We start from the raw sequence: 144179 nt of genomic DNA, 5'->3' as shown, positions 1-144179 counted from the left end.
CGGAAGGAAGACAATACACTTCAACAAGGAGAGTGAGTCTTCAGGGACTTTTTATAACAGGGCACTCAGATACAGGGGTGTGGTGGTTTGAAAGAAAATGCCCCCTAAGGGGAGTGGCACTTTTAGGGTGTATGGCCTTGTTGGAGGAAGAATGTCACTGTGTGGGTGGGCTTTGAGGTCTCCTATGCTCAAGCTACGCCCAGCGTCTCAGACTACTTCCTGTTGCCTGTGGGTCAAGATATAAGAACTCTCGGCTCCTTCTCTAGCACCATGTCTGACTGTGTGCTTCCTTGCTTCCCACTGTAAAGATAATGGACTAAGCCTCTGAACTGTAAATGAGCCACCACAGTTGTTTTCCTTTATAAGAGTTGCTATAGTCATGGTGTCTCTTCATGGCAATATGAATCGTAAGAAAAGAGGCTTGGATCTTGTCTCTAATGAGTCTGGATCAGCTGTGGTACATTAAGGCTTTCTAGTACAACCTTGGCTGGGACTGGGCTGGACTTCAAGCATCAGAAATATCTCCACTGTGATACAATTCTTTGAGGGTGGAATTTGGAGTATGGCAGGGAACAGCCAGCATTAACAAGAAGGATAAACAAATTGAGACTGCAAAACTGAATGGAGAAATTGGTTTCATGGTGACTGTCTTTTCCTGGTCTATTTCAGTTTTTTCTGTTTGTGTCCATTCTCTCCCCAGAAGAATCAAACACCAGTTTGAACAGCACCATAGGCTCACTATTGCCAACTGGGCATGTCCAAACTCCTTGGAGTTGATGTTCAATGCCATTTATAATCTAGTGCCAACTTACCCTTGTACCTGCTTCTCCTCAATATTCCCAACACTGTTCCCAGCATCTGTAACTCTTATATTGTTGTTCCTGGCCTACGGCATGCTGCTACTCTATTTTGAAGATGAAAACAACAATTGTCTTAAAACCTATTGGATTTGTTCTTCTACTCTCAAAACTTAACCAAATACTCCCCTCCAAGACAGAATCTTTGTTGTCTGGGCCAACCGAGCAAGTGAACTAACATCAAGGAGAAATGGTGAGAATTAAGGCACTCAGTGTGTCCCCAAGCATGTTCAGTGTGTCCCCAAGCATTTGGAGTTAAATTTCAGAGTGGTTTGAGAAGACTTGCGTTGCTGCCAAACTGGCTGAAGGATAGTTATGGGGATGCATGCCTACTTTAAATGCTGCTGCAAGGATGCTACACTAGAGACCATGAGGGCTGGAAAACCTTGTTACACATGTGGTTCAGGCTATTTCTTTTCTCAGGATGCAGAAGCCTCCTTGGGACATTTTTACTGACCGTTTCATCAATGATTCCAATGTATGTGGAATGGAACTAGAGCCCATTCTTCTTAATTCTAAAAGCTTAGCATGGAATAACGTGGCCGTGCAGTATGGTTCCTCCAGATGTTGCAGTTTACACCCATCTTTAGTCTGCCATCATCACGGATTTCCTTTTATTGTCAAGTGCCCAAGCTTTGCTGCTGAAAGATATGGCTTCTCTAACCGTGGGTGGGGAAGCAGAAGCTTGTCAAGCTCATTGCTTATCTACACTGTGCCATCTGTAAAATACCAGCTCATGCCTCAAGATGCAATCTTGTCACCTCTGGGTCACAGCTGACATCCCTCTTGGGCCTCCTCACATACTCTCTTGGCCTTGTTTGTGAACTGGGCCTAGGAATTCATCACAGAGGCCCATCTGGACCTGTATGCCTCCTCACACAGCCCTGGGCACAGCCTGCCTTTAGCAAGACATTGTTGCATGAATTATTGGTGAGGAAAAACCAAAATCCCCAAGAGGCTTTTATTTTATTTTCAGCCTTCAAAAGAATTCCAGGGCTCATAATCCATCATTCACATTATTTTGGAACCCTAAAGAACAAACAGGAATACAATGCCTTCCAAAGGAAAGCCCAGCACAGTGACAGGAAGTCCTGAGATGGTCCCCTCCCCTGGAAAACATCAATGGCTGTGTGAAGCCTTTTCAATCTTTCTTTAAACTCATATTATTCTTACACCAATCCTTTCATACTAGAGAGAATCAGGCTTTTTTTTTTCTTCTGTCTCTTTGTCAAGTCTGTATCACTTTCTCTTTAACATATTTGTGGTTTTTAAGATTAGTAAACATCACTTTTTAATCAGAACAAACATTTAAGAAACAGATTTCAGTGTGCACGGAGGCCATTTAGAAAAGGCCTTCATTCTGTATTGTAATCAGTGTGTCGGAGGAGCAGAGCATGAAGAACAAGTACACAGCAGGGCCCATAGGATCTGAGTGATTCACTGGCGGCCTGGAGCCAGCAAGTGACAGAGTGACGTTCCATCTACTTCCCCTGAGCCCAGCCTCCTGGTCCCCGCTCAGCAGTCTTCTGGTTCTTTTAGACTGGTAAAAGGCATCAGAACAGGGGTACTCATCTCTGGAGATAGAGCATGAGCTTGGGCTTTCACTAGGGTTTTCAAGTGAACGTAAATGCATCCAAAACAGCCAAGGAGGCGATGCCTGGCTAAGGGTTTATATATAGCCTTTGGAGTCAATCCAGCTGGGGTTCGGACCCCAGCTACTACTCACTGACTAAACCACACCCAGCTCAGCTCCCCTGGAGCTCACTTTCCCTCCTATTTTACTTCGTTTCAAGCATTTGGATATTTAAAGCAGCAAGCGTTTAACTTATTATGGATATTATTATTGTAACTACTCCTCTGGTAACATTGTGCATTGAATGTGAAATGGGCCCCTTAGGCTCATGTGTCTGAGTACTTATTCTTCAGCCAGTGCTGTTTGGAAGGTCATGGAACCTTCTGGAGATTGAGTCTTGCTAGAGGCAGGCCTACAGTTTTATAGTCTAGTCTCACTTCCTGTCTTCTCTCTGCCTCTTGACTACTGCTAGACTGGCCCGTTGCCCCAGCCCTTGGCACCATGCCTTCCTCACCATGACGGACTAGAACCTTTGTCATGCTTTTCTCACCATAACAGACTGTCCCTTCCTTAAGTTGATTTCATCAGTGATTTTGAAAAAAAAAACAATGAGAAAATTTGCTGGTATAGGTACTTAGGCTTGAATCGAAGCAGAGTTTATCAATTTCACATAGGAGGTATTCAGACAAGTCTGTCCTGAACACAGTTGTGTGTCACCTAATGAGAAGCTGTGTGGTAGAAATGTGTCATTAGGTGGTTTGGTGGTTATGTGGCAGTCATAAAATTATCCAAGCTAGGCTGGCTACAATGTCTACAATGTCTTCCCTAAACAAAACAGTCTCACAAAGCCACGATCTTATATGTGGTCCATCGTCAACCAATCTTACACATGTCCTGAATGAAGAATGTATTTTCTGAGAACCCAGTGTTTGAGGCAGGATTAAACATGGAGGACTTTGCATGACTTGCCCTAACCGCCAGACATTTTCTTATTTCTTAGATTCCTTGATCTCTTTCTCCCTCTCCTTCTCTCTCTCTCTCTCTCTCTCTCTCTCTCTCTCTCTCTCTCTCTCTCTCTCTCTCTCTCTCTCTCTGTGTGTGTGTGTGTGTGTGCGCGCGCGTCTGTGTGTGCTCTGCCAAACTTCCTGGGGAGTCTATGAATTTGAGGTGTGCTTGAGGGGCTAGGGAGCATAGAATTATCCTGATACATCATGAAAGGGGAGGGGGAGAAGGAAGACCCCTGATGATGGTTCACTTGAAGCACTGGTTACTGATTCTTTCTTCTGTAATCTTTAAGGATGATTTTCTTTCTTTTCTTCTCTCACGGTTAGGAATACAGCAGTGTGGGCTGGGACCACATGTAGCAGGACCACGGTCCCAACAGCAGAGTGGGTGATGGACAGCGGGCAGATGGGAGACAGAGACCTGGAGACATGATTCATATTGAAAGTTTTATTCAGGGGGAGTTAAGAAGAGAAGAGAAGGAAAGAGAAAAGAGGTAAAGGGACACAGAGACAGAGGGAAGAGAGAACAGAAAAGATTGAGAGATGGAGAGAGAGAGAGAAAGAGGAGAGAGAGAGGGAGAGGAAACAAGAGGCTGTCTGCCCCTTCGGAGGAACACTGGGAAAGAAAGGGCAGAAGTGAATGGAGTTTCTTTTAAAGGCTTCTTTTTACCTGTGTGCAGACTACAAAGTGACATAGCAGCCATGGAACCCTGGGCTGACCAGGGTACTACTGCCTGAGTGCATTCTGCCAGGTGACAGGGGAGAGCCCAGTATAATGCCTGAATTCCTACATTCACCCCCCACAGATATCTAGTTGCCATTGAAAATAAAAGCAGTCATGATACCCTGTCACCTACAAGAAAAACATTTCTTCAGTCCTTCATCTCTTCATCTGACAAATGTTACCCAGTTCCTACTTCTCTGGTTAACATGTGTGACACAGACATGGACCTGTGGGTTATATGAACTGTGGACGAAGCTTGAACTCTGGCAGATCTGATGAAAGTTTCTGTTGCTTTGGTTGCCATAGGTCTGCACTTGCCCCACGCTGGCTGCTCATATCTGAATGAACCAGTTCCTTACCTCCCCTAGCTCAGCCCTGGAGTCACCTGTCTCATTTCAGGAGGCCCTGATCCATTTTATTCCTTGCCTTTACCCTTTGCCTAATGGTTCATCAGTCAGCCAGGAACATGTGGTTTAATTCCTACATCTCCAATGTATCTGCATCACCACTTTCTACTCATTCAACAAATATTTACTGAGAGCCTGCTCCATCCCAGGCCCTCTGTTGGTGTAGAATGTCTGTCCTCAAGGAAGAACCCGACTAGTCAGTAGAGTTATAAAACATATAATTCCCCGATAGCAAATGGGTGTATGCATACTAGAAGCCTACTTTTATTGCTTGCTTAATTAGAACCAGACATTGTACAAAGTGCTTTATGTGCATTGAATCACTTAACCCCCAGCAATAAGCAAAGGACATGGGTTTTATTACTGTCTTTACTTCCTAGATAAGGAAACTAAGGCACAGAATGACTAGGCATCTTGTCCAAATTAGTGAACAGAGTAGACAGGAAGCTTGTAATTCCAGCTTAGAAGTTGGTTCACTATGGAAGTCAGCTTCTTCTTCCAGGGGTTGAGAGAGGATTTCTGAGGTGCTAGAGTGTTGCAGAATATTTCACCAAACTATGTAAAGATGTGTCATTGTTTTACCTTGCCTGCCGAAGATACCCAATTGATTTAATACAGAGCTGAATGGCCAATAACTAGGCAGGAGAGAATAAGCAGGACTTCTGGGCAGAAAGAACAACTTGGAGGGTTAGAATCTAGGCACTGGGGAGACGCCAGCCAGCCAAGAAGTGAATTGGACATATAGAATAGAGGAGAGGTAAAAAGCCATGTGGCAGAATATAGATTGATAAAAGCAGGTTAATTTAAGTTATAAGAGCTAGTTGGGAACAAGCCCAAGCTAAAGGCCAAGCTTCCATAATTAATACTTTTTCTGTGTCATTATTTGGGACCTAATGGTCCCCCCACAAACCCAACACCAGAAGACATACTTCTAATCACATCCAGGGCCTGACTTTGAGTGGCTGTGCTGTGCTTCTGGGTAAGGCAAGCCCATCACCCCCACCCTGTATGGACTCTCACCCTGAGCAACTCCTTCATGGCCCCCTCCTGTTAGTCCTTTATTGTCCAGCTTTTTAAACTGTGGATCACAAGCCACATATGGGTCCAGGCAGGAGTCACAGAACTGAATGTGAGAATCATACACATACAAAGAAGGAAAGAAAGAAAGAAGAAAGACTTGCAACATTCAAAGTTTTCTAAATGTGCAATGTCCAAAAGTTAAATAAAAGGCAAATACATGATGAACCTGGGATTTTTCTGGGTGTTTTGGCCAATGCTGCATCACAAGACTTCACTGTAGCCTTAGTTCTGAGTACATGGTTTCCATATTTTACATTATGCATGCAGCCCAATACCCTTAAATGCAGCCTGAAATGTTTCAGCTCAGATTTGAGGATACTCGACTGTCTTACTTAAGGTTTCTATTGCTGTGACGAGACACCATGACCATGGCAACACTTATAAAGGAAACACATTTAATTGGGGTGGCTTACACTTTCAGAGGTTTAGTGTATCATCATCATGGTGCAATATGGTGGCATTCAGGTGACATGGTGTTGGAGAAGTAGTCGTGTCCTGTATCTTGACTTGCAGGCAAAAGGAAGTGGTCTGAGACACTGGGTATCTTGAGTACATAGGAGACACCCCAAAGCCCATTTCCACAATGACACACTTCCCCTAAAGAGACCACACCTACTTCAACAAGGCCATACCTTCTAACAATGCCACTCCTTTGGGGGGGCATTTTCTTTCAAACTGCTACATGTATGTTATGAATTTCTGTTTTTTAAAGTGTAAACATTTTTCTGCTATTATAATTATGTAATTATGTAATTTTGATTATGAAAAACAAAGACTTAATATTTTCCTATTATCATTCTTTAGCATGGAAGTATCAAATTATACCTTTAAAGTCAATATTTGGCTTTAAAGCTGCTGATGTGAATAAGAAAAAAAAAACAGTGTATTTTGGGTTGAGATGAGGAATGACTTTCCATCAGTTTCTGAAGTAACCCTTAACATATTTTTATCATTTTGTGCTATGTATTTATGTGAACCACTGTTCTCTGCATTCCTTGTAGGGTAAAGGGGCCAGCCAAAGTGAGCCGGCCCACTTTGACCAACTGACACAAGAGCCAACTCTGCCCTTGACCAACTGAAACCCACAGCCAACCAATCCTTGAGCACCCTGAGCAGGAAACAGCCAATCCCTGAGCTCCTTGACTCTGAACCCAAAGCCAGTGAAAGAAACACACCCAGGATCTGAAACCTGAGACAGTAAAGGAACAGTTTATCCTTAGACCCAGAACCAAAGAAAAACACCCTGACTTTGAAACTAGCACCAAAGAAACATTCTTTGTCCCTTCTCTGATCAGGAACACTAACCAATCTCTGAACAGAAAAAAACCTCTCCCTGGGAAAACTCCGCCCCCAAGAAGCCCTATACAAACTCGATCATCTGCCTGTTCAGCTGCCGGCTTTCCTTCACCACCCTAGCAGAGGCAGCCATTCTCTTGGACTCCTCCTTCCCAAATAAATCTCTTTCTCAAAAGAGTGTTGGGTGAAGATTTTTGCCAGTGCAGAATAGAATAAACTTGCTGGAATGTTCGCTTACAGGGACTGAGCAAAGCTCAGAACAGAAGAACAGAAAAAACTTGCTGGTCGGTTGATTCCCTTAGGGGGCTGAGCAAGTCTGTAGCAGAAAAGTAACAACTTTTCTCCCAGAGCCAGAGGAGATTGCTACAATTTCTGCAGGCGCTTCCCCTTTAGCAGACTGTAGGAGAAGAAGGGCCCAAGAAGAAGCTGTTAACTCTGCTAGGACGTTCTCTTAGGAGAACAAAGTAGATCTCAGCAGTAATGCCCTCTCTAGGAGAGGAGCAGGATTGTTATATCCTGCGGGGAGACGATCATCCACCGCACCCCAGCCTTAGGTAGCCTGACTTTCAGAAAAGTCAGGACACCTTTCCCTCCAGGGATGAGCTGTCCTGCTGCAGCTCCAGTCTTCAGAGCTGTCCTAGGTAGCCTGGCTTCCCAACAAGTCAGGACACCTTTCCCTCCGGGGCTGAGCTGTCCTATTGCAGCTCTAAGTAGCTTGGCTTCCTGTTAAGTCAGGACGCCTTTGCAGTTCCAGAGCTGTAACACTCACACTGCTTACATTTTGCTGCCCAAACCCGGCACTCACATTTGCTTGCATTCATTAGTATAAAATCAGAATGTAGACCAACTCTGACGCACACTGAAGCAGCTCCTCCATATCCTGTAGCACCAGATAGTCAATCATGAGTTCTTTCTTCATGCCAAAATAATCAAGAACATTCATCCTTTAGCATGAACATTCCTCTTTTTCTTTAATAAATGGTAAAATTATATAACATTCCAAAATTTTTATGTGTGTCTACACCTACGTCCATGTCAGATCCTATCCCCTTGTCACCAGGATACCTGTCCCTCCAGAACTGTAGCACTTACACACTCAACCTAAAGAAATAGATGGCAGCAGAATAAACACATGAAAAGGCGGCTAGCATTGCTGGAAGAAATGCAAGTTACAGCCAAAGGAAAGGCTGCTCCCTCCAACTGAGGTTGGAGACACCCAGCTAGCCATATGTTAGGACACAGAACAATAAGGTCTCTTAGGGGCTGGTAGTGGGAATCTGCGACAGCACTACCACTCCAAAAAACAGTTTGATAGTTCTACAAGATACAAAACATATTGTTAGGTGTTGTGTAAGAGAAAAATACACGTTTACAAAGATACGTGTGCATGGATATTTATCCAATATGTTTGTAACAAGTGAAAACAGCATGAATATTCATCTAGAAGAATGACCAAATACATTGTGGTATGCTAATGCAATGGAATACTACTTAGCTAATAAAAGGAATTAATGTGGACGAATCTCAAAGTCATGCTGAGTAAAAAGAAAGACAGAAAAGGTTAGTTTAAAGATCTAGAAAGCACAAGTACATTTATGGTGGTAGAAAGCAGGGCTGTGGATTGTTGTGCACAGAAGATTGTGGAAGTGCGATTGGGGAACAGACTAGGAGGAACGATTCTGTCCTGTTTAAGAGAATGAACTTTTAAAGTGTTCAAAGTTTTAAAAACTGTGGGACTTGTAAAGGTTGGGATTTTTATATTGTGCTATTGATATTAATGTGACATCTTGGGGGTGAAGTAATGCTTTTAGGAAAATGCGGTTCACTAGAACCAAGCTTAGAAGTCAGAAGGTGAATGCTGCCTGAGCCCCTATCCCTCCTTCCCCACCCCACCTCCACCCTCTGTCCCCCTCTCCAAATGTGGCATTTTGATATGAAGCAGACCAGTGTGAGCATTTGTAGGGATGATTTAGTTTATTTATGAAAATCACAAATGACCCAGCAATTACGCTTCTGGGAATTATCTGGCCAGTAAGAAGTGAGACGGCCTTTGAACAAACCCCCACAATAGCAGCATTTATAACAACAAAAAACTGGAAGTGGGGTAAACATTCAACAAGATGAGTTATGATGCACACATGCAATTGGAGCACTGTGTAGGTGCAAAGATGAATTAGAGAGTTCAAGTGCAGTGTAGGAATCTGTGGCAGCTACTTTAGACAAAAAGAGCAGAAATGGGAAGGAATTTACATGTGAGGGACAATAACAGTAAAGTGAGAGTGTGTGTTCGTGTATAGACACATCCTGGCGTATTATTTTTAAAGTAGTTTTTAAACATTCATTATTATTTTATGTATATGGGGGTTTGACCATACACCACATGTGTGCCTGTTATCTGTGGAGGCCCGAAGAGGATACTGAATCCCTGGAACGGGAGTTATAGGCAGTTGTGAGCTGCCATGCGGGTGTTGGGAACCAGACCCAGGTCCTATGTGAGTAAGTGTTTTGGGACTTACTCTGTAGACCAGGATGGCTTTGAACGCAGGAACCCACCTGCCTCTGCCTCCTGAGTGCACCAGGATTAAAGGTGTGCATCACCACGCCTTGGCTCAAGAGTGCTTAACCACTCAGCAACCTTTCTAGCCCCTGTTACTGTATTATCTGAGCATCACATCTACTGCATGATGGGACAGCTGCTATTCTTAAATAGTGGTTCCCAAATGAGGAAACTGGGGCTCAAATCAGACCCAGGAGGTGGGAGGTGCCTGTCCCGAGCCTTCAGTCCTGGGGTTACAGAGGTTCTTCCAGTGCACAGTGACACAGTCATCCACTCAGTAAGCAGCCTGGGCCAGGTTACACAAGGAACTATTGTGTCAGGCTTGTTCCTGGAGCTGCCAGTACATGGGTCAAAACTGACCCAAGGTCCAAGTCCTAAGTGATGAAGGATGTAGAGAATCACTGTGATGTACAGATAAACACACACACACACACACACACACACACACAAAACTTACACTCATACGCAGACACATGCTCAAACACAGACACATAATCATCCAAAAATGCACATGCTCACACGTTCACACGCAGGCATTCATGCGTGTACTCACAGGCACACATGCACACACAGGCACGCACACTCACAGTGACATCATTAGGAACAAGGACTCTGTAGGTGACTAGAGCTGGGGGAGAGGACAGCGGAGAAAGGTCAGAAGTTGCAGTGCTGGCTATGGCAAGGTCATCCCGGTGGAGACCCGAGGGATGTGAGGAAGCGAGCCAGGTAAACGTGTGGGTGGAGACGTCCTTCTTCCTTCTGCTGCATCATCCCCCTGCCTCAGGTGGCATGTGGCTTGTTTTAGCTCCGGTTTCCAGAGTCTCTTCATGCTGTGCCCAGCACCTCTCATCACTAATCAGGGTGTCAGGGGCACTTTCCCCATGCCCCAGCTATGCCTCAGGGCCTTGAACTCTGTCACGAAGCATGCCCATTTTAACCCTGGGCATTCTTCACAGGGCCCAGTACATATCCCGCCAACTAAAATCCCTTCACCGTTGGCCTGGCTTCTCCTTCTAACCTTAGTCACCTCCCACCACACTTCCGCGGCATTTTTTCCCTTAGGAGAATTACTTTTTATACTCATTTTTGCCGTCTCCCTATTAACCTAGGGGACCTTATGAAAGAGAGGGCCTCCACCTTGCTCACCTGATCTGTCCTAAGCTAGCCCACAGAGACAGCTCCCTCGTAGCTCTGGATGTGAGTTCACTGAGGTGCAGATGACTGCTCTCTTCAGAACTGACTGTGTCCTTCATCTTGCTATGAGGTTCCTCAGCTCAGGCATGTCTCTAGCCCCTGAAGTGGACTTTGTCTCTGGACTGGAGAACTCAGTGAAAGTGATATCTAGAAGGAGAATCTAGAGGCAGGTTCTAGGGCAGGGACCTTGTTCGTGTGGTCTACTAAAGAACTCAGTCATTCTGCTCCAGCAACCCACAGAGAGCCTTAGACACTGGCTTTGGAAGTCCCTGTGGCATTCTGGCTCTTTCCTTGCTCATCTGGCTCTGCTGAAATCTTGGCGTGTCATCGTCTCTGCAAAGGGGGTATACTCTGAAGTGCAGGAACCCTTGTCCAGCTATGGCTGTGGGCAAGTACCAGGTGGTCTTTCCCCTGCCTAGCTGGTTGTAGGGAGGCGTTCCCTGTGGTCTGTGCACGATCCCTGGCCCTTTTGTTTCTCTGCTTATGTAAGAAATATACAAAAAGCTCCGGGCTGCCTCTTGGTCATGGAGCCTGTGGACTGAGCAGGAAGAGAGGGACAAGGCACAGGCCAGAGCACTCACAGAGCTGCAGCGCTTTTGTGAGTTGAAAGCTGGGGAAGAGAAGCTGTGAGCTAGGGCAGGCTCACTCCGGCAGGGGCGATGAACTGGGGCTGAACAGGAACGGCAAGCATCCGAGGGAAAGGGGACAGTTAAGCCGGGATTTGAAAGGTGCGGGGTGAGTGTGTATGTGGGGGTGTGAGTGGGTGGAGCAGAGAAGAGAGCAAGTGCCAGTTTTGAGACACAAGAAGAACACCCACAAGCCTGGAGGCCGGCGGTTGGATGCATGATAGTACCCAGGAGGTATAGAAGGAGGGCAGGTAGGAGCACCAGCCATAGGGAACATGGAGTCGGTGCTAGCTGCTCAAGGACACAGTGACCGACCATTAATGGCATTTATATTGTGAGGCTACATGAGTGTTTGACTCCATGGCTGGGGAGTTGGGCCACAGAAACAGGTGGAGCCTGGCCTGTGGTTGTCGAGGGACTGTATCACAATGCTCACAGTTCAAACCATCCTTCTGGAGTGGCACTGTCAGAAAGCCTGCAGCAAACTCAAGGTTCTTGGGTTAAGCATGAACTCATCATGACATCAGAGAGTTCAAAACCAAATATAGGGATGACCAAGAGTGTTTGGCTTGTGGATAAGGAAACTGGAATCATTTTAGCTTCTCTTACAGAAGTGATCTGTGTCATCGAGGTGAGAATGTCTCCAGAGAAGCCTCAGGGTCTGAAGAAGACCAAGGTGTGCAGGCTAAAGGTTTCTAGGCTTTCCAAGGAGTTAATAACAATGAATTTATTTGAAGACTCACACCTGCTTCTTTTTATAAAGCCATCAATCATTTGAGTCACTTGGGAATAGACTGTTTTTGTTGAGAAGGATTCTGTGGGAGCCAGAGTAGGAGTGGGGATGGCTGCTGTCAGTGAACAGGAGAACATATGGTGGTCTATTGTGAGTGTGATCTGTTTTTTGTGTTGTTGTTAAACTTCCTCTTGTTAGCATCAGGCCTGTTATGTAAGAGCTTGAGGGTCCATATGGATGGTTGCATAAGACACCAAAGAACATGATTTTCTGTTGCCCTGCAGCTGATCCAACTGTGTTTGGAAAACTCATGGCCACTGTGTGTTACCATCCAAAAATGGAGTTAAGTCGTCTAGAACTCTGACATCTGCCCAACTTTGGTTAGCTGGGTAACTTTGGACAAGCTATCTATGATTTTTCTGGGATTTAAACTTTCCAACATACTCATTTCCTTCTACGCTAATGAGAAAAATAGTGCCAACTTGACAGAATTATTAGAGAATTTGGATTTAATAATTACTTGCAATATAATGAGCACCCAAAGCTTGAGTATTGTATATTTTGGTTAAATCACACAGATACTCCTGGAAGGCACTATTATTATCTTCAGATGGGGAAAGAGAGGGTCTCACTCAATGTTCCATTGCTGGGAAGAGACACCATGACCACAACAACTCTACTAAAGGAAAACATTTAACTGGACCTGGCTTATAGTTCAGAAGTTTAGTCATCACGGTGAGAGAGGGTGGCACGCAGGCAGACATGGTGCTCATGGTGCTGGAGGGTAGCTGAGAGTTCTACATCTGGATTGGCAGGCAGCAGGGAGAGAGAAAGAGAGAGGGGAGGGACAGAGAGACAGCCTGGGACTGGCTTGAGCATTTGAAACTTCAAAGCCCACTCAACAAGGCCACACCTACTCTAACAAGGCCACTTCCTCCTAATAGTGACATTCCCTATGAGCCTATAGGAACCATTTTCACTCAAACTGTCACAGGCATAAAATACAAGATTGGCTTTTCTCATTTGGTAAAAAGCCACAGAGTTAAGATTCAAACCCAGGCTCTGGCGATGTCTGGTATTTGTCTCAGGGAAACAGTTCATAGGGAGGTGAGACTCACTTGGGGTGGGGGTTTCAGGGGCTTCTGCCCATGCTGGTGTGCTCTGTTCTGTGAGCTTTGGGAGGATGGGGACAGCAAGGCAGCATGAAAACAGCAGTATGTGAGGAGCAGAGTATGCTCATCTCATGGTGGTCAGGAGAGGAGAGAAGGTAGGTGGAGCCTTCAAAGGCACGTGACCTACTTCCACGTGAGGGTCTCCACCTAAAGTTTCCACCTTTTGAAAAGGTGCCTCAGTTGAGGACTGAGTGTTTGACACATGAAGGGAACATATGACACACAGGACATACTTCAGATTCAAGTCACCACAGTGACCCTACTCCATGAGCGTGGTATGGGGAAACATTTGGATAACTTTGCTCAGTGTTGGATTTTCAGCCCAAAAATCAGGACCTGGGTTGGAGTAAAGCATCTGACAACCTCTGCTGGACTAAAAAGTCCGGATCTGTATTTGCGACACAGTTGTCAGATCTGGAGAGATGGTGGTTTAAAAGAAAATGGTACTTTTGGGAGGTGCGGCCTTGTTGGAGGAAATGTGTCACTGTGAAGGTGGGATCTGAGGTCTCTTTGCTTAGACTTCCTTCAGTATGACTGTCAGTCAACTTCCCAATGCCTGCAAGCCAAGATGTAGCCAGCACCTCCTCTGCCTGCACAACGCCACGCTCCCCGCCATGATGATAAAGGACAGAACCTCTGAAACTATAAGCTAGCCACCCCAGTAAAATATTTTCTTTATAAGAGGTGCTGTGGTCATGGTGTCTCTTCATAGAAATGAAAACCCTAAGATGGGCGGTGAGCGGCTTGTGTCAAATCTCAGCTTAGACATTCACTCTCTCTCTGTGGCTAGAGTCCTTGACTGGTCGATTCTTAGACATTCACTCTCTGTGGCTAGAGTCCTTGACTGGTCAATTCTTAGACATTCACTCTCTGTGGCTAGAGTCCTTGACTGGTTGATTTCCCTGCACAGCACCCTCACTCATATATTGGGGTTAAACATAATTCCTTAACACAAACTGATCCCTTTCTTCTGTCTTTTGGATAGACAGACCAACCTGTGTGGCAGGCTTTATTATTACCCCACTGGAGGTGAAACAGACTAGCTCCCACCCCCAAAGAAGGTATCTGAGTCAGTGTTTCATTGCTGTGAAGAGACACCATGACTGACCACAGCAACTCTCATAAAATAAAGCATTTAATTGGGGCTTGCTTGCAGGTTCAGAGGTTTAGTCCATTGTTTTCATAGAGGGAGAATGACAGCATACAGGGAGGAGCTGGTACAGTAGCTGAGAGCTACATCCTGATGGTAGGCAGAGAAAGAGAGACTCTGGGCTCTGAATGGGTTTTTTGAAACGTCAAAGCCCACCCATAGCGACATAGTTCCTTCAACAAGGCCACACCTAGTCCTTTCAAGTAGTGCCATTTCCTGGTGGCCATATATTCAAATCTATGAGCCTATGAGGGTCATTCCCATTCAGACACCACACAAAGCAACGATAAGCCTATCTGTGCTTCCAGGTAACAGAACTCCTATAAGAACTGCGAGACCCTGGCCTCAGTTGTTGACACGTTTAATGGGCTTTCTGTATCAGGGGTTTTGTATCTCAACAAACACGTCCCAGAGACATGGTGACTGAATCCATGACTTGTCCCTGTAGAAAGTTTGAGCTGAAAGCAGCTCTCAGGTGTCCCCCTGGCTCAGTGGGAAAGCCATGACCCACTGTGATGTCTGCAAAGGAGTACGGGTTGTCACTGGGGGGTTTCCATGTGAATCTAGGCTGAACTGATGTTACCAGAATTTACAGTGGAATAACCAGTCCCCAGTAAGGAAAAATGAGCCGAAAAGCCAAATCCTGTGCAGGCAGCAGAACATGTTAGGTTCCTGCTTTGTCTGATTTGGAATTCAGGGTGCTTGTCCAGGTTAGCTAGGTTGGCTACATTTCCACACACCTGCACGCATGCACACATGTTCTTTGAGCAGGCACGCTAAGGCTGGCAGCCTTGAGGCTCTCGTAAGCATGCTTTCCTTTGTCCTGTGAAGTCAGTAGGCTGCATTACTCCCATTTTACAGATAAGTAAACTGATCTCGGCTGATAAAAAGTGGTAAGTTTCCAGAGCCAAAGAGAGAAGGGCACTGGCTAGATAAACCTGAGCCGACATGCCAGGCAGGGCTAAGGAGTTGGCCACTGGCAGACTTGGGTATCGGTCTTCTATATTCAGAAGTAGCTGTGAAGACTGGCAAGTGGCTGCTTCACTGGGCCTTATTTTCTTCAGCTCCAGCAAGGGCCGTCGTGCACTGGCTCTGCGGAATAGCGTGAGGATGGAAGGATGAAGTGAAGCCTTGTCCACCGTGCAGCAATGAGCAGACGGACCATTCAAGCCGGCAGGCTCTTACCCTGTGTGTGGAAGTGCTCAGCCTAGATGAGGCTGAGCCCAACCCTACACAGCCACTCTTTCCAGTCTGCGTCCCCCAATCCTAAAAGGTTACGTGCGGTATGAACATCTGCTGTACTAGAGACAGCACAGCCTCGTTTGTCCTGTGATGGTGTTGAGACAGTTTCATCTGTGCCTTCGCTTTAGAATGAGAGACTAATGAACTGACAGCTGTTTGGAAGAAATACTGAGAGAACTGCCTCCCCGACTGTCTTAGTTTGGGTTTCTATTGCTGGGACAGACACCATGACCACAGAAACTCTTATAAAGGAAAACATTCAATTGGGGGCTGGCTTACAGTTCGGAGGTTCAGTCCACTATCACTATGGTGGGACACGGTGGCATGCAGGCAGATCCCAGTGCTAAAGATGTAGCTGAGGTTGGAGCCCTTACCCATTGGGAGGAGCGGGTGGGGGGGAGATGGGCTGGGGGGCGGGAGGAGGAGTGGGGCAGAGAACTGTGGTTGGAATGTAAAACAAAATAAAAATTAATTAATTAATTAATTTAAAAAGAAAAAGAAGTAGCCGAGAGTCCTACCTCTTGCAGGCAACATGAAGTAGACTGAGTTACTGGCGTGTCTTGAGCGTATGTGAGACCTCAGACCCCGCCTCCACAGTGACACACTTCCTCCAACAAGATGTTACCTACTCTAACAAGGTCACACCTCGCATCAGTGCCGCTTCCTTTGGGGGCCATTTTCTTTCAAGTCCCCATCTTGCTTCAAATGCTGACAGTTCGATGGCTATTCTCTTCCCCAGAAGGAAGCCGTCTTGGCCAGCTTCAAGGTTGCAAATTAAAATGCCAGTCTCTTCTCCTGCTGCTCAAGCATTCTCTGGGTTCTCCTCCCCCTCTCTAGATACTGCACAGCCTCCGCTGATCTGGGATCCTCTGTCTGCTCTGGTCTTTAGGGTCACGGTGTTTCCATGAGTGCTTCCTCCCCACTCTCACGCCGTCAATATAACTTCACCCCCAGTTTCTCCTGGCTCTGCGGAATAGCGTGAGGATGGAAGGATGCTCTCACCTCCCAGTTCTTAGTCAGGACCCTAAGACAGTCTGACTCCTCCCTTACCCCCAACCCACTCGCAAACGCCTCACACTCTCTGTTGCCACCTAATATCAGAGCTCAGTAGGTGCAACTGGAGGAAGTGTTTTCTAGGAGCAGGCCCTTTCCTGGTTCCAAGGAGCAGAACTGGCACTCGTGGTACCCACCACGATGACTTCAGATCTGCATCATCGCAGCCCCCTTCTTCCTCACTCTCCGCACACCTGGATATCGGGCCATGCTAATTCTTCTTTGATGATGTCGACTGAATCAGCCTGCTGTTTTCCAAGCCATTCCCGTTGCTATAGCTCAGTCTAGGAAACTGCTTCCTGCCTGGTGCGTTGCCTCCAGTCTTAATCCTAGTCCACTGCACTTAGCAGTCAGAGTCATTTTTTCCTTTGTCTATTGTTTGTTCATTTAACATATTTCTTATTTATTTATTTTAATCATGCTACATTTTAAATTTTTGTGATTATAATATAATCACAACATTTCTCCCTTCACTTTCATGCCTCCAAACCATTCCATACACATGTCCCTTCTCTCCTTCAGATCCATGGTCTTTTAAACAAATTGTTACTGCATGCATTTATGTGTCTGTATACACAAATATATCATAAATATAACCTGTGTGGTCTGTCTAATGTTACCTGCATGCGTGTTTCCAGGACTGACCATTTGGCACTGGAGAGCCAGTGGGTGTGCTTTTCTCTGAAGACCATCCCTCCATCAGAGTTGTTCTTAAACAACACAATTCAGATTCCCCCTTTCCTTTGCCTAAATCTTCCCTGACTCCAAGCCCTCACATCAAAGTAATGTCTAGCTGCTTATCAGGGTAGGTGTACATTAGTCAGGTAGGGATCACTAGAGAAACAGTGTCAACAAGACACTAGAAACATGCATGTATGCATGTATGCATGTATGTATGTATGCATACATGTATGTATGTATCTACTTACCTATCTACCAAAAGACTTATTTCAAGGAATTTGCTTTGGTAACAGTGGGACCTGGCTAGGCAGTCTGAAACCTGAAGGGCAGGCTGGCCAGCTGGCCAGCAAGGGTTTGTAGCTGCAGACCACAGGCAGAGTATCTGCTCTCCCAGGGAAGCCTGCTGCCAAGTGAATGAGGATAGTGTCCTTTATTTACAGTCAAGTGCTTACAGATGGTAACTATATCTACAGGAGGCCTCTATGGCCTCACCTAACTTCACGTTTCTGAGAACCTGGGTGCTACATGTAAAACTCACCATCCCAGCACAGTACTTTTGGGCATGGGCCTCAGCTGGGTCCCTTCCTCTTTCCACCTCACATTGGGCTAAGTCACCCATGCACTGTGCTAACTGGCCTTTTGTCACCTGCTCCTCCAGAGGTCTGGGGTCTTCCACTAATCTTCTTTGTGTCTTTATTGTCACTCAGGAGCTGCCTCCTCAGGATGGCATTAATCATACACCCGAGTCCTTCCCTCAAGTGCACTGTGTCTGAGTGTTCAAAGCCTGGATGCATTGGAAACGTCTTGTGTTCTGTGAAGTCAGTTCCATGTACGTGAACAGTTCTGAGATGAGCCTTCTTCTCTGTCACTCCGTTAAGCCCCGTATCTCACAACTCCCAGTTGGCAAGGTCCTCTTGGCTAGTCTGTCAGTCAGTCCCCACTTGTTCCTTCGGGATGAAAGCTCTGTGGAGGCAGTTACCAGTCTAGCCTAAGTCACCGTAGTACCCCTGAGGTCTCACTACACTGGCACCCAGGAGGTGCTCTATCAGTGTTTACTGAGTAAATAAATTAACCTTTGTTTGAATGAACTCAGCAACATTATCAGTTAAGTACGCCTATGTTCTATGTTTGGAGACCTGGAAATATAATCAACAAGAAGACAAATTACTGTTGTATGAAGTTGACACCCCAAGGCAGGGTCCTGGGCAGAAACTGAATAGATGTATAAATAATTAGGGCAGGGAAAGAATATGATGTGACTGCCTGTATGAATGGATGGAGCTGCATGTTTGACTTCCTTAAGAGGGATCTGAACACAGGAAGAGAGGGTAAGTGGAGGAACGAATGCACTGTGTTTTCAGTAGAATAAGAAAGGTCACTCTCGTCTACTGCTGATGCACACCCAGGTAAACAGTCCCGCCTTTACCTCAATCCCTCCTTTGGGATAAAGATTACGGTAATTGCTTGTTTAACTCACAAGGCTTTCATATCATGTGAGACAGCAATTATAGAAGAACTGGACAAATATGAGGAGTCACTGTTGATACTTTAGTTGTTGCAAACAGACTAAGTTGGCCCCATCAACTAATACTATGGTTTAGGTGAAGAGAGGCAGAAAGGAATTTTGGCATGCGGCCACTTAATGGTGACCAGCTTGATCTTGAACATGAATTATGCCACCTCTCTGGGCCTCATTTCCCTGATCTGTGAAAACGGGGGAGGGAGGACACACCTCAGACTCTTGCCAGATGTAAAGTAGATAATCCATGTCAAGTGCTTGGCACGAGGTGAAGCCAATTCAAAGAGCTCTGCTAATATTCGCCCCTAATAGTCATTCTGTCAATCACGGGTAAGTATCCATAAATGGAGCCATTCATGGCTCAATTTCTCCAGTCTCACATTTCTGCCAGGAAACGTCTCGTGTCTTTATGCACTGACACCTGTGATTATGCAAAGCCACAATCAACGTTCAGATTCAGAACCCGAACAAATGGAGAATTTGTTACTCAAGTCCCTCCCTTCCAGCTTTTCAAAGGATAGTTTCTGGGATGGGGGGTAGGGAGGGAGGGAGAGAGATGCACTTTTCATTTGTGTAGAAAACAAATATCCCTGGTTTTATGACCATATAGCCCTGAAACTGTTAGGTTTTTTTTCCTCTTCTTCTTCATGTAATGCATTTTAGGAGTCCCATAAAGGAGTCCTTGTCAAGAGAAAACACAGCTGGTGCCCAATTAGAGAGGTGATTGAGACTAATGGACTGGCAGAGCTCTTAATTAAACTGGACCACAAACTAGGGGGATGGTGGCTGGGGAATGGAGGTGGTCCACACACTCACCCGCAGGCAATGGTGAAAACAGATTCTGTCCAGGAGACAAAACTTTGATCGTTTTTGACCATGTATGAATTTAAGCTTTGAGAAGGCAGCTCCTTAGAGGCAGACATCTTATTTGGCTCACTACGAATCTCTCTCCTCGCCTTCTACAAGAAGCTGCAAGCTCTCTGGCTTCTATTCCAATATCAGCTCCTATCTTGTTGCCCTTCTTGGCCCCAGAACTATTCTGGAAGTGAAGGGGAACCATCAACTTCAGAACTTGAAAGGCCTCCAGGGACCTTCCCTTGGCACTCTCTGCCCACAGTGCTGTTTTCACCACTTTCCTCATGAGAGAGAGAGAGAGAGAGAGAGAGAGAGAGAGAGAGAGAGAGAGAGAGAGAGAGAGAGAGAGAGAGAGAGAGAGAGAGAGAGAGAGAGAGAGAGCCCATGCCTGTGTGTGTGCTGTCTGGCATGAACATGTGGAAAGTGAGTGCTGCTATCCACTGGGGTCTGCATGGAAGCTGTGTGCATCTGTTCTGAGGCACTGTAGAGTGGAGTACAGCTTCCCAAAGGACAGTCTTAGGAGCCCCAGGGAACTTCTGAGATTATTATCATTGAGTAGAAATTGAAGGAAGCCCTAGTTTGTGTCTCTCTGTCCTCTTGGTAGCTGTCATTCAGACCTTTATGGAACTCCTCCATGAGTGTTTTTCTGGTTCTCCACTATGCAGGATGGTAGGCCTGAGCCCCTTCTTGAGGTCTTTCATTGTATATTTCTCTGTTTGAGCATTAAAAATCACTGTTCCAAAACTCTTCTGGTAAAATGCATACCTCAGGAAGCCGCAATTCACTTAAACACAGGCTTGTGACACCTTTCCCCAGATCCCTTTTGTCCCAGAAAGACCAGCCTTGCTCCATCTGGTGCTCTTTTGACCCCAGCTCCAGGGACTTTTACCTTCACTGAGCTCCATCCACCCACACTCAGAGACACACCTGGCTTTTATCCTGGAAGGGTGCATTCCACACCATGGTGTCTCAAATAGCAGGGTCCCTTTCCCTGACCCTTGTTCCTGTCTTTCAGAACTCTCACCAGATTAGCTCTCTGACCATCTCCTGCATTCCTGGCTCCTGGGTCCACATTCCTTTCCTTCTCAGTCTTTAAGATAGCCTAGGATTCTTAGTCTTGCAGATTACCATAGCTTCTCCCCTACAGCACTGAAGGATGAGCATAAAGCAAGAGCAAGAAAGAAGTTGTGTGTCAATGAGCCACTTCTATTCATTTATCTTTGCATGATGGCCTTGCTCCTGTTGACCTACACATCTGTCTCTCAGGTAGACACAAGGATGAAGAAATTTGTGTAAATATGGTTGGCCCAGTACCTTGACGAGAGTAATTGCTATGGAAACACTGACTCTTACTCTCATCATGAAATGGTCGCAGGGGCCACATGTTACCTTGTAATGTGTCTGGCTACTTTTCTGGGTGACCAAGATTCCAAATACTGCCTTTACCGCATCTCAGTTTCCCCAATATATTTTGTCTACATTTATCTGCAATTTTCTTTTCTGATTAATTTTCCTGTTGGATTTATAAATAGTTGCGTTCTGTCTCCTGACTTTGGGAATTAGAGGGCAGAAGGGGGACCAGTAAAGGTTGGACAGCCAATCACTCACTCAAGCATCCTGTTTAAATTGGAAGGGATCTTGGCCCTAGAGAAAGTTGATTTGAAGATTGAACTAGGTCAGACTGTAGAGAGAGATCTTACATACCCATAGTGCTGACCATACCTGCTTGGACATGGTCACAGGTACAGAGAGCAAGGGGGGGTAAAAGAGCTGGGGTGAAGGAGACAGTGATCTTTTTGGGTTCCGATCGAGTCTCAGAGAGCAGTGACTGGACCTTTGGTTCTTGACTTTCTTGGCTTCTCATGTAAGTGACTTCTCCCTGAATAAACTATCAAAGGACAAGCCATGGAGAGCATATTAGCCTTAGTTTATTATAGCAAGACTGAAAAGGGGGAGACAGACATGAGAGAGAGAGAGAGAGAGAGAGAGAGAGAGAGAGAGAGAGAGAGAGAGAGAGAGAGAGACAGAGAGACAGAGAGGTAAGGAAGAAGAGGAGAGAGGATGGAAGTAGGGGAAGATGAGGAAGAGAGGAGAGAGTAAGGAGAGACGAAAGAGAAAAGATGATAAGAGAATGAGAGTAAGGAAAGATGAGAGAAGGAGGAGGAGGAGGAGGAGGAGGAGGAGGAGGAGGAGAGAGAGAGGGGAGGGGGCAGGGCTCTGTCCTTTAAAGGGGTCCTTTGTACCTGCGTGCAGACTGGTTCTCATGGAACTCTGGGCCGGCCAGAGTGCTGCCTGAGTGAACCCTGCAGGTAGCAGGGCAGGCCAGCGTAATGCCTGAACGTTTCAATCAGACCTAGTTTTCTTTCCCAAATGGACCCACCTCCTCTCTTACTGTGCTTTGTCTCGCTCACCTATCTAGGCACATCCAGAAACCAAAGCTGGGGAACTAGGAAGAGGGGACTGATGTTGACGAATCAGGCCATCTGTCACCATCCTTGGCTAAATGGAGGAGAGCCAAAAGTATGAGGCACCAATCTTCTGAGGAGGTGATGAAGAAAAGCCACCCTCCTGGAGGTCCTCCCTCCCTTTCTTTCCTCCCCTATAGCCTGGCAGTTGACATTGCAGCCACAGACAGACGCAGATAATGGTATTTATTTTCTCCAGACAGTCTCCTTAGCAGCTGTCACTGACTAAACCTCCCCACCCACCTCATGGGTGGAGCAAGTAGGCAGCCTAGCACCCAGAGTTGACATTGTTGTAGGTGGTATTAGGTGAAAAGTCTCAGGCACCTGTAGATATTAGACTCACGGATTTTCTCTTGAATCCCTTACTTATCTACAGACTCAAAAACCCAAAAGGTCCTTTCTGAGAAATCAACTTGGAGGCACAGCAAGGACCCTGTTGACAGGGCTGGGAAGAGGAAAAGGCTGAACACCCATTCCAGGATGGTCCAGGATTCCCAGATGAAGACCCAAGGAACTTGGTAACTCACATCAAAGTGACTTGTCTATTAAGTACAGTAGATACAGTAGGTACATCAGTCACCAAGTGGAAGAAAGTGGGTAGTATTGAGGAAGATTAGCCTACACAGGATAGGGATGTCTTACGATATTTTATTAGGGAGAAGTCACTTTCATGAGAAGCTGAGAACCCAAGGTCAGCGCTCTGCTGCTCTGGAGCCCCAAGAGACAGCGAGTCCCCTTCCTCTTAGCTCTTTATCCCCCACATCTTGTATGTAAGATCTCTCCCTACAGGTTAGTATAAAGTACTTGAGATATCTGCCTCTTAAGTAATGCAGTTGTAAAATTATAAATTTATATGTTTGCTTTTCTGAGGAAAAGGAGTCTACCAAAGCAAAGGTGTAAAAGTGAAGTCAGAGAACACAGTTCTTGACACAGTCTACACTTCTTCATCCCCAGAACCTCTGGATGACTTCTCCGCCTCCTTTTCTTTCCTTCATATCCATCTTCCTCGTCTTCCTCCCCTCCTCTCCTTCTCCCTTCTTCTCTTCCTCCTCCTCCTCCTTCTTTGATTTTTAAGACAGGGTTTCTCTGTGAAGCCTTGGCTGTCTCGGGACTCATAGAGACCCACCTGCCTTGACCTCCCAAGTGTGGGGATTAAAGGTGAGCACCACCACCACTGGCTGGGAGTTCTTCTAGAACCATCCTTTACTTGCCCTACTCTTGGGAGGCTGCCTGCATGTTCAGTGTAGAGCACTCAGAATTGCTACGGCTGCATTTAGCATCCTAGCTTTCACTTTGAGCTGTTCTCCATCCCATCATGCCAAATCCTCTGGTCAGAAACAACGTGGCTCATACACAGTGTCCCCAGCACAGACTAAGTGAGCCTTGTGTGCCTGTGGTTGCACACTCACTCAGGGCCACTTTGCTTCAAATGTGCCATTCTCTTCCCTACCAACAGGCCCCCCATTCACAGTGTGGCTCCTTAATTGGATAGATCCCTGCACAAACTAACAATGTGAGGTCATCGCTCAAATATTATCAGGATGGCTGAGTTGAGCGTTCTACCATGTGTGTGGCTCTTCTGAGCTCAGGGGTGTCCGTGTGACTGCATGGATCATATGCTTCTGAGTCTAGGATCCAGGGTCAGGGCCCACCATTCTTTTCCCCACTTCATCTCAAACATCACCTGCTTTTGTCCCCAAAACAAATGATGGAAAATCCTGAAATGATACATTCCTCACGTTCCAGACACCATGCCATGTGTTGTACAGTCAGGGTCTTGCTTCTGAGAACCACCTCACGATGTAAGTGGTATATGGTCCTTTTTTTTCAGATGGGGAAGTTGAGGCAATAAGGTAGTAGAGCTGCCATTTGAACTGAGTTTCTGAGTCCACAGTTTGGACTCTCACTGGCCAAGCTCTCTGAGCCCAACTAAGCTTGGATCCTTTCAGTCTTTCTCTGACCTCTGATCTCCAAATGCCCAGGTCCTGTTCTTTCTTACAATCTCTGACCATCCCCCACCAATATTTGTGGTTTCCGACACCCCAGAAGCTTCTTCTATACCAGCTTTGGGGTTTCCAGGAGAATGTTCAATTGAAACACTCTTTCCCTTAGACACCTGAAAATTATTGATCACTACCCCCTCACACTCAATTTCCTGAGACCCCCCAAATCCACTCACTCTGGTACCTATGCTATCCTTTATTCTCTGCTAAAACCTAGTCTCCCCCACCATTCCCCTCCTCACTGTGACACCCTGAAGTCATCCTGCCCTTCACAAATGAAGGCCACACTCTGTTATCCCTCCTAAAGATCCTCTATGGCTCCTACTGTTCCCGAGATCCTTAGCCTAACACCCAAGACCCTACCTACTCCTTGTTCAGATTCCTCTTACATGATCACAGCTGTTCACTGTCTGAATTCCCAGGATGAGCCAATAATTCTCATGTTCCTATGACTGTGACTACAGTATATATTCTCCACATGAAATACCTTCTGGGAACTTTGGGAAACTCCTAGTGAGTTCGGACATCTTTAACATTGTCTCACATAGAAAGGCTTCCATACTCCTGGACGTTGCTTCAAGACCTGAGATGAGGATGTTCCTATGGGCCTCCAGAGCTCTGCAAGCTCCTCTCCACGGACCATGTGCACCTCTGTCAATCTTACTGGACAAGGAGTCCTCTGAAGAAAATGGGGATCTTAATGCCTCTGTTTCCTCTAGCCTCAGAGGGCTGTGGGCTTCTCTGAGAACTACAGGAACACAGCCGGCATTTGTGAATGACCCTTGAAATTTGCTGTTTGCCCTCTCCACCTCCTGACACCAAAGACTCCATGGGATTGTCCCAGAGCTCTGCAGCAGACGGAGGATAGGTGTCTATATCACAACATGTCCTTAGAGGACCATATTGCCTTGAAAACTGAGTCCACTAGGAAAAAGAAGCACATGGACTGAAAACTTGGGACATCAGTTTCAGCTGAAAATACAGACCACACCAAACACTTAATCACTATACCATAAGCCTCAGCTGAGATTTCCATTGTCTCAACACTATCATGAGTATAACCAAACTTTATGTTACAACCAAGGTGTGAGGGAGGAGTAAGCACCGAGGCTTCTGGGAACAACTCAGTTCTATCACACCTCAAGCTGATAGCTGGAGGAATGATACTTAGGTGTGTTACTCAGAAACACAGAGTTGAGTACTGGAAGGAATATCAGACACTGGTTGTCTGTGAGATTTTGGAGATTAAGGGATAACCCCAATAAAGAGGGTTCTGAGAGCCCCCTGGCCTGTTGAAGTGTTATCTGATGCTGGTAGGCACGTGATGCCTTAGATACTGTGTGTGTGGGCAGGCAGGGACTTTGGAAGGCATGCTTCTGTCCAATTAGTCTCACTAATCCCCTGAAATAACTGGACCAGTTCACTGGAGCCCTTCTAGACCCAAGGGCCTGGCTCTGTGTAGGACTCTCCATGACCTGGCTCTACCCTCAAATATGCCCACAGGATGCCATGGCTTCCTCCTCAGGGTCTTTCTTGCATTTGCCTGGAAGATCTCTGGCCTTTGTCTCCTCATATCCCACTCTGAGGTTATGGGGGATTCACTTCCTTAGATCCAAGATGGCTCTACCGACCTTTACGAGATGAGAAGTTGTGACGTCCACCCTTTGCCCCACTCTATTGTGCCACAGCTGAGGAGCTGCCCTGATGTGTTTTCCTCGTCTGGATGTTATAAGCATTTGGTATGCTGCTTGTCAGAGTGAGAGTACTCACCTCCAATTTCCAGGCTCTTCTGTCAACTAACCCCTCCTTGCAACAGCAACAGCAGCCACCACCAGCAGCAGCATTTATATGTTCAGTTGCCAAGCTCTATGCTCCATCCTCCACTGTGCCTCCCCACTTAGCTTCTGCAGTGGGTGGCCACACCCTCATTTCACATGTTGGGAAACAGAGGCTTTTCAGATGGAACTTGAAGGAGAGGTTGCTGCCATTCATTTCCCATTAGATCCCAAGTGGAGATACACGTACCCACTCTCAGAGCAGCTTGGACGGAACGGCCAAAACACAGAGGGCCTGCAGGCATCCCCAGAATGGGGGTGGTTAAACAGACTGCCAAATAGCCACAGAAGGGAATGTTAGCTAGCCTTGAAAAGGAATAAAGTCTAATGCCTGTTGCAGTGAAACATTCTGCTATGGAAAACAAGCCCGTCACAAAAGGACAAAGGCAATGGGACTCAGATTGCAAGAGCAGGCAGATTTGTGGATACAGGAAGCAGCGGGGCAGCTGCCAGGGCCTGAAGGCAATCGGGAACCAGGAATTAGTGTTTAATGGTTCTGAAATTTCACTGTGGGGGGGATGAAAATGGTCCTGAGATGGATGATGGCTATTGTACAGCAGTGTATGGATTTCAGTCATAGCACAGCAGCATAAGATGCTTGTTACTCAACTACACACTTAAATTTGCTCATTTATGTTATGCATATTTGATTGTGTTCATTCTTCCCCTATAGGGTGAGAGAGAAGAATAGAGGTTGCAATGTTGGGGGTGAAGAGAAGGGTGAGTTACTGTTTGGTGGGCACAGATAATTGCTCTGTGAGCAATGTAACTCTGGGTAGAGAGAGCAGAGCTGACTTCTAATTGTGAGTACACTGGATTACTGGGCACTTATAGATAGTTAAGATGATAAATACTAAGACATTCTACCACAGTGAAGGATGGGCACCACCTTTGTGCCTTTGAATTCCTCTGGAGAGGGAGCTACAAGCAGGACCTGGCACACAGCAGGTCCTCAAGGGTGTTTGGCGCATAGTGGGTGGCCTTCTCACCTTCTGCTGGAAAATTACCTACGGGAAGGGATAGGTCTTCTACCTTGGAGAGTGAAAACATATAGGGGCTCAAACCTCTCTTCAAGCTCTGTGGCCAGAAGTTCCATAGCAAACCCCCCAAAACAAGAGGCTTGGCAGTGATGACATGGAGAAAGCTGTCATCACTAGGATTTTTATACGTACGTACGTACATACATACATACATACATACATACATCATAACAGCAACCAGTTATTGACTATTTACTATACACTAGATACTATTGCAAGCCTTATTAAAACACTGGTGAGATTGTTACTATAGCATCCCCATTCTGTGCTGAGAACAGCAAGACATAGAATGGTTGAGTAATTTGACAAAATGGTTTGAGTATTAACAACAAGATATTATGTTCCAGTCCTTCCTATGTTTCCCCCAGTTCCATGAAGAAAGCAAGGAGAGGAACATCAAAGGAGGAGATAAGAAATGAGGCAGGAAGTATATACGCTGGACACAAGCTCAGACTTGGGTGTGGCTCACACCAACTTGGCTCAAAGCCTGGTGTTTTGTGGATTTCACAACCCTGAAAAGGCTTCTTGCTTCCTAACCCCCTGAACGCTCATGTGTAGTGTGGAGCTTGATGTGTAAACTTGCTAAAGAATGTGGTCTCAGGCCCAGCAAGTGCCTGTGAAATAGGAGTGAGGACTGTGGTTGTCTTTCAGGAATGATGGGGCAACTTGTCTCCCAAGAGCCCGCTCAGATTAGGAACTGAAAACCAGTCCTACTGGTTTGTTGGGGGGAGCAAGCAAAGACTGTGCTTCCAGCTGGTATCTATTTATAGCTCTAACTTGCTCCCCAACAGCTAACAATACAAGATTATTTTTAATTTGCAAGGGAAGAGAGGGACTTAGAGAAAGGAGGGTCATGTGTGAAGGAAGCACACATGGGACCATGTGAGGAAGGGCCTGACTGCCCTGAAGTATGTCTGACTGCCCTGTGCTGTGCCTGGCTGCCCTGCGCTGTGCCTGACTGCCCTGTGCTGTGCCTGGCTGCCCTGTGCTGTGCCTGAATCTGCTGATGTTTGTTCTTATCCTTGGTTGAGATAGTTGGTGTTAGAGACTCTGGACATTGAGACGGTTCTGCTAAAGAGGGTGGAAGTGAGGATGAGGGGACACAGACGCAGAACCTCCCCGAGAAAGGAAGAACTGTGGCTGTCCGTGTGTCTTTCATAGGGAGAGCTCTGCCAGTCACAAGTAAACCTTCTACTGCTCAGTTTCATTCAGCAGCCCCTGAGCTGAGAGCACATGCCAGGCGCTAAGGTAAGGACCAGCACATCTCTGTCCTCTAGGATCTCCACTTAAAAGCTGGCCCAGGGACACACTGCTCCTGAGAGAGGTGTGCTGACACACCCTTGAGCTGTCCCTTGGGAAAATATGCCAACCTGGGGCTCAGCACAGACTCCCAAGAAAGGGCTGCAGCACCTGGACTGCCCACCCCATAGGAGGCTGTGAGGGCAGCTTGGGCGGGCCTGTCTCCCTTCATACTGCTCCTACCCTTGCTTCTTTAACTGTCTTGTCTCCCGGGCTGGAAGTTACTTATGGGTAGGAGTCTGGCCTGCTTGCCTTTCCTGAATCCAGCACTCAGATCATGAAGAAGGAGACATAAGAAAGAGAGAAGAGAGAGAGAGAGAGAGATCCAGTCAGAAGGAAGAGCACACGCAGAGGCCCTGCTGAAGGTAGGGTCATGGAGTTCTAAGTGTTGATCTCAGTAGAGGACTCAGTTGCAGCAGGCAGTTGGCTGGCTGGTTAACTTTTATGGGTCTTCATTTCAGCTCTGGCCCTACTGGTGAATAAAACTGAATAACTGTGTTGCATATATCCTCCCTCCCTTTCTCCCTCCCCTCCTTCCTCCCTCCCTCCCTCCTTCCCTCCCTTCCACTTTTTCTTTACCATTTTCCCTTTCCTCCACCCTCCCCCATCCTTCCCCCCCTCTTCCTTTCCTTCCTATTTTAGTTAAGGTTTCTATTTCTGTAATAAAACACTATGACCATTAACAACTTGTGCGGCGGCCAGGATGGGGGGGTATTTTGTCTTCGAGGTCCATATTATAGTCCATCACTGAGGGAAGTCAGGGTAGGGACCTGAAGGCAGGAGACCATGGGGGAGTGCTACTTACTAGATTGCTTCCATAGCTTATTCAGCCTGCTTTATTACATGCCCCAGAACCACCTGCCCAGGGGTGGCACCACCAACAATGGATTGGGCCTTCCCATATTAACTACTAAATAAGAAAATACACCACAGGCTTGCAGACAGGTAAATGTTATGGAGGTGTTTTCTCCATTGAGAGCTCCTCTTTTTCTTTTTTCTTTTTTTTTTCTTATGTATACAGCCTTCTGCCTGCAGGCCAGCAGAGGGTACCAGTCTCACTCAAGGTGGTTGTGAGCCACCATGTGGTTGCTGGGAATTGAACTCAGGACCTCTGGAAGAACAGTCAGTGCTCTTAACTGCTGAGCCATCTCGAGAGCTCCTCTTACCAAACGACACTGGTAAGTTGTCATAAAACTATGTGGGGCACTTCTTCCCTTACTGCCCTCTCCTCTCCCCCCCCCCCTTCTGATTCTGAAGCAGGGTCTTGCTACATAGCCAAAGTAGCCTTGGAACTTTGACCCTCTAGTTTCTAGCTACAAGGTGCTAGCGTCTCTCAAGTTGTCCCCTATTTTAATGTCTAATAACTGTTTGGAGAACTAAGGAACAAGAGAAGCAGATGTACTGTCTTCTTCTTCGCAGATGAGGAGGGAACTGGAGTTTCATATGCAAAGTACCACAGCCTTCCAATGTGAGCTCTGGTTCTCCACATGGAGGCCACAGACATGGCTGGTTTGCTGAAGGCTGCTGAGTAGGAGTGGATCTGACTGTCACAGTCAGTTTGCTTTGACAAAGTGTCCCTTTAGCAATGAGGCTCCTACCTGATGAGTCAATTTGCTGTCCACAACCACCACTAGACTGTCCTTTGAATGACTGCAGTTTCCATTCCTAGCTCCTTCACTTACGGCTGTGCAACCATGGGCAAGCAGTCTTTCTTCTCTAGACAGAGGGGTATGACTTTAGTCTGCTGTGACATCCTAAGGAAGTCCCTGGGGTGGGGGAGGGGGCCAGCTGATGCCTCTGGTTCAGTTGGTCTATCCTCCCTTCAGTTTTGAGCTAGAGTAGCTTCCCGAGAGAGAGGCTTAGGTGTGGCCCTTGTTTCCCCTGGGCACATTTGCTTGCAGAAGGGTAGGAGACGGGTGACATTATTCCTCTTTTTTATCCTCACCATCTGGCCTTTGTGGGCAATAACCCCCCAGTGACAACATGACTGGTTTGAAAGTCACCTGCTGAGGTCTTTGTAGAGAGGAAGCCATGCACTTCCTGATGGCACCGATCGTACCAGGACAAGCAGGAACTCAAGTAGGTTAGTAGAGGAAACCTCAGACCTCACTCTTCCTGGCAGGTCACGGAAGGTCATGGCAAGTCAGGGCAGAGGTTAAGGCTGTAGGTTAAGAAGCCAGACACCCCTGGGTTCCTGACCTCGCTCTACTACACACCTGTCTGTACGGCACTGGTCAGGTGGCGGATGTCTCTCAGTTTCCTACTTTATATGATAGAAACTGTAGCAATGTTTTCTGTCTACTTTATATGATAGAAACTGTAGCAATGTTTTCTGTCTCAGGAGTCTAAATGGAGTGCAAATACAGGCAGAAATGGCAGTCTGCTGCCTGGAAAATGTGCCCTGTGTACATTTACTCAGTCTCAAGCTATCCACTAGACTAGCCAACTCTACTTTCACCTAGTAGTGTCTCCCACTTTACCGCACCGTTGCCAATGTCCAGGTATTTCTACACATCGGGGATGCAAGGATGCCTAGGACCCAATCTTTGCTTCCAGGAACTCAGAGTCTCGGGTTGCCCAAATTCTTCTTGACCTTGCCACCCACATACTAATAACAGTGGGGGTAGTAGTGGTGATGATGATGGTGATGATGAAGGACTGCTTTGCAAGTTATTGGGCAGTAAGCATGCGCCGGTTGCTACCGGGACAGCGTGTCCCGTATTCATCCCGACCCCTTGGGATAATGTGCTAATATTTCCAGTGATGTGAAAATGACACTGGAGGGACAGGATGGCTAAGTTTCTTGCCAAAGGTTTTGCAGCTGAGAAGGGGGAGAACTGGGATTCCAACCTGTCTCCTTCAGACTCTAGGGAAGGCCTGTCTTTGCTGAGCAGCCCCCACCCAACTGAGTGTGTTTGCAGGCAGGTCGGCCTTTCTGAAGTATAAGGATCACATTCAGTCCTGTGCCTCCTATCCAGGAGGCCAGGGCCCTTATGACTTTATGATAAGATTCATTTCCAAATGAGGCCACTGGGAACAGAGCAGATGAACTAACTGGTTACCTGCAGCTCTGCAGGCAGGAGCTTTGGAGGCACCACTCCTAACAGGCAGCTCAGAGGCTGTTGGGTGGCAAGGAGCCTTCTGCAGAGGCGAGAAATATGTGCAAACAAAACCAACAGCTTTCTTTCTGCTCCCCAAAGTTGCTAAAAATGCCTGCGGGTTTGCACACAAGCAGACACTGTGCTGCGCTCACACGGCTGGGTGGCTTCCTCTTCTTGGCTCCAGCAAGAAAAGACCTGGAAGGTATTTCTCACATCTTTGTTAAACACACACACACACATCAGACAGGGAGGAGTTCCAAGGTAGTCCCAGGGTGCGGATTTCTGCCAAGTCTTCCTTCACTTGTTGTTAAGTTGGAAAAAAAGAAAGAAAAAGACACACTGTGGACAAACCCACCATTTTTGCAGTACCTGTTACTGTGGGAGATACATTCTTGAGCTTGGAGGCAGGCAGGCTCACATCATGGTTTATTTTACTCTCAAGCCCAGCTATCTTAGACCAAGATCAATTTGCTTAGACTTAAATCTTCCCATCTGGAAAAATGGGAAGGGCAACAGCTTCTGTGGCGTGGATAGCTGTGCGAAGACAGGGTTTCATCCGTGTGATTTCCTGAATTCTGATACTGGTATCACCTGGCACAGTGTGCATCTCCCTTCATCGATTGAGTGAATAAGCGAATGGACGGATGGGCTGCTATCTTGCAGAGTTATTGAAGGACTGAAACAAGCCCTCCGGCTGTAAAATCGTCCCTGTTCAGTGATGCGCAAGCTGAGGGTCTCTGATGGCCACAGAACGTGGCATGGCCTCTATCAAAGCAATGCCCTCACCGGTTGCTCACTTGCGGCCTTGCTTTTGATCTGATCAAGACACACAGCACCCAGTTCTTCATGTGCTTATGGACACCAGTGCTGAGGAACCGGCAGGAAACAATAAATCATCCTACAAAGCGGTGGGGCATGGAACTTTCTGGAAGAGCTCCTCAGGAACAATTCCAATTTCAGGGCTATCACCAGACTTTCCCCAACAAACTCAGACCTGGGCCCCAGGGCTTTTCTATCACTCCTCCTATGGCTCGTTTTGCCATTTTCTTATGGTTGCTTCCTGTTGTACAATTTCTCTTGTTCTTACTCGCCTGGTTACAGGTCTAAGCAACCCCACAGGGCTGGCGATGGTGACCTTCCACACTGCTGGGTCTGTGCAGGTGACTGTATTCTGAAAGGCCTTCCGGACACACAAGCCCTGCCTAGTGAGCTGTTCTGCTTCCTCCCCTTCACTTGCTCCCCCCGTTCTTACCTGTTTCATACGTTCCCCACACCCTGCGTGCCTCAGGATGTCCTTCCCCATTGTCTCTTCCTAGATCTAGATCTAGCTTCCCATGCGCACCAGAGGAGAAACTGCACCGCGCACCACTGCAGAGCCCTGAGAAGGGTACAAGGAGACCAGAGGCGTTCTCCCAGCAGGCAGCAAGAGAGAGGCCATTCCTCACAGTGTGCGGGAGAACACAGGCCACGAGAGAGAGGCCATTCCTCACAGTGTGCGGGAGAACACAGACCACGAGAGAGAGGCCATTCCTCACAGTTTGTGGGAGAACACAGACCACGAGAGAGAGAGGCCATTCCTCACAGTGTGTGGGAGAACACAGGCCACAAGAGAGAGAGGCCATTCCTCACAGTTTGTGGGAGAACACAGACCACGAGAGAGAGAGGCCATTCCTCACAGTGTGCAGGAGAACACAGACCACAGGGAAGCAGGCGTGTCCCCTTTGCTGACTCAGAGGGTATGTGGCTAAGCCCGGCGATGGAGACACCCCTGAGAGTCAGACAGAGCAGCAGGGCTGGGGGCCATTTGGAAGGGACTGTGGAAGAGAAGGTATTCTTGATCCAAAAGATAAAAAACTGAAAACCTAAACCCAAATAAAAATCATAACTCTCACACCTCAAAAAGAATAGGGGAAAGTTTATTCTAGAGCCAGATTTCAGTGGCCATGGCCTAGAAACACTGTACTCGTGTACTGGCTGGTTTTATGTCAGCTAGACACAAACTAGAGTTATCTGAAAGGAGGCAGCCTCAATTGAGAAAATGCCTCTGTATGATCAGGTTACAGGCAGGCCTACAAGGCATTTTCAAAATTAGTGGCTGGTGGGGAGGGCCCCAGCCAGTTGTGGGTGGTGCTATGCCTGGGTCGGGGGTCCTGGGTTCTCTAAGAAAGCAGACTAAGCAAGGCAGTGAGCAGCTCCCCTCTGTGGCCTCTATCTCTATCAGCTCCTACCTCTAGGTTCCTGCCCTGTTTGAGTTCTTGTCCTTATTTCCTTCAGTGACAAAGAGCAATGTGGAAGCGTATGTCAAGTACACCCTTTCCTCCCCAACTTGCTTTTTGGTCATGGCGTTTCGTCCCAGCAATAGAAACCCTAACTAAGACACTTCCCTTCCCTGTGTGTCTGACGGGTCCTTGTGAGAGGTTGTAGGACATGGAACACATGGCTAAGAGGCAGCTTTTTCCTCACCACCAGCAGAGTCAGTAAGACAAAGTCCACAGAAATCCCCTCACTGTGAGGCAGGCAGTGAACAGATCTGTCCAGTCACCCTGCTGGCCACGGAGCTCAGGCTCTGGAAAGGGCAGCCAGGAAGGCAGATGAGGAAAATGACAGGATGTCATAATGACAGCGAGACAGAGCAGAGGAAACTGTGGGCCGAGTGTGCAATTAAAGGGGGGATCGGGAAGGATGCCACCGAGAAGCTGGTCTGGAGGTGAGACTCGAGGGGAGCTGGGAGCCTGTGGTTCATCTCTGAGGGGGAGAACGCAAGCAGTTCTTAGAAGCAGGATGGAGGAAGTGTAGCGGGGTGCAGAAGGAAAACAGGTGTGTGAGGTGACAGGAAGAGGAGACGGGCCACACGGGCCTTCTCGGTCACTGCGGTGGCTGTAGCCTTCATTCCTCTCACAGTGAAGGCACCCATGGCAGCAGGGGTTTGAACAGAGGGCCTTGAGCAGATTCACGTTTTAACTAGACTTTCCTGGGGACGGGGCTGAGAGAGAGTGAAGGGAGACAAAAACGAGACTACGACAGCAACCCAGGCAAGAGGTGGCAGTCCTCAGGCTTGAGTGGCAGAGGCAGTAAGACATCAGACTCTGAAGGGGAAACCAGAAGTGCCGGCTGAGCAACTGGAGAGGTGAGGTGGAGGCGTTACAAATGCAGCTTGGGAGGCAGGAAGAGACAAGCGTGCATCCAGGGTGAATCTAAGAACACAAAATGGAATGGTCTAGCGGTAGGGCCTGTATCCACCAGTTTAGGGAGCAAAGAGTCAGGGTGGTAGCTGTGGGAGGGTGTGAGCTTGACAGAGGGTGTTTATGCTTACGTGGAAGAAGTAGAGGTATGTATGCTATAGATACTCTCGTGTCCTGGAAACCAGCCGTGGTGACGTAGGTGTGAAAAGAGCATGCTTCTGGAGCAATAGCCCTAGAGAGATGAGAAGGCATGTAGCATGAAGCTGCTTTCCGATGGAAGACAGGTGCTTGCTAGACACACCGTGGTAATTTGTTTTTGGTGAACTTGACACAAGCTAGAGTCATCTAAGGAAAAAAAATACCCGTAACAGATTATCCTGTAGACGTGTCCTCGAGCATTCTCTCCGTTAATGACTGGTGTGGGAGAGTCCAGCCTACTGTAGACAGTGCAGCCTCTGTGCAAGTGGTCTAGAGTTATATAAGAAGGCAACCTGGACAAGCCATGCATAGTAAAGCCAGTAAACAGTATTCCTCATGGTCTCTGCTTCAGTTTCTCCATGTTCCTGCCTTGAGTTCCAGGCTTGGCTTCCCTTGAGGATGGAAACGTAAGCCAAATGAAGCCTTTTCTCCCAAAGTGCTTTTGATCACGGCGCTTTGTCACAGCAATTGACACACGAGACTCATCTATAGGAATGGAAGACATCAGAGCAGAGTGATTGCGGGTCAGGAGGTACACCCCTGGTTAGGCAACTCACGCTGTCACAACGGGTACCGTGTGCCGGGCTCTACTCATCCACTACCTCTGATCACAGACACCCTAGAAGGGAGGCACCTACTGTGCTATTTTGCATTTGTTATAATGAGAAACAGTGATGTTAAGCTGTTTTCTCAGAACAGATACACAATCTGACTGATGACCACCATTTGACTGCATGTGCCTAAGCAGCGGAGTGGGCAGGTCGAGAGGGATTCCTTCTTTTTTTTTTTTTTAAGATTTATTTATTTATTACATATACACCAGATTGAATTGTAGATGGTTGTGAGCCACCATGTGGTTGCTGGGAATTGAACCCAAGACCTCTGGAAGAGCCGTCAGTGCTCTTAACCTCTGAGCCATCTCTCCAGCCCCGAGGGATTCCTTCTTTTGTTTCTGGGATGGGACCACTGGTTCCTCTTTCTGTCATATCTGCTCATTTGCACAGTGCCTTCTTGTCACCATTTGCTGAGCAGGACTGAGAGTTGGCAGAGGCTGCCACCAAGTCTCCATCCTAGCTTTGATGCGGTCGAGAAAGTTGGCCATACATCACTGGCAAACACCTTCCCCGATTCCTACTGGGGACCAGCAGCTCCTTTATTTCCCAGTAGAGACGTACTTGGCGTTCTAAGCACATGGAGGGCTAGGAGAAAAGGTGAAAGAAACTGAGGCAGCCATACGTCTTATCCCAATGCCAGTCAGCTAGGTGACTGTGGCCATGTCACTTCCATCCTGTGAACTAGGACAGGCAATGGACAATACCTCATTTTATAGGTGTAAGCATTGCACTAGCATGTACTTCTTGAGTCCCCTTGTGTGCCAGGAAGGCTACAAAATGTTAGGGGCACATAGACTTTTGTGGCGATTGCAGTGGTAGGGAGGGTGATCAGCAATGACACGAGCTTTGATGTGACAGTCTAAGCTGTTTGGGGTACAACTGGGGACTTTCCTGGGAAACTTATAAATATTTCTACTATGTCTACTTGAGGCTTGACCTCCAAAACAGAAACTGTCTGTCTCAGTTGTGCATTCACTCATTTATTCAGTCTTCTAAATAAAAAAATAAATAAATAGACACCTACCCACAGCAGCTCAGGTTCCCCAATGAGAGAATTAAACCAGGGCCAATAGCAAGATGGTGTGAGGAATGAAGTGATTCATTCACTAAATTCCAGAATCTTCGTTGAATACAGTTGTGGGCGAGGCGGAGACCCAGTTGTGTAAGATGAAAGAGTCGTGTACTCTTTCATAGGTGACTTCTCTGGGGTCTCATGGGACTCAAATGAGAAGAGGTACAACTGATGTGGGTAGGAAGACGGGGTTGAGAGGAGGTGGAGCTACCCAGGAGTACGAGACCTGAGGGCTATTTGGAAATACCCTGTAGCCTTTGTTTCCTCATGAGTCACATAAAGATAGAACATTTCTGCGTGTTGTGCCATACTGAGCTAAGCAGCCCAGCGTGCCCTCCATCTTACTGGTCCACATAAAAGTCTTGTGAGGTTGATATTCTGTGTCTCCATTTGAACCACACAGAGGCGAAAACACAGAAGAGAAGTACGACACATGCTGCCCCCAAGGAGAGCTCTCCTTTGTTCTCAGAATGCTGAGACCCAAGATGACCTAGAATCATTGAATAGACTGGTATCCACACTCTTCTGACCTCTCCTCTCCCTCTTCGAATAGCATTTGCCTTGTTCTCATTTACCATGTTTGCTTAATATCATGACCATGTGCTATCATCAATTTATATAGCAAATATTATGCCTCCTGGTGAGGTTTTTTGTTGTTCTTTTGTTTTTGTTTTTCTTTTGTCAGCTTGACAAAGACTCAATACAAGCACAGTGAGTGGAGGTCAGGAGAGCATGGGTCCATGCTCCATAACTCAGTATCATCCAGACGAAATAGCCAATGGTCTTGCCGCCATTAAGAAGCCATATTCTAGACCATGAAGCCTGGCCAAAATTAAATATCTGCATGGTTTCTGTGATCAGAGGACACATGCTTAGATCTGAGCTCTACTACTAGCTGGTGACTGGGCAAAGTTACTACCTCATGACCTCTAGTTTCTCAACAATACAAGGGCATTTAAAAATCATTGTGCATGTGTATGTAGGGGGAAGCTTTAGAGCCTCTTAGCCTGAAAATGCAAAGATTATTTTTCATCCTGTTCATCAGTGTTAGCCCCTTTTTGGTAAAATTGACTTGTTTCTGGAGTGCTTGGAAAGGATGAAGTGAAATCAGTCCAGAGTAAAGAGGCACAGAAGCATGCTAAACCCTGCTGATCATCCAGTAAGGTACAATGGCACAGATGCTCACTTTGAACATTTGGAAAAGTCAGACAAAATCTAGGCTAGAGAAATAGTGGTAGGGTGTTGGAAGTCTGCTGTGTTACCCCAGCCCGGCTCCTGTCTGAAGCTTTCCTTTTGGAGTTCTTGGCAATCTTTCTCCTCCAACTTTTTATCTCCCTCCCTCCCTCCCTCCCTCCCTCCCTCCCTCCCTTCCTCCCTCCCCCCTCCCTTCTTCCTTCCTTCCTTCTTTCCTCCCTTCTTTCCGCCCTCCATCTTTCTGTCTGTCTGTCTGTCTGTTTTTCTCTTTTTCTTCATAACACATAATTATTTGTGTAGGCAGGACCCAATCACTTGCAAGATCCAATAACTTCCAAAAAGTCCCTCCTCTGAACCCTGCTTGCATGGAGAACCTTGTCTTCAATAAGTCAAGATTTGGGGGAAACACTTAAGTTCAAACCATCACAGCTCGAAACCCATTATCTTCTCCCTTTACAAACTACTCCTTGGCAACCTTGCAGGAGGTCTAAGTCTAGGCTGAGTTAAGGCAGCAGGGCCCACTGCTGAAGGAAATCTACATTTCATTGTTCTCAAGATTTACTTATTATCCAGACCTATTCCTCAGTTGAACTATATGCGGGTCAAGGGTAGCTGTGCACTTCCATCAAGAGATTCCTTGAAGGTGGAAATTTTGGACTACCCGAATCATTTAAGCTTTTCTAGGACTTTTAAGTGTGTATTGCATGCAGAATACCTGCACTGTGCCTGGACCACAGAGTGTTTCAGGATTTGCGGGTCCACTCCAACTCTATGACATGTCTGCTTTCCAGCTTACTAGATGTCATGTTTGCTTGATATGAACCTGTGGTTTATTGGTTTCCTTGTCCACTAATGGGTGTCATAATGGAACCTATTGTATAGGTAGTTGCAGAGACTGCATGAGTGACACTAACAACTCACCACTCAGAGCACTGTCCCTCATTTCCTCCCCACTTGGGGACTGGATCATGCACTCCATGAATCTTCTAAGGACTCTTGCTCCAGGCTGTTTTCTGAAGCACACACCCATAATAGGAAGTTGACAGAGTCGGTCTGGATAAGTTAAGTACTTCTCCATTGTTTTACTGAGTATTAATATTTTGTACCTTCTGAATTTTTAGTTGCTAAAAATCCACATTAGCCTAGCCACTATGGAAATCAGTATCCTTGTTCCTCAGAACACTAAAACCAGAACTACCATGTGACCCAGGTAGACCACTTCCGTGTTTGCATCTAAAGGAGTCTAAGGCAAGGTACAGGAACGATTCTCAATAACCAAGTTAGAATCAGCTATGTGTCCATTCATAGATGAATGGAAAAAGAAAATGCAACACATATACACACTGGAGTTTTATTCATCCATAGAGATTACTTTATTCACTAATTCATTTGCTTGAATTAGTCACTTGCTAGAAAATGGATGCAACTGGAGATCATATTAGGTGAAATAAGTTGGATGTAGAAAGGCAGAGATCGCTTATTTTTTTCTTGCTTGTGTAGCCCCAAATTTTGTAGAGATAATAAACCATCACACACACACACACACACACACACACACACACACTGTGAGGGGGAGAGAGAGAGGATAGAGGGAGAGAGAGAGAGAGAGAGAGAGAGAGAGAGAGAGAGAGAGAGAGAGAGAGAGAGAGAGAGAGAGAGAGGGAGGGAGGGAGGGAGGGAGGGAGGGAAACTTTAAGAAATGCTATAAAAACCTACCTGAAATGTCTGAAATGTAGGTTGTTGCAATGGTCCCTTTGACTGCTGTCTACTCTTGCCCAGTGACAATGCTTTCCTCCACAGGCAAATGTCCAATCTCGTCTTTGTGCGTATGTCTTAGTTTGGTCTCTATTGCTATGATAAAACACTGACCAAAAGCAACCTGGGGGATGAAGGGGTTTATTTGACCTATACTTCCGTATCAGAGTCCATCATCAAGCAAGGGAAGCCTGGATAGGAGCTCAAGGCAGAAACCTGGAGGCAGGAATTAAAGAAGAGCCATGGAGGAATGCTGCTTACTGGCTTGCTCCCGGCTTACATCCAGTTATCATTCCTAAATGATGCCGACTCATCTGCCTAGGCATGGTACTGCTCACAACGGGCTGGGCTCCCCATGTCAGTTGGCAATTAAGAAAATGCCTCATGAAGATGCTACAAGCCTAGATGATTGAGGCGATTCTTCAGTTGAGGGTCCCTCTGCCCAGGTGACTCTAGGTTTGTCATGCTGACAGCTGAAGCTAAAACTGTGACTTCTATTATCCCTTAACACATTCTACTGGCTTCATCGAAATTCATTTGACGGAGAATACAAGGACCTGAGAGCTTAGGGCAAACCAGAGCATGACTCAGTGACAGGAAGCTCAGTGTGTGATAATGCTTGTTACTGGCAGTGGTAGACTTGACACTTGGTCCTGGCCCTGTTCACTACAAGTCCCAGTGGCCATATTGTGGTCAGAATTCACACAGGAGACAAGGTTAGGTCTACTTTAGGCATTTCCTGAAAAACTGTTCTTGTCCCTCTTTGAGTACCCTGTCCCCACATCAAAAGGGCTTTTGACTGCTGAGGTCCTCAATGTGGTTTGCACTCTCAGGTCAGAGGTGGGAAGGGGGCAGGTGGGCTCAACAGTTCACTCCGGGGACATGTAGACTTAGACTTCTTCTGGTCTCCTTCATGTCTCACTGAACACCTCATGGAAAACCAGCTGCCCTTCCTTTAATGATCGTGGCCTGCAGGAGAGCTGACAAGATTCTACTAGGTGACTCCACAGACCACTGAGGTAAGGCTAGCAAGCCTGTTCTACTAGGGAGAAAGCTGAATCCCATAGCATTTTCTTCAGTTACTCAAGATACACCCTGTCCAAACTGTCTTAAGGTCCATTTGTCTAATTATTAGACTCTAATATCTCTGCTCCCAAATCGAGCTCAGGTTCCCTCCCAGCATCCGTGCTCCTTCTGCCTCACCTTATCTCTTCAGGATTCTTTTCCTGCTAAAAGTTCCCTTTGCTTCTTCTCCATTCCACACCCTTCCTGAGGAACCTGTCTGCCTCTTTGGTGCTGTCCTGTCTCTGGAGTGTCCTCTAGGGTGCCCATTGGGATTTACTCACAAAACCACATTGCTGTTGCTAGAAAGGACAACATGGAATGAAAAACTGGTGCTTTGTTGGTGTTTGCCATGGCCTGTGTTGGCCAAAGACTTCTTAGCTTCGTCTCACAGAATCCTCCTATGAGGAAGTAACCACCACCATCCTGTTTTACTGAGACTTAGGAACATCACCAGGAAATGGCAAACCAGTCTCCATCTTGGGTCTTCCCAACCGGTATGGCTTACCACAATGTGTCCCCCTGCTCCCAGACCTGTGTCCCATATGCTATCCCTTCAGCCGGGATCGTTTTTTCTTTTGTGCTCACCAGAAGTCTCTTCTATGGGGCCCTCTGTTCCACAGCTCTTGTTCTGAGAATTCCTTCTCAGGAGGGTGGCTGTTCTTTGGCCCCATCACTGAAAACTCTTTCCTTGGTCTCTGGATGAGGTCCACGGTGGTTGTCTATGTCAGCATCAACGACACCACAGAAGATTAGCATGGCTGGAAAACCGAGTGTGCTGGGCCATGTGGCAAGTACACTTCAGGGAGGCAATTGCGGTGTAAGTCATGGGTAGGACTGTTAGGGAAGTCTTATGTCAATAAAGCACTGTTGAGCCAATAGGAATCTAGATAGGTGGGACTAGGAGTCCAGGAGGACTCTGGGAAGGAGAAACACAAGAGGGCAAGATGTAACCGCCATGGGGTAGGAAGCCCGGAACTATTCTCCGGTAAGAGAAATACTTAGATTAACAATTATGGGGTAAATACTTAAGTCAGAGCTAGCCAGTAAGAAACAAGCAAGGCCAACAGCTTCATAATTAATATAGCCTCCTGTGTGTTTATTTGGGACTGATGCGGCTCTAGAACCAGGCTGGTGGGAAGGCTTCTCTCAAAGAAAAAGCTTCTCTTTACATAGGACGCCTGTCTATTACACATTTGTGGCCACCTGGCCTTGAAGACAGTCTCTCCCAATGTCCAGCAGCCTTCCCTTGCGGCTAGCAAATACAGCACCTGGAAGGCTCTCAGCAAACCACTTGCAAGCTCTTCAGCACAATCCTCATTATTTTACCACCACATTGGAACTGTTGCTTCCTGTTATGGTGGCCTGCGGAGAGAACTGGTCCTTCGGAAGATGGGTGAGTTTCAGGAATGCTGAACAACCTCTTTGCTCTCCACAGTTGTGTAATCACCAGAGTAAGAAATGTCTATGGCCGCATGGAATCTTCTGGTGGATGTTCTAGACCCAGGACCTTTGCACACTCTTGTCTGGCTGGGAAAGCAAAAGCTGCCTTTTAGCCTGGATCACTCTTCCCCTTAAATGGCATTCTCTTTCTTGGGGACCGTCCCCACCTCAGGGCTGGCTGTTTCCTTCTCACTTCAGGGTTCCAGGAAGCCTGTTGTGGTGTTTCTGTGTGGTCCTTCCCATCCAATCCACTGCTCTACCCACTCTGCCTGCTCTGCTCCCCAGAAGGAACAGCCCTGCATCCCTCAGGTTCCTGGGTCCTCTAAGTCATTAGTTAGACCTTTTATTATGGCCAAAGAGATACTCCAGCAGAAGCCAGGCAGTGGGGAGACAATGGTCATGCATCCCCCCCTCACCCCGTACTTTTCTTTACTAGTCTCTAAATTGGCAGCTAGTTCCATGGAATTACTCCTAAAGTGTAGAGTTGTCTTGTTCAAGCATCCAGGACTTCCCTTCAATTATAGCCTAGGTCCCTGAGCCCCGCTAACCCAAAGGAACACACAGGAAACTATATTAATTATGAAGCTGTTGGTCGTTTGTTTGGTTTCTTATCTGCTAGCTCTGATTTGATTATTGATCCATAATTACTAATGTATATTTTATAAGGACTTGTCTTTATGAGGATCCACTCCTGCTACATCTTTTCCTCCCGGGAGATCACATGGCGACCAGTCTCTTCACTACAATTCCCAGAATCCTCCTAGACTCCTAGTCCCACCTTTCTTGTTTCCCTATTGGCCAACAGTGCTTTATTCAAACCAATCAGACACATATTTACAGAATGACATCTCCCAACAGTCTTGTCCCTGTTTGCCAGCACTAGCTAGCCTACCTTTTTCCACTGGTTCCTATAACACTTCCCTTACCTCCAAACCCAAACCTGCCCTCAGAGTCTTCTCAATGAAGCCTTGTTACATCCTGTTTCCTGCCATGCCCATCCTTCCAGAAGGGTTCAGCAAAGCTTCTCAGAGAGGTCCAGCTGCAGCTAGAAGCAGACACAGTTGGCAATTATCCTCATCCTCTGGCAACTTTGGTGACTTCTGAGAAGGCAGACAGAGATGCTATGCAGACACTTTTCCAAGAGATAATGGTGCTCCTGGCTCCAGGAGGCCCAACCACTCTGACTGGGGACTGTAGCCAAAGTGGGTCCCCATCATGGGGGGAGTGGTTCGGGAATGAAACAAAGGCAAGTCTTTGCAGGCTTGAAGGCTGTCTTCTAGATTTGAGGAGCAACTTCCATCCCTCCAGGGAAGAACAGGCTCTCAGGATGGAGTGCAGCCTCGGGGAAGAAGCCAGGTGCCATCAGGAGCCAGTGCCACCACTTCTGCCACTGGGAACATCTGCTGTCTCTGCTGGTCAGGCCTTCGGAGATCACTGTGGTGCGAATTCAATTCTTTCTCTTTGCAGCTTTTGAACCCTATAAGAGACCTCTTCCTGCCCTCCAGGGAAAGTCCATGGGTCTCAGGGCTTGCTCTCTGCTAGGGTCCTTAGCCACCCTTCCCAGGGCCTGGCACATCACAGCACTCTCTAGAACTCAGTTCTGATGCAAGTCCTTGGCAAGCAGCACAGACTATGACATTATCTGTTTTGAGGGAGGTCTGAGATCAGATCAGCCTGCACGGCCTTGTCAAACAAGGAGGAAAGTAAATGACAGCTGTGGACACGCTGAGGGGTTGGGCTACCTTTCCTAAAACCTCTCATTCAATCCACACAACAGTCCAGGGAGGAGGCGCTGCTGTTCCCACTCACACTGTCCAAAGAGATGTGCAGAGAGATGGAGCCACAGGGCTGGAACTTAACTCATACCCAGTCTCAACTGTCTTGCGTCTGGGCCCCTACTGAGGCTACAACTCTGTGTCTTCTGTCTATTGCGAGGTTAGTGGGGAAATGTGCTGTCCGGTCAGGGCTAGGTCTGAAGAGGACACAGCCCAGAGGTAGACTTTAGCAAACCCTGACAACTTGACAGTGGTGACAGGCTGCTGCAAATCCCTCGCTGATGTCACCTGTCTCCTATTGCTGTAGCAGTGAAGGGCTGTTCTTGCATCTCAGTTTTGATTCTACTTGGTTTGAATATCACTTCCTCTAAGAAGCCCCCCTGGACCTTCCAAAGGGCACCTCTGATGTGTGTTAACATAGTCTCTCATAGTTGCCTGTATACACAAACCCCAAGCCTGCTGATGCTAAAACTTCATTTAAAATAGGGAAGCATTTACCAATGACCCATGTAAACCTCTGTTACATTTCACACAATCCCTAGGTTACTCATAATCTTAAACAACGTGAGTGCCTTTTAACTTTTGCTATACTCTGTCATTTAGCAAATAATCAAGAGAAATAGTTTGTACGTATTCAGTACAGATACAGGTTTTTCTTCATAGAGCAGCAATTTCAACCCACAATTGGTTGAATCCGTGGATGTGGACCCGAGGGATGCAGAGGGGCTGAAAAACAACATATCAATCTTCCTTTCTTTATACTTGAATAGGTTTCTGTAGAAACCCAACTGAAGCCTCAAGAATTCTACAGGCCTCACCAGGATGCTGAAAGCCTTCTTTTCCCCTGCAGAGGCTGCACTGGGGTGTGGGCCTGGCCTTGTTTTCAGTGTCCCCAGTGGGAAGGACTAAAAGGAGAAAGGCTCCAGAGATCACTTTCTCAGTCCAAGAAAGAATTCTGTAGTAGTGACAACCCCATCATGGGTGCCTGCAAGCCTAGGCAAAGGAGAAACCATGACAGGAGACTGTCCTTTTCAGATGGAGTGAGAATGGTTCGGGGCTTGGGCTCTAAGACTGGATCAGTTACTGAAACACTCCTCCATCCCACACAGAACTCATTCAAAATCCACATGGGCCCTGCAAGGCAGGTATCACCAAGAGCATAGGTGAGGAATAAGGCTCAGAGGAGTAAAGGTATCTGCCTGTCCACCCCTGCCAGCACGTGGACACAACTACATATGGGAACACTTATGAATCTGCATGGCCTGTGAGTAGGCGACAGGAGAATGGGAGCTTTGGCCGCAAAGGGGTTTCAGAGAGTTCTGTGGTTTCAGTTCTAATTTAAAAAGAAAAAGGGAGGAGGAGGAAGAAAGAAATAAGGGAAAGAAAGGAAGAAAAGAAAAGAGAAAGAAAGAAAGGGAGAAAGAAAGAAGAAAGCTAAATCAAAACCCAAGTAGGCTTCCTGTCCAGAACCTGCAAGATCCAATGCAGTCCAGGCCAGAGTCAAGAGTAGCCAAGGAGAAATTTTACCAGTCTTGCATGGGAGCAAGTCTGCAAAAGCCTCCTGAAACTACCTCCAACAAATTTGAACATGTGTATATATGGATAGAGCTTTCAATTGTGTTTTTAGAGAATGTGTATTGAGTAAGTGAGAACCCCCTCCCCCATTAAGACAATATATAAACAGGTAACTGTACTAAGTGTTGGGCATACAGGGCTGCAGAAGGTGTTGCTGCCATCCTGAGGCAGCTTGATAATCACAGGAGGAAACAAACACAGACAGGATTTCAGGGGCCTGCAGGTCTAGACCCTTTCATTTGGGTGGTGGTAGATCTGAAGGAGGAGAATTATTGGGGAAGAAAGCAGAAAGTCTTTATAGGAAGACATGCAAGTACAGAAATAGGCAGCTATTAGCCCAATCTGTCATTCTGTCCTTTCCACCTGCCTTGTCCAGGACAAGCCAATGCTCCGGCTCTGTAATCCCGTGAAAGGAAGCTCATTGCCTACTGGCTCTAGTGAGAGCTTTGCAGAGCTTATGGCAATGGATGCCCCTGGTGGTTTGAATGAGAATGGCCCCCATAGGTTCATATGTTCAAATACTTGGTCCCTACTTGGTAGAACTATATGGGAAGGACTAAGAAGCGTGGCCTATTTGGAAGAGGTGTGTCACTAGGCACAAGCTTTGAGGTTTCAAGGACCTGTACTCTTCCCAATTAGGTCACTCTCTGTCTCATGCTACGGATCAAGATGTAAGTTCTCAGCTACTGTTTCAGCACCATGTCTGCCTGCCTGCTGCCATGTTCCTCACCTTAAGGCCATAGGGTCTAACCCTCTAAAACTATAAGCCCCCAGTAAACTCTTCTATAAGTAGCCTTGGTCATGGTGTCTTGTGACAGCTATAGAAAAGTAAGGCAATGTGAGTCTAACAAGGAGAGAGAATGTAGAATGAAGAGACAGTGGGGTCAGCAGTGTGGTAGTTTGAAAGAAAATGACCTCCAAAAGGAGTGGCATTATTAGGAGGTGTGGCTTTGTTGAAGTAGGTGTGGCCTTATTGGAGAAAATGTGCTACTGTGGGGGCAGGCTTTGAGGTCTCTTTTGCTCAAGCTTCCCTCAGTGTAACACATGGACCACTTCCTGTTTCCTGCAAGCCAAGACGCAGGACACTCACCTATTTCTCCAATACCGTGTCTGCCTGTAAGCTACCATATCCAGCTATGATGATAATTGACTAAACCTCTAGAACTCTAAGATGCCACCTCAGTGAAATGCTTTCCTTTATAGGAGTTGCTGTGGACATGGCGTCTCTTCACAGTAATAGAAGCCCTAACAAGACAGGCAGTCAATGACTTCAAAACTGTCTTCCTTTGCCTGCTTGGAAGCTTAGTGAGACCCTCCTCTCCTCATTCACTGAGTGCTCCCAGCATGATACCTGCTCGGCTTAGCTTCTAATCGATACCTTCCATAAGGCAAGCAAGAGATAGATGTGTTCCCCAAACAGTGATGGAGGTAAGTGGATTGGCTGACAGTGCACGGAAGTGCTCAGTTTCATGCCAAACCTGTGTGTGCCACCTTCGCTTAATTTAAATAAGCTGTGTGCATGCCTGGCATAGAGACCTTGCTTGTGTTGGCTTCATTTCTGTCTCAAAGGGTCCTGGGAGCTCCCAGGGTGCTGGGAGTTGACTTTCTGAGGAAGCTCACCCAAGGGACAATCAGCTGATGTGATTGACTGCCATCACATGTTTCAAAGTTCATTGTTTCAAAAAAATAGAGTAAGGACTATTATTAGCAGCAATCAAAGTGCAACCACACTTCCTAGTCACAAGTCTGTGGGAAGAAGGACATTTGAAGCCATGCCTGGGTGGCATTGGTGGTGCAACGTGCTTGGGGGGTGGAGATGAGTTTCATAATTGCCATGCCTGTCAGGTGATGTCGAACTCTGACTCCCAGATATTTCTCTAGTCCAGGGACAGCTGATCTGGCATTTCTGAGGAAGGACAGCTGGGAGCTTCTCTTTTGCAACACTTGATCCATGCCTCACGGAAGACTCAGCAAGGGCAAAGCACTGGACCAGACAACTGATATGGATCAGGCTTGGTGGGAACCTTTTATTGCTAGGCAGCTTGGTGATGCTGGTTCATCTGTCTGCAGACTTCTTTATGACTATACCTGTGTTCTAAGCATCCCTTGCCTGACCCTCTCGTGCTAACCCTGCAAGTCCTCAGGACATGTATTTAGCCTATTCTGTTGGCTTAATTGGATCTCCACTACAAGGACAGAGCAAGGCAGACACAACTTTCAATTACCTACAGCAAGGCCCAGTGCAGAGGTGGGATTTTAGGAGCATTCAGAGAGAAAGCAATGATGACACACTGAGACTTTCCCATGCCGCGGTGGCCAGCTTTTCCTGTGCAATGGAGGTCATTGACTTTAATTCCTTTCTTTAATTCCCCCTCCTTTGATGAGGCTCTGGTTGAATGCCCTCACCAAAGAAAGTGTGAGGAATTTAGCGTTTCAGGCCCAGTCACACCACTCATAATCTGCATTGCTACCAGATCCCAGGGAGTTTGTATGTATGCCATAATTTAGGAAATGCTTCTCAAAAGCAACTGCAGGCTGCTTTTAGGTCTTTAGTTTCACCGCAGAGTCTTTCCCAGTTCCACAGACTGCTATGGCCCCCAACACCGGCTCCCATGACAGGGAACCACTCGGCAGTAGCCAGTCTGGTTGGAAACCTGATACTTATCAGGATGGACAAATGATGAGCTATTTGTTAGCAACAGATTGCCTAAGTCTTTCTGGTGATCATGTTCAAGAGCATGCTAGGGGACTCAGAATCACCTACAGATGTTGTTGATGAGGTCTTTAACAAGGAGACAAGCCAGCGTTTAGTATGTAATCTCATGCTCCAGCCAGTGAGGCAAATCTTACAACCTCTGTTGCACACAGTAGGATCCTGAGGTCCAAAGAGTTTAGGTCACCTTTTCAGTGTCACGCAGTCAGAAAGAAGTAGAGTGGTGTATTTTCTTTGGGCCAGGCCTTTGAACAGCTCTCCTAGACAAGCTGTCCATGTGGCTCTGACAGCATCTCTTCGAGTCATCTCCCTTTCTGTCCGCACGTCTCTTTCTTGCAGGGCCGATAGAATTTCTGTAGAGCACCAAACACACAGTGTGCTGCCTGCCCCAGTCCTCTGACTCTCTTACGCATATGGCGTGTTCCCCAGATCTCATTTTTGCTTGTTCCTTATTGTTCAAGGCTTATCCACATATCAACCTCTTCAGAGAGCTCCTCCCACAAGGAAAGTAGTTCGTCTCCCCTATTTCCACCCCCAGCCAACATTCGCTTTCTTCATGTCAATTTAGTTTAGTTAAATCACCATGGACGTTTATTCCCAAACCTGTTAGAGTGCATCTTGGTGAGGGCGAAGCTTTAGTGATGAGGCTGGTCCACTCCCAGCTAGAAGGGTAGGCATGTAGCAGAGACCAACAGGTATTAGTGAAAATAGGAAAGCTGGGTCATGGGATGACAAGTAATGACACCGAGACACGTGAGCCTCTCACCTGACAGACCTTGGGCTGAACTCCTGGTCTAAGTAGCATGACCTGGGTTTGATCACCTAACAGGTTTGGATTGAACGTCCAGTTCAGGGGCATGACCTTAGGCATTCATAACCTTTCCAAGACCTGAATTTCTCATCTATAAAATGGGAATTAGTAACCCAACTCATGGAGGTGGTAAGAGTCTCATACAAATGACATTAGAGACACAATAGGTCAAAATTGGAGTCCTTGGAAATGCTAGAAAGCCCCTCGTCTCCCTTTCTACTTCTCTCAATAATAAACACTGTGTGGAGCTTCTATCACCTCCAGGCTTGTGGCCATGATGTAGCCTTTGTCTTCAGTGGCCCTCTGCCTTTAACTGCTTGGAAAGGCATCCTTTAAAACTCAGAGAAGGTGGTCTGATGCTAGGAAGTTTCTTTCTGTCTTCAGAATCCTGGTAGGAAAGTAACCAATCTCTTTCCTTGTTGCCAGTATGGATCACCAGCTTAGTCAGTGGAACTAGTGTCTGAAGGCACATTTCTCCAAGTGTCTCTGTGTCTCAGGTGAAAGGGCATTGTGGTGGTCCTAATAAGAATAGCCCTTTAGGCTCATCTATTTGAATGTCTGTTTGTGCCTAGTGATGAACTATTTAGGAAGGATTGGGGGGTGTGGCTTTCTTGGAGAGGGGGTGTTACTGGAGATGGGTTTTGAGATTTCAAAAGCCCATGCCAGGCCCAGTCCCCCCATACTTCAAGGGCTTATCCAGATGTAAGCTCTCAGCTACTCCCCCAATGCCATACCTGCCTGCCTGTCATCATGCTTTCTGCCATGATAATCATGGAATAACCCTCTAAAACTGTAAGCATGACCCCCATTAAATGCTTTCTTGTAGGCAGATTTCTTCTGTCCTACCAGCCAGCTCACAAATAATGACACAGAGACTTATTATTAATTATGAAAGCTTGGTCAATAACTTAGATTTGTTTCTAACTAGATGTTATAACTTAATTAACCATATCTTTTAATCTACATTTTTTGTTTGTTTGTTTTTTGTTTTTTCAAGGCAGGGTTTCTCTGTGGCTTTGGAGGCTGTCCTGGAACTAGCTCTTGTAGACCAGGCTGGTCTTGAACTCACAGAGATCTGCCTGCTTCTGCTTCCCGAGTGCTGGGATTAAAGGCGTGTGCCACCTCTGCCCGGCTAATCTATACTATTTTACATGGCTTGGTTACCTTTATTGTGTAATGTCCATGCTTCTTCCTCTGTATCTGGCTGGTGACTCCTCCCTTCTTCCCAGTACTCTCTCTGCCCCCCAAATCCTGCCTAGCTTTTGGCTGTTTAGCTTTTTTATTAAACCAGCCACACTACCATATCTTCACACAGTGTAAAGGGATATTCCACAGCACTTTCTTTTATAAATTGCCTTGGTCATGGCGTCATCTCGCAGCAATGTAACAGTAACTAAGACAGAAGCTGGTACAAGGAACTGGGGTAATGCTGGGACAGACCTGACCATGCTCTTTGTTGGAGAAATATGGCAGTCTTTGGGACTTTGGCTAGCTAAGCAATTGAACATTTTAAGAGGAGCTTAGTGAATCATCCTAGTAGTAGCATAGAAGACAGCGATGCTGATAGCAATGTAGACAGTGGATGTCCATCTCAAGAGGTTTTAGCAGGGAATAATACTAGAAATCATGCTTGTGATATTTTGACAAAGAATGTGGCTGCTTTTTGCCCTTTTCCAAATTCAGCCTGAGGCTGAATTGAAGAGTTTTGGAGTAATGTCATTTATTAGCAGAGGGGATTTCAGACAACCTAGTATTGACTGTGTCACATGGTTGTGGTTATTAGCGATCACTCTTACACAGGTTTACAATGAAAAAGAGCAAGCAGGGCAAAAAGAATAAATAAATAAAAGTACAATTTGAGGAGAAAAAGAGCACCAGGAAATTCAATGTTGGAGTCAAGTCTTATGCTCAAAGAAATGAGAAGTTTAAGGAAAGACTTAGGAGAGTGGAATAAAGGGAGTGGTGCCCTCAAGGCAAGACCCCACCCAGATAATCCTACACCCTGTGAGAGGAAGAGGCTGAGAAATTTCCTCCACCCCCAAATCATCAACAAGTTAGAGCGTAAGTAAATTCAATTCACAGATGGGGCCAGATTCCAGCCCCAGAAGGCAACAAGTTTGGCAGTTTTGCTCATGTGGTTCTGACTTTACCAAGAGGGGTACAAGAGTAAATGGATTGTGGAATCTTCCTCCGTCGTTAAAGAAAGCTGCCACGGCTAGATGTGTGGTAGGGAAGTCCCTGCATGGGGGCCTGGAGAGGCCACTGAGTGAAGCTGTGAAGGCAAAGCCTGGATTTCATCAGAGACCCCAAGATGCTGGAGATTCCAGAGCTGTGGGCTACCTGCCAAGGAGAGCTGCAGGCAGAACGTGAAGCCAGCCAAATTCAGCAAAGCTGGAAAGAGTGGGGAATCTGAAGAGTCATCTAGGCCCTTAGATATCAGAGCTGTAGAACTCTGCTGTGTTTCAGTATTGTTTTGATCTCATATTTTCTCACTATATCCTCTTTCCTCTCTTTGGAATGGTAATGTATATTCTGTACCATTGTATGTTGGAAATATGTATTTAGAATTCGTTTTTTCCGGGGGTTGCAGTTAAGAGATTGCCTTAAGTCAAAAGAGACTTTGGGTTTTAAACAGTGTAGAGACTGTGAAGTACTGAATGTTTGATTGCCAGTTGTTGGACTGTTTAGGAAGGATTAGGGGGTGTGGCCTTGTTGGAGGAGGCATGCCACTGGTGGAGGGCTTCGAGGTTTCAAAAGCCCATGCCAGGCCCAATCTCAACCTCTTTCTGTCTACAACTTATGGATCAGATCTGAAATTGCAGCTACTGCTCCAGCACCATGCCAGCCTGCGTGCTACCACGATCTCCACCATGATGAATATGGACTAACCCTCTGAAACTGTAAGCTAGGCCCCTTGCATGCTTTCATTTATAAGTTGTCATGATGTAGCAATAGGACAGTAACTAAGATAAACACTAATAATGAGCCATATTTTCTGACCTGTTTATTGTTCTCTTTCTAAACCAGGAATATAAGTTTAAAAAGTGGACCAGAAATAGAAGGCCTACTATTCCTTTTGTTTGGTATAAAAGCTCTGGATTTGAGTTCTTATTTCTGGCATTTACAATCACAAAGCCCACTTTTAGCTTGCTGAATTCTCATTACATCTATATAGTGCCCTCCCATGAGTATCCATTCTAATGTAGAGCCTTCTTATCACAAGGTAGGCCTGGGACAGACTACCTCCCCTAAATTTCAAATCTTAGATGAGTTGCTATGTAGGGATGGAGTCTACATCATTCTAGACCTGGTCTCCCAATGCTGTGGGGTGGGAAACATTTCTGAAGACAGTTGGATTCATAATGGAGCAGGCCAATGAACTGTTGTCATTGTTGGAGAAGACCTACAGTATGTGAGACACCTTTATACATACTCTTTAATTCTCACAATACACATTGCACTATGCATTTACAGATGAGGAAGCAGGGCACAGAGAAGCCAAGTGATGTTCCCATAGCCCCACAGCCAGTGGGTGGCAAAGCCTGATTCCTACCTAGAGCTGAAGATTTGGAAGTTTGATGTGCTGGATAGTCACCTGGAGAAGGAGCCTCTAGCAGACTGGGTTTGGGCATATCTTTGGGGGCATTTTCTTGGTTAATGGTTGTGGTGCTTTGAAAGAAATGCACCCATAGTCTTGGATATTTGCATACTCTGTCCCAGTTGTTAGTCCCATTTGGCCAGTTTGGAGGAAGGGGTGGCCTTACTGGAGGAAATACGTCACTGGGAGTGGGCTTTGAGATTTCAAAGTCATGTGTCATTCCCAGCTAACTCTCTCTGATTCCTGTTTGTGGCTCAAGATATGAGTTTCCCAACTTCTGCTCCAGTCACTTTCCTTGCTAACTGCTCTGCTTTCCTGTGTGATGGCAGCAGATTCTCATCCCTTTGGAACCATGAGCTCTTCTACATGCTGCCTTGGTGATGGTGTTTTATCAGATAAACAGAAAAGTCACTAATACAATGATTGATGGAGAGGGTCCAGTCCACTGTGGACAGTAGCACTCCTGGGGAGGTTGTCCAAGGCCGTGTAAGAAAGCAACCATGGAAATCAAGCCAGTAAGCAACTTTCCTCTGTGGTCACTGCTTCGGTTCCTGCCACCAGGTTCTGGCCTGGACTTCCTACTTTGGCTTCCCTTGATGATGAATGGTGACCTGCAAGTAAATAAACCTGTCCCTTCCCATGATGGTTTTAGTTTTTGTCTTTTATCACAGCAACAAGAAGCAATCTAGGACAGATGTGAAGAAGTGTCACAGCCAAAAGGTTGCATCTCATTTGCTCTGATGATGTCCAGATTCGGGCATTATCACTCCCCAGCTCTATGCTGCCTAACTACCCTACCCCAGCTCCAGTATCTTCTTTGAAATGATGTGGGGATACTTTCAAGAACATTCCAGGATGACATCACCTTGATTTCAGCATTCCCTATAGAAGCCTCTAGCTTGATTGGTAGATTATCAGTGGTTCTTTTCCTCTTATGCCTACCTCACAAATTTTAATCTAGCTCTGAAGATCCTCTGGCAAAACCCCAGGGACAAGCTGGCCAGGCAGTGACAGACACTTTCCAAGGCCTTTGCTGTTTCATCATTCTCCTCTGGAGACAACCCAGACTAAACACAGAAGCAATGCCTTGGGGAAGCATGAGGAACCTCCTAGGTGACTGGACAGTTTCATTGGAAGTAGAAGCCTGTACATCTCTGGTGATCAGAAGGCCATCTAGATACCTTTCTCTGAAGCTCTCCCCCATGCCATTGCAGAGGGAGGATGGCCATGTGGCTTGGGGAGACACTAAAGCAACAGTCAGGTGTGGTCTGAAAGAAAATCACATGTTGCTGAGGGCACACAGTGTACAAGCCCAGGAGCCAGCAAGTACAACCCTTATCAAGTTGATAAGGACTGTAAGCACACCCTGGGAATCAAGGATTAACTTTGGAAGACTTGTTCTTATCATAAAGGGATGTTTCAGAAATGACTTTGTCCTTCTAGGTACACAACTTTTTCATTGGTACCTGAGATAACTTTAATGCCCTGTCTCTTATAGAGCATTAATGAATCACATCACATAGCCATGTGTGGGTGCAGTTTTCTTAAATGAACCCCTACACTGGACATTGCAAGGCAACTGACATTGCAACACAGATAGAGGCACATTCTACTCCTCCCAAGTCATTAGCACAAGGCTCAAATGTGACTCTTCAAAGTCACTGGACTTCTAATGACAATTGTTCAGTGTGACTCCACTGGCTATCCCACTAAGATTCTGCACCCCCATCAACAGGCCCTAATCAGTCTGTGGTTTATTGTTCATCTTCATATTGTGTCATGAAATGAATGTGCTAAATATTGGATTAACTACCTCTGTTCCCACAGTGCTTCTATAATGATACTTACATGCTCCAATTGCTTTGCGAATACATCCAATCCTGAACCACTGTAAAGAAAGACATTTCATGTGTCTCTCTCTATACTGATGAGGGAGCTGAAGTAGAGGTTAAGCACCATGACCAAAGTCACACAGCTCACAGGTGGCAGAGCCAAGAGTATTTTTCTTACTCCTCGACCCAAGTTTTGCTCTGCCAGTGCATCATGAATTATATGAGGGCCCCGGGGTTGCCAGCCTGATTTGAGCCCAGAGTAAGCCTAGTACATCATAACGCCCAGCAACTATCTCTCAAATGGTTAAACAGTTAATAGTTTATTTTATTAAATTCCTTTAAATCCTTTATTCATAGACTCATGTGCAGACATATACTTCCTACTAACTAAGTCTCTGGATACACAAAGGAATTGGGACACAGAAGCAGACAGTGAATCTAAATGTTTGGGGGTCAGTTTCTGATGTGTCAGACACACATGGTTTTACTGGAGCTAAGTGACCTTAGCAGATTCAGTTATTTTACTGAACTCTGGCTGTCTTGTCTTTAAAAGGAAAATGAGTTTCTTGCTAGGTTGTGCATTGTGGCAGAGTCCACATGTAGGTAAAGGGGAAAGACCCATCAGGTACTCAGGAATCCAAGCATCCCCTGGCACCCTCTCCACATTAAGCAGGACGGAGAAGGAGGCATGAAACCCCTCTTTCTTGCTGAGCAAGCTCTATTTGTTCAGAATGACTATTAGGGTCAGGGCAGGGGAAAGCAAAGAGAATCAAGAGATGGAAAACTTCACTTTTCCCTTCTACTCCAATCAAGACTGGAATGACTTCAGTGAAACTTGGGGTATATTTCTTTTGATTCATGGTTAAAGCCATATTGACGTCACTTTTTTTCTCTTCTGCTACCTTATTTAATTTTGTTGTCTATAACATAAAACATTGGCTCTTTAGAAGTGGTTTCTACCATGTTATTGAGAAGCAGGGGGATGTCAATCTATCTTCCACCAGAAAACAAAGTCTGCTTTAAATTAGGGAAAGCAAAGTTGCACATCTGACATTTGATTTTCCCGTGGCTTCAAATTTGTAGGCTTAGTTCTTAAAACTCTAAATATTTGTCTTAGTTTGAAGACCATTTTCAAGTCTTAGTCAGAAATTCTGCTGTGAAACTAACAAAGAGTCTGAGGTTCAAAACAAACTGTACTAAAGTCATCTGTGTTTGACATCAAATGGCACTGGAAGTTTCAACAGATTCCTTCTGTAGGGGGAGTTCAAGGTCTAGGGACCTCTGCACATGCTTTCACCTATGTTCTACTCCTTTTGTTGCTCACCCACAAACGCCACACAGCAACTGTGTTGGATTACTCTAGGTCTTTGAGCCAGATCTTGGCCTTCGCATGTATGGTTCCCTTCTCTTGGAAGACTTTTCCTTCTCAAACTGATTTACTAGTCAAGAGTCAGTGTGAACCTGCATGCCTCTGGGGCAAAACTGAATGCCTGTCTTCCTTCTTACCGCTTGTGCCCTTTCTCAGGATTTTCTAAACATCATGGTTTTCATTTGTGTGCTTCCTGGAAGTAATGAGGTATCTATCTGTCTGTCTGTCTATCTATCTATCTATCATCTATCTATTTATCATCTATTTATTTTTGTGAATGTGCATGTTTGTGTACACATAGGTACATGTGTTCTTGTGTCTGTGAAGGTCTGAGGACAACTTCTGGGATCATTCCTTGTCATTATCAACTTGTTTTGAGACACAGTGTTTTACTGACCTGAGGCTGACCAACAAGGCTAGGCTGGCTGGCCAGAGTCCCATGGATCCATCTGTGTCTGCCTCTTCAGGAGTGGAATTGCAAACACATGGTTTTTGAAAAACCTGGGGACTAAACTTCAGTCAACAAGCTTTTACGGCTAGCATATTATCACCTGAGTTATTTCCCATCCCCTGGGTTACTTAATATACTTGGAAGCTCACATAGAGCTTGGTCAGTACAAAGTCCCCTTGAATGATGGACTTAAAGAGAAGTATTGATATTTACACTTTAGGCTCTGATGAGTAGGAAATAGACTCCTCACTAGCAAGAACATGAGCATGGGACAGGTTGGGCCTTGTGAGACCCTAAGCTGGTGCGGCCCAGCCTCAGATAATTGCACGTGATGGCATGGGAGTAGAGGAACAACTCTCGGGATGCACACACTGCTGATTGACTGAGGTCTTCTGATTCTCCATCCAGTGCTCACTCCGATGGTCATTGTCTTAGGAAAGAAGCGAGTGAGAACAGTCATCCAGGGGCAAGAGACTGGGGTCTAGACACGTTACTGGAACGAGGCCACTGGCTTGGCATCAGGCTCCAGGCATTTGGGAGATCAAGAAAAGCATTAACAATGAAAAGGAAGTGCTCTGGGCATTTCTTGACAGTCTCAATGGCCTGAATTAGTATAGGATCTAGGAGAAAGTGCCATGAACTACTTTCAATCAAAGGATAATGACTCTTCACAACTGGGTAGACATTAAGACAGATGGCTATTTCAAAACTTTCTAGTAGTAGTAGGAGGAAGTGGTTTGATTTCCTCCTAGTAGGAAGATGCTCATTTAAGTAGAATTCAGGAGGAATAAGTGGAAGGGGAAGTACCCGCCCCCAGCCCTGTACTTGGACCTTGAGGTCAGCATCTTGCAAAGAGGAAGGTATCACAAGAGGCCTCTCAGGAAATTAGGAGAGATTTTTACCAATGGCTCAGATCCAGAGTAGAAACAGGACATTTCTACCTGTGGCCCTTAGGTCTCAGCAGTGGCCTCATTTCACTTAAGTTCTTCCCTTGCCCTTGGAGAGATCCAAGGGTTGCTGAGACTCTCAGAGTAACCTCAGATACACTCCACCAGAATTATCAGACATGGTACCCAAAGGCATCTAGAACTCCATGTACTTGGAGACTCTGTCCAATCGAACCTCTTGCTTATCAGGAGGTGTGGCTTTGTTGGGGTGGATATGGCCTTGTTGGAGGAAGTGTGTCACCATGGAGATGGGTTTTGAGATTTCCTATGCTCAGGAGACCACCCAGTGTGTCAGTCCACTTCCTGTAGCTGCAATATTTAGGACTCCAAGCTATTCCTCCCGCCCATGTTCCCTGCATGCTGCCATGCTTCCTGCCATGATGATAACGAACCTCTGAAACTGTAAGCACATTCCCTAAATTAAATGTTTCCTTATAAGAGTTGCCGTGGTCGTGGTGCCTTTTCACAGCAATAGAATCTAAGACAGGCACCAAGAGGATGCTCAGGAAATGCAGGCCCCTCCCACATGTCAGCGTGCATAACCAGCCAGGTAGGTTTTATCATCCCTTTGTGTGAGGCAGGGAAACTGAGACCCAGAAGGGATACACTGCTTGTTGGCTTTTTAAAAAATAAATTTGTCTCCTGAATGTGGAGTAGGCAGGGTGTTTTTATGACACTGTGGTGCAAAGGTAACACATTTATTTGTGTTTCCAAATAGGACAAACTTCTCCAGTTTGATGGGAAGTCTCCTTTTAGTTATACAGGGTAAGGTTGCCCCAGGCCCTGGGGACTCTTAAGGAATGGAGTTTACATAAGGGTTTATCTGGTTTCAGAGCTAGCCTGTCTCAGATCCCAATGTAATATTAAGGAGCAGAGTCTAGAGAACCTCACTACATAAGTCCCTTCTGAGGAAGACACTAGCAAAATGTCCACACAGCCACACCAAATCAAGAAAAATATAGGATTATAACCCCGATGACTACAAGTCCTGTTGTGGCTCATTTCCACACGTGATCTTATTTAGTAAGCTGCCGTGGCGGAGGGCACGGTGTGTGTGTGTGTGTGTGTGTGTGTGTGTGTGTCTCACGCGTTAGATTTATATATTTTCTTGCTTTGTGTTTTTTTGTTTGGACATCTGCCTGAATGTAAGTTTGTGCACCAAGTGAGTACATGAGGCCAGAAGAGGACATTGGATCTCCTGAAATTGGAGTGATAGACAGTTGTCAGCTGCCATATGGCTGCAGAGAATTGAACCTGGGTCGTCTGGAAATCACCAATGCTCTTAGATATTGAGTCATCTCTCTAGCCCTGCAGGGTCTGTATTAAAGGAAGCTCTGCAAATTGCATATGCTTTAGCCCATCTGTCCCCAACCCTGCACATCTCGCCAGGCTTCATTCAAAGGCAGCAATCTCCCTCCACACAGGCCATGGGCATACTTCCTGGCAGGAAAACCCTGAGTTTTCGTAGGAAGCTTTCTGTGCCCATTCAGAGGTCCGGCCTTCTTAGACTGTGGTGTTGCACAGGAGAGGAATGAAAATCCCCACTATTGGAAACACCTGCCACCACCCTTTGGTTTAGCGATTTGCTGGATCTTTACTGCTGGGTCCCTTTATGACTTGAGTTTCAGCCCTGAGTCCCTCTCCAAACCCCAGAGTCATCAATCCTTATTTTAGAGAAGCAGAAAGAGGATGTGGAAAGATTTCTTAGCTCTTCAGAAGGACACGAGTGACCTCCCTTCTCACAGGGACATGGAAATGGCACTCACATCCTAGCCCACAGCCCAGACAACGAAACCAACCCACAAGCTCCACTTCCTGGCACAGCAGCCAGGGCCTGTTGACCAGCACCATCCATTCTGCGCTGAGTGGCTGGTGCTGGGTTACAGCTTTACCCTGGCTTTCCTTGAGGACAGAGGGGCTCATGAATAGGGTGCCGCTGGATGCATCTCTGCCCTTGGTCGGAGGCCATCTCCCGCCTACACGGAATCCTAACAGGTAAGGGCGGGTGGCTGTTGACTAGTCTTGAAAGAGGCAGTTCTTGACCTAAACATTCCTTCTGGCACCTGAGGCAGATGGAAAAGTCATGATTGAAAGGGCTCCCGAAGTACAAGACCCTCTGTGTGCCTCAGGCAGGACACCAGGGAAAGGCAACAGGAGACCAACATGCCTGGGGCCTGTGATTGCTTTTATTCTCATAGATGGAACTCAAATTAAGAGGCTTTGGTATTCCCTGGAGCAAGAGTACCCTGCTCTTGCTTGGAGCTGAGTAAACAGAACTTTTGGAACCTGTGGTGGCCACTTCTGACACATGGACCAGAGTCTGGCTGGCATTGGGAGACAGGGCAGCCGGGAAATAGCCTAGATTAGGACCCGCCCTGGCCTCTGGACTTGAGTCCATGAGGAAACACCTCTGCCAGGACAACCTGTCTTGGACACTTGGAAATTATGTCTCAGTTCAGAAAACAGTCATAGCCTTTGCCCCAGTAATTCCATCTCTAAGAAAACAATGACAAGCAATAATTGCTAATGTTTCTGATGATGTGTGCTCAAGGAAGGCCAGTGTAATTTTGATAGTAAGAAAACATGGAAGCAACATAAATATCTGCCAGTGGGACACGTTAGAATGCTTACACTACATCTACCTGGCAGAAAAGTGTTAGCCACTAACAGTCGGATGGTGAAGAATATCCATAGAAATGGAATGCCTTGATATTATGTCAAGTGGGAAAATGCTACACACTATTAGGAACTATCTGCTCCAATTGTGTAACTATATATTATGATGACATTTATTAGACACTTACTATGTATCAAGCATAACTCTAAGCATTTAAAAAATAATAATACATTTACTCATGTGTCAAGCATACGAAGAAGGCATTTTTATTGTCCCTGTTTTTTTTATAAGGAGTTGAGGTCTGTGCGGTTCTGTAAGACCACACAGTCATGAGTGGCAGAATCTGTGTGTGAACAGGGTTGTGCTGCCTTATGGCCATTTATAAAGCACCGATCTGGCTGTTCCCCCTCTCTGTGTGAGCGCCATGTTTGTGTAGTTTCTTTTCTCTCTTTCTAGAGGAGTAATCCCAAATGTTAGCTGGGTTTTAAGTTATCCCTTTCCAGCGCAAAATATGGACTGTGGAGGACATCAGCATCTGGACTGCAGAGACCACATGATGTGCTCCTGAGCTCCTGCCCATCCAGAGGCAGCAGGGTCCTAATTCTCTTAGCTGTGACTTGGTGCCAATGCTGTGCCATCCTGTTCAATATCCTGGGGATTCTGCAGTGAACAGAGTAAGGGACACAAAACCAATTCTTGGCCAACATTCCACCTAGTGGGGGAGGGGGCAGGGAGGGGACCAGCAACAAACAGCCAAGAAAAACATCATCTGGAGCTCAGGGTTGGGCAGAAGAGTACAACTGGAATGGTACCGCGGGGTGGGGCCATGTGCTTAGAACGGCGACCTTTGAGAAGAGGCATTAAGGCTGGAAATCAAACTGTTGAAAAAGAGCATGAGAGACCAGTAAAATGTTTTTTTTTTTAACAGTTTGGGAATCTAATGAATGATGCACTTAATTTCTGTATGTGTAAATTTTGTGACATTTCTATAAGCTAAGGTCATTTCAAAATAAAATGCTGAAGCACACTGAGAGGGTGGAGACATGGCTCAGTGATTTAGAGCACTCTTGTACAGGATACGGGTACAGTTCCCAGCACACATGTGGCAGCTCACAGCATCTGTAACTATAGTTCCAAGAAATCCCACACTCTCCTCTGGCCTCCACAGGGCACCAAACATATCTGTAGTGTACATGCATTCATGTAGTCAAACATGCATACATATTTTTTAAAATCTTAAAAAAACACTAAAATGAGAAAATTTTAAATACAAATAATCATTGTGTACCTGAACGGGCAGTTAGGACTTGCTAGGAGGGCGTGTGGTAGATGAGGGGAAGTCTAAATCCGTGAGGGTGGGTCTTTGACTGAAGTAGAGGGAGGGTGAGGTTTGGGCTTAGAAATAAGCAGTCTTCTCTTAGTTCTGTTAGATTTATGCTCAGTAACCAGAGTCCTCCAACATCCCTGTCCTCAGTAGGCCTTCAGCTCCCAGAGGTGGTTGACATTGAACTGATGCTTCTTTCTCACTGATAAAAAAAGCCAAAACCAAGCGTGGCGGATAACTGTACAAGACTCCCACTGGAACAGGCATTAGGATTCCAGCTCAAGCAGATATTCTGAATTCCCTGAGCTCAGGTCGTCTGGGGCGATACACCAGCATGCTTTCTGTGGCTCGGGGAAGTGACCATTGACATCGGGTGTCTGTTTTCTGTGTGTGTGTGTGTGAGAGAGAGAGAGAGACAGAGAGAGTAGGATTTGGCTGTTGTCTTATGGTGTGAGGTGGTGAGGGTGATGGGGCGTAGTGGGAGGTGGTTGGTGATGGGATTGATGGAGGATGGTTGAGGGTGGTGGATTTGGTGGGGAGTGGTAGGGTTGGTGGAGAGTGGTGGGGGGTGATGACGGGTGTGAGGCTTGTAAAAAGCCAACTCCAATAGCTTGTAAGAATCTGGCTAGGACAACACTTTTTCTTCAAAATTTCAAAGATTCCCTGTGAACTGATTTAATTCCCTAGAGGTGCTGTGCTATGAACTGCAACCTAATTTCTCTTGGTGCCAGGTTACTGGTCAATTCTTTTTTTTCATAATTATTGAGAATATGTGGGTAAACCACTCCCGTGGCTTGAAAGTAGTCAAGGGGACAGCATCCTAGGGAGATGAGCAAGAGAAGAAATTATTGTTTTGGACCAAACTCCTTCCTGGATGTCTTAGGGTCTCTATCGCTGTAGAGAAACACCATGACCTCATCAACTGGGGGAAGGAAGTGTTTACTTCAAGCTTACAGGTCCATATCGCAGGACATCAGGGCAGGTATGCAAGGCAAGAAACTGAAACAGAAACAATGCTTACTCGTTTGCTCTCCAGGGCTTGCTCAACCTTTTTCTTAGAGCACCACCCACAGTGAGCTGGACCTTCCCACATCAATCATTAATCAGCAAAATGCCCCATGATCTTGCCAATATGGTGGGGGCATTTTCTCAGCTGAGGTTCCCTCTTTCCAAATGACTCTAGCTTGAGCCAAATTAACATAAATCTAACTAGGACACGGGGAGGCGGGGATACTCAGTGATTTCCAGGAAGTGGCAAAGATCTTCAGTGTGACTTTGGTGACTTGCTCAATTTCTCTTATTTTGGAGACCATTTTAAAATTGCAAGTAAGGCAACACAACAACAAGAAACCCTTTTAGAAGCACTAAGGCATTAGGAAAAGGGACTCAAGATGTCGTTTAACAAGCATTTGCGCTGGCTCAGGCCTTCTTGCCTAATTTAGACCCAGCTGGCTCTGAAGGCGACCTCAGGAACCTAGTTTTAAGGAGGAAGCGATGAGGGCCTAATTCATGCGACAGCAAGGCTCCATGCCAGCTGTGATACCTCAGGGTCTGAGGGAAAACTCAGGGTCCTTCCAGTGTACCCCATAGTCAAGTTGACCCTCGCTGCTCCCTAAGATATAGGCTAACGAGACACAGGGATGTAAGGATGTGGAGTCTTGGAATCCACCCTGTTTGCCAGTCCTTGCTACCCTGAATCAATGGTCTGCATGATTTCACTGGGATGGTATTCAGGCTGGATTTGGGTTGGCACAGAGCACATTATAAATTGTATCCATGGACCCTCTGAAGCCTTTCCTCACATTGAAGATGTTTATAGAATCAGGAAGCACAGCCTCTGCATGAACGTACTGGTCTTTTCTATGTCAACATCACCATAAATAAACGTATCCAGGATCCCTGCCTGCACTGTTTGCCGTAGATACTGAGCAAGCCTGTGAAGTTGTCATTCTTACCAGAGAGCAGAAGAGAGGCTCTCCCTCTGCCCAGAGCTTAGTGTAACTAGAGGCTTTCTTGACTGAGGCCATCAAAGCATACCCTGCTCCTCCTCTCCCCTGTCCCATACGAACAGCCAGGCAAGTCTTTTAGAGTGTTTCTCTCCTTCGTGCAGCTTATGTTGAAATCTCTTGACCTAGAATGCAGCATTGCAGATCCGTGGCCTGCCTGGGGAAGAGACTCCACACACCTATATTTCGCTCTCCTTTCTACTTCGAAGGTTTTCACTCCTTTATAGCAGGCCATGCTCAAGGTTCATATGTGTGCAAGAGCGTCTTCTCAATAGTACAGAGAGGGAAGGACCCAGCATTTGATCTCACAGAACTTGGCATGGACTCTGCATTGCTGGTTGAGGAACTAAATAGTGGCTGAAGATTTCCACAGTGGCCATCACCTGTTTCCATGAGAAATCTGCCAGAGGGCATCCAGCATACGTGTATAGACTTCCCAATAAATAGAATTCATGAAGGCACCATTGCAGAGGTGTGGACAGGTTTAGCGGCCAGCATGCAGAGACTTGCAAAAGTAGGAAGCAGTTATCACCCTCTGTGGGTTGGATTTGTGTCATTTTCCAGAACTCAAGGCTGAAGACTGAACTTCCAGTGTCTTAGAATGCTATTGGGACACCATGTCACAGGGTGACGCTAGAGTTAAAAAAGATGTCGTGATTGTGGACCTAATCCACTATGCAGAGATCTGAATGCAGACAAGCACACTACACACACACACACACACACACACACACACACACACACACACACCTTGTATAAAGACATGGTGAAGAAGGCCCCCAGAAGACAAGAAAGAAGACCTTAAAAGAAACCTTGATCATAACACTCTAGTTTCTGGAGCCATGAGAAACACGTTTCCTTCTTAAGCCACCTCCCCATCTTATTTAGCAATCTACTGTCCCACTTCTAAGCTTGACACTAAGGGGGAAGAAGAAATCGCTCATGTTTCTCCTCTCAGACTCTGAGCTACTAGAGCCTTCCATTGCAAACCAGGGAAGGCAAAGGTCCCATTAGGGACTAGGTCCTTTTCATCAAGAGGTCTGGACAAACGTTAATTCATTGCTTATTCAACAAATTTCAATTAAATACCCACAGTCTATGGAATCTATTCTGAGTACTGTGGCTATAAAGATAAATGAGACAGAGTCCCTTGTCCTCAAGAGGCTCACACTGTAGAGAAGGTAGATCTAAGGTCAGCTGCAAACCGGCAGGTGCTGTTACAGCAGAGAGGCGAGGCTGCCCACCTACTCACAGTCTGAGGACTATGTTAGATTTTGTGCAGGAATAGAGGAAGTAAAACAGGACTGAGGGATTCGAAAAGACCATACATAGAAAAATGCCAAGACTCCTTTAGAAGGAGAGTCTGGGATATGACTCTACATGGTTAGACTCACTTCTTAGCTTCAGGGTCTCACAACACAGTTGTCTATATTATGGGCTTTCATTTTTTTTTCCTGTAGCCACCTGGTATGATGGCACAAATAGGTTTCTCATGACTCAGCTCCCATGCCAGGTCGTGTCCCTCTTGGGACCTTGGGTAGCCATTTCATATTTTGAGCCCTTTTTCCCAGAGGTCAACTGATCCTCCAACATTATTGTGTGCCTTTCCTATCCAGACCTCAGAGCTAAAGTGTTATAAGAGGCAGTTTCTGTCCCGTGTTCCTCAGTGCACTGGGAAGTCTTCCAGGGCTGTGCCCAGGGTGCTCTGGGAACACAGCTTTGCTCACTATCTTCACACATCTCAGGAATGTAGAAGGTGCTTGGAGAAAGAGTAGAAGAAGTGTTTGATATTACTGTTATTGGGTAGTGGTTGTAGCTGCTGATGAGTCAGGTAAAGGTTCCTTCTTTTTTAAACTTCCATTACTCTGTTTTATTTTTACTTTGAAAAAGAAACATGAGAGGAGATTGCAACTATACATTACATTAATTTGCTTTGGGGATTTACAAAGAAGTTGAAAACATAGATTTTTGCTTTTGAATTTTACTCTTTATTGTTTTTTTAATTTCTGAGATTAAAATATAATTACAATTTTTCTCACTTCTCTTTCCTCTCTCCAAATCTTTCCGTATACTCCTTCTTGCTCTTTTGCAAATCCATGGCCTTCTTTTCATTAATTGTTGTTACACACACACACACACACACACACACACACACACACACACACACACACACACACACACGTGATATATATCCCGCTCAGTCTGTCTAATGTTACTTATATCTATGTTCAAGGCAGACCATTTGGTATTGAATAACCAATTGATGTGCTCTTCCTTGGGGAAGACTATTTCTCCCGATCTCAGCATTCCTTAGTTGACTTTAGTTCTTTGTGTAGGGTTGCGACCTCATGGGCTTTTCTCTGTCCACTTTGACATGTCCATTGGCATTGTTCTTGTGAAGCTTTTTCTTCTTCAGCTTATGTTTTTGGCATCTTTGTCAAATATTAAATAACTAAAGGTATGTGTACTCATACTGTAGTATTTGACATCTTTTCATTGGTTTATTGACCTGTTTTTATGTGAATAATAAATTGCTTCTACAATAGATCTTAAGGTCTACAATGGCAATCTCCCCAGAATTGGTTGTTTTTGTTATCTAGGGACTTTTGTAGTTCCATGTGAATTTTGGGATAGCTTTTCTACTTAGGTGATAGTGAGTTGGGGGTTTTGATTGGGTTTACAGTGAATTTGTAAATAAATTTTGGTAAAATAGTCATTTTCACAATGGTAATTCTACCAACCCATGGACATGGGATATCTTTCAATTTTCTAGTGTCTTTATCTTTTTCTTAAGAAGCCCAAAGTTTTCATTTTTAGATATCCTTTACTTTTGTTAGGTTCATTCCAGTTTTCCTTTTCTTTGAGACTGTTATAAGTAGGAGTGTGTAAGTGGGTTCTTTCCCTGAATGTTTATTGCTGTATAGAAAAGTTATTGTTTTGTGCAAATTGATTCTGTATCTTTCCACATTGCTGAATTTGTTTATCATTTATAGAAGTTTTCTGGTAGAATTGTTTGGGATCTCTAATGTATCATATCCTGTCACCAGCAAACAGGACTCCTGTTTGTATCCCCTTAGTTTGCCTTTCGTTTCGGCTAGTATTTCAAGTACAATATTGACAAGGAGTAGGGATAGTGGATCTCTCTGTCATTTTCCTGACTTCAGTGGAATTGCTTCAAGATTTTTCCACTTAAGATGACGTTGATGAAGGGTCTCTAGTAAACAGCTTGTATTATGTTCAGGTATATTTCCTCTTGCCCTACATGCTCTAAGATTTTTATCATGAAGTCATGTTGAATTTTGCTGAAGGCTTTTTCTTCATCTATTGAGATGATCTGACATTAACTTCATTTGTGTGGCTTATTGCATTTATTGATTTGTGCATGCTGAACTAACACTGTATTTCAGGGATAAAGCCATCATGTATAATCTTTCTGATGTCTGTCTTCTATTTGAAGTATTTTATTTAGCATTTTTGAGCCTAAATTCATTAGGGGATGTTAGCCTATACTTTCTTTCTTTCTTTCTTCCTTCCTTCTTCCCTTTCCTTCTCTCTTTTTTACCTTGCCTCCCTCCCCCCGCTCCCCCTCCCCTTCTCTCTGTTGTTGTGCCTTTACCTGGTATAGGCGTTAGAGTGATCCTGGCTTCATAGACAGAGCTTAGGAGTGTTCCTTCTGTTTCTATTTGCTGGAACTATTTATGAAATATTGACTGTAGATCTTCTTTGAAAATCTGGTATACTTCTGTTATGAATTCATCTGGCTCTGAGCACTTTTTTAAAAGATGGAAGTCTTTTGGTTACTATTTTAATCTCCTCATTTGTTATGAGTCTATTTATATTGTTTATGTTGTTAATTCTGGGTTTAATTTTGGTGGTTCAGCTGAGTTTAGAAATTCATCCATTTCTTTTAGGTTTTCCAGCTTAATGGATTACAGGTTTTTAAAATATTCCTTATAATATTGTGAATTTCAGAGGAGGACGTGGTGGAGCAGGAAGGTTGAGTTGGGGGAAGAATAGGGGAGAACAGGATGAGAGACACCATAATAGAGGGAGTCATTCTAGGTTTGAGGGGAGATCTGGCACTAGTAAGATCTCCAGAGATCTACAAGGATGACACCAACTGGCAAACTAAGCAGTAGTGGAGAGACTACTTTAAATGCCCTTCCCTGATAAGGATTTGGACAACTATCTTACATAACATCCTAGAACCTCCATCCAGTGACAGATGGAAGCAGAGGCAGAAGCCCACAGCTAAACACTGAACTGAACTCCTGGAACTTAGTGACAGAGAATGAGGAGTGATGAGCAAAGTGGCCAAGACTGGGCTGGTGAAATCCAGAGAAACAGCTGACCTGAACAGGGAGAGATCTTGTACCCCACACTGATGGCTGAGAGGTCAGCATAGGACTGATGCAGACCCCCTGACTATGGGTGTCAGTGAGGAGACCTAGGCAATCTATGGGGCTTTGGGTAGTAGATCTGTATTTATCCCTGACACACAAATGGACTTTGGGTGCCCATCCCACAATGAGGGATGCTCTCTCAATCTGGACACTTGGGGAGGGCCTGGGCCTTCACCGGAATGAAATGACAGACTCTAGAGATCCCCCATGGAGGACCTTACCCTCCATGGAGTGGGGATTGGGTGGGGGATTGGGGGGGCCTGGCGGTGGACAGTGGGCATGGAGGGGAGAGAGAGGGAGCTGGGACTGACATGGGAAGCAAGCTTGTTTCTAATTTAAATATATAATAAAAAGTGTTTAAAATATTGTGAATTTATTTGGTTTCTGTTGTAATGTTTCTCTGTTCATTTCTAATTCTGTTAATTGGGTCACTTATTTCTTATGATTACTTGGGTCAACAATTTGTCAGTATCGTTCATCTTTTCAAAGAACCAGCTCTTATAGTCATTGCTTATTTGGATTATGCCTTTGTTTCTATTTCATAGATATCTGCTGGTTTTCATTATTTTTTTCCCATTGACTGGGTTTGGATTTGGTTTGATCTTGTTTTTCAGCTTTTTGAGTTGTATCCTTTGTCCATTTGTTTGTGCTCTTTCTGATTTCTCAGCATAAACGCTTAGGGCTGCTGTCAATCTGTCTTAGAACTTTAAATGTATTGTGACCTCATTTTCACTTAGGTACAGGATTTTTAAAATTTCTTTCTTGTTTTCTTCTTTGATCCATTCAACATTAAGTAATGAGTTGTTTAGTTGCTATGACTGAGTATTGACTAGAGACTTTTCCCCCTGTGATATTAATCATATAGCACTGCAGTCAGATAGGACACAGGGAGTTATTTCATTCTTTTTGAATTTGTAAAGCCTTGTTTTGTGTCCCAGGATGTGTTCTATTTTAGGCAAATTTCCCTATGTTGCTGAGTAGAATGTTTACTCTTTAGGGCTTATTTGATGTATGATGTCAATTAATTCTGACATTTTTTGTTTATTTTACTTTTTTTGTTTTGTTTTGTTTTGTTTTACGAGACAGGGTTACTCTGTATTGTTTTGGAGGCTGTCGGTCCAGCCCGGCCTCGAACTCAGAGATCTGCCTGCCTCTGCCTCCCGAGTGCTGGGATTAAAGGCGTGCGCCACCATCGCCCAGCTTGTTTATTTTTGTTCAGATGACCTTTCTATTAGAGAAAGTGTGGTATTGAAACCACCTAAAATTAATAGATTGATGTTAATCTGTGCCTTTAAATTCAAAAGTACTTTTTAAATGAAATTGGCTATCCCAGAGTTTGGTGCATAAATGTTTAGGAAAGTAATGTCTTATTTGTTAATGTTTCCTTTTGTAGAATGAAGTGTGCCTCTTTTAATCTTCTGATTAGTTTTAGTTTCAAGTCTATTTTGTCAGATATTAGGATAACAACACCTGCTTACTTCCTGGTTCCATTTAACCGCAGTCATTTTGTTCATACTTTTGCTCTATGCCAGTGCTTTTATATAAAACTGAGATGTTCTCGTGAACAACAGCTAGACAGATTTTGTTTCTTGATCTATTTGAACAGTCTGTTTCTTTTGATTAGAGATTTGAATCCATTTATACTTGAAGTTATTATTGAAGTGTGTGTGCTACTGTAGTGTCTTGTTGAATTTTGGTGTCACTGTCCGTGTTCTGAATGGTACTTTGTGTTTTAATAATCATGACTTCGTGTTTCTTTCCATAGTCTCTGTTATGCTTGTTCTTCTCTTCAGCCAGAAATAATGCTTTGGGTATTTTCTTTATGTTTGGTTTGTTGGACATTATTTTATTTTTAGTTGGTATGTAGTAAAAATTTTTCTTTCTCCTTTAATGATTATAGTTTGCTGGATGTCATACTCTTTTAGAACCTGGAAGGTACTGATCTGGGTTCTGGCTTTCACAGTTTCCATTGAAAAATCAACTATTATTCTGAATCTTTTTCCTTTGTGTGTTATTTGCATGTTTTTCCTTGCAGTTTCAGTACAATTTCTTTGTTATGTATACTTAGTGTTTTAATTATGATATGCTGTGCAGATTTTCCTTTTCTGGTCTTGTCTATTTGGTTTTCTGTGTGCTTCCTGTATGTGTGCATTTTTACTTAGTTTAGAGAAGTTTTCTTCTACGATCTTGTTGAAGTTAGAGTTTTTTTTCATAGTGTGTCACATTTTCTTTGTCTTCCTTTCCTTTGTTTTGATTTTTCTATATTTCTTGATTATTTGATCTAGATACTCTACTTAATCTTTGAATCCTAATAGTCTGCCTTCTCCTTGATCCATTCCACTTGTGAGATTTTACTTTGAGTTTTCCAGTTGACCTTTTCAGTTTGCAATTAATCTGAAACCATCTTCATTTTAGTTTGCATCCTCTCCAGTGTTCCATCTCCTTATTGAAATCCATTCTCATATCCAGGATTGCCTTCATAAGTCCCATCAGCTCATCTTTGTGTCTTCTTAGGCAACACTCAAGTGTTTATTCTCCTTAAGCACTCTCTCCTTAATTTCATTGACTTGTTTCTTTGTGTTTTCCTTAAACTCCATAAATTCTCTGATGAATCTTATGATCATTTTTTTTTTCAATTCTGTGTCCAGAGTGCCTCATCAGCAAAGTTTTCTACAGGTCAAGTGCATTTTGGAGAGAAGTTATGGAATTGATGTTTCATCCTGTTGTTATTTTTGCAATGAGATCTGGGCAGGTAGGCTTCTTTTGTTAGTTCTGAGTCTGTTGCAGACAGAGCAGGTTGAGGCAGAAGAGAAGATGTGCTGGTGGGTTAGGCCTGGAGGCTGAAAATGGATTGGGTGGAATGAAATCAGGTGAAGAGAGGAGACTTGGCTGGCACACAGGATGTGTTTTCTGGTCCAAGCCTGGAGTGTGGAAGTAGATGTGGCCTGGTGCAAAGGCTGTATACGGTGTGGGAGAATCCTGTGGATTTGGAGGATAGGTAGAGAGAATCCCAGCTAAAGTCTTCTGTGGTGCAGGCAATGCAGGCAATAGAACTGGCTGATTGAGGAGGAGTAGATAGGGTTGTCAGGGAGACCACTGGGCTAGACCCTGGAGGAAGATGGGGGAAGTCTGGCTAACAAGTGGAGTGGTGGAGAGCAGTACAGAAGGGACCTGTGGGTAGTTGCAGGTAGGGCAGGTCCTGGCTGGAGCCCAGGTTCCTCCCTTTTAAGAGTTCTCCCTGCACTTCCTGTTTGCTCCCACCTTCCCATCCTGATTCATACCAAGTCCACCTCATGTTCCTCCAACTATTTAAATCCAGTCTCTCCTTCAAGATCGAGTTCAGATTCACCTTCTCCAGGAATTTTGCCCAGAGCATTTCAGGTCACAGGTTATTCCATCCTCTCAATTTTGTCATATGTATGGATTTGTGAGGCATTTATTCATTGCCTAGAGACGTTTTTCCCTCTATTCTAGGATGGTCCTGAGCCATCTGGATCAGAGAACAGTGGGCAGAGCTGGGTAGGACATGGCTATTCTAATACCTCTAGTTTCACTCCTCAGCTCATCCACACGGCAGCAGGAATGAATTTCATGTGCCTTTTCTTCTCAGTACCAGGTGGCTCTACAGTCCACTGCCAGTAGGGGTGTGGTTGAAGGTTACTCAATGCTGGGATGCCAGGTCTAAACTAGGATGACATGAAGCAATCTGGTAGATAGAGTTCCTGGGCTACCTGACTATCTCAGCTACATACTTATCAGCTGGAGTTTCCCAGTATCTCATGAACAGACTGGACTTAACCCAGTGTCCCCCACTTGTTTTGGCTCCCCTGCCTCAAATGTGCTGGTTCCTCTTCTGAAATCCCCACCCAGTCCATTTCATTCTCCAATATCAGCATAAGGGTTACTCCCATTTAATACCCTCTCACATCCTAATGTGTGTGTGTGTGTGTGTGTGTGTGTGTGTGTGTGTGTGTGATCCTGCTCCTGTTGAGCTTGGCTCACTCTTTTAGCACGAGCTACAGTCATTTGCAAGTCTGTCATCTTTTACTGTCTCTGATCTCTTGAAAGCTGTCTCCTTCACTGTTGTCTCCCTGTCATACTTCCCAGTGTCTGTGTCTGACACACAGAAACTATATTGTGCTGTGCGATGATTTTCTGAAGATCACCATTGTGTTACCCAACATCATCCTTGCCTTCTCTTCCTATTTAATTTGGGGTGTGTTGTACAGGCATCCCTACAAGGGCCTATTTTGCAAGACTGTCTATCATGCCCTAAAGATAAAAGCCTATTGCAGCAAAGCTGTAGTGGCTCCAGCATTCTTAGCAATTTCAGAACCAAAGCTATGATCTTCTACATCCCCTAGAGGGGTAAGTCCTCACCCCCATATGGCTGCATAAGCTTGTGAAAACAGTCAAGTCTTTCAGAGCCCATTGAGGAAGATGAGTGGCTTGGAACAGATGCTCCAGATAAGCCCAGTAAATAATTCAGAGAAAGAATGAACAGAGGAAGAAAGAGAAAGACATCTTTTCTTATTTTTCTTTGTACAAAGGAGTTGGCAGAGTCCTAACAGAAATATGTGAGAAGAAAAAATACTCTGGAGAATTTTTAATACATTTACTATACTAGCATCTTGTTTGTGTCTCACCTTAATGTAAATGGAGAACACCTGACCGGAGCAGATATCACCATCTGAGTTTTACAGGTGAGCCAATTAGCACCCAAAGACCTTAGAACATTTCCCCAAGTTCTTACAGGCTTTAAGGGAAATTACATCATATTCAGACCTAAATCCAAGTCTGTGTGACCCCACGTGCCTTCATTTTTCTCCATTCATGGAGATCTGGAGTCCTCCAATGTGACTTTTTTGAAGAGTCATGTCCGTCGAGATACATCCATCTGGGTACCGTGTTCTTAGAAATCAGGATCTCTATTCTACAATCACAATATTCCACCTGATCATGTGGACCAGGTCCATCCTAAGAGCTCAGGACTGTCCCCTACGCTTCAAGTATGTTCAGTGCATCTTTACTGAACGTCTCAGATCAGACTCTTTGGCTTTATGAGTTAAACCTACCCAAACATGCCCATTCTCTGAACCTTCTCAACTATTCCTCCTTTCTCTTTCCCGCCCTGTCTATTTCACTTATCGTTGGCACAAGTGTGATCTTCATGATCCCCACAGTCATCCTCCTAGCATGCTGGATTTATGTCTCAGAGTCTTTGCTAGGTGTTAAACACCATGCCAGAGGAATATGCTCTCCACTGTGTATCTGTTCCTGTTCTCCTCCTGCACCTGCAGAGATCGTTTCAAACACATACTCCTGGCTTCTGTCAATTCAGGTTGGTGCGGTCCTTTGTTTCTTTAGGGTCTAGTCCTTTCCAGCAAATCATTGACTGGTTATGTTGTATTAGTCTCATGGCTTAGAGGAGATGAAGCAATGTCCTTTGCCAGGCTGAACTTCTCATGTCATCTTCAAACAAGAGAGAAACAGGCAGAACCAGATCAAGGCTGGCAGGTTCTCAAGTTCTCAGGACTTCAAACCCAATGTCCTCTCCCCACGCTTCTCAAGCAGGGTCTTAGACTCAGTCATTCCATTGTGGAGATTCTTTAATCTCTAATTCTCTCAATTCCAGGGCCCTGATAAGCAAGCTCTAGACTTAATCCTCAGCTTTTTCTTCTGTGTACTCGCAGGGAGTCAGCTGCCACAGAGGCCCTATGACTTTCCCACTTTGTCTGAAATAAGTGATGACTGATTTCAGCGTCATCTTATTCAATAGTCTTGGTAGCTGTTTTTTTTCTCCACTATCTCTTCAAATATCTGATACACTGCAGGTACGGATGCCTTTTCCTTTGATATAGCCAACCCCAGCTTCCCAAGAATGCGAATCCTCGAGTCTGACTCCCATGTGCCATAAGCTATCAGCTCTCTTCCAAGTTCAGTGAGTCTCACAGCCAGGTAGCGTTCAGGTGACCCGGACACCAGTGCAGAGCCACACATGGAACCAGCCATCTTAAGTCTGAGAAACACACCCAGTGCAGATACTTGCCTGTGGATAGATCATAGGGTTTACCCGAAAGGACTGGGAAGACACACAAGCTGGACAAGACACAGCTGCCAGGGACTCTGTGGTTCAGTTGTCTCTTCTGAGTTGTCACAAATCAAGGCAAGTAACCCACGCCCTTCACACAGATCCATTTGTAGACGTCCTAGAAAACAAGCATAGTATTAGCCAGGTGACTGCTGAAGTCATAGCCAACACTGTTTGTGATTATGGGAAGTGGCTTAAGCAGACACATGGGCAAGCAGCCCACTACATTGAATGAATGAATGAATGAATGAATGAATCTTTCTAAGCACCTTGGAATCCTTGAAAAATAACCTCCACCTACCATGGTCCTTTCAGATCTATCAACTCATGTTACCCAGTACTTGTACTTGGTGCCTTGGTACAAACAAAGATCCTCTGAAAATACCACTCACATTCAATTAAATTTTTCCAGTTTTTTAAAAAAAATCAAGGTCTTAAATGTTTTGCTTGCATGTATGTCTGTATGAAGGTGTTAGATCCCCTGCAACTGGAGTTACAGACAGTCTTGAGCTGCCATGTGAGTACTGGGAATTGAACCCAGGTCCTCTGGAAAAGCAGCCAGTGCTCTTAACCACAGAGACATCTTGCCAGCCCCTAAATAACTTAAAGTTCCCCAGTGAATTTGCAACTGAGCCTAACTGTCCGTAGAATTGAGATAGCCTCAGGAAGAGGCTTAAACCCCATGCATTTCCTGTTGCATAGCAGCTGTCTGAAGGGTTAGAGCTGGTGCGAGACACATGATCATCATCATAGTGCGCCACCTCTGCCCTCCAGGTCTCATATGTCTTCTGTGTGGTTCAGCACCAGGAGAAACCATGGGCCTCAAGACCATCCCTCTTTTCCTTTAAGGAACCATCCCTGAGACCATGCTTGTTCCATCCTATTACTTACCACTGGAGAGAACTTTGTCCCACACTATTTCTGACTATGACAAACACTAGAAAATGTCTTCATTCTAAGGGTGATTTACCCAGCAGAGAACAAGAGTTTTTGTATCTTGGTGCATAGGGCAAAGTGGATGTTCAGTAGGCAACTAGCAATCTCTGTTAAACTGGTAATAGAACAACAACAAAAGCATCATTTTGGGTTATATTTGCACAAGTCTTCTCCTAGCTGCAGGCATCGTTATTTAACCTCTGGACCATTAGTTTTTTTCATGTGTGAAATAGCCACCCAATCTTAACCCCACAGGCTGATTATGAATAACTGTAGAAAGCACACGCCACATGATCAAGTAGCTATGAAGTACATGACTTATAACCATGTTATCCCTCTTTTTCCCAAGATGTTGAGCACCTTGGCTAGGGTGTAATTGAATTAGCCCTCACTGTTCTGCTTAAAAATTTCCTAAACTGGGCTGGATGGAGAAAATAAAAGGAGAAAACAAAGTGGGGTAGGTAGGGAGGTGAGGGTCAAAAAAGTGAATTTGGGAGGAGTGAGGGGTGTGAATATATCACAAAGCAGTGCACAAAATTATCAAAGAATTATTAAAATATTTAAAGAATTAAAAGCATGTATTAAAGACCCATGTAAGCTCATGAATCTATGGCAATTCAATAAATGGCCTTTCACTTAAAAAACAAAATAGAACAAAACAAAAAGCCATGGCATCATGGTGTTCACAAGAACAGTGTTTGAGATCTTTGGCATTTTTCTATTTCTTTGTAGAATGCATAGAAGAAAAGTTACATGTGTCAGGATGCTTTTATTGACTTTTACTTGATCTCCACTGATGACAGACAGACATCAAACAAAAACCAGGCATAGAGTATTTTTTTCCAGACACAACCATATTTCTTCACTCCATTCCATTCATGAGACAAGACAACCTTCCTAATGCTGCAACCCTTAAATACAGTTCCTCATGTTGTGCTGACCCCCAACCATACAATTATTTTCATTACTACTTCATAACTGTAATTTTGCTACTGTTACAAATCACAAAGTAAATATCTGTTTTCTGATGGTCTTTGGTGACCCTGTGAATGGGTTCATTTGGTTGACAATCCCTGGAGGCTCTGATTGTGGCTACACTTCCCGATGGCTCTTCTTCAGCTGCGAAGTCTAGGGCTCTGACCTGTCTAGCTGTGTAGTCGGCTCAGTTCCTCACACAGACTTTGTCTATGGTGTCAGACCTGGCAGAGGAGCTAGAGACACTTCTGAGAAACTGAAGTCAAGTCAAGGTGGCCAACTGGTAATGTGTAATGTCCTCTGGTATCCCCGTGTGAATGGAGCTGGGGGAACAGAAGTGCTCTGTCTCGGTTTAGAGTAGGGAGGTCATAGAGAACTCTCTGGAGGTGGTGGTGTTTGGGCAACAATGTCAGAGATGTATACTGCATTTCACAGTTGACTAGAAGAGCCAAGAAACATTTAGGAGGAAGGTTGGTGGGATGGCGAAGCTTGGAGGCTATGGAAAGCTCAAGTGCTTAGTGTGTATACAGAGAAAATAGGGGCAGCTCCATTCTCAGCAGGACTAACCCTGGGGATTTCAACACTCTTCCCAGCCTGCGTCTTTTCATGCATGCAGTCTAGAAAGCAGTGAGCTCCCCATCATGGCCAGCATTCAAGTTCTGAGAACAGCAATGAAGCCTGGAATGGCTCTGTCCCTGATTCTTCAAGCCCCGTCCAGTTTCAGGATTCTGCAATTCAGGATGTGGGCGCAGCACCGTTTTCATAGGTGTGTTTTCTGAGAACATCTGGCATTGCACTTCCTCGTGTCTTCTTGGCAGCCCTCAGTTCTCTTTATTAAAAAGAAAAGCACATAGCACCAAGAAGGAGTGATTTTGATGCTTACACATACGAAACAGTCATCTTTCGCGTGCCATCTCCATTAAGTGTCATGCTTAGCTGTGAGTAAAACACATAGACACGCATTCTTAAAAGAAGAGGGGAAAGGCCCTGAGAGGTTAGGATCTATGCTTATGAACACATGTAACTGAGGGGAGTGGAATGCTCTAAGGAGCACCAAGCCTCTCTATCCAGTGGAAGGTCCTTACTCTGCTGGGGGTAGATATATGCTCCCCTCCTTCCTCCTCTTCTCAGTGATAAGCTGCTACTTCTCTGGGAACTTTCCCCATAGTCTGCCTTTAAACCTGGGATAGTAGCCAATGATTCCAAAGCAGACATTCTGAGCTTACTGAGGGCAAGGTCTTTCTGGAGGATGGGCCTTTGTTTGATGGCTGACTTTCACCAGCAAGTTCTTCCTCAGGTAATGTCCCACTTTAGAAAAGGTTAGGCATGGAAGGGGTCTGTGTCTGCTTGCACTACTCTTATTGTTGAATACATAGCAACATTGTGGCTAAGAATTGGATATGGAATGACTCATGGTCCATCAGGAAAGAATAGAATTTAGTGCAATTCCATGAGAAAATCATGTTTGGATTTGCCATCTCACGTCTCCTAATGGGTTTTTGGCTCCAGGACAAGACGCATAGGGCAGGAGCAAGTCCAGACAGAACCCCTGACAGAGGTGTGTGCTACTTTGGACACTGGTGTAGAAATGCTAGTGACAGCGGAAAGGGTACTCAGTGTTCTGACTTGGGGACACTTGTCAGAGAGCCAGGCTTCAGCCAGAAGCCTTGGCTGTAAGAGAAGTGTATGGCCATGTGGACATGTCACAGGAAGTCTGTGTATTCTACACAACACAGAGTGCTAACCACTATACGATCACGGCACATCTGTGTGTTCTAACAAGGAGAATACACAAGGCTTCATCTCCTACCATCTTTTGCAAAGAAGAAACCAAAATCCAGAGTGGAGATGGGTGTTGCTCAAGGTCACAAAGTCAGAAAGTGGCAGCACCAAGACTACAACACTGTCCTCAAGACCAGGAAGGATGTAGCTCAGTAGTTAGGCTGTCAATGACCTGCGCTTAAGCCCGGCTTCTCCCGTTTGCTACCCACACATTAAGCAAGTCCCTTAGCGTTTCGGAGCATCGGTCTACTGCCTGCAAAATGGGGTCAATGGGAGATCTGAGTCCATAACAAAAGTGCAGGTGTTTGCTTCACACACAGTGGCTATTAATTTTCAGACAGAGCCTCCTATTTCACCCTGGCATCTTAGAAATGCTACTGTAGAGTAGGACAGAGAAGGAGTTACCACCGGTTATTTTAGACACAGAGGTGAGAAGAAGTCGGGGTGTGAAGATGCCTGGTGCCCTGGGAGAGACGACCCAGTGATGTCTCTGAGCACAGGTGTGAACAGAACCCGCAGGCAGCGGGAGGAGGCAGCGGCCACAGCTGTGGGCAGGCCGGGCAGACTCTATTTAATCTTAGTCTTGTGGAGTAGCTGACATGTAACCCTCTGGGTAAAGGGAAACCACTGAATGTTGCTAACCCAGGGGAATAGCTAGACCTTTGTTCCTGCGAGTCCTCTATAGGGGACTGTGCAGGGGACGTTGGCTATGGCAGTGGCAGGGGTGGTGGTGGTGGTCATGGGGCTGGGGATGATAGGTGTGAAGAAACAAGTTCAGTTGTCTTGACAGTGTGGGATAGATGGAGGAGGCAGAGACATTAAACAGGGCTTGGAAATTGACTTCGTGTGAAGGCCACAACATTTTCCTCTCCCGACACAAAAACACCTTGTTAGTTACCTTTCTCACTGCCCTGACAACAAAGATGTATTTTTGCCTAAGGGAAAGAAACAGAGGAGTTTTCAGTTAAGAAATAGAAGCTATTAAAAAACAAACAAACAAAAAAAACCAAGCAAGGTTGGGGGCTGGGGTGATGGTTCAGGTGTGTAAAAACACTTGCTATGTAAGTGTAAGGACCTGAGCTCCAATCCTCAGAACCCACAAAAAAAGCTGAGTACATGGCATGAGGGTCTGTATCCCTAGGTCTCCTGAGGGAGATAGGTGGTAGAAAGAGGAGAATTCTGCAGGGCTGGGGGCTAGCTAGCATGGGATAAGCAAGCAAGAGATCTCACTTCAAAAACACAGACGGCAATGACCAGGTGCCTGAAGTTGTCCTCTGACTACAAGGTGCATTCACCCACACCACGTGCTTGTATGGGAATGCACACACACACGCACCATGAAGGGACCAGCCCCCTGCTTTAGCAGCCATGACAGGCTGGCAGAAAAGACTCAGCATGTTCTTGCCTGACCTTGCCCCTCCTCCCAGTCTCGAGGAGGTCAGATACCCTCTGAGTGGCAAGGAGCCAATCAGAAGTTAGCTGGTGGGACTCTGGATGTGCTTTATGGCTCTGGGTATGCATTATGGTAAACGTGGCATAACAGTAACCTACAGGACATAACAACCGCCATAACAACCAGTTACCCAGTCAACACAGGAGCCTGGAAGCCTACCAATCTTGAGACTGTTGCATACCCCTAACTACTCCCCTTATGTTGCCCAATAAGTTCCTTCTTCCCCTCCCCCCACCCTGATGAACAGATGAAGGCCCCCAGTTAAAAACAGTTAACTCGTTAAACAACAACAATAAAAGACTCTTTGCTTTTGCATCAGAATGGGCCTCTTGGAGATTTGGGGGTTCAGAATTTGGACACAACAACACCACACACACACACACACATACACACACACACACACACACACAGAAAGAGAGAGAGAGAGAGAGAGAGAGAGAGAGAGAGAGAGAGAGAGAGAGAGGGAAATCTTATATCTGAAAGACCCAGTAACAGAAATAAGCAGTTCCCTAAGAGGCCAGGTAACTAAGATGAGGAACGCAAGGCAAGATCAGACTCTGATGGGCCTTTTCTGTGGAGATGCAGACAGTATTTTAGACTCTGTAACTGTAATATGAAAACAGCTACGGGCAAAATGCAAATGACTGGAAATGGCGGTGTTCCAAATCTTTGTCTACTAAAGTAGACAGCTAGAGAAGAGGGCGTTTTCGATTCATTTTATGTGGTCGGCATCATTCCAATATCCAGAGCACACAAACACAGTGTAAGAAAATGAAGCAAGAATATTTGCAAATCAAATACAGGCATATAGAAAGATTGACAGCTTGCAATCGGCTGAAGGTAGCATGAAGAACATAACTGCAACTCATTATTGAAAATCAATTAATGCGATTCACCATACCAACCAGCTATGGAAAAGCGACATAGAAAAAACCATACCCACCTGTGACAGATTCAGCAAACTGAACATAGGGACTTCCCCTAGGCTGACAAAGGGCCTACAGAAACCTGGAGTTATATATTTCTACATGATACAACATAAGCTCAAAGATATAATGTTGAATGAGAAGAGACATTCACACTTAGTGTGGATATGCTGGATACAGAATGGTACCACAGCCACAAAGTTTATTACATCGCAAACTACCTGTCTCATATTGCTTAAAAATACCACATACGTATTTTCAAGGGAGTAGGGAACATTGAAATGACTCTAAATTGTAGAGCTTAAATTCTTTTTAAAACTGTGACTCAAGCAGGACACAGTAAGATTTGAAGGGTAGAAGGAAAGATGTATGATCATGCATTATATTATCCTTGGCACTTTCCTATATGGCCAGCATTTTATATTAAAGATAATCTCTACTTAAAAGGTCTGAATACTGTGATTAAAGCTTGCTAGGATTTTACATTATGTGGTCTGGGCAAGGAGGGAAGGAGGCCAGGTGTTTGAGTAGGGGGCTTTCTGCAGATGATCCAAGCAATTCTAGCATACTTTCTGGGGCTTGACAGTGTTTGGGTGCAACTTCAAGAAGTATTTACTTTACCCAGCCAGAGGTCTGCCCACCCCTATGTACAGATAAACTGAAGCTCAACAAACTCAAAAACGTATCCTCAGTCAGAAAACCAGTGAGGGAGGGTCTAGTGCAAGCTTCACAGGCTGGTCCCAGAACCTAAAGTGGTTACCTTGGCAGCCCTCTACCCGACCTTGCTCATCTTTGGGGTAGTGCTCTATCCTAAAGTGTATCGTGGACAGCAGTGTACGCTCCAGTAGCTGTGGGACAGCGAAACAGTGGTTTTCCTCTCTCTCTCTCTCTCTCTCTCTCTCTCTCTCTCTCTCTCTCTCTGTCTCTGTCTCTCTCTGTCTCTGTCTCTCTCTGTCTCTGTCTCTCTCTGTCTCTGTCTCTCTCTCTGTCTCTGTCTCTCTCTGTCTCTGTCTCTCTCTGTCTCTGTCTCTCTCTGTCTCTGTCTCTCTCTGTCTCTGTCTCTCTCTGTCTCTCTCTCTGTCTCTGTCTCTGTCTCTGTCTCTGTCTCTCTCTGTCTCTGTCTCTGTCTCTGTCTCTGTCTCTCTGTCTCTCTCTCTCTGTCTCTCTCTCTCTCTCTTTCATTTCTCTGAGTTCAAGGCCAGACCGGTCTACCGAGCAACTTCTAGGACAGCCAGGGCTACACAGAGAAACCCTGTCTTGAAAAAAAAAATGTTTTCAGTTTCCTTTGGGAAATGGGACCTGAGTCAGTAGTGAGAGGGGAGGAGAGAAATCGGAGAGTTGATGAAATGTGCAGAAGAGGGGGTTTAGCCATGCTTCCTGTGGCTTTGCCACATGCAGGACAGGCTGCCTAACCCTTGGAGGACACTCAGCTCTGCTTCTAGGCCTGGCAAGATGTCTGCAGTGGTTTATGAAGGCAAATTCATGATCACTATGGAATTTCTCACAAGCCCCTGCCTGAGGACTTGTGGGGTTGGATGGCTTGGCATCTGCAGGCTAAACGCTAGCCATGGTTTGAGATGATTAGGAAAAAAAAAATGAAAAGGAATGGGGCCAGCTTTTCCTATTTCCCAGCTCTTTCAGTTGAATCAGTTTTCTCCCCAGGTGTGTGCTTCCAAGGGGCACGGTTAAGTTATCATTTTATGCAAGCAAGGACGGTGACATTAGATGGCATGTCATTCTTCCCAGCTTTTGTGTTTGCAGTCAGTTAGTCCTCAAAGTTATTTAAAATTTCTTCTGCTCACTTAAGTTAAAAACAAAAACAAATCCGAGAACAATGGTGACAGAGAAAAGAGTCTACACATGTTGTCAGTTGAGCCACACATTGTATATTAGCCCTGCAACCATGAGACAAGCCAGTGAACTCCCTAAATCTTGATCTCCTCACCAGAATGAGTTCATTATATTCACTTTGGAAAGGAGGTGAAGTATGAAAGAAGTGATATTAATAGGAGTTTAGCTCATTTCAAGTTGATTTTTTTTGTCTTCTCCCTTCCAGGCATAAAGGGACTAGAGTTTATTTGCATACACTGACAGTCTTCCTCTTTAGACCTGGTAAAAATAGGCACACCAAACTTGCCTGTTAGAAACCACAACAGTATACTGTCCTTTAGGATGACAACTGTATTAGCTCTTGTCTCACTGCTGTAACAAAATTTCTGGAACAAACAGCATAAGGGAGGAAGGGTTTAGTTTTTAGGCTCACGGCAGGGAACGTATTGGGGTGGAAACAGAAAGGCAGCTAGTCATATCGCATCCCCAGTCAGGCAGCAGACAACAGAGTGAGGGGGTGTTGACACTCAGCTGCTTTCCTCCATTTTCCCTTTTTATTGTGTTGGGAACCCCACCCTATGGGTGTTACCATACACATTCAGGGTGGGGCTTCTATTCTCAGTTAGTTAAAGCTTTCTGGAAACAGTTTCATAGGTGTGCTCAAAGGTGTGTCTCCTATTTGATTCCAAATCCAACCATGTAGACAGTGAAGAGTAACCATCATAGCTACTGTCAGAAAAGATGAAGGAAAGAAAGATGGATGGAAAGAAGGGAGGGAGGGACAAAGGGGAGGATGAGGGGAGGAGGGGGAAGGAAGATGGAGTAATAAGTGTTGGTGAAAACTGGAATGCCTAGGCATTAAGATCGGGAGAATGAAATGGTGCTGGCTTTTGTGCAAAAAAGCATGGAAATTATTGAAAAAAATATAACTGCTGTACATGATCCAGAAATCCCACTTCTACTTGTGTATCTAAAGGAAACTGAGACAGGCCCAACAGATTTGTGATTTGTCTGCCCATATTCACAGCAGCATTAGTCACAAAGTGTAGAAGCAACTCAAGTGTCCACTGAGCAGGTAAGTAAATAAGATGTGCAGCCAACATGCGGCAGAGTGCTATTTAGCCTTGAAAAGCAGGAAAATCTGCCATGTGCTGCATTTATGAACCACGAGACCACTACGCTAAGTGAAATAACCCAGTCAGGTTGACAGGAAGTTTATATGGAGTGCCTAGAACAATGAACCATAGGAACAGAAACACAGTAGCGGTTAGAAAGAGCTGGAATGGGAAAATAGCAGAGAATTATTGCTGGCTGAGCGTGATTTGCAAGATGAAAAGAGGTCTGTGGATGGATGGTGGAGATGGTTTATACAGTGTGAAGTCACTTCATGCCACTCAGCATGGTAGTCAGTTAGCCACGGGGTAAAATAGCAACTTTTTATGTCAAGCATATTTCACCACGACTGCTAACTAACTAACCGAATTAAATTTAAAAACTAAAACAATGTAAAAACTTAAAATTTGTTTGTTAAGGTGAATAGCTGAGAATTGAAAAAGGGGTGCACAGGGAAGCCTGAGCAAATCTCCCACATGAAAGAGTGAGGGACCTGCTGCTCCCCAGAGGCTCACTTGTCACAACAGGGCAGGTGAAGGGCAGAGTGTGGGAAAGGGGTGCGAAAACACCCTGGAGGGCCTGTGGGCCTTTGCACTAGATTTTAACTGGAGGTGGTGGGACATCACTGGAGGAAGGAACAAGTAACAGTGAGTGTAAGGGGCATGGGTCCTGGAAGTCTGGAACTGAGTCACACGTACCATGTACCCCTCCAGCCACGAACCTGCTCCTGCACCAAGTCAACTGGAGAACCCTCCAGGACCCAGAGGATTCTCAGGTCCACGCCCTCCATTCTTGCATGGTCTGATAGTGATGTTGCTGAGCCAGGGGGCAGTGTGTATCCTCTTCAGAGACAGTGGTGCTCTGCCAAAAATGCAGGTTCTCATTGTTGGTTTCTAAGAGGGTGGGGAAGTGTGAAGGGTGGAGCTGTTTCTTTAATCACATAATTAAATTAGAAACTGGCTGGCTGCTTCCAGTGGTGAAGACACAGCTAAATAGTCCTGCCTGGTGACACCTCCTCTAGCTCTGGAGGGTTTTGAAATTTTTAGAACTGGCTTCTCAGCTCTTTAGGTTTTTTTTGTTTTTGTTTTTGTTTTCTTTAGTGTCTAAGAGTAGAGATTTCTCACTTCTTTGGTTAAGATTATTCCTAGGTAATCTTCCTCCAGTTTTTTTTATTATTATTGAAAGTATATTATTCTCTCATACAATATATAGCAATCACAGCTTCCCCTCCCTCCACTCTTCCTAGCTTCTCCTCCCCTCTCCCCCCCCAAGAGCTCCCTCTGTTTCTTCTTCAGAAAAGAACAGGTCTCCAAGAGACAGCAGCCAAAACAAGATACAATAAAGGAAGGCAGAATTCCTCATATCAAGGCTGGGCAGAGCCACCCTAAAGGAGGAAAAGAGTCTCAAGAGCAGGCAAAAGAGTCAGAGACACATTCACTCCCACTATCTCATAAGAACACCAAGCTAACAGCCATAGCATACACACAGAGGACTTCATGCAGGCCCCTTCAGGCTTTGTGATTGCTATTTCAGTCTCTGTGAGCCCATATGATCCCTTCCTAGCTGATTTGGTGGGCTGCGTCCTCCAGAACCTGTGATCCTTACAGTCTTTCCTCCCCTCTTTCACAGGGTTCCCTAGTCTCCACGAGGAAAGATAAGATGGAGACTGTGAATGTAGACTCTCTGTAATGTCAGGCTTTGGGTCTCTGCACCTGCTCCTATCTGTTGCCAAGCGAAGCCTCTTTTTTGATTTTGTTTTTTTTTTTTGAGCTGTTATGAATGGGATTTTTTTCCTAATTTGTTTCCTTGTGAATTCATTACTTGTATAGATGAAAGCTACTGATTTTGTGTCTTGCAATTTTGTGGAATTTTTTTATTAGACATAAGAGATTTCTGGTGGGTCCGATGAGGTCTCCTACATGTAGAATATTGTATATTCAATAGGATAATTGAATTTTTATTTTCTAATTTTATGTCTTTCTCATATCTTATTTTTTCTAAGGCCTCAAATACTATACCAAGTAAGAGAGACAAACTTGTCTTGTTCTGGACTTGAGCAGACATGCTCTCAGCTTTTCTTCTGTTTAATATAATGTTGGCTAAAGGTCTGTCATATTGGTCCTTATTATTTTGATGTATGGTCCATCTGGTTCTAATTACTCTAGGCTTTTATAATGAAAGTAAATTGAATTTTGTCAAGTGCATTTTATGTATCTATGAAGATGATCATATGATTTTCATATTTGAGTTTATTTATAACAATGTATTATATTTATTGCTTTGTGTACATTGAAACAATCTTGCACTTCTGGGATAAAACCTGCTTGGTCTTGACGTACAATCTTCTTAATATGTTCTCAAACTTGACTTGTGAGTATTTTAATTGAGAATTTTTGCATCCGTATTCAATAAGAAAAGCGATCTGTAGTTTTCTTTTTTGTTTGTAGTCTCTGGTTTTGGTATCAGGAAATACTGGCTTCATAGAATGAATTTAGTAGAGTTCCTTGTCTCTAAGGGAAGTCTTGATGATAGATCTCCCTTGAATGCTTGATAGACTTTGTCAATAAGTTCATCATTAGCCATCAGGGAAATACAGACTAAAACTACTTTGCAATACCATTTCCCCTAGTCAGAATAATGGCTAGCATTAAGAAGACTGACAACTAATGCTAACAAGGCTGTGGGGGAAGAGGAAGCCTTCTTCATCACTGATAGTGGTAGTGTAAACTAGTACCGCTATTATGAAAATTTGTGTGGATGCTTCTAAAAATATTGAATACAGAAATACCACTTGACTGAGCTCTTCCATTACTGAGCATACATCTAAAGGCCTCCACGTTCTATGGCCAAGACACTTCACACGGCCATATTTAATGGTGCTCAATTAACAATAACAGGCAAACCGAACAATATATGCCCATCCACAAATGAGTAGATAATAAAAATGAGGTACATACACACAAAATAAGTACTTAGCTTTAAAGAAACATGGAATTCTGAAGTCTCTGGAAAATGGATGGGTCTAGGAAATAGTATATTAAGTGAGATGACCCCAACTTAGAAAGACAAAAAAAAAAGAGAGTATATTTTGCCTCATAGATAGATCCCAAAATGTAGCTTTTGTAAGTGGGAGTCAATGTGGGTAACCACCCACCAAAACTGGAAATGAGACCAGGGGAGGCTAAAAGGAGATACTAAGGAAGGGGACGAGGTAAAGGAATGGATTGTAGTTGATTCCGTGATCTGAAAGTGGAATGGAGACTGAGGTGTGGGATGGACTCGTGGCTGGCTCAGAATGCAGTGCCCCTTGGAGTAGAGTTCCTGGAGCTGCCTTGATATGCTTCCTGTCTTCTTCCACTCACCTCAGACCTCCCATCTAGGCCCCATCACAATGGTAGCATCTTGGACTTGGAATTCTTTCACGGCCTGGAGAGGTGGCCTGGTGGCTAAAATGCTTGCTGCTTTTATGCCACTGGCCAGTTGTGCTTTTGTAAGCTTGGCATAGGGTACTTTAGAACATGGAACATTAGTTGAGGGATTGGGGCAGCTACCTGTAATCCCAACACGTGGGAAGCAGCGCCAGAGGTGCCGGGGCAAACTGGCTAGCTAGACTAGCTGGAATGGCCAGCCTCTAGGATGAGCTAGAGATTTTTTTCCCAACAGACAAAGTGGAGAACAATCAAGGAAGGCACCTTGGCTCTGCTTCCCACGTGCTGGGATTCTAGGCAGCTGCCGTACCTGCTTGACTTTTAGGTGGGTACTGGGAATTTTGACTCTAGCCTTCATGCTTGCGCAGGGTCTTAGGTTTCTCCATTGTGATAAAACACCGACTAAACCAACTTGAGGGGGAAAAGGGGGGGTATCTGTTTTATACTGATCATGGTCCATCATTAAGGGCGCTCAAGGCAGAAACTCAAAAGCAGGGACCTGGAGGCAGAAACCGAAGTGGAGGCAATGAAAAAATGCCGTTTTTGGCCTTGCACTCTGTGGCTTGCTCAGCCTGCTTTCATGTAGACCAGGAGATTGCCTACAGGTCCATCTGATGGAGGCAATCCCTCAACCTTAATCCCAGCACGCAGGAGGCAGGCAGATCAATCTCTGTGAGTTCAAAGCTAGCCTAGTCTGTATAGTGAGTTCTGGGACAGTCAGAGATACATAGTGAGACCCTGTCTCCAAAAAAAATCACAGCAAACCTCAGGAGACATTACTGTTATTTCACTTGCAGCTTTTTTTTGTGAGACCGATAAAAATTAAGGAATTTATGCATGGTTTGTGCATTAGAGCAGGTCACGATATACTGGCAATGGTTGTCCTTAATCTCGACCAGAGTCACATGGCGATGCCGAGGAACTGACCTATGATGGGGCTGATAGGAGCAGCCGTTTGAAAACATGATATAATGAGTGATACTCACTTCCCATGTCTGTAGACCTTAGAGATTAGGACCTGAAATTCAGTCACTCACACTGGCTTTAGATCTCTAATCTCTAGAATGGAATAAGACAAATATGTGGTATTATATATGTCTGGGTTTGCAGTAATTTGTCATGACATAAATGGGAAACTAAAATATAAAATGAGGGGAAGAAGCAGACAAAATAAATAAGGACGAGGTGAAAAACTGTAATAGACACTTGAAATAGCCAAATAGTTATCCCGGCAATCCCACTACTTTGTCTGGTCACTCCTCCTTTTTCAGCTAGAATTTCTTCATCTGGAAACCAGCCTAAGAAATGCTTGATGTATAGATGCTCAATAAAATGTAGTGGTCACTACATTGATATTGAAAGAGTGATAAATTATGACAGCTGTGCAGTGGGGCCAGGTTCTACTTAGGTTTTTCCTGCCACCAGTGCTGACTGCAGTTCAATAGGGGTCCCTCTACTCACATAAAACGCTAAGACAAGAGTCAAAAGATAGAGATGCGGGGTTGGAGAGATGGCTCAAACAGTAAAACGACTGCTGTGAAAACAGGAGGACCTGAATTCAGATCCCCAGGAGCCTACAAAAAGCTAGGGGCAGCATCTATCTGCAACTCCAGGGTAAGGGAGGACACGAGAGACAAGTACACTGCGAGATCCAAATCAACGAGCTCTAGGTTCAGCGAAAGGCAGTGCTCCAAAAATTAGATGGAGAATAACCAAGGAGGGCCCCCAGCATTGACTTCTGGGGACTTCTGGCGTCTACTACCCTTACATAAACACATACATGTACAAGTGCACGCACTCACACAGACATGTGTACACCACGCCCACAAAGATACAGAGGTGTTAATTTCGTTTTATTCTCATGAAATCTGGAAATCTGTTAGGATGGCGTCTGGCTTAGTAAAGAATATAGTTCTTTTAAGTTTCTAAACAGAAACACACTTTCTATTGACTGCAGACACCACAGATGCCACCCAGTAGCCTTTAATGGCAAGACTGCCCTGCTCCGGGGGTTGGGGGTGTGGCATTTTCACCTCCCTAACTCAGTTCTCTGATCTATAAAACGGAGTTGCCACCTTCCTCAAGGGTGCTTTTCTGGCAGCATTGAATTAGCATATGTAAAGGGTTTCTTGGCTAGGGGAGTTGGAGCTCCGGTAACTGGTAACTTTTTGGCACTGAGTAATTTGTTATTGTGGCTCTTGATGAAGCTAATTCACTTGAGTGAACTGTCACCTACCATGTGCTTCGTCCATTTAGCTCCCTGGACGGGAGCCTTGGTTACTGAAACCACAGAGTTTAGTGGTTGAAAGTGGAGGTACACCTGTCTCCTACTGCCACCACTCACTGCCTCTTGAATACTAGGACACAATGGTGCTTACCATACAGAGCTGGTCTATAGGTCATGCAAAGTGCACACGAGTTTATGTGGCTTCTGGTGAAGCAGAGGTCAGTACTCAGTGAAGTGACACCACTTGTTCTCATTCACTGAAGAGCAGCAAACAAAGCCTGCAGGTCTGAGGCTGGGGCATTCCTCGCCAGGCGCTCACCAGCGTGAAGCTGAAGTTTGGCCTGCTCCTGGAGCTGCTTGCTTGCTCTGTAAACCCTGCCGCCCTCAGGCTCAGCGTTATTGGAGCAAATTCTCAGTAAACAAGCTCTCTTTCTCTCTCTCCAGAAACCCGAGGTGTGAGACGAGAAAAATCCCTCCGCCTGGAGGTCAGTGATGACCTTTCCACCGAGGCTGTTTACCGAAGCCCGCAGCCTGGGGTGGGAGGGTGTGAGCTCCCCTTCTGAGCCCACAGAGTGGGAATTCCCTCCAGAGCCCGGGCCGTGCCTCACTGCCCACTCGGGGTTTCTGTTGCGCTGAAACTGCCCTGCAGAAAGCAACTGGAAAAGGGGGAACTCGGGTGCTCTGTTTTCCCCCACTTCTTTTTGAAAACTGAAACTCTCAGACCAGCTTTCCCGAAGTCTTAACCCAGCCAAAGGCTTTCTGATGGGGCAAGCACAGGAGAGCACAGGCGGGGCATTCTGACTTTGGGATGCTGTGATCTGATCGCGGCTGCACAACCCAGGCAGAGCAGGTTCCCAGGCCGCCAGGGACAGCTGGAATGCAGCTGAATTTATCGGCTGACTCCTCCTTCCTCACCGCCTCAGCCCTGATTTATGGCTGTGCAGACTCGGTGGCTTTGCTCCAACGTTATTTCTTTCTTCAGAAATAAACGGATTTTTACAGCTTCATAACCGCCCCTAAATTTGTTTGTTCTTCTCTCTGCACAGCGTGGGCCATGTTTGTTCCCTGGGAAAGCCGCCTCTCTAATTATTTTCACATTTCAACAGCTCTTGTTTCTTCTTTGCTGGAGGTTTATAAAAACTGCTGATGGTACATTTGTTTCAGGTTAAATGATACCTTAAACCTCTTCCCTGACACTGACTGGGAGCCTGCGTGACTAGGGGCCCTGTTGTCTTTGCTTATGGTGCAATGTGCAGAAGGAAATCTGAAAATCTTAAAACACATTTCAAGCCTTCTGTGTGGCTGCCCCAGCCTTGTTCTCCCACTCAGTGCCTGGTACACTTGCCCAGCCACATGGCCGATTACTCTCTCAAATACACACCACACTCTTCATGCTTCAGGCAACTCCCTTGACTCTGGATGCCCTGTGCCCCTTGTCCAGCAGGCAAACATCTGCTTAACCTTGTTCGTACACACGCATACTTAGAGGAATTCCCAAATTCCCCTAGCTGGACCCACACACTCCCTCTCAGCATTCTGGAAGAAGCTCACACACACCCTCACAGTGTACGTTTCTACTCACATTCCAGCCTCCAACATCACACCTGTGCTATCATATCCTTAAAGGTCAGAACTGAAGTTGCTTCCTTCTACCTGGCAGAGCCTGGCCTCTGAGAAGGGCAGAAGATGGACATGGGAGACTTTATTTGGGTGATTTTTCAGGGAAACCCAGTACTTCTGGGAACTACTGGAGGTGATAGGGTAAAAAGGACCTCCTGGGGTTGCTTAGAAGACCATGGACAGAGGTGTGATACAAGTGTAGGGATGACCAAGACTGAACTGAGGCTTCAGTCGTGTTCAATTAAAAGTCGTCCTTCTAGAACAAAAAGGGAATCTTGGGCATCTGCTGACTTCAGGTGCCATGCTAACCCCTGCTGTCATGCCCCTCCTCCGTATTAGACCCACCTGGACCAATGCCTGAATTTGCATGCTTCCTATCCTGGGCAGGACTGAACTGGTGCTCATTTTAGGTCATTATTGGACTCCCCTGGATTCTGGAGTACCTGAGGAAGTTTCAGTATGCCTCCTAAGACAATCCCACTTCCACCTCCAGATTCAGGCTCTATTAGGGCTCCCGTTTTGTCGAGAAATAGGATGGCAAAGAGTATATGGAGTTGGGGGCAGCAGTCCCTCTTCTAAGACTCCAATGAAATAGTAAAGATTCTAGGACCTGAGACCTCTAGACCCCAAACTTGTTCATTCATTCAAATCTCTTCTCCATGAGCCTAATGTATGGACTATGGAGGTACTGAAGATACAACAGTGATTTCATAACATTGTTGTCCTGCAAGAATTCTAGACTCAGTGAAAGAGGTGAGTGTAAGAGAAAACTAAGGGGCAGTCCCAAGGAAGTTCCGAATCCAAATGTGATCAGTGGTCTTTCTCTGTTTCAGCTCTTTGCTTGCACAATAGGGTTCATCTTGGTCTGTTTGCAGTACAGGATTGTGAGTACCTCTTCTCCCAGTCAAGATTAGAATTACCAGCATAAACTTATTGTGGTGTCAGGCACTTAGTAGGTGCTCAACAGACACTGGTTTACTAAATGACAATAGATGAATAGTTCCTGCTTTTAGCCTGTTTGGGAAAGGGTGGGAACTCCCGCTATGTTTTACCTATGTCACAGCATGTACATATGACCACACTGTCTTTGTTAAAGTTTCTGTTGCTGTGATGAAAGCAACTTGGAAGGAAAGGGTTTATTTTGCTTACACTTCCGTCACACAGCAGTTCATTGTCAAAGGCAGTCAGGGCAGGAGCTCTAATAGAGCCTCAACCTGGAGGGATGATGAGCTGATGCAGAGGCCGTGGAGGGATGCTGCTTACTGGTGTGTTGCTCGAACTGCTTTCTTACAGCACCCAGGATCACCAGCCCAGGAGTGGCGCCACTCACAGCATGCAGGGCCCTCCCACGTCAATCACTGATTAAGACAAACCCCTACAGGCTTGTCTGCAGTCTGAAGTTATGAAAACATTTCTCCTAGATTCCCTCCTCTCAGAAGACTCTATCTTGTGTCAGTTGACACACAGCTAGCAATACCAAGATAATGCACATACCCATGGTTAAGACTGGGATGCATGGACTGAAGACAGGGGTGGGGGGTGGAGGGAATGGTGGAGTGTTTTTCCTCTCCATGGAAGGGAGGGAAGTTACTATTTAAGGATGCAGGTAGGTAGGGCTTTCTGGAAGAGTGAAGCTCAAACAGTCTTCATGCGGAGTTGGACCGGGAACTCCTGAGTTCTTCTTCCAGGCTTTATGAGAGACTGTAGAGCAACCATGGAGGGCTTCCTGGAATCCTGGGAACTGTTTTCTCAGCTTCCATCTCAGCCTCCTGTGTGTGGCAGAGAGAGCCACAGGGCCATCCTCCTGCAGGTGCAATCCTTTCTTGGATTCTTTACAGGTGGAGAGGAGGCCCTGTGGCTGGAGGTCCTTTGTGACAGACTCTACCTGTATTTCTAGATCATTCGCCATCTTGCTCTCTCTTCATCTTGGTGTGCCTCCAACTGTCTATCTTTCTCTTGCTTTCATGATCTTCTCTTCTTATATACTCATACTCTTACTGCAGTCCTAACTCCCTCCCTCCTTCCCTTCCTCTCTTCCTCTGCTCCCTCCCTCCCTCATCCCCTCCCTCCTTCCCTTCCTCCACCCTTCTCCCCTTCTTTCCTTCCCTTCCCTTATTAATACATGAAACAGCATGGACTATCTGTGTCTGGGGGAAAACTGGAAGCCTCCTGATGATTAGACCCTTTGAGGGCAATGACCTCTGTCTGTGAGTTTCTCTTCAGGGTGTCTGGCATCTAGCATGGTGACTACATTTGGAAGGACCCTAAGTTACACATGTTTATGTGTTACATAAACACAAGTCAATAAGCATCACTTGCTTGGGAAGACGGTAGCACTAGTTTGGGTCTGGGCTTTAGGCTATATTTCAAGAGAAAGGGAGAGAAGACACAAATACCTCCAGATTCTGACTGTCCTATCTGGCTCTTTGTATGAGAAGTTGGGCAGAAATTCTTGAGAGAAGCTTCTCTTAGGAGCTGACTGTTTAGAAGTATCATCGTGGACTTTATCTTTCAGAAGAATGGACCTGGAACAAGAGTAAAATGTCAGCAATAAGAGACCCCGATGCTTCCCTGCTCTGATAGTTATAGAAGCTTGCACAGATCCACCACTCACCGGGCAGCATCTGCACTCACTGGGCAGTATCTGCACTCACTGGACAGTATCTTCACTCACTAGACAGTATCTGCACTCACTGGACAGTATCTGCACTCACTGGACAGTATCTGCACTCACTGGGCAGTATCTGCACTCACTGGACAGTATCTGCACTCACTGGGCAGTATCTGCACTCACTGGACAGCATCTGCACTTGTTTGGCAATATCTCCTCTGTGAAAAGAAGGGGTCAAGCTACATATGACTTAAAGGTTCCACTGTTCTTAGATCTGTGAAGTTAGATAAGAAGTAGGCTGGGTACTGAAAAGGATTCTGTGTCAGGAGCTGTTGCCCTCACTGTGACAATAGGAAACTGTGCTGTGATTGATTTCCCAGTGCTGGCAGCACAAGTATGCCCAAGCTGTATGCTGACTCATTCAAGCCATCCTCAGAGGTGCCTGGCCCAGGCAAGACAGGGTTTTCACTCTCAGTGTGACCAGAGTTTCTCTCTATTCTCTGAATAGAGAGAGCAGAAATCTAGGTCCTGAAGCATGAGTATCCACATGGTACATAAACTAACTACTTTATGGGTTTTTTCCAGGAAAACAGAACTGCTATCTATTTCATGTTTCTGTTTCCCCTTTCTGATGGTCCCCAAGCTTCCAACATACACTACATACATCTGCACTCCATCAATGAGGTCAGGTACTGTGTCACTCCAAAACACACACACAGACACACACACACACACACACACACACACACACACACACGGTCAGATCACAACCCTAGTACCCAATTATCCATCATTCTTACGTGTCACACTCACATTCCCAAACACACACTCAGACATTTGGTCTTTCCTATATTCCCTACAATTGGGCATCTACAGTATGGTAGGTAGAATGACGAACCTCCAAAGATATACCAGTCCTAATTGATGGAAACTGTAAGCAAAAAAGAATTAAAGAGACAGCCAGAGTTAAAATTATTGTTAGTGACCTGGTTTATCTAGGTGTCCCTAATGTAACCAGGGGATTGAAAGAGTTGGCATCAGAGATCATGACCTTTTCTATTGCTAGCAGGCTTGGATGGCTCTGTAGGTGAAGGAAGGAAGGAAGAAGCTGTTGACCACAGACTATGGTTAGCCTGCAGTTGGAAAGGCAAGAAAACAGTTCATTTTAGCCCAGTGAACTTCTGTTAAACATATACCTACATAACCACAAAACAGTAAACTTGTGCCATTTTAAACCGCGAAGTCACGGGTAATTTGTTATTGTGGCATGGGAATCTAATACCCACACAGACAGACATACTTCTGTCTTCTGGAGCTTATGATATAACAGAGACAGATGCACATCCAGGGCGCCAGGGCACCGAGTAAGAAAGCTGCCATCAGAGAAGCCCAGGATGTCACGCCAACACACCGGAAAAAAACCCAGCCTCCACGTGGACATGGAGGAACGGTTTCCTCAGAGAACTCCACAGGCCCGGGGCCAGCTCTCTCAGTGTCTGTGTACAGCAGGCACCCAGATAAAGACCTAGCAGAGGAAGGAGAGAAAGAGGAATGCTGAAAGAAAGGCCCTCACCAGCACCTGCCAGTTAGATAAGCAGAGTGGAGATGGGTGAATAGAAAACAGGGTGCCGTGTTCCAGGCAGAAGCAGCAGCTGGGGCGAAGACCTGAGGGCTATTTAGAGAACTAAACAAAGTTGACTTTGGCTGGGACACAGTGCCCCATGGGGGGCATAGGGAAAGAGGCCCAGATCATGAGAGCCTTGTCAGCTATAATTAGACATTTGGCCTGTATTCTATGTGCCGTTGGCTTCACAGCCCCTCCTCCCGCCCTTGTCTCTTCCTCTCTTCTCTTGGGTTATACTTTAACATCTTTTAACTGGAGGGTGTTTGCTTGACCTTGAGGACAATAAATGGCTCCTGTCCAAGCCCACACCTCAGTCACTTCCCTATTTTATCACAAATTCAAGATCCAAATCAGCAGTTACCATTTGGGGTAAGGTGGACAATAAACACTGAATCTGTAATTACAAACATCAGGTTGAGTTTACACTCGCACTCTACCGGTAGTGTCTGAGGTCTTTTGATGGGTCTCTAAGTCAGTCAAACAGGATCATTGTGTTATCTCCTGTGCCTGCGGAAGAGCGAATGAGTTGGTCCACCTAAGCGTTTTTTGAAGGGCCTCAAGTATACCAAGTACCATGGCACCCATCTCTTACAGTCATGCCTACTTGTACAGTTGTTATCAATTAAGTCATAACCATTGGCCTAATAAACTTCCATGCTAGTTCAGATTACCCCGGGGGCTCTGTTCTCACCTGCACCCAGACAAATGACCTGCAGGGTCGTGGCAATGACCAGTGCTTCCCTCCCAACTCCCAGAGGAGCCCAGCCTTAGGGAAGCAGCAGCAGGAGATGTATAAGACTGAGGGGCATGAACATTGACCCTTCAGCTCCCTCTTCTCAGGCTTGCCGGGACCCCTTGCCTGCTTAACAGGGTAGTCTCTGGTCAGTTGATCCTTCCTTACAAATACTGTCTTTGATTCTGGAGCTGTTACCTCCTCTCCCCCATGAAGACAGGGATAGGTGACAGATCCCGCCCCCACAAGCTCCAGAGTTCCCTTTGTCCCTAAGCATGTCATCTTTTCATTAAATTTTCCTCCAGTAACTTAGTGTGATTGCTAACTTCTTACAGTATGAAGGAGGCTGCTTGACAGGGTCTTAGCACTGGGAAAGGGAAGTGGACATGTGCTCCCATCCCCAACCAAGAGTCTATCTACAATTGATACCCACTGAAAAAGGAAATGTTAGCTTTCTGCAATGGTGTGTCACCGGGAATACAGAGCACACATGGGGAGGCCCCATGCCAAGTACTACATGGTCAATACAAAATTAAGTTCATGGTGTGTTTTTTTCTCTTCTTTTTTTTAAGTTAGAAACAAGCTTGTTTCACATGTCAATCCCAGCTCCCAGCTCCCTCTCCCTCCCCTCCTCCCCTGCTCTCCCCACAAGGTCCCCCAGGTCCCCACCCCCAGTCTTCACTCCAATGCCTAGGGAGGGTGAGGCACTCCATGGTGGATCTCCAGAATCTGTCATTTTATCCAGGGCAGGGCCTAGGCCCTTCCACAAGAGTCCAGGCTGAGAGAGCATCCCTCATTGTGGGATGGGCACTCAAAGTCTATTTGTACGCCAGGGATAAGTACTACCCAAGTCCCCAAAGATTACCTAGGCCTCGTCACTGACAACCACATTCAGAGGGTCTGGGTCAGTCCCATGCTGTCCACCCAGCCATCAATCTAGGGTCCAAGAGCTCCCCCTTGTTCAGGTCAGCTGTTTCTGTGGGTTAAACCAGACCAGTCTTAACTCCTTTGCTCATTACTCCTCCCTTTCTGTCACTGGATTCCAGGAGTCCAGTTCAGTGTTTAGCTGTGGGTGTCTGCCTCTGCTTCCATCAGTCACTGGATGAAGGTTCTGTTTTCTAGACTCTCTGGCAGTGGGATTGTATGCTGGTACTCCTCTGATACATATCTAAAATCCATATATGAGTGAGTATATACCATGCTTCTCTTTTTGCAACTGGGTTACCTCACTCGGTATGGTTTCTTCTAGTGCCATTCATTTGCCTATGAATTTCAAGATTCCATTGTTTTTTTTTCCACTGAATAGTACTCCATTGTGTAGATGTACCACATTTTCTCTATCCACTCTTCAGTTGAGGGGCATCTAGATTGTTTCCAGATTCTGGCTATTACAAATAATGCTGCTATGAACATGGTGGAACAGATGTCCTTGATGTATGAATGTGCATCTTTTGGGTCTATGCCTAAGAGTGTAATTGCTGGTTCTTGTGGTAGACTGATTCCCATTTTCCTGAGGAACCTCCATACTGATTTCCAAAGTAGCTGTACGAGTTGGCACTCCCACCAGCAGTGAAGGAGTGTTTCCCTTTCTCCATATCCTCTCCAGCATAAACTGTCATTGGAGTTTCTGATTTTAGCCATTCTGACAGGTGTAAGATGGTATCTCAGAGTTGTTTTGATTTGCATTTCCCAGATGGCTAGGGATGTTCAGCACTTTCTTAAGTGTCTCTCAGCCATTTTAGACTCCTCTACTGAGAATTCTCTATTTAGTTCTGTACCCCACTTTTTGATTGGATCCTTTGGTGTTTTGGAGACTTGCTTCTTGAGTTCTTTGTAAATTTTGGAGATGAGCCCGCTGTCAGAATTGGGGTTAGTGAATATCTTTTCCCAATCTGTGGGTTGCCTTTTTATCTTGATGACTGTGTCCTTTGCCTTACAGAAGTTTCTCAGTTTCAGGAGGTCCCATTTATTAATTGTCGATCTTAGTGTCTGTGCTACTGTAGTTATGTTCAAGAAGTGGTCTCCTGTACCAATTCGTTCAAGGGTACCTCCCACTTTCTCTTCTAACTGGTTCAGTGTGGTTGATTTATGTTGAGGTCTTTGATCCATTTGGATTTAAGTTTTGTGCACGGTGATAGACATGGATCTATCTGCAGTCTTCTACATGTCAGCCTCCAGTTATGCCAGCACCATTTGTTGAAGATGCTTTCTTTTTAACATTGTATAATTTTAGCTTCTTTGTCAAAGATCAGGTGTTCATACGTGTATGGGTTAATGTCAGGGTGTTCAATTCAATTCCATTGGTCTGTCTGTTTTTGTGCCAATACCAAGGTGTTTTCAGGACTATAGCTCTGTAATACAGCTTGAAGTCAGGGATGGCGATGCCTCTGAACGTTGCCTTGTTGAACAGGGTTGTTTTGGCTATCCTGGGTCTTTTGCTTTTCCATATAAAGTTGAGAATTATTCTTTCAAGGTCTGTGAAGAATTGTGCTGAGTTTTTAATGGGGATTGTGTTAAATCTGTATATTGCTTTTGGTAAAATTGTTATTTTTACTATGTTTATCCTACCTATCCAAGACCATGGGAGATCTTTCCATTTTTGGGGGTCTTCTTTAATTTCTTTCTTTAAAGACTCAAAGTTTTTGTGATACAGGTCTTTCACTTGTTTGATTAATGTTACCCCAAGATATTTTATGTTGTTTGTGCTATTGTAAAGGGCGATGTTTCTCTGATTTCTTTCTCAGCCCTTTTATCGTCTGTATATAGTAGGGCTACTGATTTTCTTGAGTTGATCTTGTATCCTGCCACTTTGTAGAAGGTATTTATCAGCTGTAGATGTTTCCTGATAATTTTTGGGTCGCTTATATAAACTATCATATCATCTGCAAATAGTGAAAGTTTGACCTCTTCCTTTCCAATTTGTATCCCTTTGATCTCCTTTTGTTGTTACATTGCTCTAGCTAGAACTTCAAGGACAATATTGAAGAGGTATGGAAAGAGTGAACAGCCTTATCTTGTTCCTGATTTTAGAGGAATCATTGAGTTTCTGTCCATTTAGTTTGATGTTGGCTGTTGGTTTGCTGTAAATTGCTTTTATTACGTTAAGGTAAGTTCCTGTTATCCCAGATCTCTCCAAGTCCTTTATCATGAAGGGGGGTTGGAATGTTTTTGAAGACATTTTGTCTCATGTGGCTTTGTTTATTTTTTTCTTGTCTTATTGATCTTTTGCTTGCATCTTTTGATTTCCATCGGAAGGGGTGTTTCTTTTGCCTTTTTTATTTGTTTGCTTTTTAGGGGGGGGAGAGAGAGGGAGAGAGAGTTGGGTTAATGTGGAGGATATGGGAGGAGTTGGGAGAGGGAGGATAAAGCATAATCTAAATGTATTTTATGAAAAAAAGTTCTTCAAAACATAATCATTTTTAAAGTATAGCCTTTGAACTTAAAAGACTTCCTCAACCAAAAAATTAGCAGTTGTCAGCCTCTGGACTGTGTGTGGCAGAAGTATTCCCTGCTCCTGACTCCACATGTAATCCTTCGCTCTGCTCCAGTGTGTATATCATAAGTCATGGGGCCAAGTCCATTTATCACGAGAGCTTCAGCACAAGAGAGGCTCACGTCCGTCATCAGCTTTGCGTCAACAACCAAGACTGAAACTGATGATGTAAGTGCAGCCTTATTTCCCAAGGGCTTGACTGTCTCATATAGTCCTTGGCTACTGGGATGCCCAAACTGAGAGACAGAGACAGAGAGAGAGAGAGAGAGAGAGAGAGAGAGAGAGAGAGAGAGAGAGAGAGAGAGAGAGAGAGAGAGAGAGGAGATATGCTAGGGTCTGCACTCCAGATCACAGAAAGCAAATGCTACTTGTGGGACAACAGGAACATAGATATTGGATACGGGCAGGGATATGGTTAGATGGATATGGATATTAATGAAAGAATGAACGGATAAGAGACCAAAAGAGTAAATGCATGCTAAGGAGTTTTGGTGATAAGGATGGAGGTCTGAAGAAGTCAGAGAGAGAGAAGCATAGAAGAAACCATCTGCTCAAAGCTGAGGGCTCATGCATATAAGCAATGCTGCAAAAGTAGTAGATGATAGAAAATGGAAAATTTTCAGTTTATCATGTGGTCCTGCCATGCTATTTAAGCTTATTTTATTCATAGATATTTCTACTGCACAGCAAAGCTACACAGACACAGACACAGACACACACACACACACACACACACACACACACACACACACACTTGAGTATATTATTTTTCTAATTCCCTATGGGAGAGGTGAGATGTAGAAAATGTCTTCCTCTCGCCCTTCCTCTGTGACTGTTTTGTGGTCAGGATTTCTGTCTTAAAATCAACAAACAGTAAAATTAAAAAGACTCACTTTAAGCACTGATGGGGGCAGGGAGTTAGCAGGATCTTTTATTTACAATATTTTGTTTCACAATATATTAAAATCAAAATACACAACAATTAGAAAGGGCTTAGAAAATAAAATTATTTAATTTAATTTACTACTACAACTTTCAGATTTTTTTATGTTTAAAGGTGTTTTGTCTGCATGTATATCTGTGCATTATGTTCATACCTGGTGCTCGCAGAGGCCATAAGAGGGCAATGGATCTCTTGGAACTCCAGCTATAGCCTGTTGTAAGCCACCCTTTGGGTACTGGGACGTGAACCCAGGTCCTGCAGAAGAACAACTAATGATCTTAACCATTGACCCATTTCTCTAGGTTACAAAAAATATAATTGTAAGTGCTCCAGTTGGATTTGTGGGAAGACACAAACTGCCTGATAAGGACTCCCGACTTCTAGCAACAGATTATTTGCTGGGTTCTGTGCAGTGTCATGGTCAAAGCCAAGGATAGCAATAGTCTGACTGTAGAATTCCTTTAGAGATTATCTTGCGGACCTCTGCTGACAAAAGAGGCTTTGGGAAAGAGCAATATATACAAATGAATAGAGCCATATGATTGGCACCTGAGCATGTGCCACTTTTCCATGAGAACCAGAGAAACGATGGAAGCAATGAACCATGGAATATACAGTTTGGGAGGTGGGAATTGCCAGTGAAACCATCAGAGTTGAATGTGCTACCTTGTGTGCCACCAAACTTACCAAAAAGAAAAACTAAACAAATCTCCAGCCATTGTAAAGGTTGTGGGCTAGGGTGGCTATTTGGGAGTTGGGGTGTAATCAGTGGCCTCAAATAGAGTTTCAGAAGTGTGAAGATTGACTCACCCTTGCTACCAATAACTAAATAGAAGATAGTCTGACCACTGAAATAGTAACTTCAGTCAAAGAGGAGTCTATTTTACTGCAATTACTATGGAAATTTGGGGTGAAGCAACCGTGTGATTTACTGTCCACCCTTGTAGTCACACAAAAGGGGGCCTGGAATCTACTGGGTGACTATGAGGCCAAGACAAGGGTACAGCTCTTTATTAGACAGATTCCAATAGAGAACTTTGATTTTGATTTTGAGACAAGTTCTAAAAATTTGGGAGTTGAGACCATTGGGCTCTCTTGTGATAGAGATACTGATTTGCATCAAGTTTAATTAAATTCATTTTTTAAGACAGATGGAATTTTTGATCCTCCTGCTTTAGCTTCCCAAGCAGCTATGATTAAAAGCCCTCTCCATCAGAGGCATTTGGAAGCTAAGTGTCTGGCCTTGATGTAGGTAGCAAGTCAGTCCCATGTCCTGAAGTTTAATAAAAGGCAGTCACCATCTCTCTGGATCATTGTCGAAGCAACCATCTTCTGGTTCATGGCACTTGGACCAGGATCTCAACCTGTTCCAGCCATCATTCTCAGCCAAAGCACTTTTCACTCATATGTCCTATTTTTCTCCCCAGGGCATCTAGACCCTAAGCGTATGTGGACTGGGAACTCAGATACTGTGGAGTAGGAAAATCTGACTCTTTCCCCCATGTCCTTAAGTTCAAAAAAGTTGGTGCAAATCACACCAAATTTGAAGACCCAAAAGGGACCACAGCAAATAAACTTCACCACCACCACCACAAAAAAAAAAATATGGGAAGAACTTCAACTATGGCACCCCCAAGGCAATTATCTACCCCTGACTGGATTCCAAGTCCCCAGAGGGCCTCATGTAGATTGCACCCCATGACCCAGTCCCAGTGTTATGGGATTCCCACCTGGTTCTGCAGCTGCCTCAGAGCCCCCAAATAACATATGAGACACTATATTAATTATGAAACTGTTGGCCAATGTCTAGGGCTTCTTATTGGCTAGCTCTGACTTACTGTCTAATCCATAACTACTAATCTATGTATTTCCACATGGTCTTATCTTACCGGAGAAAGGTCCAGAGACATGTTACTCCTCTCGCATCCTACATGGTGACTCACTGTGCCTATATCTCCCAGAATCCTCCTTGTCTCATAGTTCTGCCTATCTTGCTTCCGTATTGACCTACAGTGTTTTATTCATCAGCCAATAAGAGAAACATATGTACAGAAGACTTCCCCTATCCCATGTGAGGATTGAGTGGGCTGTTCTTGATCCAAATGTCTGTGGTTGTGAGTAAATGTATTCATATCCTAGCAACTCCACAGCAACTTAGTCAGAGGTGGGGTTTTTGCATTCTGTTAATAGGAGAACAAGTTTGACATGAAGCCTGAGGCCAAAATGTCTTGGTAAAAACACTAATTCATTTCCTCTTGGTCATCTTTGGCTACTCCTTACGAGTTGGAGTCATCTTCCAATTCAGCCTTCCAGTGTCTTCTAGAAATGCAATTTTCTCTCTTTCTTGGAAGCACAGAAGCCAGTGTTGCTGAGTTTTCACACTTTCACCAAGGGCCCAGTTCCAGGTGCTGTTTGGGGTTATGAAAATGGAGATGCTTCAGATGTGACTTCACCCTTGAGAAGCATGAGGAAGGCAGGAAGCCTGACTACAGCAGCTGAACTATACTTGCTCCAGGCTACACCCATGCCCTTGCTCTTGCCCTTCCATTCCTGGAAGCCCTTGGTTATCTTGCTTCTCCTCCCTTACCCATGGTTGTCCATGCCTCTGGGATAATCTGTACTTTGGACACCCATCTGTTTCAAGATATCACTAAGTATAGAGACATCTGATATTCAGAGTATCACTTCTTCCAAGTGAACTCCTCTAGCCGGGAATTGTTTCTGGCATGCAGTGGGCAGACTATCCTCACTGGTGAGTTAATTCAAGAGAAAAGTATAGCATCCTACAGCCTAGCCTTCTCAGTTTAAGTGCTTCTGGCTAAGTGATCCTAGCCAAGCCATTCAGCCTCCCGAGACTCACTTAGACAGGAATAAGCTCTGTTTTATAGTGTTGTGAGAACAAGCAAATTCTTTTTAAGTCCATGTTAAAATTACTGTCAGCTATATGGGTTCCATCAAGACAGCTACTAGGATAGCTGTCACTAACAGACATCTACTGAGTAAATACTATGTTCCAGACAATGTGAATTGGGTAGAAGCAGCTTTCAGTGAACTCCCTGTGTGGGTGGAAAGAGTCCACTGTCTAGACCGTGATAGGACATTCATTAGTTTTCACAGTTAGTTTATATTTCCTTTGCATGTATCTCCATTCCTACAAGCTTTGATCCCCTAGAACAGTAGTTCTCAACCTGTGGGGGTCTGGACTCCTTTAGGGGTCATATATTAAATATACTGCATATTATATATTTGCATTGTGTTTTATAATAGTAGCAAAATTACAGTTATGAAGTAGCAATGAAAAAATTTTATGGTTGGGGGTCACCACAACATGAGAAATTATATTAAAGGGTTGCAGCATTAGGAAGGCTGAGAACCACTGCCCTAGAGAGAGAAACTATCTTGTTAATCTCTCATATTAAAGGCTTAGTGAACGCCTATTGATCAATGAATGACAGTGAAGTTGTTATCCAACTCTCCCTTTGGGCTGGGAAACAGCATATCTATGAGAAAAGCAGACTAGCTTTCAACTAATAAGTTCTTCAGAGACGGAAGATATAATTCTTGTATCAATTAATACCAAGTCCAACCAAGAGACACACTGATAGACATTGGAAAGTTTCAAATCAAGTCATTTACAACATATGCCATGATGTAGAAAGAAGGAGGCAAGGAGCAAGAGAGAAAGGTGAGCTGTGCAGAAGAAGATCTGAATAATGAATAGGAATTAACAAGAACAAAAGAAGGCATGGTGGAGTATTAAGTCAAAGGCTCCAAACACTAGGAAAATGGAAACATAAAAAAAAATAGCTACTTCTTGACATGACTGAACATGACATGGATATAAAAGGTCACAGGGCATTGTTTAAGCACTATATGAAGTACATACAGACTCTGCCTTCTAAATGTGTATAAACCATGTAGATGAGTGACGAAGGCTAGACATATGGATGGTCGTGTGAGTGAGTGGGTGAAAGGGTGAGTAGATGGATGTGTGAGTGGGTGGTTGGGAGGGTGGATGGACAGATGGATGTGTGAGTAAGTGGTTGGGAGGATGTATGTGTGTGTATGTGTGAGTGGGAAGGTGGAGGGATGGGTGTGTGTGTGTGAGTGGGTGGTTGGGAGGGTGGATGTATGTATGCATTAATGGGTGGGTGGGAAAGTCGACAGATGACTGTTTCTTAAGAACATTCATTTTGGATGAATAAAGAGGATATGAAGAAGAGTCCTGGGTAAAAGATGAGCTCTTGATCTGAATATTAGGTTGATTGGTATTAGCTATGTGTTAACACAAGCAATGCATTTCTTATGAAATAAGAAGAAAGTAAAGGCAAAGGGCTTTAAATATGAAACATTCCATCAAAAGATGGCTGCTGTTAGTATGCTAGTGTGTCTTTAGTTCTCTCCTGTATTTCTATCTCTTACACATATATTCATGAATGTCTTTCTGTGATCCTTGCACATACCCATTCATTCATAAATCCAGTCAAAGATTCTTTTCTAAGAGAAAGCAGGTTCATAGGGTTCTTATATCTTGTAACTTAATTTTCAAACTAATTTATTTTAAAACTCTATTTTTGTCTTAATATAATATCCCTCTTTATGAAAGATGTCCTTCTTAAGAAAGAGGCCAGGTGGTGGTTTAGCCAACTCTTTGCTTCATTTATTTATTATTTATTTTTGCCATTATTAAACTGTTTCAGTGAACATTGCATTTTCCTTTTGGCTCACAGTTACAGCTAAGAAATTACTTTTCTCTCAAGTTTATAATGTTCTGGATTTATTGGAAAAAACTTGATGTGGAGTCATATTTAATCACAGGCATAAATCAATGGAAGCAACATCCCTTTGTCACCATAGCATCCGCTCTGATTAGCCAGGCAGGGTGTACAGGCCTCCCCATGGTTCAGGTGCATTCATGCAGCCATCAGCCATCATTGGCTGTATAAGTCACATGCTATGACAGCAACCACTCTCCTGGCATCTCCACTGTGATGGTGATTCAGAGCTGTCAACTGGCACAGCTGTGAGGAAATGCCAAGGAAGGATTTATGGGGTGCAGTGGTGACTTTGTGACCCTCATCTGGAAAAGCAGACGCCTTTGAAATCAGACAAGTCAATGTGGCAAGAGGGCAGAGGCTCTTACCTACAGAGAAATAGAAAACATCCTGTTCCTTCCCTGAAGCATCAGATATTCAATGTCTCCAATTACTTACAGGAAAAAATACAGAACATTTTAGTTCAATGAAGAGGCAACAGAGATAAAAGTGGCCTGTTGAAAGTCTGATGCCATAGATCCCAGATGAATTCTTGCAACCCACTAGCTGGATAGCCCAGGCAAGTCACTCCCTTTTGGGGTTGGTTTTTATTCATCTCTACAATCACCTTACATGGCTGATGTTTGAATGTTGAATAAATAAGTCAGTGAAAAGTCATTCACTGAGGCCTCTTGTGTAGTGAGGTTACAATAGATCATGATGGACCACCTCCTTATGGTTGATCTTGAATTCTGGGGTAGGATCATGGGATAACAGACTGTCAAATATCAGCTAATGTAGTATTGACTACAATGCAATGGGATGCTGGAGACCAGCTTAGAGTCCAGCATAGATAATGTCTTAGAATCTATAATGGCATAGCAACTACAACTGGAGCACCAACTCAGGCTAAGGGCTACCATAATGGGTCTTACCCGGCAAAGGTGAGCTAAGTGTTCAATCAGGTACATATTACTGAATGTCTTACTATTCTGGAAACTCAAGGACAAACAAGAAAGCCAACGTCTCTATCCATCTGGTTCAGAGTGGGGAGTATGTGACCAAAGGGTGACAAGCACAGGAACATGTGACGCAAGTCCATGATCATCAGGAGAGGCTTCCCAACAGAGCCATCATCACAGCTGAGATCAGAACAAGAAGTAAAAAAGATTTCAAAAGCTAACATGAAACTTGAACCCTAACCTCCCAACAGGCTGTCTGCTCATGCCCACTCTGACCAATAACTTCTGGGCTCTATATGACTATGGAGTTTTTCTCACTTGGATGAAATTCAGAATTCAGTGGAGATTCATCAACAAATTCAATAGAAAATCATTGGTATACCCTTTAGAGCAATAGATTTGACTTTAGTGTCAGCATCCCATAGCAGGTTTTGTGGAAGCTGATCACTAGATCCAGACCTGTGAATTTCCAATTCAAGTGGTCTAAGGAGGGGCCTGAGAATCCAGCATTGCAGGTACCCAAGTGGTATGTTGGGAGAACCCTCCCTGCCTTTTTGTTTTAGAAATTAAAGGCAGGTCAGCAAGGACTCATGGGTTTCCTGAACCTTCACATTTCCCTTTGCAAAATTAGCTAATTGCATCAGATTGTGAAGTCTAGCTCCCACTGATAAGGTGAGATGTTGTTACTGGCATCAGGGATAAAAGATTGCAGGGTCTTAGCCCAACCACGGAAGGCTGAGCTGGGTCCAAGGAAGGATAAGTGTGCTGCTCCCAGGATCCTGGAGACCATCAGATGCAGCAGGGAGTCTAGTCAAGCAGGAACTTGTTTATTGCCCCACAGCAAGCATCTTTTAAAGCAAAAAACCGCAGAGTAAGAAAACAGCCACCCAATGGTTTTAAAAGGTCAGTCTATCACGAGCCTAGGCACCCTATGCTTTACCTAGTGAACATGAGTCGTTCATGCAGTGACCTCATCTGGTTCAATCTTGCAACCAATCACCTTTTTTTTTTAAACATCTCAGGACTCATCCTCCTGACTTCCACTTGGGGCCATCTTTAACTGGCTCATGTGCCCTTCAAAGGATGGGAGTCATGTTAGTTACAGTGCTTGCAAGCCCTTTGTAGGACACTGAGGTTATTCCTTGTTTGTTTCTAACAATGTCCATGCTATCTTCTGGGAACTGTACTTTGAGAAGTTCTGTCATACAGGGAGCACCTCAGTTTCTGGGAGTTTTGCTCAAGGAATAGGGTTGTTCTAATTTCTCCTCAGAGTGTGGGAGAGACAGAGATGGAGGCTCCCAGTGTAGGCTTCTAGTGCCCAGGAAGGGTCCTCTGACCCTATTCGAAACCAGTGATTATGTAAACCAAATTATGACACCTAACCTTGCTTTGGCATTTGTGTTTTATTATATGAAAGAAGTTTGGATTATTTTCCCCTTATTTTCAGAGAGGAAAATGTAGAGATGTTTTGCCAAGTGCTGTGGTATTAATGTTTGTGCCCCATCCCCATTTCATGTGTAGAAATATTATTCCCTGTGTATGATATTAGAAGGTGGGGCTTAAGGAGTTGACTGGGCCAGGGCAGAGGCCTCCTGAGCAGGTTAAGTACCATTATTAAAGAAACCTTAGAGGAATAGTCAGTCCTCTTTACTATGTTGGCATAGGGTAACATGTGCTCATGAGACACTGAATATTGCCAAGGATTTCTCCACATCTGTGAGGAATAAGCATATGGTTTCTTATGAGCCACACAGTCTACAGTATACTGTTATTCCAGCCCAAATAGACTCAGATACTTCTTGAAATCCACCAGCTCTGAGCACATGGGATCAACATGTCCTCTTCAATGGTTTTTCCTCAGTTCTGTTCTCTCAAGCATGTGGATCCCAAAGTCCACACTAAACTTTAACTGAATCACACTTCTCCATAACACCACATTTGTAGCTCCTGGGATGTGGTGAACTCTACAAAAATCTCACACAAGGGATTGCAGTTGGGTGAAATGCACTATCGTGAAACCTGGAGTTTGAATTTGAGGTCAAGGCTTTGTAGAGATAATTGAGCCTCTTGGTGCCTTCAAAGAATGATGGAGGGAATGACAATAGCAGTTCCACAGTGGTAGGAATAACAAGAAGATATGATTCATGTCACTCCTCTACATGTACTATGCTCTCCAGGGCATATAATTGTTAAACACAGTAATGGGGAGTCAGGTGGCCTTGAAGTGATGGGCAGGAACTTAAAGAGTAAATGGTATATGAATTACTCCAGTTACTTATCCTGAGAAGCAGGGTTGTGGCTGCTTCTCTGTTTCTGTCTGTCTGCCTCTGCCTATTTATCTCTATCTCTCCAAAGCAGGAAAGTGGACACAATAGAAACAAGAATTAAGGAACAATAAGTTTACTTAATTAACAGCTGAAGATTGTTCTCCTTTCTTGATGATTCAAACTTTTGAGCTTGACCCCATGTGTTGGAACACATCTTTAATACCAGCACTTGGGCAGAGAGAATCTCTGAGATCTAGACCAGCCTGGACCATATAGTGAAACCTTGTCTCAAAAATAAAAATTAAATTGTTTCTCAACTTTATATAGCACAGTCCCTTGTTGTTGATTTGAATTCTCAAGAGAAAATCTGATTACTCAATGGGATAGTGGCCCACAGTGAACTGTCACTAGATGGCGGACTTCCCCTTGATTGTTTGTAGACAGGGGTTCTTCTTTGTCCCATTGGGGGTAGGGCCCCCTTCCCTGTTAGGAAATTCAAGCACCTTCCATGGATGGAATCTCTAGTTTGTTCCATCTTAGTTAAAACAAAGTGCCATAAACTAGGGGACTTACAGACAGCAACAACTTGTCTCTCAGAGTTCTGCAAACAGGGAAGCCTAAGATCAAGGAGCAAGCAGATTCAGTGCCTGGTGAGAGCCTGTTTCCTCAAATATGGTGGCTTGTTGCCATTTTACCATTTAGGGGAGGGGCAAGGAAGGAGCTTTCTGGGGCCTTCTGAAATCAGAGCACTGCTGTGGTTCAAGTGTTAGCGTTTCCCCCATGTTGGAACTTAGCCTCCAGTGCACTAATATTACCAAGTATGGCCTTTGCAAAGTCACTGGGCCAGCAGGGCTTCTCCTTTGCAGAGGAGATTCTGACATGCAGGCAAGAAGTGTCATTATGCACTTGGCCCAGGTTCAGCCTTTCTACCATTGAGCAAGAAGGGACCATCTTAGAAGCAGAATCAGTCCTCACCACACTTCACATTAGTGTGATTATGGACCTTCTAGCTTCCAGAATTGGGAGGAACAAATTTCTATTATGTACAGATAGATAATCAACTCTGTAATAAATTTTACAGTAGCAAAAATGGACGCAGGTCCTAATTCTTCTCCCAAAGTCTCTACCCTAGTTACTTCCCAAAGATCTATTCACTTTCCAATACTATTACCTTGGGATGTCAGATTTTAACATGTGACCCTGGAGTGGGAAGCAATGCAAATATTTAGAATACATCCATGTCTATGAAGCCATTTGAGTGTGGTGGACGTTCTGCAGCCTACATGGTATAGTGGGTTCAGGGACAAGGCTTGATGAGCTAAACAGGGATCTACAGGTATAAATCCAGAGAGGAATATGTTTCTGGGCCATGCAAGTACATCTCTGACTATTCTAGGTCTATTCTAGAGCTGACCTTGTACTTCACTTCTGAGAAGCCACTGCCCCATCTATAAAAATGAAGAGGTCAAGCTATGTGGAGTATTGGGTTCTCTGGCTTGAAAATCACCTTCTGGTGCCCAGTGTCTGTGACAGCTCCTTCTTCTATTATTTCATCTACATTTCCTTTGCCCTACAGGGGGCCTGGCCATCAGTGATTGGCTTTCCTGACAATGCCTGACCTGACTCTCAAGGACTCCACCACATGTCATTTAGCAAAAGCAGTCATGAAAGAGCAACATAACATCTGGACCTTCTTGGAGAGACATGCTTCACATTCCTCCCCTCAAAGCAAAATTGATTGGTCTTGACCTGGGGCCTCACCAGGAAGAAGGCACCCTCTGGGGCAAGGGTGCCTTTTAGTGCCTGGCTGAAGTCGGTCACCACATGGTCCAGGAAGCCTGAGGAATGAGAGGTATTTGCCTCGCTGTAAATCTCTCAGAAGAGTAAGGATTATTTCAGGTCAAACTGACAGTGTGCATCCTGGTAGAAAGGGAACCAAAGGCTTAATAGCCATTTAGAAAAAGCCCATGCAATTTTGTTCCCTATGCTAGAGCTATAGTAACCTAGAAATATGGGGAGAGGATAATGGGAATGGAGATGAGGGTCCATGCTTCATGGTTTTGTGCATAAGAATGTGTTCATGTGCTGTTCATTGATTTGTGTTTTCACTATCAATCACAGGAGTCCACAGGGCTGGGCTCTGTCCTGGCTTTCATCACCCAAGGGCATCTGAGAATTGAGATGAGATCAGGAAGATGCAGTTCAGTCTCAGGTTTGCTCCTTGTACCCAATCTATCTGTTATCCCAAGAATGGGACTTCTTCCCAAGGCAGTACACATCACTGTTGGGTGGCAAATACTATCAGAATTGGTTTTTGTTGCTGTTGCTTGCTTGTTTTTTGTCGTTTTGTTTTGGTGTTTTTCTTTGTTTTTCCTATGGTGAGCTAAAAATCTATCTCTTTGGCTCAGCCACAATGTGGGTTAAGATCAAGTCAAGTTTGTGAAGGTGTTATCACAGCCTTCCAAGGTGACCCATTCCCATGTAGAATGCATATTATTTCTGATGGCTTTTCCTTATACTGTAGGCTTTCCAGGTATCCCACTCCTCTGGCTGTACTGACCTCCTTTCCAGAATCACAGTGACCTGGTGTCCTTTATCCAGAGTAGGCCATAAGTGCAATGGCCATTCAACTACAGAGAGCAGACTGAGCATCTGAATTTGAAGATGCCGCTAGGTAATAATGCAAGCTAGGATAGGAGCCCAGCTCTGCTGATCCTGGGCTCCTGGGGTTCATAGAACAAATACTAATTGCCAAAACACATAGAGATACACTCTAAAGCACAAAAACATTTTGCATGAAACGTATCATGTGCACAATTTCCTCAAAGAGCTCACAAACTACACAATTGAACAAAGGAAGTTCATGTTCCATACAGAAACATGTACTATCAACAACTTTAGATGTAATTTGAGTGATTTGACTGACCCACACCATTGAAAATTTCAAACCTCAGGTAGTATCATGTTGGGGATTTATACTCAAGTGATTAAATTGTCTTCTTTTTCATAATTAATCAATATAGAGATACTTCACAAAAAATTATCCCTCCAAGAAATGCATTCCTTTTCCTGCCTTTACATACTATTCTAGAACAATTATCCTTTATCTTTTATTTTTTATCAATCTTATGATTCCTTTATCAAGATATATGTAACTCACCAGAAACTTGCACAATACAGGAATGGGGAAAGACTATTTTTAACTTACCCAAGTATTTTCCATTATCTTTAAGTGATATTTTCTCAGTTTTGTATAAAACATTTATTCCAAAGGGTTGATTATATATTTGTAATAATACCTGTCTCCTTCATTAGAGAACCAAAGATGCCGGAAATCCATCACCTTGAATTGTCTGTCATGACTGGAGGTCCTGTAATCACTGTCTACCACACCACCATGAAGCTTAACTCTGCATTGAAAACATCTGTTTTACAAAATGAGAAAAGTTAAAGAGGCTAGAGCAATGGCTGAGTGAATGGAAAAAGAGCCCTTTCTACTCTTCCAGAGGATGGGGGTAAGATTGGCAAGGGTAAGGAAGACAGGAAACTCTTGTTCTTGAATGGTGCAAATGTAAATTAATTTAGCTATAATAGAAAACATCAAAAATTGAGCTATCTGGCAGGCAAAATGGCTCAATCAAATTGTGATGTTACATAATTGTGATTTGTGCTTGTCAAATATATATCAATTAAATTAGAAAAGAGGAAACGCTTCAGCTTGCAAGCATATCAGACTTCTAGACTTTCTCTCTCTCTCTCTCTCTCTCTCTCTCTCTCTCTCTCTCTCTCTCTGGTCAAGGTGAACTGCAGAGCTCTTAAGTGACTTATACATTTCACAGTATCACCACCTCCGCCACAGGCACCATCATCTCCTGCTACAGCTGTTGCAATGGTCTTGAAGAGCTCCCTGTTCCTACCCTCACATCTATTCACGCTCAACTATACAGACAGAGCCTTTAGCAAGAGCTCAACCAACTCTATGAAATTCCCCCTAGATTTCGCTATCACCTGAAACGTTGCCCGTTCCACTGGCTTGAGTGCCTGCCTATAAGATCTTCTTGGACTTCCTCTCCAGCTGCTCTTCCTCCCCAGCCTCTGCTCCATTTCCTGGGCCTCCTTCACTGCCTCTAGCTTTTCTACACACTCTTGCTTCGCAGTTGGTCCTTGCATTTGCTTCATTTCTGCTGCCCTGGGATACACTTCCCACAGGTAACTGTGTGGCTTACTTCTTCATTTCCCTTAAGGCTCTGCCCACTTAAAAACATAGAATCAGAGACATCTCCCTGATAACTTCCTATGTAAATTAGATCCACATGTCTCCACTTTGTGTGTATCACACAAGCATCTTAGTCACTGTTCTATTACTGTGAAGAGACACCATGAGCAAGGTAACTAGTATGAGAAAACATTTTTTGGAGCTTGCTTTCAGTTTCAGAGATTTATTCCATTATTGTGATGGCAGGAAGCATTACAGCATGCAGGCAGATGCTGGAGCAGTAGCTGAGTTGCTAAGAATTGCATCTTAATCCATAGGCAGAGAGAGACAGAGACAGAGACAGAAACAGAGACAGAAGGACAGAGAGAGACAGAGAGAGACAGAGAGACAGAGACAGAGAGAGACAGAGAGAGGACATGGACTTTTGAAACCTCAAAGCCCATCTCAAGTCACATACTTATTTCAACAAAGCCACACCTTCTAATAATTTTTCAAATAGTGCCACTCCTTGATGACTAAATTAAACATTCAAATATATTAACCACATTTGTACGTGTACATGTAGGCATATATATTTGCACATCTATGTTCATATCAGGTGTCTTCTCAATTATTCTGCATCTCATTTTATAAGACAAGGTCTCTTACCAAACTGATTTAACTAGACACCCAGGGATCCTCCCATCTTTGCCTCCTCAGTAATGCTACTACAGGTACATACAACCATAAATGCATTTTTTACATTGGGTTCTGGTGATCCAAACTCAAGTCCTCATGCATAAATGGCAAGCACTTCACCAATTGCCCTATCTCCCTGTACCTGTGTGTGTGTACAGTGTGTTGGAGTATGCATACACACATGTGTGAGTACATGTAAAAACCAAAGGACAGCTTCTTGTATTGCTGTTCAGGTACTGCCTATCCTTTGTAGTGAGTCTTTCTCTGTCCTACTAGCCAGCTCCCAAATAACTAGATGAAGACTTATTCTTAATTGTGAAAGCTAGACCGATAGCTTAGGCTTGTTTTTAGCTAGCTCTTACAACTTGAATTAACCCATTTATATTATTTTATGCATTACTCTGAGGCTCATTTACCTCATCTATAGACTGTCCATCCTGCTTCATTGTTTCCTGTATATCTCCTTGGGTCTCTACCCTTCTTCTTCCCAGCATCCTCTGTGACTGGAAATCCTGTCTAGCTAATAGCCATTCAGCTTTTTATTAAACCAATCACAGTGACACCTCTTCACAGTGTGTAAAAAGATTATTCCAAAACACTTCCCCCTTTATGTCTTAATAAAAAGTAAAGATTTTGACTGTAACATGGTAAAGCTATATACAATAAGAACAATTATGAGGTAAGAATTACATTCACTATGTCTAATGCATTTGTATTTGTAAATTCAGAAAAAATTACTCCACTAACTATACTCTCTGAATGAGTCCAGAGTTTAATACCTAATTTACTTTCTATCATAGTGTAGGAAAACTGTTAACTATAACCATCTAGTCTTCAACACCATAAAAGAGCTGAGAAGGATATATTACCTGAGTAAACAGGGAGTGCAGAGCAAGCAACTTCCCAAACTATGAGAAATGACAGAAACAGCCTGGACAGTCACCCAAAGTTCCTCTGTAATGTTGGGCAACCATCTCCAGCCTGTGGGCCTAGAATATCTGAGAGACTTCTTTGAGGCGGAAATTTTAAAGGACTGTCATAGGTTGTCTTGGTAAAGTTTGGCAGACACTTTCCTTTGTGTCCTGCATGCTCAATCTGAACAGCATACTATCAGCAGCTGTGGCAAGGGCAGTTTCTTTGCCCAGCGGTTAGCTTTTTGCCACAAAAGAAGTAAAACCCATTTAAGATCACTTATCTATTTAAAATATGTCTCTGACTGACCTTGAAAATAAACCAAACATTACTATACATTTGATTGTCATAGATGACTAACTACTAACCTGTTTTCTTTATTATCCTAAATAGCTTTTAAGGACTAGAACTTTGCAATTTTAAATAAACTGCATAGGTACAATACCTTAAACAAGAATAGAATCATATATGCAGTATAACAAAAAAAACTTAGATTTGTGTCAACACACATAACCCATACCAATATAAGATATTTGAGACTAGTAGTTGCTCCAAAGTAGACTCAACAATCCACCCTTTTATCCCATCATTTCTCTACTATACCCTCCCCCTTTTTTTCTCTTCAGAAAGAGATCCTAGAATCTAATCTCCTTTGGTTAGATTTTTTTCTGACTATGACTAACAACAATTTGTAACTGACCTCTGTAAACAATGACAAACATCTATGACCTACCAGATGACCACAAACCACCCACCCCACGTCTTAGGAATGCAGGCATTGTTTTCTCCACTACTTCCTGTTGTCTGGGTGTGCTGGAATCTTTGGGGGGCCTGAGAAAATTTGGGTAATGGTCAAGTCCTGGCAGGAGTATTCTGTGGGGCCAGACCATCTCAGCCAGCAGCTCTGAAGCTGTTTTGGATGCAGAACTCTGAGAAAACTGCAACAGAGGCACTCTGAGAAGCTAGGTCATCTGAACCACCCATTTTCATTGGTGTCTGGTTTCTTTGTTCTGAAAACACACAAGCTTTTAAAGGTAACATATATATATATATATGCATTAAGACAAGTATGGAATGTGCAGTGTGCACTAGTTAAAGATTTTTGTTTGTTTGTTTTATGTTTGAACAGGTAAAATGTGTGTCACTTGTCTTGCAGTTTTTTTTAAAGGTTTACTTTTTTATGTCTGTAGCCAGGATTTTCAGGGGGTCTCCATCAGATGAAATATCGCTATCAACTTTAAACAAATCCACAGCTGCGTGTTTTCTTATGGAAGCAAAAGCATAACCTCCTCCCCAATGTAACATATTTTTGACTTGCATTTTGAAGTTAAGACATTGTAAAAATATAACGGTTGGTTTAATTTAGTGGTTTTATAATCCAATTTCTCCTAGCAGTTATTTGGCATTCATCATCATTCAAAAAATTTGATGTCACAGGGCAGTGGTGGCTCACCTCTTTAATCCCAGTACTCAGGAGGCAGAGTCAGGTGGATACCTGTGAGTTCAAGGCCAGCTTGGTCTACAGAGTGAGTGCCAGGACAGCCCCCAAAAAGTTACACAGAGAAACCTTGTCTCGAAAAACAAACAAACAAAAATTTAAAGACAACATAATACCATACAGGATCCAGACTCTCTGTGTATTTCCCATCTCTATGTGGCTTATTTTTTATTACTTTACTTCTCTCTTTAAAGACTTTGTTTTATTATTTTAAACTATATTTTTATGACTGTCTATATCCTTTATCTTTGTTTCCTCAAGCTTATGTACATTGTTGAACACACTGTAACCTGTTTAGAGAGTTTTTGTTTTTCTTTTTCCTTCTGTGTCTGCTTTACTGAATACCTGTAGCCTTTTCTGTCTGCATGAGCAAAATATTAAACTGTCACACAGCTTAGCTCATGGTGACTGGCAGTTCAAGCCTACTGGCAGTGTCTGGGAGAAGCTTTTCTGTACTATGGCCTGCATGAGAGATTGCAGGACTAGGAAGACACACTTGGCTCTGTGTGTTTGGTACTTTTAAAAAAAGTTATCTCGAGTCATATGGGGAAATATATGCCCCTCCTTGAGTGTCATTTGTAGCAAGTCTGCTTCCAAATCACTACATGGAGACTTACTATTAATTATGAAATCTCAGTCAATAGCTTAGGTTTGTTTTTAGCTAGCTCTTATAATAGCTTAAATAAACCTATTTTTATTCATCTATGTGCTGCCCCAAGGCTCCTTTACCTCATCTACATACTGTTCATTGTGCTTTCGTGCTAGCTCCAAGTCTCCTTGTGTCTTTGCCCTTCTTTGAAGCATCCTCTGTGCCTGGAAATTCTTCTGAGCTAATGGTCAATCAGCTTTTTAATAATAGTTTAATAACTAATCAGAGTGACACTTCTTCACAGTGTACAAAAAAGACTATTTCACAACAATAGTCTGTAGGCTTTTTGTTCATTTGTTGTTTGAAACAGTATCTCTCATTGGTCTGAAACTCATCAAGTAGGCTATGCTGCCTGGCCACAAAGCCCCAGAGATTTTCTGTCTCTGCCTTTCTAGTGCTGGCATTGTAACTATGCACCACCATGCCTGGCTTTTTGTACATGGGTAATTGAACTTGAGCTCAAGTCTTCATGCTTACAGAGCAAGCGCTTTACTGAGTTATCTTCCCAGCCTCCATCATCATGCTTCAAATGCTGTTTTCTTCATGATAAAACCAACAACTGACATACACATTCACCGTTTGTTTGTTTGTTTGTTTGCTATCTAATTCTAGTATTCCATGATGCAGTCTGCTTCTTCGAATAGCTAGTAGGTTTTCATAAATACTCAATGAATGGATGAACAAGATATGAATGGAAAGGAAGGTGCATATTTTGTCATAGACTCTGTGCTAAGTCTTAGTGTGATAGTTTGAATGCAATTAGCCCCCATAATCTCATAGGGAATGGCACTGTTAGGAGATGTGGCTTTGCTGGAGTGGGCATGGCCTTGTTGGAGGAAGTGTGTCACCCTGGGGTCAGACTTTGAGGTATCCTAAGGTTTCCTATGCTTAGGATACCTCCCAGTGTCTCAGTTGACTTCCTGTTGCCTGCAAGATATAAGGTTCTCAGCTACTTCTCCAACACCATGTCTGTCTGCACACGACTGGGGAGATGCCATGCTCCCTGCCATGATGCTAATGGACTGTGAACAAGTCACCCCAATTAAACGTTATCCTTATCAGAATTGCTGTGGTCATAGTGTCTCTTCACAGCAATAAAAACCTAACTAAGACAGGTAGGGGTATATAATCTGTAGTGTGGAAGCATACTGGCTAAAAGATGAGACACACACTTTGCTAATGGCTTGGCTTCTGAACCTGTGAGCATGGCGGGTACTCTTTAGGGCATCCTGCACCCCATTCTGGACGCCCATGAAAGCATCCTCTTGTACTTTGGGATGCTGATTTGCATCCTGTGTATGTTTCTCAGCTGCTCAATGTGGCTGCCCCAGCAGGCAAGATATACCCACCCAAACACACTTCAGGTAAATTCAGTCTGGCCTGGCTCATCCTGCTAACTGGGGAAGACAAAGTGGACTTGAAGCACGTGAGAAGCCAGTTTGCCCAAGAGCTCAGAAACGCTCTGTTTGTAGAGACCGCTACACACGGGCCACAGGTGGAACATGGTTGGAGTTAGGCCTTGAGGAACGGAGGAAGGTCTGGTCAAGCCAAGGGGTCTGCTGGAATACCAGTCACGAACAAACCAAGCTTCAACACAAATATGCTCGCATATTTAGATTTCAGAACTGTCCTGTGGGAGGTTTTGGGGGATTGTGTTGAGGTCACACAATCCTCTGAGGGCTGCTATTCTTCTAGATCCCTGTCGCCTGCACTGAGAGGAAAAGCAAGTGAACAATCTGCTTAGACCCTGGTTGTGAGATGTCAAGGAAGAAGGGGAGGGTCACATCTATTGATGCAACTAAGCCCTGGTGTTTATTTGTCTCCAGTAAGTAAGGAGATAACTAAGAAGAGAGAGGGGAGGGGGTGACAGGGAGCAGCATGATGACCATTGAAGAGCTTTAGAAACAGAAACACTACCCGTGGGCAGGGACGTCATCCCAGGGAGTTCTCTTTAGGCCGGAGATCCTTTTCCTGGTACCCCCAGGGGAGACACTGAGGGAGTAGAGCCATCCTGTGCTTTGCTTGTGTCTGTGCTGGGAACTGAACTTAGCACCTTTCCTGCGCTACTGAAGCTTAAGCGCTAGCCTGTCTTTTAGCTTTTAGTTTTGAGAAAGGGCTCCGGATAGTTGAAACCCACTCTGTCCCTTCAGCAGGTTTTGAACTTGCAATCCTCTTGCCTCAGACTGCTTAGTAGCAAGAGTTACAGGCTTGACCTGGAGAGACAGATGACTCGGTGGTTAAGAGTACTGGCCACTCTTTCAGAGGACCCAGTTCAATGCCCAGTACTCACATGGCAGTCCACAGCTATCTGTAACTCCAGTTCCAGGGGATCTCACACCTTCCCACAGACACGAATGCAGGCAAAACACCAATGAACATAAAAGAAAAATCAAACCAAAAGCCAAAAAAACAAAAACGAAAACAGGCAGTGGTGCCGCACACCGTTAATTCCAACATTTGGAAGGCATAGGCAGGTGGATCTCTGTGAATTCAAGACCAACCTGGTCTACACAGATAGTTCCAGGATATCTAGGGCTGTTACACAGAGAAATCATGTCTTATAAAACAGAAAAAAAAAGAATTATAGACTTGTGTCGTGAGGCCTGGCTTTTCCTGTGTGAAATGGATGTTGTTAAGCTCTGTATGTCAATCTTCTGCACCAGCCATGAGTGTTCTGAAGGAGAGTCACCACCCTGCCCTTATTCTGATGCTCTAGAACTGGGTTTTCCAGATAAAATAGAAGATACCCAGTTAAACCTGAAGTTCAAATGAGCAGTGAAACTGCACACACACACACACACACACACACACACACACACACACACACACACATGCGCGCATAATCGCATCCCAAATGTCGAACAGGACATTATTATAGTTAAATTTTTTTATTGTTCACCTAAAATTCAAAATTTAGCTAGGCATCCTGTATATTTGTCTGCTAAGTCTGCAATTCCTTCCCAGTCATTAGACGATTTCTTATGAGTTCTTTTCCACCGGTAGTAGGATGTCATGAGGCATTGCACAACCTTCAGAACAGGAACAAGAAGAACAATGCCTTAAGGAGCAATAAGCCCTCTGTCTTTAGTATTTCCCCTGATGTCCCTATGTCCTCCATGCACCTTTAACCCTTCAGCATTTATTTCCTGGGGAAGGATCATGGACCCTGGAGTAGCTGGCTAGGGTCTGACCCCTGGATCCACAATACGTTAGCTGTGTAGCCTTACATTATGTGTGTAACATCTCTGTGTGTTTCATGTATTTCCATTCTTACAATGGGAGTGAAAATAGCAACTTGGAAGATTAGAAGTACTTAGACCAGTGCTTTAACCACAAGAAGAAGTAAAATGTTAATTACTGTTGAACAGAGTTGAATGGTAGGAGACACAGCCACAACAGAATTTGGAGGCTTAGAAAACTCCATCGAATGTGAAGCACAGAACAGAAAAAGTATTGGGGAAACCTTTAAAGAAGTTCTTTTGTTTTATAGACGATGACGGAAATCAAGGTAGGGAGCCAAATGTTTCCAAGCAATGCAGGTGGCTCAGCCTGAGACCATAGGGTACAAAGGCACCTAAGCAACAGTGGAGCACCACCAGACAACAGCGGAGAGCCACCAAGCAACAGTGGAGAGCCACTTGCCGGTAAGAATCAGAGCAACTAAGATCTTAGAGCCACAAGATGTGACCAAGGCAGACTACAGCAGGGCCAGCCAAGGGCTGACTTGGGGAGTTAAATCCACCGAGTTCTAATCCCTTTGCCTTTGTGTGCTACCCACCTTTTGACAAGCCTTCACTATGGCCTTTGATTTCACATCTCATCTCTGTACTGAAAAACCTGGAAGAAATGACACTAGGCTGCCTCCCAGAAGCCCACAGCCCCGTGCTGTCCACACACATAGTTCATCGGAATGATGCCTTTGTCGATGTCTACTCATGGGGAGCTCTGGATCCAGATGACAGATACCCGTGGGACTCTAGCATGTCACTGAGGCCAGAAATGGCTTCCTGCTCAGCCGGCCTGCACAGCCCAGCAGGCTAGATTCAAACCAGGTAAAAGAAGAATCAAATGTCACTTTGTGATGTGAGCACATTAACCCAGCTAAAAGATGAGCCTGACAGTGGCATTCTCTAAAAGTTAGGATTTAGGGACTTGTGAGTGAGCTATCTAAAGTGTGGGGTGAGCTATCAGACACACAGAGCTGCTTCCACCAGCCCTTCAGGTTAAATCAGACTCTTCATCTGGGATCTCTTGACCCCAATTGTTTAAACACGTTGGTGATTTCTACCTCATGGGATGTGCCTTCTGCTCTGAGTGCTGTCTTCCCCCACCCATCTCTGAGACCTCCCTTAGGAGCTCACCTGCCATTTTTAGCTAGTGAAACTCTGCTGAACAGCTGCTCTGCTAGAAGCTCCCTTGAGCGTCTCCTCTACCTGCACAGGGGAGATGTCCTACAACAGACACACGCCAGCTGCTTTCAAACGGCATGGTTTGCCTACTTCTGACATGCACAGAGGTCTTCCAGATGACAAGTCCATGTCCTGCTCATCCTCTCGACCCCACCTTTTCCAATCCAGTAGCATTGGAAGACTAATAGTACCAACTTTGATAGAAACATGCCTCCTGCCCCTGCCCAGAACTACCGATGGAGAAACCCTAGCAATGAGGTCAGAAAGCTCTACCCAGCCCTGAGAACTCTACCTGAGAACTGCAGGTCTGTGAGTCTCCCCCAGCTCTGGCCTGGGCTGCTAGGATAGCTCTCAACTCGGCATTGAGGGCTTCTTCTTGCTGCAGAATTCTCTTTTTATATTATGCAAGAGCTCTGCTCAGCAGCCTTCAGTAGCTTCCTCTTGTACCCAGGGTTTAATCCAGCTCCTCGGGTGATCTGTAAGTCCCTCCGTGATCTGGTACCCACAGCTACCCTCCATCTAGTCTCAGCTTTCTGGATTGTTTTGGGCTTCTCAGACTCCCTTCATGGCTTCTTCCCCAGTGCATGGCTTCATTCCTCCCTCAACTCAAGCCATGCACTGGGGCAAATGATGAGGTTGAACTGAGTCACCTACACAGTCCTCGAGGAAGAGCGGTCAGGCAGGAGAGACAAATACACACAAGTGACATGGTAGTTTATGGGAAGCAAAGTGACTGAAAGAGCAGTGATGAGTGTCCCTTGGGGGCTTCCATCTGCGGTCATTTCTAACTTTGTTTCTAAAGGTCAAAGGTGTGGGGTTTTTTTTTCTTTACACCTTCCAACTTTAGGTTTTCCATCACCCTGTACCCAAATCCCCACATCTGTTGACTTGGGGTCATGTCCACCCTACAGGGTTGTTGGAAGGAACAGAGAATATGCAGAAACCTCCCCTTATTGGTAAGGGACACATTCCAAGATGCTGCAACACCTAAAAGTGCAGACAGTATGGAAACCTGGGCATGCAAGGGTTTTCCCACAGGTACACACACCCATGATAAGGTTTAGCTTTCAAATTAGGCTCTGTAAAAGATTACCAGCTACAGATGCAACAGAACAACAGTGACAGCAGGCTGCTGCTAACGTAGGGAGTGTTTCTAAGTCCTCTGTTTAATATTTTCAGATGTGAGTTGACTGCAGGAAATTAAGCCTGCAGGGAAGTACCACTGTGGGCAAGAGGGAGAACAGCATGGAGAGCCTGCCACATGCAGGCTGCATGCCACAGGCAGCAAACTCCCTGATGCCTGGAGCCTTTGGAAAGCTTGCGTTGTGAGGAGGAGCATCAGCGCATCGCTAATTGCATTCTAAAAACTCTGAAGCCTTAGGGGAAGACTGGAGCCTGAGCCAAAGGAGAAAAGAAAGTGCCCTTCCTGCTGAGAAATCTCCCCTTGGGGGTGTTCAGTGAAAGCGAAAGTGGAACCCCTGCCAGTTGGGTTTACCAGAAGGGCAGTGGGGCTTGTAGAAGCCTTTCAGAAAGAGCAGCAGCTGAACAGGAACCCAGGCAGTTTCTGAGAAATGGTGAGCTTCAGGGAAGAGCCTGGCAACCCGTGTTTACAAACTCCAGGGGCACCTGCAGCCGGATGTGTTAGCCACGGAGTGGGTCATGGTGCTCTGGGAACAATATTCCAAAGCAAGGAAACTAGAGCAAAAGCCAAGGTCATTTCTCCAGAACCTGGGAGAAGATGGGAGACAGCTGGGCCTGAGTGAGTGAGCCAGTCATTCAGTAATCACTCAATAATATATCTATTTACTTACAGTATATAAACCAGGCACCTGCTACAATAAAATTAATAATAGATGCTTACCGAGTGTTAAACACATGTCAGGATAGTATACTAACTACTTGAGTCCTCACAACAAATACCTGAGGTGATTACTCTTTCTGGGACTTGCAGATTGGGAAACTGAGGCTCAGAGAGATAACCTAGTCACATCCCAGCTAGTTCATAGAACAGGGACTTGTCTGCTGATTGGTGCTGTGCTCATCGCCATTGTATCTAATGAGGCTCAAGCTTAAACACCTGTGCTGAAGTCGGAACTGGGCAAGGCCAGCCGAGTGCTCCTTTACTGACCCCTGAATCTGCAAATGGCAAGGTCATGGCCCAGCATGTAATAGCTACTCACTAATGTGTATGAGCAACATCTCTGCAAGGCAAGGTGAAATGCGAGAGTCTCAGGGAGAGGACAGTATGGAGGCAACCAGACCTATGACAAAGGTACTCACAAGGTGCCTCTGAGGTTTGTGCCTGGTCACTGTACATAGGTCAGGCCCTGAGGCTCCCTATAAACAGCCTACTTGCTTTGCTTATTCCCAAAGTCATAGAGGTAGAAGAAACAGTGCGGAGCTGGAGGCGTAACTGCCGCTCAACCATTCATACATGGGGGGGGCAGGAGGGGTCATCTGAAATCTCATAGTGTTGACTGGCAAGAGAACCAAATGAGAGTAGAGATGCCCGTGATCTAGCTTTCCCTCTCCTGCCTCTGGTCTCTAAGCTACTAGTTGGTCAAAATGAACCAGAAACAGAAGACTCAAGAACCTACAGACCTATTTTAACTCCCTGGACCTAGAGCATCAGAATACAGGGATGGTATGGCTGCAGAGGACCTCAAAAGGCACCCTGCATTTACCTGCAGACTGCACAGACATTCTCAGTAAGGCAGAGTTGGCAACAGGCATCCTGATGAGGGAAAGAATCTGCTATCATATTGTCAGGAATGCTCAGCGTTTTAGTTGCTTTGGCAAAGCAAAGACATCGGGAAGGAGTGACTCAGCGATGAGAAAGGAGGAGGTAAAGGGCGACAAGGCCTGGATCATGGGGAGCTGGGCAGAGGGTACTCTTCTGGAATCAGCAAGGACCACAGGAGATAGCAGAGCAAGAAAATGACCAAAGTGGACTTGCCTTGCTGGGCAATTCATTGTCCTGACTACAGAGTAGTGACTTGTTTGAGGAAAGAAAGGCCTAGAGATGGAGGAGCCCCTTGGGAACATGGGTGAGGGTTTGGACAGAAAGACATCCGTCCTCCTGGACGAAGATGAAGAGAAGCTCAACCGGCAGGTGCCAAGAGGCCTAAGTCTGTTTCCCACTTGTCTCTCAAGGCAAGTGTCGAGCCAAGGTGAGCGCTGATCAGCACTCAAGGCAGGCCCATGTTGAAGGTGAGGGTGTCCCGGGGAGCATTCTGCCTGGGCTTCTCCTCAGGAAGAAGGCTGATGATGAGAACTTTAAAAGAGGCAAATTAAAAAGGGCAAAGGCTGTCTGACCACACAGGACCCTGTAAGACAGAAGGAAAAAAGAGGTCGGAAACTGGGGAGCCGCCTTCATCCTTAGAGTGCCAGGGAGACTAGGCCTGGAGACAGCAGAAGGTGAAGGTAGGATGCCAGGAAACAAATGGGACAGAAATGAGCGGGTTCTTCCTTCCTGATTTATTTATTGATTGGTTGATTGCTAATGTTGAATACTGTGCTGGATAGTCTTCCAAGGAGGGAATTTCAATTAAAAAATGCTTCCATAAGAAGGGGTTGTAGGCAAGACTGTAGGGCATTTTCTTAATTAGTGGTTGATGGAGGAGAGCATAGCCCATTGCCAGTGATGTCATGCCTGGACTGGTGGTTCTGGGTTCTATAAGAAAAAAGACTGAACAAGTCACGAGAGCAAACTAGTAAGCAGCTCCCTCCTAAGGCCTCTGTCTACCAAATTAACCCTTTCCTCCCTAGCTATCTTTTTGGTCACAGTGTTTCATGGCAGCATTAGAAATCCTAACTAAGACAAATATCATGGAGGCTAAGGGAAGAGAGAGTAGGAGATATTGTAAGATTTTCTGAGGAAACAGAAATTTCACATGATAGGCAACTGGGCCTGAAAGCAAAGGGCCTAAATTTAGCTCTGAAGACAAAGGATTCATGAGCTGGGGACCCATGGTAGAGGGGATTGTGGTTTGAAGATAAGACACATTTAGCATCCAGAAATTATATGGGGGATTATACTTTTCTACTTTGTTGAAGTAAAGTTATATCTGGAATTCTTTACAGTAAGATAGGGAACGACATAATGAGATGTGACGCAGAATTAGGAAAAGCACCAGAAGCACCTTCCCCTGAGGTGTGTTGGAGCCTAGAGCTCTGCGGTTGCTCTGTCCAATGCGGAATGAGCCCAGCAAAAGGGAGCCAGTGTCCCTGGACCACAGAATGAAGAAGTCACCAGTTCTTTCCATAAAGGGCGAGACTAAGTAAGTCTGAGCTTTGAGAATCATAGGGCTCTTGTTGCCACCTCCTCCTCTCCCTTGTTCTCCTACCCCTACATCTTCTTTCTTTCTCCATCATTTTTTTCTTTCTCCTCTTTGTAACAACACTTTGAAAAACCACCATTTGCTCACAGGTCATAGGAAAAGAAGCTTCTGCATGGTTGTGAAATTCTGGCTTTGGATTTTGACCTGGGTCTGAATTTTGTTTCTGCCAGTGTCTTACTTAAGACTAAGGTACCACAGTGGTGATAAGACACCACAATCAAAGCAACTTATAGAAGAATAGGTTTACTTGGAGTTTATGGTTTCAGGGGGTTAAAAAGTACCCAGGCACCATGATAGGGAGCATGGCAACAGGCAGGTAAGCATGGCACTAGAGCCATAGCTGAGGGCGCACATCTTGATTCACAAGAAGGAAGGAGGGATGGAGAGAGAGAGGGGGAGAGAGGGGGGAAGAAGAAGAAGAAGAAGAAGAAGAAGAAGAAGAGAGAGAGAGAGAGAGAGAGAGAGAGAGAGAGAGAGAGAGAGAGAGAGAGAGAGAGAGAGAGAGAATGAAAACACTGGGAATTATAGGAGTCTTATAAAATCTCTGCACCTAGAGACACCGCTAACAAGACCGTACCTCCTAATCCTCCCCAAACTGTTCCACTAACTGGGGAGCAAGCACTCAAATATATTAGCCTATGGGTTATTCTCATTTAAATCACAGATTTGAATTCAAAATAACAGATCACATGACATTTGGCAAGTTACTTAAGCTACCCTTTCTCTGTGAAATAACCCAAATCTGCTTCCCCCAGTTCGTAAGATGTAAAGACTTACTAACAGGCACCAGGTTCCATAGTATGACTCCCACTAATTAACTCTCTGTGCCTCAGTTTCCTCATCTGGATAATGAAGGTGACAGCAGTACTACACACATGTTTCATATTCTATTATTGGCAGGTACCTAGTGTAAGATGGATACTTGGCAAATAATGGCTAACCATCGCATCTATTTCTCAATGAGAAAGCAAACTGAGAAACTGAGGAAGGGTAGCTCTCAGGTAGGGCCAGGTTCTGCCAGGGGTCACTTACAGGTCACACTTAAGTCTGTCCTATAATATGAAGCCATCCAGATGGGCTGTGTGAAAAGATCTCTGTTTCTCGGTCCCATGTGTGGCACTCCCCCAGCATCAGATAAGCGTTTTCATAAGCCAAAACCATTTTGATCTCAGAAGAGATCCTGCACACATGCACACACTTGGCAGCCGTGGGCTGCAGGCCCTGTGTTCTCGCTTGTGATTTGAGCTATGTTATCAATGCTTGTGAATGTAAACTTGGGAGATCAAAGCTATCCAGGTCAGGAAAGGCTAATATTTAAATTCCAGACTTACAGGCACAGTTCTGAAATTCCCTGGCTCCACATCAAGTCTTTGTACCAAAACCAAGTCAAGCATGCATCTGACACAGTTGTGGGGCTCTGGAGTGTGGGTGTGGTATGCATTCAGTAGAAACTGGGGGTCCACCCATAGTGGAATTCTGTGGAACTCTAATGAAGGACTGTTCTGAAGTTCAGTGCCCTGGGTGACCCTAGTCAGAGCAAACACGTTTCCACAGTACAGAGCTATCACAGAGATGGTTTTGGTATCTGGAAATACCACATGCTGTTCTGGAGGGGTAACGACTTGGACCTAGCATCACCACTTTTTCTAGTTTGCTTTCTGTTGCTGTGACAAAACACTGACCCAAAAACAGCTTAGGAAGGAAATCGTCTATTTCATCTCACAGCTCTGGGGTCACAGGGCATCACTGAGGGAAGCCAAGGCAGGAACCTGGAGTTGGGAATTGAATCAGAGACCATGGAGAAACACTGCTTGCTAGCTTCGTTCCTTTGTGTCTTGCTCAGTTACCTTTATTATACAAGCCTGGGATGGCAGCACATACAGTTGGGCTGTGACCCTTTCGCATTGATCAGTGATCAAGAAAATGGCCCACAGACATGCCTGAAGGACAGCAGACAGAGGTAGCCTCATTCTTCAGTAGAGATTTCCTCTTCTCAGGTATGTATAAATTTGTGTCAAACTGACAAAACCTATGACAACTGGCTTGCCAAGTAATACAGAAGTTATAGATAATGGTCATACATTTCCTGAAATCTGACAGCACTCTACAAATGTTTTTAAATTATTCCTATTATCTGCATTGTACCACCCATCCTCTTTACACCCCTGAACATGCAGAACAAAGGTATTCTTTCGTGATGTCAACTATTCTTTTGTCACCTGTCTAGCTCTTGCAATTCAATAAAACTTTCCTGGGTTCTTTATGCATGCTTTTAGGAATATAAGGCTTTTGTACTTATAGAAAATGAGCAAGATGAGGGCCAGAGAGATGGCCTCACAGGTAAAGGTGCTTGCTGACAAGCCTGCATTTGGTCCCACAAGGCAGAAAGAGAGAACTGATTCCAGAGTGTTGTCCTCTGACCTCGACTTCTGTACACACACACACACACACACACACACACACACACACACACACACACACACTCACAAACATACCCACACACCACAATTATAATATCAAAACGATTTTTGATGAACATAAGTGGCTGCCATGGAGGACAGATGTTCACTACCAGTTATAACACCATGCCAGTGGTTTGGCAGAAGAATACTCCCAGGTTTATAGATCGCATAGAAAGGGATAGCTCATCCTATCAGCAGTAAATGTGCTTGCATGGTGGACCTGTACTTCCAGTCTTTCCTAGGGTCAAGTCTTGGCTCTGCTTTTAAACTGTGCCATTGGAAACAAATAGGTTAACCATAATAAATATTTGTTTGCTTGACTGTAGAATGAAGATCTCACACTACTTACTTTGGGAAAAAAATTGGAAAAAAATGAGATAATTTCTGCAAAACTTGCAGTACTGTGGTCCAACTCACTAACATAGTAAGCCAATTGGCCATCCTCATAAGATAGACCCCACTTAGAACATGGCAGTCTTTTCGAATGTTCTTCTTCCCTTTTCTGCTGACTGTAGTCCTGCGTTGTATCCATGCAATACTTTTATGGTTTCAACATGCAGAATTGCCAATATGCAGTCAATTATAGCCCATAAAAATAGACAGTTTTATAACAGTTTTTTCCAAGTACCCTCTTCTACGGCATATCATCAGAGTCTGACAACTTTGGTGCGATGGCCTGAGTGGCTGGGTTTGTAAATCTGGCTGGGACGATGGGAGATTAAGAAAGAAAAACAGACACATGTAACAATCAAATCTGGATGGGGTGCACTGTACACTCTCCCTGTAGGAAGCAGTCTCAGGCTGCAGCCTTCGCAGATGAGGAAGCTGCAATTTTCCATACATATTGTTACCATCTGCACAGGGACCAGGGACACATTTGCCATTCCTGTGGTTCTAAGACACTGGAGTTCTTGACATGGCTGTGATCATGTCAATAATAAACATTGACTCAAGACTTCATCTGCTCCCCACACTCTGAGTATGCTGATACCATTGAACTTTACTAGATAGCTGTTCTCAAAAACAGCTTTTTCAAATCCCCCTTTCTACTTCATACACATGCTAAGATACTGTTGTATTTAGTAGTTACAAGTGTTTGCTGCTGTAAGCTTACAACCTAATTGGTTCAGTGTCTTCCCCGAGGCTTCGTTTGTTTAATCGTTTAATATCTCCCTCCCCCCTCCCTCCCTCCCTCCCTCCCTCCCTCCCTCTCTCTCTCTCTCTCTCTGTGGTGTGTGTGTATGTGTGTGTGTGTGTCAATGTTTACATGTGTACAAAGGTCAGAGGTCAACCTCAGGTGTCTTTGCATAGCTTCTTTTCACTATATTTTTGAGACAGGGTCTCTAATTGGCATGGAATCTGCTAACCAAGCTAAGCTGGCTGGCCACTGAATCCTGGGGATAAGTTTGTCTGTTTCTCAGTGCTGGAATTACAAACATATCAGCCAGCCTGGCATTTTTTTATCTGGGTTCTGAGGATGGAGCATAGGTCCATCTTGCTTGTACAGCAAACAACCTACTGACTAAGTGATCTCCCAAGCTCCTAATTTACTTTTCAAAGTAGAATGTTGGAGAGCTTTCCAGTTGTTCTCTAGTACCCAAAGTTGTAGGGCATTAGATTCTGTGGGATTCAATGGTATCTTTTTGATGGTCTATTTATCCAATTAGTATTTACTGAGTGCTTTCTATGCTACTGCACTGGGTGTAAAAGATACATGAATCAATATAAGCATGAAGTCTTTGCCCCAGTGAACTCTGTTATACTGAAAAAGACTAAAAACAGGCAAGAAAACAAGTAGTAGAATGTGACTAATTTTGTGCTGGAACTCTGTAGAAATAGCATTGAGACAGGGAGATGCAGCCAATATACCGATCCAAGCAAAGAACATTGAGGGAACATGAATGGGAACTCCAGCTTCTAGTTCCAGCAAAGCTTCAATCCCAGCTCCTCGCTTCCCTGCCAGCACTTGGTTACTTAGCTCTTCCTTGGAGCTCATGAACTGTTAGGATGGTCTCCTCACCGCCAGCATTGCTTTAATTAGATTCTTCCAGTTTCAATAACTAAAGTCCGATCTAAAACAACAGCCTGTGTGTGAGAATGCATTCTTTGTACTCATAAACAGAAAACAGAGAGACAGAGAGACAGAGAGACAGAGAGTTCTTTGAGAAAGTAGAAAAGTGGACCTGAGATATAAGCTTCCTTAAGTCCTTTTTTGGATATGTGCCTAAGTGAATAATATAAACTGGGGTGTTTTAATTAAAAAAAATAATTCAACCTGTGACCACACCTGACCTGAACTTAGGAAGTGGATGGGTCTAGAATGAAATCATCCTGAGTGAGATAGCCCAGACATCAAAAGACCAATCCCCCCACCCAAGGCCTTATGCAGGTATGTATTCTTTTATATGTGGGTGTTAATGTTTAAGCCTTCAATAGGCATGCTAATAACTGAATATCCAAAGTGGTTCTGTATAGGGTAAGGAACTAGGGGGGAGGGAAAGACCTCTCAAGAAAGGGGAAGTAGAATATACAGTTAGAGTGAAACAGGGGGGAGTGGGTATGTGAGGATTAAATGGGGGAGGGTGATAAAAAGGGAGGAAAGGGAGAAATGGCTAACATTAAGGTCCATTTGAGAGATTATATGGAAACATACTACAGTAGAAGACTCTTTAAATATATACATATATGAAAGAAATCTAAATAGAATCACTAAGCAATGATGGAGACAAAGCCCCAACTAGACATCTCTCTACCAAGTCTACCAAGTGAAACTTCCAGTGCCAGGAATTAGTTACATCTAATTGAGTTGTTGACCAAGGAGGCCCCATGGAAACCCCCAAACAACTCAGGCTATTGCCATGGTTATTGGCTGATCTCCACAAATAGATGGTAATGCCCTATTGCTGAAGACAACGCCTATATCTCTCATTAAACACAGAAAAATTAAGCTAGTAGTAGCTATAGCCTTCCCTACTGACTACTTACTATTCTTACTACTACTAGAAGGTTTCTGTATGCTACCAGAGGAGAAAGGTAAACATCAGCCCTGCTATAAACCTTTCCATCTACAATGTTGACCTGCCTTCATGGTATGCTAGTGAAATAGTAGCACAAATATTGTGGGAGTAACCAGCCACTATCTGATTGGATTTAAAACCCACTCCATGAGATGGAACTCATGCATGACACTGCTTGGGTAGCCAAAAATCTAAGATAGGATAGTCCATGGACCTAGGAGAACACCAAATGCTATTGTTCTGCTAAAGAAATGTAGCAATAAAATCACTTCCAGCAGAGATGCACTGCTTTACTCAGGCATCAGCATTCTCCTGCGTTAGATGGGAACTAATAACTAATACAGACATTCACAACTAGACAGTATGCATAGCATGAGAGACCCAGGAACATTCAGTCCTAAATGGGATGTATTCATCAAATCCTTCCCCCCAGGGCTCAGGTTAACTATGTGGAAGAGGAAATGGAAAGATTGTAAGAGCCAGAGGGAATGCATGATACCAAGGAAACAGGGCCTTCCAGATGCAAGGTGACTGATGCATGTAGACCATGATAGCATCCATAGGGCCTGCACAGGTCCAAACCAGATGGGGTCTCATGCTGAGATGGGGAAGTAGGCAAAAGTTCCCATCTCTAACTAAGTGTTTTAGTTTGCTATCATGAAATACTATGACCAAAAGCAACTTGGGGAGGAAACTTTTTACTGGCTTACACACCCATGTCCATTGTCCATCACTGAAGGAAGTCAAGACAGGAACGCACACAGGGTAGGAACCTAGAGGCAGGAGCTGATGCAGAGGTCATGGAGGAGTGCTGATTGCTTTTTTTCCTCTGTATGGCTTGCTCAGCCTGTTTTTTTTTATAGAACCCAGGACCACCAGTCAAAGGGTTGGACCCTCCCACATCCATCACTAATTAAAAAAATTCTCTACTGGATTGCCTACAGCCCAATATTATGGAACATTTTCTCAAATGGTATTCCATCTTCCATATGACTCTAGCTTGTGTCAAGTTGACATAAAATAATCCAGGACATCAACCAAGAAATTATCTCCAATTAACAACTGTTCACAAAAGAGAAAAATAGTATCTTCAAGACACTCTTCCTGGGCATATAAACCACACTTGGGGGGTAGGTCCCATACCTAGTAGAAGATGGACAAGACAAAGTGAACTCAAAGATATTTTTGGAGATTTTTTTGTCTCATAAAAATTGTTTGGTTTGAGCTTTTTTAATAAAAAAAAAATACTGGTTTCAAATTGCGTTTTTATGAGGTGTGTGTGTGTGTGTGTGTGTTTCTCATGCTCTTTGTTTTTTGTTTTGTCTTGTTTTTGGCTTCTTAGTTTTGTCATTTCGTTTTATCCTTGTTTGTTTTTGTTTTTATTTGATTAGATCTTAAGAGACAGAAAGAAGACATGGAGTTGGAAAGGTGGGAGATGAAGAGGGTCTGGGAGGAAATGAAGGAGAGAAAACCATGGTAATTAGAATATAGTGTATGCAAATAGCTATTTTTAATGAAAAAATAATTTTCAACTAGAGTTGGGTCATTGCTGTCATTACCAACTTTGAAGGCTTTCTGTGGTCAACAATGTGAAGATTGGCAGGACCCCAGCACCTGGAAGCTGGACAGATGGAGGATTGTGAAATCACATTTCATCTGACAGATGTCGATTTAGGGAGATCCAGAGCACATACAGGACATATCACCCAGCTAGACTGTAGTCTAGCAAGATGTGCACCCACGAGATGTGTACTCTGGCTCTCACTCCGGGCCCCCGGCTACCTTCAGGTCATCAATTTGCCACTCAACAGTTTGGTGATCTTTATGTTTCAGACCCAGTGCTCAGTGGTTCCCACACACAGAGTTTCACTATAATTAGGGGATGCTAGATAGAAAAAAAAAGATCTGGTGATATCTGCTGAGAATAACCCAAAAAAGATTTGATGAGACTATGATTCTGTGTCATCGTCTGTGTATAGGAAAGAGACTCATGTCCAGGAAAGCCCTCTTTGAAGAAGTGCTATTGAAGCCAATATGTGAATGGGCAGAAGGAATCAGTCACATGGAAATGTGAAGGAAGAGAATTTTAAGGAAAGAAAAGTTCCAATACTCAAATAAGTTGAAGAGTATAAGGAATAGAAAGAGGGCAGGTGCCTTTGAATACAGTGAGATAGATAGGAAGGCAGTTGAGTGTGACATGAAGTTGAGGGGGCAAATGGGAGACAGATGACACTTTGGAGTCCAGGTAAAGGGTTGTATTTTTACCAAGAGTACAGTGGAAGGCCATAAGGGCAGTGTAAATCACAGAAAAGAAAAAACACTACTAGATTTGCATTTTTTTAACATCACTATGCCTGCTACCTGGACATGAAAATAAAAAATGAGAGCCTGTGCTGAGGCATCAAGGCTAGGAATTAGGATTATGTAGGATGAGTGAAGAGGAGTATTAAGACGGCTTATGAAGCAAGCAGGAGCAGGATTAGAGTTTGGCAGTGATCTGGGATTTGATAGAATTTAGGACTATTGCTCAATCCTGGGTTTAAGAAACCAAGTGGATAATCTTCCCCCTCAGGGTGGTTAATGGGAACATAGAAATGTGGACTCACCAAGACAGTGCTCTTGCATCTCACCCCATACTCTTGAACTACTGGTGCTGAAGCAGTTCCGTGGTTAAGAGCACTAGCTACTCTTGCAGAGAACCCCAGTCAAGTTCTCAGCACTCACATGGTAGCTTTCAACCATCTGTAACTCTAGTTCCAGGGGGTCTGACATCCTCTTCGAGATCCTGGCACCAGGCACAGATGTGTGCAGGTAAAACACACATCCTCTTGGACCACAATAACTCTACATCCAAGGTCAACAACTGGCAAAGTCAATCCAAAGAAGACTCAACAGAGAATCATCAAGGATGGAAGCCACAGACTGCTGCTCTTCATAGCCATATAGTTGGTCATCTGGTGTTCTATCTCTCATTGATCAGCATGGGAAGAGTCTGAATGGATTAACTACTGTTTCTGAAAACCAGAGAGAGGCAGTGGGCAATTGCTGAGACGACTGCTTAGCATGAGAAATGACAGGTCTATCCCCTGGGGGTGGCGCAGAGAGGAAGGGTTAGACAGGGAAGGGCATTCTAAGTGGAGAGAGACCCTGTCCAGAGATGGGCAGGATCACTATGAGCTGGTCCCGAAACAAGGGGTACTCATGAGGACTTGTAGGCAAACATGACAGATGAGCATTTTATTTTGCAAGAGAAAGGTAAGTATTTAAAATATCACCATGTAAGAGAGCTGAGAAAACCAGACTTATTCCCTCATTTATTCATTCATCCAGTCATTCATTCAATATTATTAAGCCTAACCCATGTACAAAAAGTATTCCATGTATAAGAACTTGATGAATGCCCCCCTCATAATGTGGGCTGCAACAGCCTCTTTATGCTAGGTGGTCTTTGTAGGAAGGCTTGAGTCTGAGGGAATCTGGACATGGGGTCATACCTGTCTCTCTGTGTCCTGAATGAGGCAAGTTCTGTCAGAGAAACAAGGGCACTGTTGGCACCCATGGGCTCTGATGACATTCTTTCTGTGTTTACTTTCTGCTCTTACAGTCCTTGAACCCTCCCTTGCCTTTTTCTTCTCAAAGTTCCTCCTCTTTGGGCCTATAAATGTGTAAACTGTTGAAAAGCCAAGTAGGAGGTGCAGGGTGGAGGCCTCTGGGGGCTGGGTGAGTGACCAACGCCCAGGAGCAGTCAGGGTCCTGGGAGTCCTTGCTAGTGACCACTGAAGAAAGTGCAAGCTCTCCTTGCAAAGGCTCTGCCAGGCTAAATCTAAACCAGATGTGCACCAGAGAGAGCAGGGCCTATTACTAAGTGTTGTGAAATGGCCCAGGGGAGGTAAATAAGCAAAAACAGGCCAGTTGCCTAGCAGCACCTACAACAAAACAAGCAGCAGCTCAATTGGCATTGGACCCGGCAGAGCAGCCTTCTGAGGAGGGTTGGGGTTGGGGGTGGGGAGAGACAGGGAGAGCTCAGTCTGATGGAACCCAAGGGGCTGCCTCCCCAGCACCCTTCAAACTCCCCACTAGGCCATTGCTGATCCTCTGGGTGCTAGGGCCTGCCATCTGATCTGTGCAGCTTGGCTCCACAGCTGCAGTGACTGCTTTCAGTCAACCCCTGAGTGTCAGTGTCAAGGATCTCTTAAATGGGAGGAAGGAGGGACTGTCCCCATTTCGGAGAAGTACTATGACTATATCCACTAAAAGGGGTAGCAGCAGGGACAGGGCTGCAAAGAATGAACTTGACGTATGCTTCTTCATCCTCCAGTGCTCTGCACCCCATGTATGTATTTCTTGCCCTTGCAGCCTATTATGAACCAGGAACTGGGATGGCTCCAAGTTAGACCAAATGGATCGAACAAGGCTCACGCCTTGTGATTAAAGGATCTCCAGCTTCTGGAGGAGATAACGAGGATCCAGGAACCACACACTCTAACACATGGTTGTAAATGTTGCTTAACGTTTTGAAAGAAAACACAGAGTAGCAAGAAACAACAAAGCAGTGGTTGGGTTTCAACAGTGTGTGAGGCCGTTGTCTTTTAGGAGGAGAAGCTGAGACATGCAAAATGATTAGTACTCCCCGGGAGAAAGGAGGGGCCACAAAATGAGAAGGCTTTGTGACATGAAAGAGTAGTGGGAGGTGCCTTGAGAGAGGCTGGAGGAGTGTTAGAGAAGTAGGTAAGGGACAGGTCACCTGAGACACATGAGAAAGATGGAGGAGTTTGTCTCAAGCTCAATGAGAAATGTATGGGGCTTATTTACTGATAACTAATTTCAGGAGTGTAGGAGTCCTGATTTTATTAGGTTCACATTTGTAAAAGATTACTTCTGGGTACAACATGGCAGTCCTGAAAAGGAATGAGAGAGGGCACAGGAAAGCTAGTCGGGAGGATACGATTGTCAGCAAACTGAAAACAGAAGGTTCATGAACTAGCTCAGGGTCACAGGCAGGGCTGGGATCCAAGCCTAGACTTGCACGGTACCAATCAGGCTAGTGTTTCCAGGTTCCCGACTCCTCAGACCAATTCTGCAGAAACTTCCTCACCCATATCTGACCCCCTGGAGGGGGAGGAGTGTATCCCAGCCCAGCTGGAGGATGAGTAATCACTGGCCTGTAAAAGCTCAATCAACACTGTAGACAAGGATGCTTTGCCTGCTACCCTGGTGCCCTTTTAGTGTGAGTCCCCTTTGCCTATTCTCCCAGAGCTAGTCATCTTGACCGAAGATATCTTTATCCCTACCAGGTCCTTACAGAAAACCAATCTCTGGCAATGTGATGTTATGACAGACATGACTTGGCAGTCTCAGGTTTGAGTTCTTGATCTGCCTTTCATGAGCTTCCCCTCCAAGATGGCTGTGTGTCCGGAACAAGTTACTCAACCCTTGTACATTAAATAAAAATGTTTGACTTCTAATATTGGAACCAAAAGAAAATGTGCCTTGAATTCCTCTTCTCCATCACCTTCTCCCTGCCTCTCATCCAAATTTTTGACATTTTTGCTATCATCACTCTGGGCAGTGTACCTCCAAGGTAAATCATTGGCGTGCAATATCTCAATTGGACAAGGACAGACGAAACTGAAGACTGTGTCCATGAGACTGGGTCCTCATGATGAAGGCCTAGGTCCTCGGGAGGTAGGGGGCTGACTTGGTTAGGATTTCTATTGCTGTAATAAAATTCTATAACCAAAAGCAGCTCATGGAAGAAAGTATTTGTTTCAAGCTTACAGTTTCACATCACAGTGTATTGTGAGAGAAGGTCAGGACAGTAACAGAAGGCAAGAAACTGGAAGCAGGAACTAAAGCAAAAGCCATGGAGGAGAACTTGTTACTGGCTTGCCCAGTCAGCTTTCTTTCATACCCAGGACCACCAGCCCAGGGTGGTACCACGTCTAGTAAGCATGTCCCTCTCATATCAGTCATCAGTCAAGCTCCAGAGGATTGCTCACATGACAACCCATTGGAGACATTTTCTCAGATGTTGCCTATAGGCCGGTCTGATGGAATCAGGTGGGTGCTGGAAGGAAAAGCTCCCTGACTTTGCACACAGGGGTCAAAGCTCACCAGGTCTCAAAGTTTTCTCAAACCTGTACAAAGAACCACAGGCAACTAAGGAGTGCTGAGAGTGGGAGAAGTTTTCTTCAGGGAAGAGCACACCGACTGATTATCTAACCACACTGATTATCTAGCCACACTGAACCTCTTAGAAGAGAAAGTGGCAAGTACCTTTGAATGAATTGGTACAGATGACTTCCTGAACATAACACCAGTAGCACAGACACTGAGGTTGACAATTAATAAATGGGACCTCCTGAAACTGAGAAGCTTCTGTAAGGCAAAGGACACAGTCAACAAGACAAAAAGGCAGCCCACAGAATGGGAAAAGATATTCGCCAACCCCACATCTGACAGAGGACTGATCTCCAAAATTTATAAAGAGCTCAAGAATCTAGTCTCCAAAACAGCAAATAATCCAATTAAAAAGTGGGGTACAGAACTAAATAGAGAATTCTCAATAGAGGAGTCTAAAATGGCTGAGGAAACTTAAGAAAGTAGTTAACATCCTTAGCCATCAGGGAAATGCAAATCAAAACAACTCTGAGATACCATCTCACTCCTGCCAGAATGGCTAAAATCAAAAATACCAATGACAGTTTATGCTGGAGAGGATGTGGAGAAATGGGAACACTCCTCCCCTGATGGTGGGAGTGCCAACTCATACAGCCACTTTGGAAATCAGTATGGAGATTCCTCAGGAAAATGGGAATCAGTCTACCACAAGATCCAGCAATTCCACTCTTAGGCATATACCCAAAAGATGCACACTCACGAAATAAGGACATCCGTTCCACCATGTTCATAGCAGCATTATTTGTAATAGCCAGAACCTGGAAGCAAACTAGATGCCCCTCAACCAAAGAGTGGATAGAGAAAGTGTGGTACATTTGCACATCAGAGTACTAATCAGCAGGGAAAAAATGAAACAAACGTACAAACAAACAAAAAACAATGGAATCTTGAAATTCTCATGCAAATGGATGGCACTAGAAGAAACCATCCTGTGACTGAGGTAACCCAGTCACAAAAAGACAAATATGCTATGTACTCGTATATAGATTTAAACATGGATCAGGGGATTGCCAGCCTACAATCCCACTGCCAGAGAGGTTAGGAAACAGGGATGACCATAAGAGAAATGTGCATGGTATCCTGGAGAAAGGAATGGAACAGGATCTCCTGACTGGATTGGGAGCATGAGAAGAGGGGAGGAGAGAGGGAGCTAGAAGAGAGGTGGGGAGAAGAGGAGGGGAGAGGAGGACATTGAGGAGCAGGGAGGTTGAGTCAAGGGAAGAATAGAGGAATGCAGAATGAGAGATATCATAATAGAGGGAGTCATTATAGGTTTGAGGAGAGATCTGGCACTAGTGAGATTTTCAGAGATCTACAAGGATGGCATCAACTGGCAATCTAAGCAATAGTGGAGATGCTACCTTAAATGCCCCTCCCTGATAATGAGATTGATAACTACCTTATATGCTATCCTAGAGCCTTCATCCAATGACTGATGGAAGCAGAGGCAGACACCTACAGCTAAACACTGAACAGAACTACTGGAACCCAGTTGCAGGGAGGGAGGAGTGATGAGAAAAGGGATCAAGACCAGACTGGTGAAACCCACAGAAACAGTTGACCTGAACAAGGGGGAGCTCGTGGATCCCAGACTGATGACTGAGAGGCTAGCATGGGACTGATTCAGATCACCTGAGCGTGGGTATCAGTAAGGAGGCCTTGGCAATCTACCGGGCCTCCTGTAGTATATCAGTATTTATCCCTGGTGTATAAATGGACTTTGGAAGCCTATTCTATATGGAGGGATGCTCTCTCAGTCTGGACACACTGGGGAGGGCCTAGGCCCTGCCCGGGATGGTATGACAGATTTTGGAGATCCCCCATGGAGGGCCTCACCCTCCTTCAGGAGGGGTGGGGGGATGGGGTGGAGGTTTGGGGGGTTGGGGGATGGTGGACGAGGGGAGGGAGAGGGAGCTGGGATTGACATATGAAGCAAGCTTGTTTCTAATTTAAATTTAAAAAGCGGGGGAAAAACAAACCATTGTGGAGTCAAGGAAGTATATGTATTTCCAGGAGTCTAATCATACCTGCTCCACCTGCACTGTTGTTTTTCTCTGCGTGCTCATCACCATACCCAGCTCATTTTAACATGGTTTAGTGAGCTCTTTGAATCATGGATGTTTAGTTGCCTCCCACAGAATAACACTCTAGAGATACTTAGCCAACCTTTGATTAAGGGGTCATGCTCCAGAGATAGTTCAATTTTGTATCCCCATTCAAGGGCAGAGGTTCTATTAATTGGCATGATAGGTATTTGAAATAGTTTTGTTAAGAATCAATGTGGTTTTAAATTTTTATTGTTTGTATTCACTATTTCAAAGTATTGCCATCTACCCATGCAATCAATGTGAAAATTATAAAGGATATAGTTTTACTCTTGGAGGTGGTGAGATGGCACCGTCAGTAAAGTATTCACCACACCAGCATGAGGATCTGAGTTCCATCCCCACCACACATCTCAACAAGCAGGGCGAAAAGCATGCACCTGTAACCCCAGTGCTGGAGAGGCAGAAGCAGGATCCTCCTTTCCAGGTAGGATGGCTGAATTAGAGAGCTCTGGGTTCAGTGAAAGACCACATATTAAAAATAAGACAAAGAGCGATTGAGGAAAACATACAACATCTACATCTGCCCTACACACACACACACACACACACACACACACACACACACACACACACACACACACATACACACCAATGTGCACCCACTTCCTGATACACACACGTTTGTGTATATATGTATATATATGTAAATATGCTTTTTATGCATTGTCTTCCAAACCTGTATATATAAAATATCTTAAGTCACAGAATTTTTATCAGTTTTTTAGTTAGCATACAAAGCAGAAGGTTTCATTGTAACATTTTCACACTACATTGTACTTTGTTCTTATTCACACCTCACCTCCTCCCTACTGTTCTTCATGCCACCCCCATCCCTGATCCCCCATCTCCCATCATCTTGCTGGTCTCCATTCTCCCTGCAAATGGTGCCTCCCATGCCGACAAACACAGCTGCAGTGTGTCCATGAGTAGAGTAGCTATGTCATGTTTGTCAACCTTTTTTTCAAATATTTATTCCTCATTTGCATTTCTTCTTTTGAGAGTTGTCTGTTCAATGCAGTAGCATTAGTTTGTTGCTGCTTTGTTGAAGGAAACACTGAGCTAAAGAGAGCCCTAGTGCATTCATTGATTGATTGGGTGTTCTTCACTGCTCAGAAACTTTTGAATTCCGTGCAATCTCATCTGTCAGTCTGGGGCTTGTTACCTGTGCTACTGGAGTCCTTTTGAGAAAGTCCTTGCCTAAGTTTACAACTTAAGACTTTTACCTATGTTGTATTCCAGATGTGTCAGAGTCTTGGGTTCTTGGTTCACTTATACTGATTTTTTTTTTCTGAGTGAAAGACATGGGTTCTTCTCCAGGTGGACAGCCAGACTTCTGATCACTGTTTATTGAAGGAGGTGTCTCTTTTCCAATACTTTTATCAGATATGAGATAGCTGTAATTGTGTGAGCTTATTTCTGAATTCTATTGTATTCTATTCCGTTTTTCTGTGTGTCTGTTTAGTATAGTCTGAGATGAGGCATTGTGATACCCCTCATCCCTCTTTCTGTTTAGTATAGTCTGAGATCAGGTGTTGTGATATCCATCATCCCTTTTTCTGTTTAGCATAACTTTTGTTATTATGCTTAAATATGAATTTTAGGTTTGTTTTCTTTATAGTTCTGTAAATAGTGTAGTTGGAATTTTGATGAAGATTTTATTTAATCTGTAGACCACTTTGGGTAATATAGTCCTTTCTATAATATGAGTTCTGCTAAGCAAATGAGCCTGGGTTTCTATCCATCTCTGGTACCTCTACTGTTCATCCATGATCCACAACTGCTCCAAACTAGTGTCTAAGTAGTTAAAGAGATATTTAATTGCTGGGATACCAGCAACTTTTATAAAGAATAACACTGAGTCAAAAATTTCCAGCAACTTGGCCACCAGTTCTTACAACTAACAGCCAAGAAATAAACATAGAATGTTGAAACACTGGTGTCTTGTCCGATAAAGAAATTAACCTATTATGTTAATTATATATTTGCTTATGAGAATCCTGATTAGTCTTGGGCTCTTCCATATGTCTTATCGTCTTCTAAGTTTCTTAATGAAGATATAGATTTTAAAATACTCTTTTTCGCCGGGCGGTGGTGGCACACGGCTTTAATACCAGCACTCGGGAGGCAGAGGCAGGCGGATCTCTGTGAGTTCGAGGCTAGGCTGGACCAACAGCCTCCAAAATAATACAGAGAAACCCTGTCGCGTAAAACCAAAAAATTAAAAAATAAAAAATAAAATACTCTTTTTCTGTATCTAGCCCACAGCTCAGGATATTCCCACCTATACATTATAGTCAAATTAGTGGTTCTAAAACAACAAATATTTGCCATCTCAGTTCTGTAGTTAGGGACCTGAGTGTGGGGTGACTTAAGAGTTTTCATCAGGCTGTGGTCAAACCGAGCTCAAACTGAAAGGAACAGTAGATTTTCATCTTCCAAGCTAACTCTTTTTTTTTAAGATTTATTTATTTATTATGAATACAACATCCTGCCTCCATGCATGTCTGCAGTACAAGAAGAGGGCGCCAGATCTCATTACAGATGGTTGTAAGCTACCATGTGGTTGCTGGGAATTGAACTCAGGACCTCTAGAAGAGCAGTCAGTGCTCTTAACCTCTGAGCCATCTCTCCAGCCCCCAAGCTAACTCTTACGTTTGCAAACCTTTATACCACACTTTTTGCAACTCCCTTCAGGACAGCCTAATTGACAGCTGTCTCCTCAAAAGATTTTTTTTAATATTAAAAAGTTTTATTTTTAAATTTAAATTCAAATTGGAAACAAGGTTTCTTCACATGTCAATCTCATGTCCCTCTCCCTTTCCCTCCCCTCCCCCACCCCCTCCCACCACCCCTCCAATATCCCCTCCTTTCCCCAGGGAGGGTGAGTTCTTCCAAGGGGGTGTCCATAGTCTGTCATTTCATCCAGGACAGGGCCTAGAACCTCCCCCAATAGTCCAGGGTAAGAGTGCATCTCCCATTGTGGGATGGGCACCCAATGTGCATTTGCATGTCAGGAATAAATACTGGTCAATTACCAAAGGCGCCATAGATTGCCTAGGCCTCCTCACTGACACCCCCATTCAGGGGGTCTTGATCAGCCCCATGCTGGATTCCCAGGCATCAGCCTGGGATTCAAGAGTTATCCCTTGTCAGGTCAGCTGTTTCTGGGGGTTAAACCAGTCAGTCTTAATCCCTTTGGTCATCAGTCCTCCCTCTCTGTTATTGGCTTTCTTGAGTTCAGCTCATTGCTTAGCCCTGGGAGTCTGCCTCTGCTTCCATGAGCCACTGAATGAAGGTTCTGTTTCACTGACTCTCCGGCCATGGGAATGTAGGCTGGCACTCCCCAGATCTATGTCTAAAATCCATATATGAGAGAATACATGCCATGTTTCTCTTTTTGTGACTGGGTTACCTCACTCAGGATGGTTTCTTCTAGTGTCATCCATTTGCCTGCAAATCTCAGGATTCCATTATATTTTTCTGCTGAATAGTACTCCATTGTATAAATGTACCACATTTTCTCTATCCACTCTTCGGTTGAGGGGCATCTAGGTTGCTTCCAAGTTCTGGCTATTACAAATAATGCTGCTATGAACATAGTGGAACAGACATCCTTGTTGTATGAATGGGCATCTTTTGTATATATGCCTAAGAGTGGAGTTGCTGGGTCTTGTGGTAGGTTTATTCCCATTTTTCTGAGGAATCTCCATACTGATTTCCAAAGTGGCTGAACCAGTTGGCACTCCCACCAGCAATGGAGGAGTGTCCCCCTTTCACCACATCCTCTCCAGCATAAATTGTCATTGGTGTTTTTGATTTTAGCCATTCTGACATGAGTGAGATGGTATCTAAGAGTTGTCTTGATTTGCATTTCCCGGATGGCTAACGATGTTGAGCATTTTCTCAAGTGCCTCTCAGCCATTTTAGACTCCACTATTGAAAATTCTCTATTTAGTTCTGCAGCCCACTTTTTAATTGGATCCTTTGGTGATTTGGAGACTTGCTTCTTGAGTTCTTTGTAAATTTTGGAGATCAACCCTCGGTCAGATGTGGGGTTAGTGAATATGTTTCCCATACTGTGGGTTGCCTTTTTGTCTTGCTGACTGTGTCCTTTGCCTTACAGAAGCTTCTCAGTTTCAGGAGGTCCCATCTATTAATTGTGGATCTCACTGTCTGTGCTACTGGTGTTATGTTCAGGAAGCTGTCTCCTGTACCAATTCGTTCAAGGGTACCACCCACTTTCTCTTCTAAGAGGTTCAGTGAGGCTGGATTAATGTTGAAGTCTTTGATCCATTTGGACTTAAGTTTTGTGCATGGAGATAGACATGGATCAATCCGCAGTCTTCTACATGCCAGCCTCCAGTTATGCCAGCACCATTTGTTGAAGATGCTTTCTTTATTCCATGGTATATTTTTAGCTTCTTTGTCCAAGATCAGATGTTCATACGTGTGTGGGATAATATCAGGGTTTTCAGTTCGATTCCATTGGTCTACCTGTCTATTTTTGTGCCAATACCAAGCTGTTTTCAGGACTATAGCTCTATAATAGAGCTTGAAGTCAGGGATGGTGATGCCCTGGACGTTGCCTTGTTGAACAGGGTTGTTTTGGCTATCCTGGGTCTTCTGTTTTTCCATACAAAATTGATTATTGTTCTTTCAAGGTCTGTGAAGAATTGTGCTGGTATTTTAATGGGGATTGCATTGAATCTGTAGTTTGCTTTTGGCAGGATTGCCATTTTTACTACATTGATCCTACCTATCCAAGTGCATGGGAGATCTTTCCATTTTCTGAGGGCTTCTTTAATTTCTTTCTGTAAAGATTCAAAGTTCTTACAATACAGGTCTTTCACTTGTTTGGTTAGCGTTACCCCGAGGTATTTTATGTTGTTTGTGGCAATTGTAAAGGGTGATGTTTTTCTGATTTCTTTCTCAGCCCTTTTATCATCTGTATATAGTAGGGCTACTGATTTTCTTGAGTTAATCTTGTAGCCTGCCACTTTGCTGAAGGTGTTAATCAGCTGTAAGATTTCTATGGTAGAGTTCTTTGGGTCATTTATGTAAACTATGATATCATGTGCAAATAGTAAAAGTTTAACCTCTTCCTTCCCAATTTGTATCCCCTTGATCCCCTTTTGTTGTCATATGGCTCTGGCTAGAACTTCAAGTACAATGTTCAAAAGCTATGGAGAGAGTGGACAGCCTTGTCTTGTTCCTGATTTTAGAGGAATTGCGCTGAGTTTCTGTCCATTTAGTTTGATGTTGGCTGTTGGTTTACTGTATATAGCTTTTATTATGTTTAAGTATGTTCCTGTTATCCCAGATCTCTCCAAGACCTTTATCATGAAGGGGTGTTGGATTTTGTCAAAGGCTTTTTCGGCATCTAGTGGGATGATCATGTGATTTTTGTTTTTCAGCTTGTTTATATGGTAGATTACATTGATGGATTTTCATATGTTGAACAATCCCTGCATCCCTGGGATGAAACCTACTTGATCATGGTGAATGATTGTTTTGATGTGTTCTTGGATCCGATTTGCCAGTATTTTATTTATTTATTTTTATTTATTTCTGCATCAATGTTCATGAAGGATATTGGTCTGAAGTTCTCTTTCTTAGTTGTGTCTTTGTGTGGCTTGGGGATCAAGGTTATTGAAGCTTCATAGAAAGAGTTTGGCACAGACCCTTCTGCTTCTATTGCGTAGAATACTTTAAGAAGAATTGGTATAAGCTGTTATTTGAATGTCTGGTAGAATTCTGCGCTGAGACCATCTGGACCTGGGCTTTTTTTGGTTGGGAGACTTTTGATGACTGCTTCTATTTCCATAGGGGTTATAGGTCTATTTAAATTGCTTATCTGTTCTTGGTTTAATTTTGGCAAGTGATAGCTATCCAGGAAGTCATCCATTTCCTTTAAAATTTTGAATTTTGTGGAGTACAGGTTTTCAAAGTATGATCTGATGATTCTCTGAATTTCCTCAGAGTCCATTGTTATGTCCCCCTTTTCATTTCTGATTTAGTTAATTTGCATGTTCACACTCTGCTGTTTGGTAAGTTTGGACAAAGGTTTGTCTATCTTGTTGATTTTCTCAAAGAACCAACTCTTCTTTGCATTGATTCTTTGTATTGTTTTCCTACTTTCTACTTTATTGATTTCAGCCCTCAATTTGATTATTTCTTGGTGTCTACTCCTCCTGGGGGAGTTAGCTTCTTTGTGTTCTAGAGCTTTCAGCTGTGCTGTTAATTCTCTAGTGTAACTATTCTCCAGTTTCTTCATGTGGGCACTTAGTGCTATGAACTTCCCCCGTAGCACTGCTTTCAAAATGTCCCATAGGTTTGAGTATGTTGTGTCTTCATTCTCATTGAATTCTAGGAAGTCTTTCTTTTTTTATTTCTTCTTTGACCCAGGAATGTTGCAATTGTGCATTATTCAATTTCTATGAGTTTGTAGGTTTTCTGCAATTTGTGTTGTTGTTGAATTCTAATTTTAAAGCATGGTGGTCTGATAAGATACATGGAGTTATTCCAATTTTTTTTG

General features: G+C 44.6%; 1 long non-coding RNA gene across 2 annotated transcripts; it reads left to right on the top strand.

Moving 5' to 3' along the window:
• The first annotated feature begins 41693 nt into the window (after positions 1-41693).
• Positions 41694-89163, top strand: LOC121144017. Of its 2 annotated transcripts, none has more exons than XR_005881355.1 (4): positions 41694-41939; positions 43295-43425; positions 46540-46764; positions 88613-89163. It is a non-coding gene; the product is annotated as an uncharacterized LOC121144017 (long non-coding RNA). The 2 variants fall into 2 exon arrangements; XR_005881354.1 differs by lacking the exon at positions 88613-89163 and adding an exon at positions 47218-51851.
• The last annotated feature ends 55016 nt before the right edge of the window (positions 89164-144179 follow it).

The sequence above is a fragment of the Mesocricetus auratus genome, unplaced genomic scaffold (genome assembly GCF_017639785.1).
Source record: "Mesocricetus auratus isolate SY011 unplaced genomic scaffold, BCM_Maur_2.0 Super-Scaffold_100014, whole genome shotgun sequence".
Classification (NCBI taxonomy): Eukaryota; Metazoa; Chordata; class Mammalia; order Rodentia; family Cricetidae; genus Mesocricetus; species Mesocricetus auratus.
This window is presented reverse-complemented; position numbering and strand designations above follow the sequence as displayed.